The sequence below is a fragment of the Cynocephalus volans genome, chromosome 14 (genome assembly GCF_027409185.1).
Source record: "Cynocephalus volans isolate mCynVol1 chromosome 14, mCynVol1.pri, whole genome shotgun sequence".
Lineage (NCBI taxonomy): Eukaryota > Metazoa > Chordata > Mammalia > Dermoptera > Cynocephalidae > Cynocephalus > Cynocephalus volans.
The window spans coordinates 89,548,294-89,679,264 of record NC_084473.1 but is presented as its reverse complement, the minus strand read 5'-3'; the positions used below and the strand labels follow the sequence as shown (position 1 = coordinate 89,679,264).

The window sequence follows — 130,971 nt, the reverse complement described above, 5'->3', positions numbered from 1 at the left end:
TGTCTTCTACTCCAACTTTCTCCTTCACTGGCTGAGATTTCACTTAATGGAAGTGAGGATCACATCAGCCCCTCTAGCCAACACCAGCGCTGTGTTTGGGCATCACATTCAAAGAAGCAGTAAAACTGCTTCTTTCTCAACCATCTGTCACTTAAAAAAAATGCCCATGCTTCACCTTAGAAGTAGTTGGAGTATTTTAAAGAGTAAAATCGTTAAGGAACTGAAAGTTGGGAATAGGATAGAAGAAGAAATGTGTGCTCACATATTAGGTTCTCATACCTGACCTACCTCTGTCTTCATCTCAGGGTTAATCATATTTTATCCGTGATTCAAAACCTTCCCAAAAATGTCGCATCTTTGCCTGTGCCCTGCCTAACTTCTCTGTGCATATCGAACTCTATTCCCTAATGGCTTTGCATAGTATTATCTTGTTCACTATTTTCTGTCAGGTACAGGGGCTGCATATGAGCTGAGATTGTTCTTAGATTTAATAACCATTTATTAAATTTGACTTCTGCTCTGCTCTTCTTCTCCAAAAAACTACCAAACATTGTGCTGTACAGAGCAGGCCCTCAGATTCTCTGGTCGTTTGCTTAAGTAGCATGAGAGAAAAACTCTGGTGTTAATCCAAGGGAAAACGAGCCCTCCTATGCTGTGTGGGACCAGGGAGGAAGGGCTGTGGTCTAGCCAGGCCCCAGGAGGGGTGCGGAGCTCTACCACGCTGGGCATGAGGCCACCTTGTCCTATGACAGGCCCATGATACTCACCAGTCCCCAGCTGTGGCTTGGTTGCTGTAGCAACACTGCAGGACCCTTGATTCCTAAGTCCAATCCTAGTTTGCTTGGTTCTAGGCAATTTGAACTAGATGTTGCAGCACAAAGTGATAAAAAAAAAAAATCTTCATTTCTATTTTGGTCTAAGGCGTGAAGTTCTGGTAGCGTATTGCCAGAAGCTCTGTGGAGGGATGTGTATGAACCTTGAGCGAAGCAGTCCTGCTGCTTCCTTACATTTGTTTAGACATATGATATAACTACAGCCATTAGAAATGAGTGTTAAACAACTCCCCAATAAGTGATCCTGAATACATCCTTTATTCAGTTTTAACAGCTTTATTTATATACTCACATACCATGCAATTAACTCTTTTAAAGTACACAGTGCAAGGGGCCTCCCCTGGCTCACTTGGATGAGTGTGGTGCTGATAACACCAAGGCCATGGGTTCGGATCCCTATATAGGGATGGCCGGTGTGCTCAGTGGCTGTGCGTGGTGTGGACACCGTGCTGAGGGTTCCGATCCCCTTACCGGTCCAAAAAATAAAATAAAATAAAAAATAGAGTACACAGTTCAGTGGCCCTTAGGGTTCTGCATTCCTCACTAACACAAGTTTTAAACATTTTTATTACTCTGAGAGGACATCACACACCCCTTTGATGTTACCCTCCAATTACCCCCTCACCCCCAAAGCTTTACTCTGGTCCTTTGTGACTGGCTTCTGTCACTTAGCATAATGTTTTTTGTTCACTCATATTATAGCATTTATCAGTACATCATTTCTTTTCATTGGCACCCTAGGCTCTTAATGTGTGTCACTGGTGCCTTCCTTCAGCTTTAGGGCCAACTACCTCACCAACAGCCAGCTAGGTCTGCAGCCTCAGACAAAAGCCACAGAGTTAACCTTTCACAATTCAGGGGAAACAGCCCAAAGAGCCACCCCAGAAATGGATTCCTATTGAGGTGTGTTTTGGGTTTGAGCTCTTAGAAACCCAATGATCCCCTTCCCCTGATGGAATGGAGGCCCATTCTGGAAGCACAGCTGCCGTTCCTGCAGACTGTGTGCTGCCTGCGTGAGAGTGAGCCTCCAGCCCATAGCTGCAATCCGGCTACTCAGGTTGTCCCTCCAGCAAGTGTGCTGTCCCTCAAGAAGGGACATAGAACTGGCCGTGCTGAGATGGGGTCCTCTTCTCATCCTGGCAATTACATGGAACTATCTTGTTTCAAAAAGGCTGTGTCTTGTCAGCCCCTCATGTGTTTCTTACTGGCATCAAGGATATTTCCTCAGTGCTGCCTCCTGGAAGGCCTAGTTGTCCCCTGACCTTCCTTTGCAGGGTACATCATTGAGTAAGTGTGGGCACTAGTAAACTTCTGGGAACTTGGTGACATTCTGATCAGTCTAACAAGTTGAGCAAACGCTGTGTGCTTAGCACAGTCTGAAGGTATGGTGCGCCTCTGGGGAAATGCGGAGGAGTTGACTAAAATGTAACTTGGAACAGTGCTTAGTGCATTCCAGATGTTAAAGCAGAGCCTTTAGTAACAGTGCATATGAAAGAAATTTACACTCTTTAGCTACAACAACATGTAGCTACCAGAAAAGCTGGTGTGAGTTTGGACTGTGGATATAGTTTTGAAATGAGAGAACTTGATGCCCCCACTGTGGTCACATCACACGTGGATGCACTCCTAGTGGGGTCTGCAACAGCCTTGTCAAGAGGAGCCCAGCTGGAAAGGGCCCAAAAGCTAGGTCCAATAAAGATTGGTTGAAAGAAACGGTAACAAAAATAATTGTTAGAAGTAATGTGAGCCTCAGATCTTTCAACTGAGCAATGCGTCCTGCTTTGGGGTTAGTAACGATGCTGATGGCAGTAGGGTTTTGTGTCTGTTTTTTGTGCACCGGGCGCTGTGCTCAGAGCTTTTGTGCATGTCCCCTCAGACTGTAGAAGAGGAGACTTGGGGTCCCATTTGTTGTCTTAAATTTATTTGGAGAGACATTAAAATGCAGGTAGAGTTAGGAAAAGTAGGTTGTGTGTACAGGGGACAGAATGCCTGCAGTATGAACAGGACAATCAGAATTGTCCAAGGGGATGAAATGGGCAACTTCAGAGTTTGGCCAGGCCCGTGCCTGTCAAGGTGGCCTTTGTTGGGATATAGAGGACCTCAGGTCCCTTCGGTGCCCTCCAGCATCTGCCTGCCTTGGGGTGGGTGGGGCTAGGTATGTACCAGGGTGGCAAATAGTCCATGAGCCACTAGGAACACTTTTGAAACCATGTAAAGAATGGCTCTGCTATCCTTAGTAACAATGTACTTTTGAGCAAACAGGTGTTCAGGTACCAGTCTGCAGAATTTCTGTGGGTGCAGCAGAAGTGCAGTTGGCAGTGGCAGAGGATGGAACTTTCTGCAGGACCCGTAGGTGTGTCTCACCACTCCATTCCCTCCTTCTCTGGGGCCTCTCCGTGGAATGATCACCACTCTTGATTCCTCCTTCCCAGTAATGCGGCCGGCTCCCTCGTGAACCTACAGCAACCAAGTTAGGAATTCTGCAGACCTTCCCACCACAGGAAATGGGCAAGCCCTGCTGGATCTGAGATCAGACAAAGTTGTTCCATCTGTCTGGCCCTAGAGAGCTTTCTACATTTAGTCGACCCTTGAGGTTGCTAAAGAGAAATGACTGCCTGTTCCCAGACCCAGGTCTGTCTCAGATTTTCAGTCTTACTTAAACATGGCATGCCAATATATAAAGCTTATTAAAGAAACATTGATATGGATTTTAGGTCCAAAGTCATAACGTTCTTCAAAGGTCAAGTACTGAGAACAGATACTGCATTGCTATTGGAGTGTATGGATATCGTCAGTCAAATGTCATTGTCAAATTTCTTATTTTTTGTTTTTAGTTCTTTGATGCCCATAGGCATATGATCACAATTTTAAAACAGTTACCCTTGCAAGATAACTTAAAATGTATATGAAGGCAGCAATCTTGGAATTATTTTTTAGTGATTCAGAGTTATCTCAAGAAGTCAACATGCAACACAAGCTGTCATTTTTTGTTGGTCTGTAATGTAGATCTATACATTTAATTGTGCAATTTAGAGTTTTTAAATATATTTCACAATATTATTTCAGCATGTAATCAATATTTTTTTGAAAAATGGGATAGTTTACATTCTTTTTTTCATACTAAGATTTTGAAATGTGTATATTTCACACAGCGCATCTCAGTCACCGCGAGCCACATTTTCAGCACTAGATAGCCACGTGTGGCTAGTGGCTTTATATACAAAGTATTTTTAAAAGTTCATGGAAAGGTTTGTATTATCTTTTTTTTTTTTTTTTGACAGCTGGCTGCTATGGGGATCCAAACCCTTGATCTTAGTGTCATCAGCACTGAGTTCTACCAACTGAGATAACTGGCCATCCCCCACATTATCTTTCTATTTTATTTTTCCATGAACTTTTTGAAGTATCCTTGTACATTATCGTGATTAATCTCCACGTAGTGTCTTTTGAGATAAGCATTTTTGTCTACCTCTTCCCAAGCTCACAAAAGTTAAGTAACCTGCAGGAGTCATTCTACAATTTATTAATGAGGAGCCAGAATTATGACCTTGTTTGCTAATCTCCAAAGGCTATTTTTTTCATACCTCAGTGCATATAATTTTGATTGGTTTAAGGGAGTTTTAAAAACACTCATTTTTCTGAGTTAAAGGCTTACAGAATAACTGAGACACAGTTCCACTCCAATCTCAGCTGGGATACGAGCCTGGGGTGGGGTGGGATTCTGATCCATCTCATTCATTCACATTTTCATCAAGAAACCTTGATTTTAGAAAATGGGTTTTTCCTCCCATTTACAAAGATTTGTCCCTTGGCTTTATTAAAACAAACATGAGAGAGACAAAGATAGGCAGAGGACATAATTTGCAAATCACAGGGGGTTTAATCTGGTGGTCCTGGAGCCTAAGGAGACCTCACTCTTCCCTGTGGGACTGACGTGGCATGTTTTAACACTGAAAGTCTCCCTGCCACATTATTAGTTTACTAAAGGCCATGAGGAAGGATATCAACTGGGATTTTTTTCACATATCCCACAAGGAGTCAAGTGCTGTAGGATCTGTGCAGCTGGGTGTTTTCCTGAGGCACGTAGGTGTTTTAGACAGAATGCCCTGTCCTGTGTGGGGGACAGTGCTCAGTAAGGAACCTCTGAGTCTCTGGATGGGAGCGAACTAGGGCCCATCCTGCTGGGAAATGAAGTTGTCGGGGACTTCTTGTAGTTTGAGGAAAACCCGTTCCACCATTACGTCCAGACACAGGTTTCTGCTGTTGTGTAAGCTGTAAAAGAAGGAATGGAACAAAGACCCATGTGGTAGAAACTGAGAAGTGGAGCGGTAGCCAGTAGCTGTGTAACCTGGAGTGCTCATGGTGTGTTCACATATGATGTGGTCACTGAGCAACAAAATTTTGAGTGTCACGTTCTCAAATCACTCTACTGTTTCCATAATTCAGGTTCTCTCCTTAGAGTCCAAGTGAGAATCTTCCTGGTGTTGAAATACAATTCTGTTGTCTTAATTTATAATCTTAATTCTAGAAAGCTAGTTGCAGGTGTTTTTACCACATCATTTACGTGGAAGCCATCGTTTTGAGTTGGGAGTAACATAAGAGAGTGCTTAGCCTAGAATCTGCCAGAAGTAATGGCTTTTTATCATGTGGGATTGAACCTTACACAACATTCCTCCAACATAGGAAATCAAGTTCAGTTTTCTGAGAGCCTACTTTTTAACCTACATAAAGTAAGCGCAAAACGTCTGCATCAAATTGAGTGTATATGATTTTATGCACTGAAGCGTTTATCCATTCAATAAATATCTGTGAAGTACCATACTTTGTACAATCCCCTGTGTTACATGCTGAGGTTATTGTACAGAGTGAGGGAAGACGATCGGATTTTAGTTCAGATTTTAAAAGGAAGTTCCCAAGATGTGGTGCATCAAGAACCCTGTGGACCACCGAGAAGAGTCCAGCACAGGCTCAGGTGAGGAGGGGCTGTGCAGCCTTTCCAGGTGTCACCAAGCCTTGAGAATTCATCAGATCCCCTCAATGGTTGGTGAAAACAGGGGGCTGGGCCTCACCCTCCGAGTGAGCTCCTGATTCTAAAGATCTGAGGTGAGACCGGGCAATTTGCCCTTCTAACAAATTTCCAGGTGGTGCAGATGCTGCTGGTCAGGGGACCACATTGTTCCATAGAAATCATTAGCAAAATACGACAATTAAGGACATTGGAAAATGTGTTAAGATAAGACAAGTTCAAAATCATAGAATCAACACCCAGCAAAGAGAGTTCAGGCCAGAGTGGAGAGAGGCTGTCACTTGCTCACACTTCCTAAACCTCATTGGAAAATTCCTTAGCGAGAAGGAATCAGAGACTGACGCCCAGATCTGTTGTCTGTCATTATTGATATAATGTATGTTTCACATTTTCAGCTGTGAGAAATACTAGAACAGCTTGTATTGATTCTTCTCACCCGAGCCAGCCCTCCCAGGGGCAGTGACGGATTTTGCATTTCAGAGTCAAAACAAGGCACCTGGAAGACAACTTCACTGCCAAGACTTCTGTTTAAGAGTCCAGGTCCTCTGGGGAAGTTTGGTGGGGAGAGAAAAAGAGGCATCTGTTATGGACCTGTTATGCTCCCTGCCTCCCCACCCCAACCAAATTCATATGTTGAAGCCTTGACCCCCAGTGTGACTGTATCTACAGATAGGACCTTCAAAGTGGTAATTAGGTTAAATGAGGTCATAAGGGTTGGGCCCTAATCCAATAGGACTGGTGTCATAAGTAGAGGAAGAGACAATAGGATGTGTATGTACAGAAGAAAGACCACATGAAGACACAGTGAGAAGGCGGCTGTCTGCAAGCCAAGGAGAGGCTTTAGAGAAACCAACCCTGCTGGCACCTTGGTCTCGGATGTCCAGTTTCCTGAACAGTTACAAAAAGAGTTTTTGTTGCTTAAGCCACCCAGTCTATGGTAGTTTGTTATGGCAGCCAGAGCAGAATGACACAGGGTCCAACCAAGGTGAGAGGGTGGGCCTCCTGAAGCTGGTGAAGGGGATGGGTTCAGAAGAGGAGTTCTGCAGGTGCAGACTCATCTAGCCCCCACCAGGTGGCAGGACCTCTGAAGAGGTGAGGTGTCATGAAAATGTGTGGTCACAGGAGGCAGAGCCCCAGGTGACAGATCCCATAGGCTAGAATAGTGAATGTTCCTGTGGACTGAAGAGTGCAGACCTGCCTCCTGCTTTCAGTTGACTCATAAGCCACAAAGGTTCTGGGACAGTCCTACAGAGAAGCAGCCATCCCCAAACATGATGGAGGTTGAATTTGTCAACATTTTAACCAGAGGGGGCTTGGATCAGATTGGATCTGATTGCTTAAAATAATGTGCCACTCTTGCCCTAATGGAGCAAATTCACGTCTACTACAGAATGTGTAAGAAAATAGTGGCTAAGCTTATACTTTTTAAAAACATTTCATTATGGAAAAACTTAAATATATACAGAATTAACAAAAAGAATGGACCCTTATGTATCCATCACCCTGCTTCAACTATTATCAATTTATGGCCATCTTTTAAATCTGTTTTCCCATTCACTTTCCTCATGGATTATTTTGAAGCAATTCCCAGACATTACATCATTTTATCAATAAATGTTTCAGTATCCATCTCCAAATCTACCAAACCATTATCCCACCATAAAAAACTAACAAAAATTCCTTAATTTCATCAAGTATTCATTCGGTATTCAGATGTCCCTGTTCAGCTCACAGTGTTTCTTTCTTTTTTTTTTTTTTTAACGGTGTGTTTGGACCAAGATCTAAATAAGTTTAGCACATTGTAATTGGTTGATACATCCCTCTTTTTTAAAGTATTGTCAGGATTATTGATGCCCAAATGGCCCCAGCTTTGGCCAGTGGTCTCTTCAAGTTGGCTCTTGGGTATTTTAGTTGGCTCTTGGATAGTGGTCTTTGCTTGTTTTCTTGCGTTCAGGCGTGACACATTCCAGTTCATTTTGTGCATTGCCTCCCGGGCCTGGAATCAGCCGTTTCTTCAGGACTTGGGATTCTTTTCATGGGAAATCATATTTGGGGACCACAGTCTGGTGGTGGTTTTGCTCACTGCTACAAAGTTGGCCATTTTTCTGGGTCTTTTCAATGTAAAGAGGATTTTTTTAAGTGATAGAAAATGCATCGTGGATTTATACTGAAATTCAGAATGATAGGGTATTTCTTTAACCTCTTTAGTATCATCATCTGCCTCTCTTTCTCTTACCTCAACAGTCCCATTGCCAATAACACCAACAGTATCATTCATTTGCCAGGATACCCATACCACAGGTTCAGAATAATATCACAATGATCACTAGTAATGTGATTACTGAAAACAATTTAAGGTTTGTTTGGGAGTAGGTTTTGTTTTGTTTTTTTGTCCTTAGAGTGGTTATGCTACCAGCTTGGTATTTCATTTTGCTTTACATTTTTAGGGATTGCTTTTAGTTTTATAATTGTATAAAATATCACCTTGTTCTAAAGTCAAATCTACAAAACAAAATCTAGTCAAAGAATTTAAGCTTCCTTCCCTCCATCAGTGTCTTCCTTATCACTGTAACTATTTTTATGAGTTTTTCATTTATTCTTCCATTTTAGAAAAATATATAAGCAAATGTGTTTGTATATTTGTATTCACTCTTTGCCGACCTCACTTTCCCCGCATGCTTTATTTAATTATATATTCCAGAGATAACTCCATAGCCACACAGAAAGATACTTTGCATTTTTTTCACAACTTTTTTGAGGTACAATTTTCATACCCTAAAATTCGTCCATCCGAAAGGTCCGGTGAGTGAGTGTCAGTCTGTTTATGCAGTAATGCAGCTGTTGCCCCAATCCATTTTAGAGCATTCAGTACCCTGGAGAGCCCCTCCTGCCTCTTTGCAGCTGGTCCTTGCTTCCACCCTGGTCCCACTGCTGCTGACAGCCGCATAGGTCCCACTGGGTGGCCCTCCTGACAGGTGTTTGTCTGGTCTTTCCAGTCATTCTAGTCTTTTGATACTTACATGATCCTCCAATTAATAACCTTGTGCACATGTCTTGATTGAATTTTTGCCACCATATCTTTGGAATAGACTCTTGAAAGCATTTCTGGGTCAAATGGTAAATGAATATGTAATTTCTCTAAATGATGCCCAGTCTCCCTCTGACGAAGTCATACTATTTCTCATTCCCAGCAAAAGTGTAGGAGAGTTTCCCCACAGCCTCGCCAACAGAATGTATTAAACTTACAAATTGTATCTCAATATTGTTTTTATTTGCATTTCTCTTATTGTCAAGGATGTTGAGCATTTTTCCACACACTTAAGAGCCATTTGTATTTCTTTTCCTGTAAGGTATCTGCTCCTATCTCTTGCCCACTTCTGTATTCTTTTCTTTACTATTCTCAGGAACTCTATATGTTAGTGATAGTTTTTTGTGTGTCATAAGGTACAAATATTTCCCCCAGTTTATTTTCCATTTTACTTTTCTAAAATTACTTTTTACACTGGGTAAAACAAATTTTATTTGTATGTAGTCAACAATCATGCTTTCCCTTATTTCATCTAGATTTTGAGTCCAAAAAAGTGTTCCAATCCTGATTTTAGAGGAATTTGCTCATATTTGCTTCTAGTATTTAGTTTCTTTTCTCCTGCTCCTTTTTTAAATGTTTCATTTTCTGATGTGTCTGGATTGATTCTCATATACAGTGTGAGCAATAAATCTGATGTTATCTTTTCCATATGATTATCTTGATATCCCTTAACACATTAAAAAGCTCATCTTATCCCTGCTGATTTGAGGTGACATCTTTATCATATAATAAATTTGTATGTGTAATTTGGGACTATTTATGGATCCTCTGTTTTGTTCCATTTGTCTGTCAGTCATGCACAAATACCTCATTAATTTAATAGGGACTTTAAAATATGTTAAAATGCTTTTTTTGTTTATCAATTTAAGTACTTGTTAACTCCCTGTTAAGAAAAACAAGGCTTTGGCTAATTTACTTCTCATTTCTTATTCTTTTCTCCAACTTTTCAGAATTATATATTTTCACTCTTCTGTTGGTTAAATTTCAATTAAAGGTTAGTTCTTCAGCAACTTTTAAAAATCAACTTTATTGAAGAATAATTTACATAGAATAAAACGTAACCGGGCAAGCGAGTATGTGAGCTCTGACCCGGCTGGCTCTTTCCGTGGGCGCTGGAGGCCGCCTCTTCCGAGATGGCCACACAGTCCGTCGTGCTGGCGGGGTGTGCATATCGAGCCCCGATACAGACAGTTTCCCCAGCTGACTAGATCACAGGTGATTCGGGCTGAGGTCTGCTGTGCAGCCATGTGGTTCTGGATTCTCTGGCGCTTTGGGCATGACTCAGATGCTGTGCTGGGTCACTTTCCATATCCAGATCCTTCCCAGTGGACAGGTGAAGAATTAGGTATCCTTCCTGATGATGAAGACCGAAATTGTAGACTCAACTCTTTATAAGAGCAAGGTGAGAATTTCAAGAAATTACAGACTTCATGTTGTAAATTAAACTTGTAAATTTAAGAATGAGGAAAAAAAAGAATAAAATGTAACCATTTAAAATGTACATTTTGATGAGTTTTGACAAAATTACCTCTGTAAATACCAGGACTATCAAAATAAACAACACATGAACTTTTTTTTAGTAGTACCACTGTAGCTTCCTGCTCTAGCCTGAACTGGTTGCTGTCTAGGTCTACTGGTCAGATCTCATTCTGGGACTTCCCTTCCATAATCACTGTTCCATAGGATTAGATTTCAGATGCTTTCTGGATTTCATTTCCTTCTCTTTTTTGTTTTCCTTCCTTATTTTCTTGAAGCACATCCTTGAGTAACTTCCTCAGAAAGCACATATGGGAAGAAAACGTTAGGTCCTCTGTCTCTGGAAATGTTTATATTCATCCCATGTCTCATAATTGATTGATAATTTGCCAGGGAATAAAATTCCATAGTAACATAAATTTCGGTCAGAATTGTGAAGATATTGTTCCATTATCTCTGTCACTTTGTTGTTGCTGATGTGAGGACTTAGTACTTGAAAGTTTCCCTTTCTGGAAGCATCTTGGATTTTTCTTTTATCTTTGGTGTTTGGAATACTTTGAGTTTATTTCAGATTCATTTATTCAATATTTTTTTTCAATTATTCTAGTTGACATTTAGTAGTCCCTCTCAATCTGAAGTCTGATGATCTATTATTTTGTTCCCTAATTTCACTAACTCTGGCATGGCAGGAATTCATTTGTTGGATGTTCTACCTAGAGGATTCACTCTGTCTCATTTTTTCTCTTTATCTTTTTGATTAAAGTTTTTGACTTTCTGTTTCTGCTTGTTTACTGAAAAATCTTGACTTTGACTTTCAGCCCCTTTACTGATTAGTTTTTTCATTTTGGCAATCATTTCTTAATTTTCTTAAGTTCAGGCAAGGGCATCAGAATAGTATGTTCCAGACCACTGAGAACAATTAGAAACATATGACTTTCTCCCGGATTTATATTTTGTGAATGATTTTCACTCAGTTCCTGCTTCAGTGATAGAAACAGCAATCAACGAAACCCCATCTTCTTCTATATCTGAAACATAACGTTGCTTCTAAATTGTCTGAATATTTTGATTTTAATAATAATTATACACTACCAAATGAACATAGTCAGTCCAAAGGGATATACGCACACATAAAACTCAGGGACCTCTGGGTTTTTCTTTTTCCTTAAACAAACAAGCAATCAAAGCAACAGAAAAACTTTATGCCCCATGAGAGGAAGGCAGTGAGTCATTATCCTAAAACTGTAGATGTGGATACAGAGGCAGAGAGGAGTCATCAGAATTTGCCTTTCCAAGGCCATAAGTAAAACCAATTCTTGAGAGCTAAATAGTGCCTACATCTCTTATTGGACTCTGTCCACATAACAACAGAAATCCAAATTGTGAAGGGTCTTTCCCAGAGTAGCCAGTAGGTCTAAGATTTTGTGGAATTGCTGTAGCTCTCCTGTTTTTCTCTGAGACACTGGTGCTGTTTTGTTTTGGGTGGTTTTTTTTTTTTTTTTTTTTTTTTGGTAGCTGTCTGGTAAGGGGATCTAAACCCTTGACCTTGGTGTTGTCAGCAAGAGACACTGGTGCTGTTAAGGTGAGAGGTGGTGGGATTTAGAGAGTAGACTGGAACTTGCCCTTTCAGATAGTAGAAGCCATAATGGAGTTGTTTTCCCCAAGGCTATTTGTTCATCTAGACACAGGCTGTCCACAGCTTCCCAAGCCTGTGATGTTCCTGAAGCTCCTGCCTGAAATGTGTGGCTGTTAAGGCCCCCAGTGGTCCTGGTGGCTCTGTCAGACTTGAGAGAGACTTTTCACCACTGAAATGGCCTCTTTGAGTGCTCATCCAGTATTGTTCAAAATTCAGTGTGGTCTGATCTCCCCCACTCTCTTGAGTGACAGCCTGCTTTGGAGATTGGTGGAGTGTAGAACTGGCATCCCAGGAATGTCTTGGGTATTCCATGAGGGGTTTTCCCAACAGGCCCCAGGCAGGCAGAGCAGCAGATGGAGTGTCCTCCTGAGTGTTGAGAAAGACCTGGTTCCTTTTCTCTACTCACCCCTGGGAGTGAGTGAGCTGCACAGGGCTCCCTTCCTTCTCCTGGCTCTGGTCCACTGACCAGCCAATGTCCTCTACCAGAAGCCCCAAAGAACTTGTCCTTTTTATCTTCAGTTTCACAAAGCTGACACGATGCCGTGAGCACCTCTCCTGACCTTAAGCCACCTGCTGAAAGAGACATCAGCCCTAGGAGGGACTCTGCTACAACGAAGTGGAGGATGAGATTCTGGACACTTTCCTATGCTTCCCTCATGCGTTTCTTGCTCTCATGAAGGCTGTACTTTGCACTTCTCTTCTTGGAAACAGCAGGAGGTAGAGCTAGAACTGCCAACTGAATTCCATGTTAGAATTACCATTCCTATACAAGAGGCCACCACTAAGGCAGGTATGTGGAAAACTTAAGTCTTCAGCCTGGAGTGTCAGCTTCAGCCTGCAGGGAAGCCCCCTGAGTACTTCCTCACCTCTTTGGATGCCTGGCACTCTGATCATTTCGATTTTAAAGCAATGTGGGTAGTTAAGCACTCAGGCTCTGAAGTCAAAGCACTTTTAGCTGTGAGATCTTGGGCAAATTAATTATCATTCCTAAGCTGAAATTTACCAATCGATAAGATTGGGTAATTTATCTATCTCATAGAATGTTCATGAGGATTAAATGAGATAATATATGGAAAATTCTTAGCTTAGTGCTTGTTTTATAATAAGAGCTTGATCTCTATGAGCCATAATTATTTAGGCTGAACTATATGCACTGATAAAAGAGAACGTACATTGATTAAATTATATGAAGAGTTGTAAGTAGCTGATATCCGAGACTTTTCTGAGAGGTTGTTTGATAGAGGATACTTGGAGGGACTAGGGATAGCACGTGACAGAAACAGAGAACACTGAAAAGCGTGATCACAACTCTACCCGGACATGTTTCTTTCCAGAATCCCTCAATCAAAAGCAAAACTAGAGATAAGGTCTAGATCTAGATTCACATTTTTCCATCGGAGCACAACCGCATCTTGCTTATTTTTGTGTTATTTTCTCAAAATTATTTCACTTTCCTTCTTTGGGGAAAGTTACCCTGGTGTGTAATTCTAATTTTGACTTATTCCCAAAGAGACATGAATTTACAGGTTCTGCCTCTGTGTGTATCATGATGGGCAGCCAGTGAAGAAAAAGGACATTTGCTGGGGAAAACTCAATGGTGTTTCATTCCTCAGCTTGGAATTTATTTCCTGTAAGAGATCTTCCCTTCAATAAAGTGATTTTCTTAACTTATGGATATTAACTAGAGAAATAAGTGTTTCAGCATTTTCAGTATGGAAAAAAATAGTTTCCAGTATGTTTCACAGCATTCCAAAACTAGGCAAAGTAATCTTTTTTTAATAAAGTTAATGACTGTGTTAGTGTTATATAAGGCTTTCACAAGTATATCTCATGCACAAATAAAGCAAGTGGTTTCTCACAGTTTTTGATTTTTTTTTCCCTACTAAACTCTGTCAAATATCTTATTTCTTTTTTTTTTTTTTAAGTCTTTTTTGTGCCTGGTACTCAGCCAGTGAGTGCACCGGCCATTCCTATATAGGATCCGAACCCGCGGCGGGAGCGTTGCTGCGCTCCCAGCGCTGCACTCTCCCGAGTGCGCCACGGGGTCGGCCCAAGTATCTTATTTCTAACTCCTCCTGAGAAAACCCAGCAGTGCAGACAGAGGCTTCATTTTAGGACATCAGTCACTGTTCATTGTTAATGGGCCCATAAGGCAGTCACTCCCACAATTAGCAAATGGCATGTCCTTTTATCTGTGTACAATAATTGACTTAATAAATTCTTTTTCTTTCTGTGACTCTAATAAGCTTCCAAGCCAGGGATACTCAAGTAAGTATGGCAGTTAGAAATCAGATGCCCAGCTTTCTTCAAGATAGGGTTTACTCAACAAAGAGACTAAAACCATGTTGTAGATGGAACCAAGACAGTCGCGACTGTCGGTTTCCAGACATGGTAATGCAGACCTCAAATCAAACTAAGTGGTCCTAAAATCAAGCTATTTATTCTGTGTTCTAAGAAATCAGTCTTGGATAGAACAGTAATAGCCAGCATTTATAGAGTGCTTATTACATGCAAAAAGCATGATTCAAAATGCTTCACCTACATAAATGCCAGTATCACCCCATCTTAAATGAATGGAAACAGGTTGAGAGAGATTGAGTAACAAGTCCATGGTTTCCCTTCTTCCAGGGAAGACATTAGAAGCCAGATTTGTCTTCGTTCATTAACACTTTCTGGTAAAAATATTTGAGCAAATATTACAACAATGAAAATGAAAATTTGAAAAGTAAACTACATCTGTGGTGAATTTGGGTAATTAAAATTTTCCAGGCAGAAAGAAAAGAAAATATTTGGGGGGTACCTCAAAAGAGGGTTAGTTAGTTTCTTAATGACTTGAGGTAGGATGAATTTGCTGGAGGAGAAAATGGACTACTGTCATTAAATCACAATGCTAAGCCTCTCCTCATATTTAGGGTGGACTCAGGAAACTTTCATACATAGGAAGACAATTTTACACTGGGGAAATTATTTGAAAGGCTTAGTGTACTGTTCAGAGTTCTCTTCTAGCCTTTAAGCTCTCAGAATGCCAGACATAAGAAAAGCCCTGGAAAAATGTCACTCCATCACTGTGCCCTAGTAAGTCCTAAGATGTTTGTGTCTTAGAGCAGTGATTAAATCTTGGTTTAGCACTACAGGCTCAGTTCTTATGGCTTCTGAACCATCTCCAGGATTGCAGTGAGTGTAGTTTACCTTGCAGCAAATGCCTTCTCAGTCGGCACTGGCCACCTGTCTGGGGATGACCCTACAGTGTCCTCCTTCAGCAGAGCAACATATAAGAATTCAGAATCAGAAGGTGTGGGTTGGATTACTAGCTCCATGAATTAGTAGTTTTATGATATTGACCAAGCCCTTTGACCTCTCAAGTCAGTTCCATATCATTAAATTGGAGATAAGGACATGTACTCCACCTACATCATGAAGTGGTTGTAAGACTTGATAGGTCATGAGTTTAGTAAACTCTTCAGTATTGAGTCCTGTGTCCATTTTGAGTGAACAGAGCATTTTTGTGCCAATGAAAGAACTTGACGAGGAAATACAAGTGGTTGAGAGCTGAAATACAAGCGTAAAATAGAGCTGAATTTTAATCCTATTCCTTAGCTCTGTAAGACCTTATTTAGAAAATTTGTTTAGCCCTTCTAAGCATCAGCAGAAGGTTTGGCATATACTCCAGTGCACAATATACTTTAGCTCTTACCCTAGTGATGGTTTTAGATAGTTTTGTAGTTAACGGTTGAGAAAAGAAGAGGCTTAAAGCCATCTAGGCCCTGTGAAGTCTGCAAAACTTGTCAGGCCCAGAGAGACATGAGCATGGGGGCTTCAGTCACATGCCCTTGCCCATGTCTGGGATAACTGCTAAAAGGCATGTTTCTAGTTGACAGGCTGCCATTACCACCAGGTATAGATCATCCCAGTGTTGTAGCAAGTTGTACAATGTGACCCTCATTCATTATTACAAATTCCCTGGAATTTATGACCCAACGAGAAATGTATAACCAATTAGCAGTTTGTTTCTTTAGTGAACCAGTGTAAATTCTTGCTGAACCACTTTGGAACCTGCCCTCAACTGCTCCCTTTCTTCTTTTAAAAATCAGCTCGTAACTGCTGCCAAAAAGAGTATGTACTAGGGGGAAACTGGGCAGGCGTCTTCTAGGCTGCAGTCCTAAAATCTGGCCCAAGTAAACTCTTTGTTTTATAGTTTTGCCTCAGTTTTCTTAGGTTGACAAAGTGTGTTAAAGAAACAGTTATTCAATGACACCTGTTAAAGCACTGTAAGGCAGACTTTATGCAGGACCATCGTGATAGGTAAAGAGACCACAGCAATGTGATTTTGCAGTGTGCGTGTGTTGGGGAGGGAGGGAGATTGGGTTCAACTCCGAATACAGCATGGGCAAGTGAGAATTCATAGCCAAGGAGCAGGGTGAGGGTCAGTGGATAGAAAATTACCAAGAGGAAACATTAGGGGTAAGGGAAATTCTGGCTAAACCAACCTAACAAGATTTTTACTAAATATAGGCCAGGGTGGAGGGTGAGGAACCTGATCAGATATTGAGGGTGAGAGGTCCTTGCCAAACTGACTTGACAGGATTCTTTACTAAAACAGATTTTACAAGGGAGTGCACAGATGGGCCCAGGAGAAGGTTTAGGAGCCTGGTGAGTGTTTGGTCAAGCATGGAGTATTTGTCAGGTGTGGACTGTGGAGTCGGACTGCTTAGATCCTGTGAAAAGATATTTTTAAAAAGTTAAAATCACGACTCTCGAATATAAAATGAACACTTGTTGATGATTATATTCAGCTTATTAATTAATCAGGGAACCAATATGATGTTTCAGCCAGTTTAAAGGAAAATTTAAAAATCATTTATAGGCAGTCAGGAATGCTAAAGTGAACTTAGAAATAGATGAGGGGAAAAGCTTTCTGCATGATGGAAGAGGAAATAAACTGTCTCTCCACCTTACAGAATCCAGTTGCATGACTACAGACAATAATTATTTGCAACACTCAGTTTTCTACAATTTACAGAGTTGTAATTAGCTAAAAGACGTCAAAGCAATTGAAAGACAATAAAAGCCTAAAACAGCAGTGGTTGGATGGAGCAGATTGTTAATCTAGAAGTTAGAGAAAGTGAAATTATTTTGCACCATAATATTGTGAAATTTCACATTTGCTAAAATTGATGGGAAATACTACCACCTCAGAAAGTTCCTCTTCCTCTGGCAAAGGAAATAATCCTCATCTAGATTATTGCCTAGTGTTCAAATTTGTATCTCATTCAAATTTGATTACTTCATGCTTTCAATAGATTTGACACTTTAAAAATCCGCATAGTATATGACCCAACTAATTCCCTTTAATCTAAAATCAAGAGTTGCCTTCATTTAATTATTACCAACTTTGTCAACAAATTCCTTGGGATGCGGTTTGTTTTAGTTGTCTGTTTAAATATCCTTTTTACCCCATGAATAATCTCCCGAGTGACCCCGTGCTGCGGCCACCCCTCCCTCACAGGCAACCCAGAACCCCTAAGCATGCCCTCCATGTTCATTTTAGGCTGGTTCCATCCAGGTGACAATTTTTCCAAGTACTGAGGGAAAACCAGTCTAAATTATACTTCCTATGCCATAATGACCTCCAAAATGGACAACCCCAGTGGAGGGTTTAGCCCTGGGTTTCATTTAAGCCAACCAAGTGTTAGAAAGCACAACCCTGTTCCAAGCCTCCACAAGGCCCCTGGTGGCGGCTCCTCCCCACCTCAGATCTGCTGGGATGGGAGCCAGACCATCACCAGCCCCTCAGTCAAAAACATCTGTGAGGGCAGGGGGCCAGGTCAGCTGGTTAGCACCACAGTCCAGAGTTCATCCCGGTACCAACAGCCTCCAAAAAACAGAAACAAAACAAAAAAACAAACAACTGGGGTGCAGCGGCCTCTTCATTTAGGGAGGTCACATTCGGGTTAGCCACATCCCCTAGTGACTGCTGTTTCATTTTCAAGGAAAATGTGGTTATTTACACAATGGAATACTACTCAGTCATAAAAAGGAATGAAATTCTGCCATTTGCAGCAACAGGGATGGAGTTAGAGAAAGTTATGTTAAGTGAAATAAGCCAGACACAGAAAAATACTGCATGTCCTCACTCATAAGTGGGAGCTGAAAAAATAAACAAATAAAATATACGACAATCACAATAATACATCGAACTTTCAAAAGAAGAGAACAGAACTGAGGCTTTCAGAGTGGGAAAGGGAGAAGGGAAGGAGGTAAGAGAGGACCTGGTAAAGGGCCACTAAAGTTGATTACATTGTATAATGTTAAATATACCGATTATCCTGATTCGAGCACATATATTGTACACAGGTATTGATAGTCAATGCTGTATCCCAGAGATATGTACAATCAACCATGTTCCAGTTTTTAAAAATGAAATAGAGAGAGAGACAGTCTCCCATCACATTGTATCCTCTTTTGTGGTTTTCTTTTTTCCTCTCTCTCTCTGCCCCGCATCTCCAGTTCTTCCTCGTGCTCTCGTCCATCCACTAGAACATGCACTTTATCAGGGCACAGACCATGAGGCTTTGCCTGCTTTGCATCCAATTTAGGGTGCCCACTTGTTCAATGAGTGGTAGAAGATGACAATAAAATCAGAAAGGCCAGTCTGGGGTGTTTGTCACAGCATCGCTAAATGGCCACGTGGCGCCACCTGCTGAGTGTCTGCAGCTGGGACCCATGCCTTCTGCTGCTTTGGCTTCTGTGCTCCCCTGATGGCCTCAGTCAGCAGAGCTCTGCAGAGGCCCTATCAGGTGCTGGCACTGTGCCAGGCCCTCCACTCCAGAGAGGGCCACGGCGGCACCTTCTGGGACATGGCTATTGTAAGAGTTGCAAGATGCAGACCTTTTATTTTCACACAGAATGAGATAGACAGGGCCTACCTGTTATTCAGTCAGGAAGCTTTGTGGGCATTTTGACAGCTGTGAAACAGAAAAGTTGGAAAACTGGAAAGGGAACTGGTTTTCAAGCATGGAGAATGAGAGGAAATTTCCTGCTATTGTACACCCATCTGCCCCCAATAAAGTGTTTGGTTTTGTGGATTTATTTCAATGAACATATACTGAACACCTAGTAGGAAGACCCATAGTCTTCTCAAAATCCCAAGCATCTCTTTTAGAAATGTCTCAGGAACATCTGTGCCCTTGTACTGTGATACATGAAATAAAATCAGAGAGGATAACATCAAAGCAGGCCCGGTATATCCTAACGTCACAAGCTTTCTCTTAGTTTTAGGGGATCCAACTTCCTTAGGGGAGAAGGTTTAGTGGTTGCTGTTGTTGAAGTAACTTACTCTATCAGGTGGTTACTGGGAAAGGCTGCATGATTCTCCCCTTGTTTGGAGCCCTGGCTTTTCCTCACCCCTGTATTGTGGCCAGTCAAGTTTCTAGGATGCAGCCAACTAGACGGAAGAGCAATAGAGCATGACCCTGCAGGAATGGCCTTGCCACCATGAGGAAGCCCAGCTAGAGAATGTGCCCTGCTATGAGTCACCAGCAGCAGGGCACATGCAACTGACAAGTGCAGGGGACAAGGAATTACATACCTACACCCTGGAATGGAGACATGTATTACCAGGCCCTTCAAGACCAAAAACATCCCATCCCAACTTGTTGACCATTTTTTTGAAATGCACAAAACATATATGTAAGACAAGAAATTTCCTGTTGTCATTACCAAAGTAAAAACTCAAATTCAAGCCTATAATTCTTCACTGGCACCCCTTGGAATACTTCATGTGTGGCATCTGTAGCCAGTGTTGGCGGGAGTCATGACTGGTATGACCTTTCTGGAGGGGCATTTAGAAGGATGCCTCAGACATCTTAGCCTGGAAATTTTTTTCCAGTAATTTATTCAAGGCAAATTATCAAACGAATGCACTTTGTTTGCGAAGTAACCAACTGGAAACAACCTAAACATCCACGTGATGGTTCACTTTATGTGTCACCTTGACTGGGCTGAAGGATGCCCAGATTAAGCATTATTTCTGGGTGTGTCTGTGAGGGCGCTTCTGGGTGCCATTGCATTTGAATGGGTGGACTGAGTAAGCAGATGGCCTCCCACAGTGTGAGGGGTACCATGCATCCAATCTGCTGAGGGCCCGAACGGAACGAAAAAGCAGAGGAAGGAGGAGTGTGCTCCTTTTTTTTTTCTTTTTTACCCGCCTGCCTCACAAACTGCTTCAGCTGAGATGTCTCGTCTCATCCTCCACCTTCAGACTGGGACTGACGTCACTAGCTCCTCTGGTCCTCAGGGCCTTGGACTCCGGCTGAAGAAATACACCACTGGCCTTCCCGGGTCTCCAGCATGCAGACAGCAGACTGGGGGGCTTCTCAGCCTCCAGAGTCATGTGAGACAATTCTCTATTTTATATATATATGTGCCACATAAAAAAATATATAATCTTCTATTGGTTCTGTTTCTCTGGAAAACTCTAACACAATCCATAAATGTAGGATGGATTAAATACATTAGATATGTATTGCAAGATCCAATCTATGTGAATATACACCAAAAGGATAATGTTTTTAATAATTTTTTAATAGTTTCCTGTTTTTATGGATTTTCCCAATAAGCAAATAATTGGGGGTGGTGGGGACTCATTCTTATTTTGAAAACAAAACAAAATACCTCCTTCCCTGGCTTTATCCTGCTCTTCAGAATACCCACTATTCCTTTTTTCACAGGCAAACTTGTTCAAATGTCTGAGGGTTGGGTTTTTTTTTTTTTTTTCTCTTTTAATCTTAACTAGTTTATTTTTCAACCTTTTTCTGGAGAAAACTTCAAACATTTGCAAAAGTAGAAAAAATAGTAATATAAATGCCCATGAGCCTTATTCATGGCCAGTCTTGTTTCACCAGCTCCCCTGCCTTCCACCTCTCCCTGCACAGGACCGTTTTGAAGAAAACCTCAGACATCCATCCACAAATGTTTCAGTATATCACCTCTAAAACATAAATATGCTTTTGGAAATATAACAATGCTATCATTATAATACCTAGAAATTTAACAGTAATGCTACAATATCATGAAATATCCAGTCAGTGATAAATTTCCCTAGGGCCATGTCTTACAAATGCCTTACCCCTGGGTGGGTTATCTAATCTCTTACGTACTTAATGTCTTCATTTTTAAAATGGAGAGAGCTTGTTGGTTAACCAACTCAGTTGGGTAGAGCACCACCTTGTTTGACCAAGGTCAAGGTTCAGAACCCCATACTGGCCAACCACCAAAAAACCAAACATGTAAAATGGAGAAAACATAGGATAATCAAGAGTATTAATGAATATATTTAAAGAGCTTGGCATAGAGCCTGGCATGTTGTAAATGCCCTTAACCAGCAGAATCGGATCATTTGTGACGTTACACACTTTTTCATTCATTAGGCATTTGCATGAAGTAGCCTTTAATTTGTCAAAGGCCTGTTCATATTCTTTGACCCTTTTTCTAGTGGGTAATAAAGACAGCAGCCTTTGTCTTTCATGTTGATTCTCTGCATTTTCCCAGTTCGTTCTATGCTTTTTCATTTTACTTGTGATTATATTAAAATGTGTCATTCCTCCTTTCTCTTTGTTCTGATCCAATATAATACACATCTATGTTTTCTACATTTCTGTGGTTTCATTTTTAAAATTTAGTTCATATAAACTTTGAGTTACTCTTTACATGAGCCCTATCTCTATTCTTTCACTAAAAAAGCAAAAATATAATCATTCCCTAAATTCATGAGCTTATTATATATTTTATAGGATCAGGTTTGTTTGTTTTTGAGGTAGAACCATTTGATAAATTAACTTGGTTACATAAAGTAGCCTAGGACTTACCATATTCACAGTAGTGACAATAACTGGTTTTTGTGTAGGGCTCAAACTACTTTTCACACATGCATTTAATCCTTACAAAAATGTTGTCAAGGAAGTATTATCCCACTTGGCTTCTGGACATGAAACATTGTGGCCCACAGAGGTCAGACACCTTGAACCCAGGTTCTCCGACTGCAAAACCTCCCCTGACTCTGCCATGCTTCCCTTTCCTCACCTGCAAAGTGGAAATTCTCAGAGCACCTGCCTCACGGAGCTGATAACGCATTCATGTGCACAAAGCATGGAGAAGAATATCAAATGTTGTAAGTGCCACTAAATGTTGTCTGTCACCCTCATTACCATTAATGCACTAAGAAGTGCAAAATAATTATAGTAAAAATAGTGGTATAGGAAATGCAATAATAATTATCATTACAATATGTTCATTGAGGTATTGCTAGGTGCAAATAAGCATTTTGTGTGCAAGTTATCCTCCAGTGTAGGTACTTTTATTATCCTCTTTTTATGGGTGAAGAAACTGAGGCACAGCATTTGTGACTTGCCTGCGGGGTTGAGAAGCGAACCGGTTAGCTAGCGTACTCTATGAGCAAGTGGTGGAGTTGTGATTGGAGTCCAGGCAGTCTGACTCCTGGGCCACCTTTCTGGGGTCACTATGACTAGAGTGTGCTCGTGTGTGTACGTAGTGAGTAGGGCCTGCTGGTCCCATGCGTGACTGTTGGACAGACTGCTGCAGTCTCAGAAGCCCAAGAGTTAGGAACACAGTGACAGAAACTGGCACTGTCTCAGCCTCCTCCACAAGCTAAGAAAAAGAAAGATACTCTTGGCCTGAAGTTGGAGACCCCGAGAAGCTGGTGAGTGTCCCCCTGCATGCCCGCCCACCTGCCATATGTCGGGCTGCCTGGCTCTGTGAGTGCGGGACGGGCAGCATTTCCTCAGTTGCCACTTGGGGGCACCACGGCGCCGCGGGAGGCTGGAGTCACTGCTTTTTGCCAAGCTAAGATGGGAACTGCAGTTTCTGTGGTGTCTCAAGGGAGGAAATGCTTTTCTCTTTCTCCAGGCTCTTCTCCCACAAGGCTGCTTTCTTCTTCTCTTGATGTCATCCTTTGACACAGGCAGGAAGCTGTGTTCATGTAAATCTTTGCTGTTGGGAAGGTTTCTACTACCCTGTGGTCACTTAAAACACAAACAAAGCTAATTGACATGGAAGTTAGATAATTAAAAGAACAGCCTAGTAAGTTCTTGATAAGCCTTGTTGATTAGAGAAAGGAAAATAACGGGACTGACTGAGTGACCAGGCTTCCTGGGAAGCCTGGTTTTCCAAACTGCATTGAAACACATAAGTTGATCATTAAAACAAGTTGTTGTGCTGTGACTGGCATTTGAAAAGTTGAACTTTTTCATTCTGTGGATGTGCGCATGTATACTGAGTTGCAAAGTAAAATCTATTTCTTCCTGTACCTTGCAGTCAAAGAATTATGAAAGCCATTGGTAGCGGGTGTCAGCATTTCAGCTAACACCTGGGAGTCCAACTTCTCCACTCCTGCCTCTGTCCATGCGTGGTGTGGTCTGGTACATGAGAGAGAACGAAAACCTGCACACACTGGGCGATGTGTTGAAAAGTCATCTACCCTCTGCCAAGCCTCCCCACTTAGACATGTTTCTGTTTTCCAGAAAGATGCTCACTAGAGTGGTGGTGGTGGCTGGGGGTGGGAAGTAAATCTTGACAACAACAAAGAGAAGAGAGAATTAGGGGGACAGAAGGGGGTTGGAAAGGCTGTGGGGACTACAACACTCACCAGGTCGTGAAGCTCTGGTCTCCAGGTCTTGCAGGTAAGGAACAACAATAAATCCAGCAAAATGGTACATGTCAGTGACTCAGACAGAGAAAAATACATCCAATGAGTTAGTAAAAAAGCTATGACACTTTACCCCCACGTTTTTCTATAACTACAGCCACAATTTGGGTTTTGCCCAAATTTTCAGTTGACAACCCTGCCAGAAAAGTATAATTAAGTTGAAAAATATCTGAATGACAAGCTGATCATTTGAATGTAGTAGAAGTAGGTTTTTATTTTCGGGATCTGAGAAAAATGTTTGTGATTTTCACATGGGTGCTAACAAGTAATTTTGTGATTTATGTTTCTCAGCTGAGAAGAAAATTTATGTCATGGACTTGTGATATTTACAAGAGTTACAGTTTCATTTTTCATTGTAGAAAGACAGGGGAAAGGGCATGAGCCATCAGGCACAGGCTTCCACACGAGGCTCAGCCCACCAGGACCACGGTGATGCACGCGGCTCTCACCCACAGGCCCCACAGCAATGTCTCAGCTGTCACCCACTGTGACCCATGAGCATAGCCCACAGTTGTCACCCACCTCAGCCCACAGTGATACCCCCTACCAGCTCTTCTCTAAACTGAGCTCAACTGGGTGTCCAGAATTCCAATTGCAGCCTCACAGTACCCTGGAAATAGACGGTGTGTGTGGAAGAGGAGACACAGAGCAAAACAAGGCATTTTCAACCAAATGTTTCAGTGCAGCAGGTCTTAACCATGCATGAAAGGACAATTCTTTCTGGAGCCCAGTTCTGGGCCTGAAATCAGAAAAGATGCACTGTCTCCCTTACTGCAGGTTCTGATTCTCTTTTGTTATTGTTTCTAGGTGGCTAGGCCAGGGCATGAAATGTGATCAGCAACTGCCTCCTTTCATAGAGAGCCTCCAAGGACAGGTGGATTTGGAGGACAGCAGCCAGGGCTCTGAAGTCCTCCCCAAGTGGAGAGTCTCTCTCCTCGGACAGCCTGAGCCTGGGGTGTCCTTGTGTTAAGGCAGCGGCAGCATTCCTCAGCTGTTCCCTGGGTACAGGAGCGGAGGGGATGTTGCACAGAGTTCTTATCCCTCAAGGGCCCCAGAGTAATTCCACTTGAGATGTGAGGCCTCTGGCAATTCAGACCCGATGTTCCACAGCTCTGAGAGCCAGGGTCAGCCCCAGGAGCTCATTCCAGGCGTGGTAGATTTGTCACCTGTAGGACAGGCTCTGTTCTAAGAAGGAAACCAGGGAGGAATTTTCTACTTTCTTCATTTTCCAGACAGCCGTGGATTAATCAACCATCAAACCAACGAAACCAACCCAAGCAAACATGTGCTGAAAGAAAGTTTATAAATACACAGCGGAATCAAGAGCTGAGGAAAGGTTGACTGGGACACAGCAGGAAGCTGTTGGAGTTGCTGAGGGGTCCCCATGGAGCAAGAGGCATCCAAGCCATGGCCCCCCACTCCCCAGTCCTCACTTGGTCGGACTACGTTGGCCTCACTACATCACGGGGTCTGACAAGCACTTTCTTGTGTATCTTCATCTCAGTTGGTCTTCTGGAAAAAGACCGTATCCTCCAGACCCTTTATTTGATGTGACTCAGTCTCCCCTCAGGCTTTTCCCATGGACAGACTCAGAGTGGTTGAGGGTAGTGACCAAGGGAAGCAGGACTTGTGACTAACTCAGTCACTGTAGGAAGGTGAACTGGAAAGTCACCAAGGGTCCCAGCACCTGTCTTTCCCCTTTTCTGTCACCCCCACCTCCAGGTCAGCCCCCACCCCATCAAGTTTCCCATCAGCTCTGGGTCCACCTCCAAGGACTGGAACCAAGACCCCAGGACATGAGGCTCAGCTAGTGAAACAGGAGATAATTAATGGCAGCCTTCAGTTTTCACATAAACTGCCTCTTTGTCCATTCGCCATTGAACACCTAAACCTTCTTTCTTAGGCAAATTTGGCCAGGGATGGACAAAGTATGGTGACCCTTCCCAGTCCTCCCACAGCCACAGACCACCCTCCTGTTGTCCCAATTGCCCAAGCCCCACGGGTGCCACACCATGGGCCACACTTTCTGACATGTAAACCGTCCTCCGTAGAACCCTGTGTCTCACTCCCAAGGGGCCCAAATGCTCTCTCTACCCCAAGCTCAGCGAGTGTTCATGAGTGTTCGGGAGCCAGTAGGTTAGTGAGGGCCTTCTAGAGAGGCATTCTTCCCTGAAGAAGTAGCTCTGGTCAAACAGACAAATGCAAGCTCTCTCATAAGTGCATAACTGCAAGTTTCAGGGGTGCACAGCCTGCAGGCGCCACTGCATGTTGCAGAGCCGTCAGTGGGTGACGCGCCCCTAGCCAGCCTCCTGCCTGCCTGCTGTGCAGTTGGAGGGTGCGCGCTTCTGCAGCTGGACTGCAGAGGGTGGATACCTTTGGGGTGGCATGTGGTATCTCACTTTTTTCCAAAACCTGGTCTTTATGCACTGTGACTGCTCTGTGAAGTCCCCACTCCACTGGATGGCCCCGTGCTTCTGTCTGATGTACTGGATTGACTCTGGCATGGTCATATAGTCTTCAGTTTTCCCCAGTTCAATCAGAATGACTTTCATCCCGTCCTGGATGAGGGCGTTGTAGACTGCGATTTGTTCTTCTGGCATGTTCTTCAATAGGCCAAAGCTCACCCCCCATGCGGGGTCTATGATGACCATCAGCCTCCTGCACAGCTTAGTGTTTTCATCGATGACATTGGCCACAGCTAGAAAGAAAGAAAACAGATTCAGAAGATCTCATGAGTAACACAGCCCAGGTCACAATGCTACTGAGAATATTAGAAATGGCACTGAGAAGAAAAAATAGACTTTAAGATGAACAGGACTTAGGGATGGATTAACAAAAGTGTGGAGGGGGTTTGTTTTCGTTTTTGTTTGTTTAATTAATCACCTCCTCTGTGAAGCCTTTCTGCTTTTCCCTAAAGAATCAGTTCTTTATGGTCATGAGTCACTTTTTTTTTTTTTTGTAGTTTATTGGTATGTCACCTTCCCCAGCAAACAAGTGTCTTATCGTGCCTAACTTTGTATTTCCAGACTAGCTGAACGTCTGGTATATGGTAGATGATCAACATGTTTTTTTTTTTTTAAAGTAGGTTTTAAAAGGCTAGAGAAAATGTAATTAGCTCAGATATTGTGTTAATCTTGTATTTGTGTTTTCCTCTTGTTCTTTATAGCTATTTAAATGACCAGGATCTATGCAACTGACTTGGAAACCTACTGATTGCTTGGGAAGGGAGGGGAGGGTTCTTTAAACACCCATCGCTGCAAACATTCTTTGGCCTGCAATTGCCTCCTGTAGAATATAAGAATAGACTGCAACCTCTAAGGACAGAGTCTTCTTGTTTGGCTTATTTTTGTATCCCTAGTGCCTAGAATAGTAGCCAGCACATAGAGTACTCAATAAATATTTGCTGAAGAAGTGAGTGAGTAACATTTCCTAGTGACTAAAAAAGGATGTTTATTTCAGATTTCAGCCATTTTACTGTACTTTTCCGTTTTACGGGGAGAGAACAGAGGACAGGAGGGAACTTCTGGGTTGGGCGTCCAATGTGTGCTAAGCTCCATACTTTCCCTTCTCAGATTTTCTCATCCAGGTCGCTCAGCTGAGTCAGGGAAGTTTTCTTATTCCCATTTTACAGACGAGACAACTGAGGTTCAGAGATGTCCATTGAATTGCCCAAAGCTATGATCCTGTTAAATGGGAGAAGTAAATTTAAAAATCTCCCATTTTATTTAGGTGGGGAAGGAGCGAGGGGGGTTGAGGTTTATAAAATCACCTTTAAACATGACCTGATTTAAATATTCAAACTGATAGAGAACACTCTGCAGTTAGTCTCAGTGACATGAGGGCAAATGACCACTTGTCTCTTTTTGGTCTTTTGGCCAAGACCACGTCACGGGCCACTGTTCATGTGCATGGATTAAGTACATCCTTACTCTAAAGTGAGACTCACACGACTGCCCCCGCGAATGCCAGTCACGGTGGTGCAGGAATGAGCTGCGTGGAGAAGGGAGCCTGCAGGCTCTGGTCACAGCCTGCCTGAGGTTCCACGGGGAAGGCGAGCAGAGTTGCCGCTCTTTGTAGAGTGAAGGAAGAGAGAGGGTCTTTTTTATTATTATTATTTTTATACCTCACTTAGTACACAACTTGTCCGGGGAACTCATCCCTGCCAAATATGAATAACTTATATCTGCACTGCTGCTCCAGCACCTCGGGCAGGATCTTCAACACCAGCGTGTCCACATCGTGACTCTGGCTTTCACTTTGAGGCTTTGGGTAAAAGATGTATGCATCATACAGCTTCCCATCTGAAAAGGAAGTGGGGCAAGCTCAAGGAATCATTCCCACCAAATTCTCTCACGTGAGCAAGGGGAGAACCCGAGGTGCTGCCATGATGTGCTTTTGGCTTGGGTTTAGTGACTTCAGAGTGCCCTGCTGGCTGGTGCCAGGCACTGCCACGCTATGACATCTCACTCTCACAAATCATATTGCAAGGTTTCATCCACACTACACAAGAATGGAGGTGAGACTGGGAAGGTTGCACCATTTCCACCATTCTTAATTCCATCCCAAGTCTTGATTCTAAGCCCACTGCTCCTGTGATGTGGCTGGTAATGAGAATTAAGAGCAGCAGACGCCACCCATGTTACCCTTGGTGGGGCCTGTGCACAGAGTTCTACCCTAACTGCACCAGGAAAAACAGGCCTAATCCCTCCTAATTTAGACCCACCAGTGAATTCCATCACTGCAATTGTGCAGAATTGTGTCATACAGAGAACGAGCATCTGAGCAGACCCTAAGGATCTGCCATGCCATTCTGAGAAGTCAAGCATGACAGCACGTCACCACTGTCACAATGAGCAGTATTTACTGAGCAACCACTAAAAACAATCTCTGTGCTCACCAGTGCAAGGATGCACAAGACCCGGGATCTAACTGGGCAGACTGTTCACATGCACAGAGCAAAAACAGCATAAGGCACCACAAGACTGCAACAGCTAAGTGAACAGCAGAGACAGGAAGAAAGGAAACTCCCTACTGTCTGGAGTTCCTGAAAAAACTTCAAAATGGTGTGCAACAGCTCCTGGATTTTAAAGGGTGAGGAGGGTTTAGAAGGAAGTGTGGGTCTGAGAGTGAAGGGTGAGCAGGCACAAAGAGGGCCTTCCCAGGAGTTCTGTGAATGACACACTTCAGCAGGGCAAGAGGGCTTGCATGGGAGGACAGGGACTGTGGGTGTCGCATTGGAAAATGTGATTTCAAGGTCCGGGCCACTTGGAAAGTCACAGCCAACCTAATGGGGAACCCGAGAGGGGAGCTTTCTTTTCTATCCCTTTTCATGGGAGTTTGTTTGATGAACGGGCTTGGAGATGGGGTGCTTCGAAGATTAACAAGAGAAGGCAAAATCTTGCTTTTCTCTAGTTGTCTAAGTGACAATAGTTAACACATATACTGAACTTTACAGTTTACATGTTGCCTTTTCTCATTCCATCAGTTCTCACACCAACCTCTGCCAACCTTCAGGTTTCTGCTCTTGGCCATCCTGTGAAGAATGATAATGCACAAGCATATGCACATACGTGCACACCTGTGCACACACGTGTACACATGCGGTCGTGTGCACACGTGTCCCCGTGTGCACAGTCCTACACACGCAGTCATGCATATGCATGCACGTGTACATGTGATTGCACACACACATGCACACATATACACTCTTTCTCTGCCTTCCCACCCTCTGTGATGAAAGGAAGCCATGTGAGAGTGGGGACTTGGGCTCCCTGCTCTGCTCTCAGCACCTAGAGCAGGAGCTGGTGCAGAAGAGGTCTCAGTCAGCACTTGCCAAATGTCTGCATAAAGCTTGATTTTACAGAGGCCCAAAGAGGTTATAACAATGTTGGGGACAGGTCAATTTCAGCTTTAAAAGTGGAATCATAGGGCAGGTACAAAAGGAATGATTAACTCTGTGTCTAGAGTTGGCAAAAACCCAACACAACTAAAAATCCTTGTGGAATCTTGTAGGTCACTGGTCTGGACCACCACTCAAACAAGTGGATATTTTTCTGTATTAAATTTAAAGTCATACATTTGACTTTCCAAAGCCAGAGGATTGTAGAATAGAAAAAATTTTTGAAAAGAAACATTTCATAGAGTTCTTATGTTTCTGAACTTTTAGGGAATCAAATTTTTCTGTTTAAACATTTGGTCGTATTTCTCCCTTTGCTTCTGATCAGGGTTTGGTCGTGCTGGTGCTCCGTTCACCACAGAGAGAAGCCTCCCCAGCAAAGCGGTATTTCCTGGCCTCGTAACTACAGTGAACATCCAGGTTCATTGCCACTTCTGTCTCAAGCCCTGCCACTGGTAACTCTTTTCTCTCAATCTGTTTCTCTTTTTTCCCCACTGCCTCTGATTATGAAACAAACACACCACTTTTACTAGGTTATTCTCTCTTTTGCTAGTGTCCCATGTTCCCTGTCTGTAAGCAGGGTGTCTAGGACACAGGCACTTTTGGGCATCCAAACTCAGGAGAAGGGATCTGGGTAGCGAGAAAGTCTCACACCTTTCAAAAACTCAAAATATAAAAATATCCCCAATTTTGGGGTCATCTTTTCCCCCCCTTTCTTTCTGACTAAGCATTTGAATAGAGATATGACTTGCTGACTTGTCCTCAAAATGCAGAGTTTTCCCTCACCTTCACCATGACCGGGGTGTCATTTCCTGAAATACAGCAAAAGAGCAGTGGGAGCTTTTGCCTTTCGCAGGCAACAGCAGCCGGCACTTCCCGGCTTTGCCTGTCACGATCACTTGTGAGGAGCACGGCTGCATCCTAGGAGTGTGATAAGCAACCCGAGGCCAGCAAGGCTGCAGGAGCTCTCTGAAGTCTCCCAGCTGGTAAATGCACAGCCTTGATCTCAGCCCAGGGCCAGGGTCCCTCTGGTGTGGCTAAAATAGGAATTAGGAGCAGGAACGTCTCAGAGCTTGTCCCTCATGGGTCCTGTGCAACTGCGTCAGACTGTATTTTCCAAAAACAGCTCCAGCAATGTTTCTAGTCCCACACATTCTTTCAGAACTTTACCACACCCCCACAAAGAGGCAGGATCTGTTTCTTCTCCTTGAAATTGGGTAGGCCTCTGCAGCTGCCCAGACAAATAGAATGTGGAGGAGTTGACCTAGAAATTAAGATGTTAGGTTATAAAAAACCCATGGCTTTTGCCTGGCTCTCTTGCTCTTGAGACACATGTTCTTGGAAGCCGGCCACTGTGCTGCAAGGAAGCCTGAAGCAGGCCACACAGAGAGGTCGCTTCAGGAGGCCCCTGTGGAGAGGGGCTGAGGCCACCAAAGACAGCCAAAATCAACTGCCGCTCCTCCAGCTGAGACCCCAGACATCCCGGAGCTGAGACAGGCCGTCCCCGCTGTGCCTGTCCACACTCCTGGCCCACACACCCCATTAGCAGTGCTTGTTTTGTGCCACCGAGTTTTGAGGTAATTTGCTTCCCAGCTGTAGTAACTAGAACAGTAACTGAGGAGATAACAATGAACAGCAACAAGTAACAATGTGCTGGACACCTCCCACTGTCTTTCACCAAGAAGATTCCAGAAGTGCAGACCTACTAGCGAGCGTTCTGAGGAAACTGGGCCCTGCGGCAGACGCTTGCACGGCACGTCTCTGTAATGCTGAGGTGACAGTTACCCAGGTCCTGGCCAAGTCCCTTTATTTTCTGAGCATACCACCAACCCTCCTTCAGTGTCTAAGCATGTGCGTATGCCTTTACTGGCTGTTGGCTTAAGATACAAAGGCTCATTTGAATAAGTCAATATTTATGAAAGACTACCTAAAGATCATTCAATTCTCTGCTTTCTCTTGATATGATATTGTTAAATTTTAGACCTGACCAAACCAGACTGGTGGGAAAATCAAACAGATTCAATCTGGCCTTCCTGTAAATGTTTTTACTGAATTGCATAAGGTTTGGCTTTTAGCCTCAACATGCATTAGAGACAGTAGAAGAAAAGCCACATTAAACATGTTATTACATTTGCCATGGGAATGTTGAGGCAGACAGGGTTTCTTACATCATCCTGTTTTAAAATAACTCCCTACAAAAAATCTCCCTTGAAACTAGCCCCGGAAAATCCATGTTCTTTCATGAGCAACTGGAAGGTTTCTGTGAACAGCACACGATGGATCTTGTAATCACCTTTCTTTTAGCTTTGAAAGCAAATTCACCTCTAAACCCATCCAAGATTTGTCGTTAACTCCCCCTGATTTATTTCACCATTTTACCTTTTTTCCCCTTTGTTCACTGTACCTATTTTGTTTTTATTTTATTTTAACACTCACTTGTACATATTTGTGGGGTGCAGTGTTTTGCTTCAACTGTGCTGTTTTTAATCTGTCTGTTCTACAGGTGCATTCTCCATAAGCCTATTTGGAATAAGGTGAGGCACATGCAGATCTCTCCAGTGCATTTTTAAGCTGAGCTTTCCGTTCTTGTGCACACCTGCACACCTGGCAGGACAATCATAAAAGTGCCTCGGATTTGAATGAGTATATACAGAATCTGCCAACTTCAGCCAGGCCTGTCAATGGCTCTGACTGAAATTGTGTCACACACACCTAACTATTTATTAGTGGTCTTATCAAGCTTAATCCAGCTGGTGGCATAAATGACTTATCACAAGAGGGACATAATGTCTCTCTCCCCCTCATTTGTATCTGCCGTCCATTACTCGGAGTGCTCCCAGATAACTCAGGAAACATCCTCCAGGGAAACAAAGCTGTAAACAGGATCTGAGACTTATCTCGGAGTCTCATCACCAGCTCATTGTCAAAGCCAACACTCAGCGGGAAGGGATGTGATTACAGGGTAGTTCTCATGGAGTGAACTGTAGAGAATTAAATCACAAAGTGCACACATTTCTGAGTTTAAACAAACAAGGAGGACCACTGGCTGCATGTCAGCTCCGATCTCCAAATGCTCAGCCCTGGGTTCAGAATTCGAGCTGCAGCCTAGTCTCAGCAGAGAGTGAGGCTCCCTGAGCAGCTCACATGCCCAGCTCCTCCCGCTCAGGGTGAGTCACTATTTTTTCTCTTCCTGCTGGGCCGACCACGCACTCTGCACATCATGGCTGCAGTCACACTCCTGGGAGGGGTGTGAGTCACTGAGGGAGACACACCGTGGGGCCAGAACACCATGCAAAGTGACACAGTCCTCCAATAGTCGAAGAACAGAAAACAACAGAACCATTCACATGTGTGTCAGGAAAAATAAGTGCGGGTGGACTGAATTGTCTTCTCAAATGGATGCAGGCAGGAGGACAGTCATGGGTGGGCTCAGACAGGGCAGCCTCTGCAGTGACCACAGCCAAAAATTGAAAGCCCTCATCCAGTCAGGCCATCTGCAGTGCTTGCAAGACTTCAGTTGTGCTGCATATGCAAGGCTCGATTGAATTTTGCCATCAAAATGGAGTTTGGTGCTCTCTACATGGCTCAAGGGTTGCTAATTTTGAATTCTGAAATTTAACTTAGAATCAAGTCTGAGTTAGGACATCCGTGTTTTATAAAACATGTGGACAACTTATGCTGTGTATTTAGTGTGCAAAGCAGGCCCTCAGTGTAAATGGTGCTCTTCTGTGTGTCAGTTACTCATAAAACTCGCCTGAACACCCAGTTCTGCCCTTTTCCTCCTCTTGTCACTGCATGTCTCTGGACTTGAAAGGTATAAATTTGTGCATCTCCATGCTTGTCAGCTGCACAGATTTCTTTTGACCTTATGCTAATATTTCCATCCAAATAGCACAAAGATTTACAACTACAATGGTGGAAAATGCCTGTCCCCCAGAGTGTCAGAGTCACAAAGAAGATTTCTGTGTCAAATAGCGCTGGCAGGACACAGACACCACAGACTAAAACCCCAGAGTAGAGTGGTGGGGGGGCAGCTTGCTTTGACCTCCAGGCAAGCAGCGGAGCCCCCGTGCCCCGGCCCCTGCTGAGTGCTTTCCGGCACAGAGCTCAGCTCAGTCACTTGCCAGCTCTCGGCGAGGTGGGATTCGCTTGATTTCTTCTTCGGTTTTTCCTTTTTCTTTACTTCCTTCCTTCCCTTTTCTTTTGTTCCTTCCTCCCTCTGTCTCTCCTTTCATCCCTCCTTCCCTCCCTCCCTTCCTTCCTCCCTGCCTTTATTCCTGTCTTCTTTTCTATAGCTGAGAATTAGAAGAAAATTAAATATCTTTCTAAGTTCATACGGGGAGAAGCGGAAAACTCACACTCAGACTTAGGTTCATCTCTCTCTCTACCGAGGACAGGGCCTAGAGATCCGCACCCACAGGGTGCCACAGGGTGCATCACTCCCCATAACACAAAGCGCCGCTGTGCTGAGCACACATCATGATGCAGAGACCTGGCTCTATGAGGAATTTTCCTCTTTTGCAAACACTGACGGATGTGAGGGCCTTTCTAACACGGTTGCAGTGGGACCCTGAGGATGACCTGCTCCTGCTACTTGTCACTAGGACCTGGAAGCCTTATTTGATGGAAGGACACTGATGAGCACAGACAGATCTTTTCTCTGAAGCATAAGCAGTTCCACGGGATTCCTTCCTTTAAATTTGCAACAACATGAAAGGCCAGCTAGTAAAATACGACAAAGTGTGTTAAAGTGGTTATACGGGTGAGCAGGTAACAAATTTGAGGCGTTTTTTAGTGATTACACACACTTACCTTCTATGGTCCCAGTAGAACGGAAGGCACTGCGGTACCAAAGAACAATGTCGATCTTGAAAATGTTGTAGACGCACACAGCAGACACAGCCACAAGTGCCAAGGCACCAAGCCCTCCTACCAAGTAAGCTCGAAAATCTGGAGCTACAAATGACAGCAAAATAATAAGAATACAGAGTCAAGTATATCCTCTACTAATACAGATCACATTCTAAATGCCAAATGGAAATATATAAACGTCAATAAGGGCACTGCTTAAATGTTTCTTTAAAGTTAAGTAATAGGCTTGGGAGTAGAGTAATCTGATCTGGACTGTGAATTTTAGGAAAGAGATGGGTTCTTGGGAACCCAGGAGAGGAAAATTCCTCAGCGCGCTGGATACTGATAGCTGGTCCCAGCTGCATGAGGACCGCTTTGCAAACCCACATATCTGGGTTCTGCTACCTGCAAGCCTTATGTGACAACACTAGACTCTCCAGGGGCCCAGCCCAAATAAGTTTACTGGGAGGTTCCCTAGGTGGTTCTGTTGCATGTTGGCGATTGCAACACTGTTACTGTTCCGACTGGTTCCCGGCCACTCAACACTGAGCAGCAAGGCTCCCATCACAAATAAAGGGCCATCAGCTGTCTTTCCTGGAAGCCACTGCTGCTGGCTCCACAAGACTGGCCGAGAGCCAGAGCGTCACCCAACCCTCCCCGTGACAGAGGAGCCTGAGAGACATGGCCTCGGGCAGGGCGTGTGCAGCCCTCTGTGCCCGAGAATCGTGGTGCCGGGCGATGATGAGCACAGCACGAGTGGCGGGCAGAGCCCAAGGAGCAGAACCAGTTCCTCTGGCACTGCAAGTCCGCAAAACACGCTTCTACGTGTCCAAGAAGAGGAACCGCCCAACCGCCTGCGTGCCACAGCCCAGACCCTGCCCCGATGCAGGAGCCTCCAGGGTGGAGAGAGCTGGAAAAGAGGAAGGAGGAGGGAGGAAGAGAGAAACCCCCATCCTCGGAACCCACCTCGCACACCGCTTCCTCCATCGGCCCTTCCTGAGCCTCCCTCCTCACCAGAGGTGGGCGAGGAGGGGAAGGACAAGGGTCCTTTCTTCTCACCCCCCAGAACACTTTTATTTTTAAAATGCTCATTAAGAGCTTATCACAACAGGCCCTAAGCCACACCATGCTGTAGGCATCTCGAGGCCCAACACTTCCTATTTGTTATCGTGTGTCTCTAAATACTTCACACAATAAAGCCAACAACTGAAACCACATTCGGTACCCCCCCCAAACTAAGTCCTGCTGCAGCCAGGTGAACTGCTCTCTACGTGGGTGCCTGATCGAATCCTGACCACTTTTTAGAACTTCTGGCTCCCAACCATGAGAGACCCCCCACCCCCTTGCTCTTTCCCAGCTTGTGATTCCTTCTTGGAGCAAAAATGCCACTTCTTCCTCTGGGAGGATCCAGGTCAGGCAAGTTTTAGTGTATATTTTAGAGATCTTGGTAGTGAAAACTGTCATGATAGGAAGATCATGCCCACAACATTTATGGGATTCTAAAAGCCCCTGGCAATAGACAGGAGAGATGGTCTGAAATTTCTGGGTTGATCATTCCTTGCATTCAGGAGTGTTGATACCTTCTGCTCTGTAAATGAGTTTAAAGATGATTAAATCAAATCAGGACATTGATGAATAAATTCAAAGGGAATAGGGGCTTTGAAATAGAAATAAATAGAAAATTCACTGTTGACATATATACCAGATGCCCTGGCATATATATAAAGGAGGTATTTGCCAGCTGAGTCCATATGGCTACCCCCAGCCTCCAACTGAGACAGTAGGTGAGAACAAGTAATCAAAGGAAATTCACAGAGGGGTACATCTGATCTAAACAACTTTCTAGTGATCCATTTCAGACAAACCAAATAAAATTCAAATCTGGATGTGTCTTCAACAAAAACAAGGAGGTCAAATGGAGAAGCTGGAACCATAACTCTGCCCCCAAGAAAACCAACAAGAGGCTTGAGTTTAGAGGATGATGTTCCTGAGAACTCAGGGCAAATAAAACAAAGCGCACAGGACCAAACACACTGCATGTGAGATTGGAAGTGAGTGTTGGTAGGAACAGAGATGAATTTAGTAAGCACAGCTTCTTAATCAGCCTAAAACAAAGCGAACAAAGGACCCCTCCCTCCTTGCACATGATTGACAGGTATTAGCTGGTGACAGCATAGTGCCTCGGAGCCAGGACGTGGTCTCAGAATCCTTCTGAACACAGATACCAGTAAGTCTGTACTGGCATGGAAATCTGCATTGGCCAACTTCAGTCTAGGTTAACAAACCAAGAGCTCCAACTTCTAGGTTGAGGCAGATTTCAGTTGTAACCACTTCAGGTCTTGTGGAATCTCCAAGGCTTTACACAATCAGCTTCCCCTCCTTTCCCTGGGGTGGACCCAGAATCACTCCCTCTCGGCTGAGCCAGGTTGCATTTCTGATGGAAGCTACTGCGGAGCGAGAGGGGAGGAGAGGCCAGCCGATCCTGCCCTGCTCCCTGGGTGAAAAATGATCCTGTCCTCACCGGCCTACCACACACTGCTGCAAAGGCCTCAAAGTCACTTCCTTCATCAAAACACGGGGCCCACAGAGACCTGCCTTTGTCTCTGCTCCGATCCTCTGGTCTGCAGGGAAAATGAGAGAGAGAACTAAGAAATGAGTGGGATCAGGTAGACCAGGGAGACCCCGAAAGCCAAGCCAGGGCTTCCAGTTCATCCCAGGGATAAGCATGTGTCACTAATGTCCAGGCAGGGGTGGCAGGGTGATAGCCACCCTGGGAGAAGATGACTCTACAATGGTCACCAGAATATATTGGACTAGAAAAAATCCTCAAGGCAAAGAAACCACTAAAAAAATTGATATAATCCTCCAAATGGCACCTAATAATGTTAAGAACCAGGATAATACTAATAAAAATAAGCACTTTTTAAAGAATTCACGAAATGTCAGGCTGTGTGCTTGGTTTATAAAAGTATCTCATCAGAGTCTCTCACACACTGCTAGCCCTAGCAGTAAATATTGGTAAATCACACTGGAGAACAGTATGGCATTATTTAGAAAAGCTAATGACAGGCTCTCATCTGGAAATTCTACTCCGAATGATGTATCACAGAGGGACGCACATACTTGGATACCAGGACACACATACAGAAATTTTCATAGCAGCATTATTTGTTAAAAGTCCCAAACTGGGAACAATGCCAATGACCACATATTTATAGTAGAATGGATACATCGTGACCTAGTCATTCAACAGAACAGGACTCAGCAATGGAGATGAATGGACTATAGTTACCTGCAGCATCATCGATGTGCCAACATACCCCACACACCTGAGCAAAGAAGCAGAGATAAAAGGAAACATCCTGTATAAGCTCTTAACGCTCAAAAACAGGCCAAACTAAACTATTCTTAGGGATATCAGTGCAGATGGAAAAGCAAAGAAATGACTTTTTATTAGTTGTTATGTGATCCATATATTCTGTGTGTCCTTTACTATATGTATGTTATATTCCACAATTAAAAAAAAAGAAAATCCCAGTTGTTTCTCAGAACAATGCTTGAAGGAAGGTAGTGTTATGATCCTCATTTACAGACGAGGAAAAGCAGGCACAGAGAGGCTGCGTAACAGTTCTGAGTTCACACGGCTCACACATGGCAAAGCCAGGATCTGATCCTAAAAACCTGGACCCTAAAGGCCTGGGTTGGAACCACTCTGCCACCTCGCTTGCTAGGGGGAGCAGGCAGGCGGGGATGGCTGCAGCAGGCAGGCCCTGCATAGGAAGGCTGTGCAGACCTCGGCAACTGCAACTGGGTGGAGGCACGAGGGAAGCAGAAGAGGGCATCAGAGCAACCCCAGATTCTGAGCCTGGATAATGTGGAAGATATGGGGGTACCAGGAACAAACATGAAAAAAAACAGGAAGAGAACCCAGAGGTTTGAGAGGATAATATGCTTCCAATCTTTAGCCCAATGTGCCCGCAGTCCAGTACACAGCTGCGAATGCAGGCTGCCACGTGGGAAGAGAGAAGAGAGCTGGAGATCTGGAATTTGCACCTGCACAGGGTTGACAGTGATACCATAAAAGGAGGGGAGATTAGTGGGGACGAGGATGCAGAAAGAAAACAGCACCGATGCTGGGACTTCAAGAATCACTGTGAGGTGCCATAGAGAAAGATGGGATGCACGCAATTGACTGGGGGAAAGTGATGGAAAGTGACTCTCCATGACAAGGAGAAGCCAGGGAGAAGAGCAAAAGTGGACAGTGGTGGCAGATGAGCCCAAGGCTCCTTCCACATGACACAACACAAGAGGATTCCCCACGGGTCCGGGGTGAGGAGAGGAGGGGCTGTGCTCACTCACAGTCCGGGCAGCTGGAGACAGAGTGACCTTGGCCCCCAGATCACAGAAGCAAGGTGAGAATGTGCACACCTGGAAATGCTGGCTGCCATGGACATCTCCTTAATAGCCCCTGTTCTAAGGGAGGTGACGGACACTTATATGTGGTTATGAGCTGAGCATGAGCAAAAACACGTGCTGGCTCCTGTGGCAACCACTATATTTTGTATTAAGTTCTAGAAAAACATTTCTGATGGGACTTTAGCTAGATGCATGTGAACATGGGTTTAAATGATCTTTAAGGGACACTAGCAAATACAGGCCCTCTCTCGCACATAATTAGCCACACACACAAAAATGATATTAATAGAATCAAGAAAAAAAACTGTCTTGGTCAACCACATGGCATTTTACAAGGTAGTTCATACACTTCCCCTGGAATGTTATGAATTTAAAGTTGTTCTGAAGATTCTGATTTTACCCTTAACTGTCTATTCTCCAGCTTTATTACCTCTAATGGATAAGCTCTGAACAGGGTTAGGAGAGTAGTCTGTGTACACACAGTGAGTTTGAAGCTCTCTTGCTCAAATGTTGGAATTCAGCCTCATAGATAATTTTACAAAGTTACATGGTAAAAGTCTACATAAGCATTTATTTGTACATCCAACTAGCTATAATAAATCATCTAAAAGGTGAAAATCACAAGCAAATGGTTGTAAAAGTTGAGCAATCAGGCTTAATAGCTTCTTAGAATTTTGATGTTTAAAATTTCCATGTACATTTATATGGCATTTTCTAAGTATACTGCAATAAAATCATAGCCTTACTCTGAGAACATTATCAGACACCACATCAGCTTTTCCCCAGATTTCATATTTAGTGTCTCTATTCAATACCACCCTGCTGCCTCACAAGGAGCGTTTAATACCATTTCTTTCCTGTGTTTCCTGGCCATCGTTTTGAACACACTGTATCCCACTGGAACCTCACCTGGGAGTTCTAACATGATGTATGCTGCAGACACTCCAGCACAGCACGTGAAAGGAAGGCCGTAATCCTCCATTCTTACTTCTAAGAAGGTTATGTTTACTGTGCACGAAGTGTGTTCCTGAAAAGCAGCACAGCTTCTATAAAAGAAAAGAGCTGATCATTAACCCATGAGTATTCACCCACATAAAATATTTACCCAACACATTTCATAATCCTTTTTCTGGAGATCGAGTTTTTTCCTAGAGTACACTTTGGACCATCATTTTATGCTGCAAATATTTCACTGAGTGGCCCTTTGATGTGTGTAGATTGTGAGGTTGCAAATTTGCACTTTCTTCCAGACAGTGACAAGGAAGGGGGGCTCTGTTACTACAGACGCCCTCCACGGCCCTGAGAGACTTCCCTGTCCAATCTCCACATACAGTAACTCTTCTACACTGGAAGGGCCAGCACAAGTTCTTCAGCCTTCTGACTTTGTTAACCTTCTTTCTAGACCACTAACGATTATGCACTATCTCCCCCAGAAGTCCCGTGTGGGTGATTGTTTTGCTGTCTAAGCCTTGAAGGCCCAGGCTCATGATATATCTGGATGTCTATGGGACTAGTTTTCAGCAATAGCTGAAAAAAATGAATCTTACTGCTCTGAGGCATACTTTGTGTTTTGTTCCCTAACTAGGTTTTAGGAAGACTGATAACACGAACATGTCACACTGCTTTCAACCAGACGCCTGGCCATGCACAGGCCTGAGAAGTTCTTTGAAAGATGAAGCCAGTGGGACGGATAAGGAGGCAGTGAGAAGTGTCTAAAAAAGGCAGTAGTAACACCAAATTATTTTAGATGGAGAAATTCTTGCTAGTTTTTAGAGAATCCAGAAAAGCAGAACACCTACTCCAATCCCTCTCTGATTCGTTTGGATTCATTGTAGTAAGTATCCGCCAAAGTGTCATTGACTGTCCAGCACTGTCGATTTGTGTTGTCCCTTGTGTCCGTTATGTTGCAGTCCATGACAAGGGTGGAGCCTGTAAAACCCAAATTCATAAATATTAAATGAAAGTTCTACAAATTTTCAAATTTGTTATCACTTTGCTTTTGAGGCTTGATTATCTTTTGATTACCAGCAATACCCCCCTGGGTCAATGTTAATCTCTTTTCTTCTCTCCCTGGACAGAGATCATGAGGGACAAGTGGCCTTCCGGGGAATCTGCTGTAAAGGGATTCGCATATGCCGACAAATATCACCAGCTTCTGATGAGTGTTTTCCTCAACATCTGGCAACAAATACTACTTCTACTCCTAGCAACATTGGCAAAGAACTTGACAGTTTACAAAGTATTTTCTGCACATTTTCTCCTTCAGTTTTCACATCTTCAATACAATCCTACAATGCAGGAAAAGGGGAGGAGTATTACCCTCATGTTATAGATGAGAAAATTGAAGTTCAGATACATTGAGGGACTTGCCCAAGATCACGCATTAATTAGAGGAAGAAGTGAGATGTGGACTCTAGGTTCCTAATCCCAAGCGCAGTGGTATTTCTACTTCATCAGGTATGACCCTTCCACCCTTATCCTGCCTCCACACATATTCACAAATTATATTTAATAAATCTAGATTTTCACAATTTTTCCCCATGAGCCTAGTAAATCCTAAGTTTCAAGGAGTGTTATTTATTCAAGGTGATTTTTTAAAAAACTTCTTGTGAAATATAAGAGGTATAGTGAAAAGTATAGAATATAAGTGTAAAGTTAATGGATTATTATAAAGCAAACATCTACACCACCTTGGCTCCATCAAGACGATGGACATCGCCAGAACCCGGGAGCCTCTGCACACTCCTTTCCTACTTCCACTGCTCAGCAGTTCGTGAGAGTCATCCACGCTGCTGCACGTAGTTACACTTCATTCAGATAATGGAACGTACTGCTATTTATCTCTTCTGCTGCTATATACACACTTGAATTGTTTCTGGTATTTGCCTAGAATGCATAAGGCTCCTGTGAATGCTCTCATGCACTCTGCACATGTGCACACATTTAATGTATACATACCTGTATACTTGATGGGTAGACAAACCTATCCACCAGTAACACTGGTAGACGACAGATTATGCATATTTTCAACTTCAAACTGGTTCCTAAAGAGGTTGTACCAATTTACACTTCCACCGGCCATGTACAAGTGCTCCTGTTACTTTACACACTCAACAGTACTTGGTACTGCCAGTCTGTTTTGTTTTACCCACCCTGATGTGTACGGTGGTATCACACTATAAATTTAATTTTCATTTCCTCAGATTGCACTTGGGCAAGCACCTTTTCATATTTTTCCTGGCCATGGGGACAGCCTTTGTTGTAAACTGTCTGTCCAAGTCATCTGTCTGTCCTTCTAGTAGGTTGTCTTTTCCTTATTACTTTGAAGGAGTTTTTCATAGATTCTGGATATGATACCTTTGTTTGCTTTTTTCACATATTTTCTTCCACTCTATGGCTTGTCTTTTCATTCCTTTAATGTTGTCTTTTAATAAACAGAAATTCTTATTTTGAATGAAGACCTACTTAGCAAGTTTTTCCCTCTCCATTAGTGCTTTGTATGTCTGGATTTATATATATATATATCTTTTCTTACCTTAAAATTGTGGAAGTGTTTTTCTAGAAATGTACTGTTTTGACTTTCCTATTTAGGGCTGCAATCCACTGGAAGTTACAGTTGTCCCTCAATATTCATCTTCCACAGATACCAAAATCCATGGATGCTCAGGTCTCTGATATAAAATGGTGTAGTGTTTGTATATAACCTACGCACATCCTCCCGTATACTTGAAATCATCTCTGGATTACTTGCAATAACTGACACAGTGTAAATGTGATGTAAATACTTGTCATCCTGTATTGTTTAGGGTATAATGAGAAGGAAAAAAGTATGTACATTTTCAGTGCAGTCACAACCATCCATTTATTTTTCAAACATTTTTGATCTGTAGTTGGTTGAATCTGCAGATGTGAGACCCGCATACACCAAGGGCCGACTGTATTTTTACAAACGGTGTGAAAAAGGGGTCAGGTTTCATTTCACTCAAGATTACATCCAATTGTCCAGGACCCTTTATTGAAAAGATCACACTTCCCCTACTTCTCTGTGCTGTCTTGGCCAAAATCAAGTCTGTATGTGGGTCCAGGTCTAGACCTGCAGTTCTGTTTCGTTATCTATCCTTGAACCAGCAGTAGACTATTTAAATTATCGTAACTTTGGGCCGACCCCGTGGCTCCCTCAGGAGAGTGTGGCGCTGGGAGCACAGCGTTGCTCTCGCCGCGGGTTCAGATCCTATATAGGGATGGCCAGTGCGCTCACTGGCTGAGCGTGGTGCGGGCGACACCAAGCCCGGGGTTGCGATCCCCTTACCAGTCACAGAAAAGAAATAAAAATAAAAATAAATTATCATAACTTTCTGATGGATCTTTAAATCTGGTAGTACAAGTCCTTCCATCTAATTCTTCCTCATTAAAAGCATCGTGACTATATTCAGTCTTTGCATTTGCTTATCAGTGTTATGATCAGCTTATCAAATCTGCAGTAACTACAATCTGTTGAGGTCCCCACTATCGTCGTCTTCAACACAAAGGGAAAATGTTCAACAGTTCAGTACCAGACGTGATGTTTCTGTAGGTGTAAAAAAAAAAAAAGACATTTAAAAAATCAGATTACAGATTCCTAGTCTTAGAAGAGTTTAAGAATTTCTTCCATTACTAGTTTTATGAGTTTATTTTTTGAAAAATAATACATTCCTGAATCAATTTTTCTAAATAACTTTTCAGTGTCTGTTGAGAGGTAGATGTATTATTTTTCTCCTTTAGTTTGTTGATGTGGAATAAAAGAATGAACTTTCTAACATGAAACAGCTTCACGTTCCTGGAATTAATCTGATTAAGTCACAATGTATTATCCTTTATGTATGTTGTTGAAATCAATTTGCTAATAATTAGCTTAGAATTTCTTCGGTAATGGGCCACAATAATCAACCACATTGTATATCGACAAAATAAAATTAAGAAAAAAAAAAAAAAAAGAATTTCTCATCTGTTTATGAGATTGGCCTGAAATTTTCTTTGTGATAATGTCCTTGTTGGGCATCGATGTCAAGGTTTTTCTGACCTAATAAAATGAGTTAAAAACCCTTTCCTCTTTTGCTACTCTTGGAAATAATTTGTTTAAAATTGATATTTGTTCACTACATATTTTGTAGAAATTACCAGTAAAGTCAATTGGATCTGGGATTTTGTTTGGGAGAAGATTTTAAATTTATTTAATAGCTGTATGACTATGCGGAATTTTATATCTTCCTGTGTTAAGAGTCTATATGCTGATTTTTAGAAATCTGTTCATTTCTTCTAAATTTTCAAATTGTTGAGAACTAAGTTTTCCAGAATGTTCTTTTATGAGCTTTTTTCAAATAAAATTATTTCTTTTTTTTCATAATCTTTTTAATGCCTGCATGCTCTGCGTTGATGGCTCCTTCTAACTTCAGTATGTGCCTTCTCTCTCAATCAGTCATGCAAAGATTTTTAAATATTGTTCCATTTTTCAAATAACCAACTTCTGGCTTCATGAATCATGTGATTGTATGTTCATTTTCTATTTCATTATTTTCTGTTATTACTTTTTTTAAAACCTTATTTCTTCTGTTTTCTTTGGATTTATTTTGTTTCTCATTTTTTATCTTCTAGAAGTAAGCTCTTAGTTCACAGATATTCAACCACTTTTCTTTTCTAATTTAGGCTATAAACTTTGCTCTAAGCAAATCTTTGCCTATCCCATCGATTTTGATGTAATCCTTTCATTAATATTCACTTTCAAAATGCTTTCTAATTTTATTGTGATTTCTATTTTAATCTATGGGCTACTGAGTTTTTTATTTAGTTGGTTTTTAAACCTATGTGGTTATTCAAGTTATCTTTTTAATATTTAACTGTATTTTGGTCTGAGAATATATATTCTATATGATTTCAATCTGTTGGATTTTGTCGAGACTAGCTTCATATGCGTATGGTCAATTTTATTAAGCATTTCATTTGTGGTTGGAGAGACTGTACAATCTGTAGTAGTTGGGCATTAGGCTCTATATATGAACATCAGGTTATTTATTAGGCATATTTTGTTAGTCATGACAGGGCATTTTGTTTGCTTGTTCTATAAGTTACTGTGAAAACTATGTCAACAAATTTCATTATTACTGTGGATTTATCAATTTCTCCCTGTAATTCTAAATTCTCTCTGTATGTGTTTTAAGGCCATGTTATGTATCTACAAGTTCAAAATTGAACTTTTCATCATAATGAAATATCTCTGTTTAATGATGCTTTTGCTTTAAAATGCACATTAATATTAGTATAATTATACTGACATTATTTTGGTTATTGTTTATTCTGTATTATTTCCTACCCTATCATCTTCAAGCATCTTGTAAATAGTACAGAGATTTTTTTTTTAATTTAATATGACAATCTTTTTATTTGGATCATTTAGTCCATTTTGTTACTAGTGATATATGTATGTTTAAATCAACTCATGTATTTTTGATGTGTTGCATTGGTCCTATATTTATCTTTTCCTTCATGCCTTTTTTGTTTGTTTTTTGGATTCCTTCTCACCTAGTTTTTGATTTTTTTATTCCTTTAACTCTGTATTTTTAAAATTACTATTCTTTTATGGTTACCCTAAGCATTATAAATATATATCCTTGGACTTCTCAAAGTCTGATATTATTGATATTTTTACCCTTTTCTCAGATAATGCACAGTCCTTAGAACTCAATTACATTTACCCTTTTCCCAGCCTATGGTCAAATGCTGTTGTGTACCTTAATTTCATATATATTTTAAATCCATAAACAATCATTATTATTGCTTCATGTAGTCAAGATTCATTTAGTTTTACTCACATATTTACAGCAATATTTGCTTTTCCCTTCCTTCCTGCATAGATGATTAATCATCTGGAAGCATCTCCCTTCTGCCTGAAGAATATTCTAGTATTTTCTTTAGTGTATGACTATAATTGGCAAATATTGTCATTTTCACTGGTTATAAAATTAGGAGGGCTTTTCCTCTCAATATGTAACCTTTATTGTTTCTGTTAAAAATTCAACCAGCAATTTTATTTTTGCACACAGAAGGCATTTTTCTTTTTTTCTCTACTTTTAAGATTATTTTCGGTTTTGGTTTTTTACAGTTTCACTGTGGTGTATCTAGGTATAGTTTTATATTTATTTATCCTGCTTGGGTTTCTTTGGCTTTCAGAGTGTTTGGATTAACGTCTTCTGTCAGTTTGGAACATTCTCAGCGTTATCTCAAATAATCTTTCCTCTACCCCCATTTACTCTTGTCTCTTATATGTGATTATACACGTTAGGTCTCTGTATCCTCTTTCTTTTAATCTCATCTCTATATTTCCTATTCTTTGTATCTCTGTGCTTAATCCCAGGTATTATCTCCTATATTTTACTTCATTAATTCTCTTTTCAAATATGTCATATGCTACTAAAACTTCATTGAGTTTTTGGTTTTGGTTATTGTATTTATTAGTTCTGGACATTTTATTCGTTCCTTTTCAAATCTGGTATGCTGCTATTTATAGTTTCCAGTTCTTTTTTGAAAATATCAATCAGGTCTTTTCCTTCCTTGAACACAGTAGGCACAATTTCTTTGAAAATACATTATCTGATATTTCTATATCTGGAGTCCTGTGGACCCGTTTCTGCTGTATATGGTTTACCATCTAGAATTTACTGAGTCAAAAGTCAGACATATTTTTTAAGGTCCTGAATACATATTTGCATTGTCCTCCATACCAATCTAGTTATTTATTTATCTATTTAACAACTATTTACTGAAATTTACTGTGGTCTAGGCACTGCTCTCAGCGCTGGTGATAGAGCAGGGAACCAAACAGACAAAAAGCCTGTTCTTAAGGAGCATAGATTCAAACAGAATTAGAGATACAAAAAAACGTTTAAAATATGTGAGATAGTGATAAGTGCTTTCATGAATAATGAGAAAGTTAAGCAAATGAGGCATGATGGGGAGAGCGAGGCGTGTATTTTAATGCAGTGGTCGGGGCCCTGACGGAAGTGAGGGAACAAACCATGTGGCAGCTGGGGAAGAGCATTCCGAGCAGAGGGATCAGCCAGTCCCCAGACCCTGAGGTGGAGCTGTCCCCGAGGCATTCAAGGAATGGCAAGCAGTCCAATGCAGTCAAAGCAGAAAGGCTGAAGGGAGAGGGATAAAAATTAACTGGTAGGAGAAGCAAACCATGGAGGGTCATGCTGGGCATGGGGAGGACTCAGAATTCTATTCTGAGTGATATGGGAAACCTTTGGAGAGTCTTAAGCACACATTTTAAAGGAATTGCTCATATTCATTACCAGTAATGTATTAGAACACTATATCACCCTTGCTAATATTTGGTATTTTATATATATTTTTTAATCCTTACCAATTTCATAGACGAATATTTTTTAATGTCTTTCTTTTATTGCAAATGAACATTTTTTTTCTTATTTTGTTGGGGTTTTTTCCTTCTGTAAATTATTTGCCTCATTTAAGTTGTTCATTTTTCTTGATTTGTTTATATGTTTACATATAAGTGGTATTACCCATTTTCTGTCATCTCTGTTTCAAACATTCTCTGCTAGCTTATCATTTACATTTTAACTTTACCATTTTTCATACATACAAACATTTATATTTTTTATGCTGGTCTAATTTTCCTATCTTTTCATTTTGATTCCTTCCACTGATTTTATGCTTAGAAAGTACAGCATTCTGGTATTTAATAATTTTATAATTCTTACAGTTGCATAAGTAAATCCATTTCAATTTAGTAATTACATGAAATAAATACATCAGTGTATGTGAAAAGAACAAAGTCCTCATTAAGTTAATTACTTCAATAATGGTGTCTTAAGTGCATTTCTGAAAAGGGAGTTTGGTGCTTTAGAGCAAGCATGATGCTGAGGCTGCCCAATGGAAGGGCAGATATTTGCCCACACACATGAGCTATAGTAATTGTGTCCCATGTGAAAACAGGCTTTATGCCGCCTAGAGGAATAATTATCAAAGCCAAAGAAAGCTTGTTGACATCAAGACACTGGCTCAGAGTAATTCAGAGGCAGCACCAGACACCAGCCTGTCTGGGAGTCTTTTGTGTTTCACTCAAGTTGGTTGCAAGACATTCCATGGATATTTTCAAAATGAACATGTGCCTAAAACCAAAACATTTTATGGGCTATGTTGAATTTTACACTGCATGATTCTTAATAACACGTGTGGATATCTGTACTAGTTTTAAATTTTTAAATGGATGTTATAGTTTTTATTTTTTTAATTTTGAATTGTTATTTTTAAATTTTTTCTGTGGTTTATGCAAAGATTTATTTATTTATTTGTTGAATCACAATTGATTATACATATATATATATATTTTTTTTTCTGTCCTTTTTTGTGACCGGTAAGGGGATCACAACCCTTGGCTTGGTGTCATCCACACTGTGCTCAGCCAGTGAGCGCACCGGCCATCCCTATACAGGATCCGAACCCACGGTGAGAGCGCCAATGCGCTCCCAGTGCTGCACTCTCCCGAGTGAGCCATGGGGTCAGCCCGATTATACATATTTTGGGGGTGCAAAGTTGACATATGTTGATCAAATCGATATTATTAGCATTTATATTATTACAAATCATATTTATTCTTTTAAATAATTAATTAATTAATTAATTTTTAATTTTAATTTATCAATATACAATGTAGATGATTTTTGTGTCCCTTTACAGATTCCTTTTTCCCCCGTCCCTCTCCCCCTCCCACCCATCAACATCATATCTGTTCATTTGTCTTAACTAGCTCAAGGAATTGTTGTGATTGTTGTGTCTTCTTCCCCACCCCCCATTTGTTTGCATATTTATTTATTTTTAGCTCCAACAAATAAGTGAGAACATGGTATTTCTTTTTCTGTGCCTGACTTATTTCACTTAATATAATTTTTTCTAAGTCCATCCATGTTCTGAGCAAAAAAAATTAAGCTAGAGGCATAATACTACGAGTTTAAACTATACTACAAAGCTATAATAACCAAAACAGCATGGTACCAGCATAAAAATAGACACATGGATCAATGGAATAGAATAGAGCAGCCAGAAATCAACCCATACACCTACAGCCATCTGATCTTTGACAAAGGCACCAAGTCTACACACTGGGGAAGCGACTGCCTCTTCAGCAAATGGTGTGGGGAAAACTGGATATCCATATACAGGAGAATGAAACTAGACCTGTACCTCTCACTGTATACCAAATCAACTCAAAATGGATTAAAGAATTAAATACACACCCTGAAACAATAAAACTCCTTAAAGAAAACATAGGGGAGACACTCAGGGAGGAGGGTTGGGTACAGACCTCATGAATATAACCTCAAAAGCACAGGCAACCAAAAGAAAAATAAACAAATGGGATTATATCAAACTAAAAAGCTTCTGCACATCAAAAGAAACATTAACAGAGTGAAAAGACAACCAACAGAGTGAGAGAAAATATTTGCAAAATATACTTCTGACAAAGGATTAATATCCTGAATATACAAGGAACTCAAACAACTTTACAGCAAAAAAGAAAGAAACCTAATTTAAAAAATGGGCAAAGGAGCTGAACAGACATTTCTCAAAGGAAGATATATGAATGGCCAACAGACACATGAAAAAATGCTCAACATCACTCAGCATTTGGTAAATGCAAATCAAAACCACACTGAGATACCATCCCACTCCAGTTAGGATGGCTAAAATCCAAAAGACTGAGAATGATAAATGCTAGCAAAGTTGCAGAGAAAAAAGGAACCCTCATACGCTGTTGGTGGGACTGCAAAATGGTGCAGCCTTTATGGAAAATGGTATGGAGGTTCCTCAGACAATTACAGATAGATCTACCATATGACCCAGCTTTCCCCCACAGAGGAATGGAAATCATCATGTTGAAGGGATACCAGTACTCCAATGTTTACTGCAGCACTATTTACAACAGCCAAGAGTTGGAACCAGCCAAATGTCTATCATCAGATGAGTGGATAAGGAAACTGTGGTATATTTAGACAATGGAATACTACTCTGCTATAAAAAAAGACTATAGATTTTAAAGCATAGTACTGACAAACGATTAAACAATGAAGATTGAATTCTGATGCTCCTTCCAAAAGAAAGTGCATTCTGAGTTTAGAAAACATAAAAATGTTTTCATGGCACTCTTGTGCTTTTGTTTTTATATATACTTCTTTAGCTCATCAAAATTTAATTTCATTTCTGATGTGATCTAAGGAAGAAACTACATTTTCTCCAAATTTAATGAGTTATACTAACATATTTATTATATCTCCCTTTCCCTATACATCTTTAAATGCCACAAATCTTTTTTACTAAATTCTTGTAAGTTTTAGGAATTATGCTAATTTGTTTATTTGATTTCTGTTGTTCTTTTACTTTCAGTCCTCTATTCATATGCAAACACCAGTATTTACTTGTTCTAGCCTACATTATACTTTAATATTTACAAGAAAAGGTATTTTTTCTATTCAATTTTTTTTGGCCATTTCTAGCATTTTTGAGATAAATTTTAGAAATTCTTTGACAAGGTCCAGGACATTCAATGAAATTTAATTGGTATTATATTAAACTTATGTATTAATCAAAGAGAAATAACATTTTTAATATTTTGCTCCCATTTAAGAACATTATATGGAATTTCATTAAAACATGTCTTTTTTCATGTCCTACCCTTAAAATGTTGTAATTTTTAAAAAATGTAGGCAAGACTTTCAAATTTCTTATTCAGTTTATTTCTTAATATTTTGTTATTTTTATTGCAGTTATTAACACCATTCCCCAATTACATAATATATGATTATTTCGGGCATGTAAAAATGCTATTAGGTTTGAAAGTTTATTCTGTATTGAAATAACCTTATTAAACAATTGCTAGTAGTGGTGATTTTCTAGATAATTTTCTTAAAATTTCTAAGTAAATATGCATAGATCATTTAAAATAATTTTATGTTTATCTGTCTCCTTCCAAGATTTACATCTCTTGCCTTTTAATTATCTAAATACATTGACTAAAATTTCCAAAGACAGGAGCAAGGAACAAAGTCAAGAGAAATATAACAGGTAAACTTGTCTTTCTAGGTATTTACAAAATCCACAAGCGTATTCACAAATGAGTGATAAGTAGACAATTATCCTTTATTACAGGCATTATTATTTCCTTGAAAATTTAGAAGAACTCTCCTTGAAACATATAGGCCTAGTTCTCCTTACCAGTTTTTTTTTTTTTTTTAATAAGCTTTCACATTTTTAAGTCTTTTTTATCTGGATTGCTCTGCATTTAGGGGATTAGATTTTGTGGAAGTTTATTTATCTTCTCCTCCCTCCACCTCCACCCCCACCTCAGCTTAAATATCTGGCAACTTATTATTCAGAAGCAACTCTGGCACTTATTATTCATTTTGGTTTTCTCTTTTAATAAATTTATCATTTTCTACTTTTATTTTTGTTGTTTAGCTACTCTTCTAAAATAACTAAATGGTTAATTTATGTATTTTAATTATATCTACACTTATTAATAATAACGATGAGATTTAAAGATATAAACATGTCTAGAGTGCAGCGTTAGTCACATGCCATAAAGTTTGATATGAAGAATCCTCACTATCGTTATTTTGTAAGTATACTATAACTGTAGCTTTGGTTTAATCTCTAACCAAAAAATCAAATAACTACAATATGGGTTTGTTGTTTAATCTTTCTTTTTAAAAAATTGTTGATGGAGTCTGGATGTGTTGTCCCCACCAAAGCACATGTGGAAATCTGCTCTCCAGTGTGGCAGTGCTGGAAAATTATTGGGTCATGGGCACAGATCCCTCATGGATGGATTCATGCTCTCCCTGGGGGACGGGGGGTTAATGAGTGAGTTCTCGCTCTATTAGTTCCCACGAGAGCTGGTTGCTTAAAGGACCCTGGCACATCTCTCTCTCTCTCTCTCTCTCCCCCTCCCTCCCTCTCTCTCTCCCCCTCCCTCCCTCTCTTTCTCTCTCTCTCTCTCTCTCTCTCTCTTCCTCTCTCTATGTGATCTGTTTGTACCCGCTGGCTGCCTGCCACCTTCTACATAGAAACAGCCTGAGGCACGTGACAGATGCAACTGTCCCAGAATCATAAGCCAAATACATCTCTTTTCCTTTTAAGTTACCCAGTCTCAGGTATTTCTGTTATAGCAACACAAACAGACTAAAACAATTGTTAAAACTAAATAAAACTCATATATACTTATGGGTACCATGTGATGTTTTGATATGTTTACATTGTGGAATGATTAAATCAACCTCATTAACAAATCCGTCACCCACATACTTAATGAGTAAAATTCTTTGTTTTGACTTTAATTATAAATTTCTAGATATACTGCATTATGATTATACCATGTGGTCTATATAATTTCCTCTTTGGGGATTCTGTTTTTCACAGATGTTTATGACACTGATCTTTTAAGTACATTATTCTTATCATATTGCTCAAATCTTGTAGATTCTTATTTGCCTAGTAAATCCTGTCAAAGCCAGAGTGTGTTAGTTTCCCACTGCAACTGAAACCATTGTGTTGTCTTACTGTTCTGTCAATGTATGTCTGAGCCTTTAGCTTGACATATTTTGATGCACTGCTATTTGACACATAAAAATTTCTATTTGGGGAGGTGTTGTAATTTGTATTAATATAAATGATCTAATTTGTCATTTAACCTTTTTGTCCTTGAAAAATATATTATGAGATCGAAAGTTTAGTATCACCAACCTGACTGTTTGCATTAAGTTTTGCAAGTGATATCTTGCTTATGCATTAATTTTTAACTTCTAGGTCATGCTTTTTAAGATATATGCCTTTTAAGGAGAACATATGATTGGGTTTTAGTATTCAACTCAATCTGAGCATCTTTTAATGGAGACTTTGTTTAATTTCCTTTTCTTGTCTTCAAAAGGTACTCTACATGTCTTTAGTTTACTGGTGATTACCTCTAAATTTTAAAAAATAATTTGAGCCCTTTTTCTCTTCTTAGGCCACAAACTGAAGCAATGTTTGTTGATCCTTTCCGATGTAAATTAAGAAACATAACATGATAATTTCTCCTCCTCTAAAACACTTTTCAGTGTAAGATAATATAATCCAACCTTCCTGATCAACAGTATTTATTAGTAGTTTTATATTATGTATTGTCTTTTTCAGGAATTATTTTCACACTGCTATTGCCTTTGCATGAACGGATTTACAATAACCATTTACACCCACAGTGCCCATTGCCAGACCTCTGATGCCACAACTTCCCCAAGAGTTCTCTTGCTTTTTAAATTTTGTTGTCTCTCCTGACGAGCATGGGTATATCCAAAGCTAGAAACTGGATGTGTATGGGATTTGTCTTCAACCATGAAATTCAAAATACTCACTAGAATATGTGGACATAATGAACTCTGCCCTTGGTAGTTTCAATGACTTTACTCACCAAGTGGTACTTCAGTTGATTTATCTTTTGGATAAGTGATTGTAGGGATTCTCCTTCCATCTCCAGATCTTTTTGCTCATAAATCATTCCAATAGAAAGTTGCATTAGAATCACATAGGATACATTCCCAAGTTCTTTAATGCAATAGCATGAAGAAAGCACAACACAGAGCAGACCCTTCAAAAACACTGGTCAAGAAAAAACAAAACCCATGGCGTGACAAAATACCACTCCATATATGCACATTTTTCAACAAGAAATAATTGAATTGCTAAAGAGAAAAGAACTAGAAGCTGAGCTAGCAGGAGAGTTCACTTTGGCCATTATATATTTGACATAAATATAAACTAATGAGATGTATAACAAAATCTCATTACTTAAAAATCTGAATACATGTTTCAAGAGGTGTCTACAAGGAAAGCTGTGGCCTAGGTCCTAGGTAGAGAGAACTACTGACCCTAACGCTCTGTCTTCAGTCCACCCTTCCCTCCTCCAACCCTGCTTCTCACATTCTTTTACGTCCTTCCCCTTCTGTTATTCTTCAACTCTTTCATTCCATCACCCACTTTATGACTGTCACTTTGTACTGGCTCTCTGGACTCCTTGCCATTAGTCTTTCTCCACTTCTTTCCTTTTCTGTTTGCCCACCAAAATTTATCAATTACCTACTTAATCCCATATTCTCCTATACATTTGCAGTGGGATGTGGAAAAGTTATAAAATGGAAGCCAGGAAAAATGCAAGAACACATGTCCTATATGATGGCAATAACATTTGTGCCTTCCACAAACTATTTAAATTCAGCATGTCCCAAACAGAAGTTACTTAATGTACCACCACACACTAGATCACACACATGTAAAATCTGGAAGTCATTTTAGGAAACAGCTTTTTCTCTCACCCTCTTCAGCTTCTCAATTCCCAAGTCCAGCTAATTTTACCTCCTAACATTTCTCGGTCTATGCCTCTTGCTTCACTCCTAAGCCTTCTATTTTCTAGTCTCTACTCCTCCTAAGCAATCTCGTTCACACTCACCTCTTCAATTACCATATACAGGCCAATGACTTTGAAAGTCGTACCTCCAGGCCTTCCTCTAAGCTCCGGACCCATATAGGCCATGGTCAGCTTGACATTTCCACATGGGCATCTCAAAGTCACTTCATACTCAGCATAGGAATGACCAAGCTCATGATCTCACTCCGAGATCTGGTTTTTCTCCAGAGCTATCTTATTTCATTGGATAGCATCATCATCTGGTCAGTCGCGTATGCCAAGAGGCCTAGTTTCCTTGACCCACCATATTCCTTACTCTCCATATTAAATCCAATACTAAGACCTGTGGGGCTTACCTCCTAAGATGCCTTGAACCCATCCATATCTCTCCATCTTCAGTGTCAGCATGTTCCCTGAGCCTACCTGATGTCTCACCTGCACTTCTGCACCTGCCTCCTAATCACTACTCCCGTTCGTGTATGGATCATTCTGTGCACAGCAGCCAGACAGCTGCTTCAGAAATGAAAATCATGCCATGCTACTCTCTTGCTCTCAACCTCTCTGGCTGATTGTCATTGTTCTTAGAACAAACCCACACCTTCCCACTTTGGATTTCAGGATTCCGTCTGATCTTGGCCCTTGAGTACTTCTCCAACCTCATCGCCTACTGTGACCTCCCTCACTCAGCATCCATCCAGCCCAACTTGCCTGCTTTCCATCCTTCAGACACACCATGGTCCTTCTTGTTCTAGAGCCTTCACTTCTGCCACTTCCACAGTCTGGAAAAACCACGCCCATTCCATCAAACAGTTAATGCTTCCTGACTGTCAGCATCACTGTTATCAGGGACGTTTACCTGAGCCACTGCCTTCTCAATGGTCCTGGTCTGTTTGAGCTCATATTTTCCTTTCCTTCACTGCCTTAGTCTTCTTGGTAATTACACATCTCATTAGTGGATTATCTGATTAATTGCTGCCTCCCCTCCCTCTCAGGCTTAAACTTCATCGGAACAATAGCGATGGCTGTTTTCCTCACTGTCATGTTCTCTCTGCCTGGCACAGGAACCGGCCTTGCTCGGCACTCAGTAAAATGTCACTAAATGACCATCTGAAGATGAAATGCCCCAGCCTCCACCCCAGCTCAGACTAGCAGCACTCTTCTGGATACTGCGGCAGCCTCCTGTGTGGTCTCCAGGCCTTGAGACCTTCTTCAACATTGGCTTCAACCATTGTCAAGACTGATCGCTCCCATCCCAATGCAGCCTTGTCACTGTGCACTTGCACCCGGCCAAGGGCCCTTCAGCAGCCATGTGGTAAGGCTCAAGTATAAGTGGCCTCCTTGACCTTGCCGCTGTTTAACTCTACAGCCTCAGCTCCCACTGCTCCTCATCTTGTTCTTACTTGTGCGCTAATGAAATTGGCTTTAGATCCAACATAAACCATGACGTCTTCTGACACTTCTACACTTTGACTTATGCTGTCCTCTCTGCCTAGAACCCCCCCACACACACTTTCTTGACTTCTACAAACCCTACTCATCCTTGAAAATTCATCTGAGAATTCATTTCCTCTCGGAATCCTTCAGTCACTTGCCTCCGTTGTGACTCCTGATTTTTTTTCTCACTCCCCAGACACTGTCTATAACTCTGTCCTTAGCACTGGTGTTAAAATGGTCCATTTATATCTCTCCATTCACTACTACCAGGCTGAGAGTTTCTCAATAGAAGGAACAAGTATTTCATCTTTGAATTATCATTTTTACATTGGCAGGTGTCATTATCTAACATAACCTTTGGCATATAACTCATCATAAATAAATGCTTATTGAACTGGCATAAAATATAGACTATTGTACCTAGTGACTTCTTGAGGTATTTTTTATTTTACCTTAGAAATTTCACCTTTCAAAAAGTTCCCTCATCTACCAATGTAAGCTGAAAGTGTTATGATAGTCAATCACTTGGTTAATAAGTAGATCTGTGCCTAGTCTAGGCCAGGCACTGGGCTAGGTGCCAGGGATTCAACAGTGAACAAGATGAGGAACATGCTTATTTTCAGAAAGAGAACAGTCAGCAGAAAACCCAAGAGCATAAAAATCATAATACCTAATGCAATTAATTTTCTTGATTAAGGGCTCTTAGCAAACAAAATTAAAATCAAAGACCACCGAAAAACATTTAAATCAAATGAGCAATTGCAGCAAAGAACACTGGAGGATGAGAGGAAGAGGACCCAAGTGGGTAGCACAGGGCTGGAGCAGGGAGTCGTTGGGCCCTACGGGTGAAGGGCCCTGGCCTGGATCTGCCTGCAGCCTGTCTCAGGGGCGGCAGGGATCCACCCATGCTGAGCAGATCCCCGAAGGAGGCCACACCATCAAGAGACAGCTCGAGTGGGTCTGACAGAAGTTGGAGACAAACGGGCCGAGCCCGTGGCGCACTCGGGAGAGTGCGGCGCTGGGAGCGCGGCGAGGCTCCTGCCGCGGGTTCGGATCCTATATAGGAATGGCCGGTGCACTCACTGGCTGAGTGCCGGTCACGAAAACGACAAAAAAAAAAAAAAAAGAAGTTGGAGACAAACGTGAAGGTGTAAGTCGAAGAAATATCCAGCCTTTAGTCCTTTCGATCTAGATGAATAAATGTAGAAAACAACTCTCTACTGAAGAAAATGCAGAAACGACATAGCAGGGGTTCCTTGTCCGGTGTGTATAAAAGGCAAAATGCTTGTCTGGTCACTGAAGGCCCGAGTTCTGGCCCTGTTTCTGAAACTAGCCAGCTTTGTGAACTTCAGTAAGTTGCTCCCCTCCTGGGCCTCTGTAAAATAATGGCTTGAGCTGAACTATTTTTAGGGTTTCTTCCATCCCTAAGATTCTGCTTTCAAACCTCGAGGGCATATGTTCAAGAGAACTGGCTACTCTGGGTCAAGAACTAAAGTCCCACGAGCAGTTGCTTATGCTGGCACCAGTCCAGAGCCCCTGACGTCTGCAGAGCCAGAGGCAGGGAGAGCAATGCTGAGAATGTCTGCCATTCACCGAACGCCTGCACCTTGTCAGGCACCTACCTACTCTCAAGACATGCTCTCATTGAATTTTCACAAGTAAACCAAGAGCTCTGAGAATTCTGTTTTTGCAGAGAGAAAACTGAGCTCTTCACGCCCTTCTGCCTCACTCTGTGTACCTGATTCTAACAGTGGCGGGGTGGAGAGCCTGCTAACATTCAGGAAAATCAAGATCAGGATCGCTTCTGCGCAAAGCCAGCCAGCTCACACAAAGCACAAGGAAGGCCCGGTGACAGACACGAGCACACTTACTGATGTTCACAGTGATGCCGTTTAAAACCACGTACTGTTTCCCCATGTGCGTCAGTCTGGCTCGACATGCATAGTTGCCTCCGTCCTCGGCTGACACATTCTGCACCAAAAGCTTTTTTTCCCGAGAAGTAAACCGCTCCCCTTCAATCTCTTTACAGTCCTAAAGAGAAAAAAATTTTTTAAAAACACCAAAATTCAATCCAATGGATATTTGGGGGTACTAGTTACACCCCTAGTCAGCACCATCCCATGAACTGTGGGAGACACAATAGGCCTGTGTGGCCCTAGACCTTAGGTAATTTACAGTCTAGCTGTAAGATAATAGGTAGGTAGGTAGGTAGAGCTACGGACTGTCCCCCCAAACTCGCTGAAGCTTAACTCCCACTGTAACTGCTGAGGGTGGAAAATCCTGTTATGAATCGGTGGTTAGATCGTGAGGACCATGCCGTGGTGAGTGGATTAATCCATTTGATGGCTTAATGGTGGTCATGGGCATGGTTCTGACGGCTTTAAAAGGTGAGCACATGAGAAGTTCTGTCTCTTGCTCCTGCCTTTCTCACAATGTGATACCCTGTGTCATTGAAGCCACCACCAAAGAAGGCCCTCACCAGATGTGTTCCCCGGATTTGGACTCCCAGCCTCTGACACTATAAGCAATAAATATTTTCTTTACAAATTACCCAGTTTCAGGTATTTATGTTATAAACAACAGAAATGGACTAATACAGATAGACAGACAGACAGACAGATAGACAGATATACATAGCAGGAATTCCTTGCCCAGTCTCTCTGTGTGTATCCACATGATTTGACAAAGAATATTTTACAGGCTAAAATGAGTGACACAAACATTAAGTCTAATAGGAACTGAGAGGACAGAGGCCTATGCAGGCTGGAAGTAAGACTTCCTGCAGGAATACTGCGCCTGGGTCATGAAGGATTTTGGCAAGAGGCCATGAACAGGCAGGAATGTCCTCCACCTACAGGGGCCTGTCTCTCCCAGTGGACCCCCATCTAGTGGCACCAAGCCCCTTTGCCAAGGCTGCAAGTCCAGGTGAATAGTGACTGCTCCTCTGTGTTATAGGCTGTTACATCTTCTCCACCAATCAGGGGTTGGACTTTACCAAAATCCAAAGTAACTCTTCACCAACATCCTATTTGGAGGCCTGAACAATAGTCAAAGAATGCCAGCCAGGCTTAGGGAGAGCAGATGTCACAGAACTTCTCACGTCACCCATGCCTCCACTGCAACAGGGAACAACCTCACACCCAGCCAACTGAAGAACAGCTAGTCTGAGGAAGGCCTTTCTCTCTTGTCATCCTCAGCAGCCACCCAGAGGACAAGCCTCACCATCCTGCAGCCCTGTGAGAGACCCTGGCCATTTAATGTAATAGATAAAACAAACATGTAAACTCCTAATTAAATAAAGATGTAATTGCCCAGGTACTGAGCTCTCTCATCACCTGGTCAATCACGGTACAGAGCCATACTTCATTCTCCACCATGGAACAGTGTGAATGGATCCACCTTGCAGGGTGAAACTCAACAAATAAAGCCAGAATGAACCTTTGTTTATTTACAATGTGAAATATGGCTTCCTAGAAGTCTTACATTATTTCCCTATAAATACCTTATATGGGAAACCACATCATAATCAGACAATTGTTTACCAAATAGAATGGGAGTTGCTAGTGAGTCAGAGCGGTGAAGGCATCAGACTAATAAAACATGGTGTCTCCTTCTTTAGAGAACAGGCAAACACGAATTGGGCCTCTTGTTCTATGTCCTGCTGCTGAGCAGTCTTCTTTCTGGTCAACTCATTGTTTCTTTCAAGATATGCAAATATTTAATCATATTAACATTAATCTGGACTGCCTCTATTCTGATCCACCTGGAGCATTATTTTACATTTTAAATTCTCAGCAAGCCTTGATTTTTATTTTAGAATTTTAAGGTGACATTATACTAACAAGATTTAAAATTAAAATATTAATAATAATAGCTGCTAACATGTGAATATGTCTTTATATTTTAGACACCAAGAAGAACAACCCCGACTCAGCATGTACAATGTTTCAGAGACACAAAACAGCAACATGCATTCTGCTAAGATGCAGTGGGTATAGGAGAGTGACGGAGATAAAACTGCTGAGCAGTCAGAGGCCATCACAGAAAACCAGGAAAAGAGAATGAACATCTGAAGCTCTCAGAGCGAGGGAAAATGATGATCAGATTTGCAAAGCAAGACCAGAAGATGACCAGAGCTGAAAGCATGGCGAACCACAAGTTCTAAGACCCAAATATAGAGGATGAAAATCCAGTGACGATTATGAAGGAAAAGACAGAAAAAATTAAATAAGATAAACAGAGACAAACAATGAGTGAGTCTCAGAAGGAAACAAGGAGGGAGTTCCAGCTGACGGGAGCGTCCCGCAGGGTCGGAGGCCACCAGGGATCACCATCAGGATTGAAAGTGAATGTTGGTTTGGCAACTGGAGAGCCGGAAGTAACCCCATCAAGTGCGGAGGCAACACAATGGCAGGGACAGGAAACCATTGCATTGAGCAGGAACTTAGGATTGTTGCTTTTCCAGGTGTGGATACTTCATCACCTACATGAATGGATGTTCTGATACCGAACCTTTTCCTCCATAACCCCCTCAATCTCAAGGACCACCTCTACCCTCAGTTTCAATTCTCCCTGGACTTTGTTATTATCCAGAATTACTATGTCTCAAAATTCCTAAAATCAAATATACTACTTTCTGATCATAATTCCCTATTATTCCAGCTCTTTGATTCCTTTATTTAAACTAAATAGCATATAGTTTTTATTTATTTAAGTCCTTATTATGTACCTATGATGAGCTTATTACTAAGTCCTTATTATGTATCTATTTAGTGAATAAATGATCTATTACTGAATAGATTATATTATTTAATACTCAAAACAATGCTATGAGGCCATATCTCTCAGTCTGGATTTAGTTGCAGGAAACAAAACCATTCTAGCTATTTTATGCAGGAAAGGATTCGGGACAGGATATTAGGTGCTTCACAAAGGCCATGGATGTACTCGAGGAGTAGCATCTAGGCCAGAACCCCGCAGCACAACCAGCTGGCTGTGAGAGCTGCTGCCTCTACCACAGCCACGAAAGTGGGGAATCCAGGCTGAATGCACCACCTGCAATTCAGAGATGAGGAGTTGCACTTAAGCACTAGAGTGTGTCAAGTCATTCCCTCCAGTAGAGCCACATCAACAAATACATCAGCTCCCACCAAGCTTAAAACTGAACCCTGGAACACCACGGCCGAAATTCCCATGTCTCCAGCCCATGCTTTCCAGTAGAAAAAGCAGGAAGATCCACCATCCTCACCTTCACCTTTTAGCAATGCCAGCTGGAGAACCTGATCCACATCTAGAACCTTAGCTGCAGGCGACTCTGGAAAGTGTAGGGTGCTTTTGATAGTTTGCTCTTGCATTCTAGCTTGACAGCCTCTATAGGATGAAGACGCTCACCACGGACAGTGAGTATCTGCCCACTGTGTCTATCACAGCTTTCTATCTGAACTTTCTCTCCATGCAGCCCACTTCTCTGTCTTAGCTTGAATCAGCCCACTTAACTCCTCTATTTCCTCCTAATTACCAGTTTCCTTCAGACGTCATTTCCTTTCCTATCCTTCCTGGCCTCGTGTGTCCATTACTTTAACCACTTCAACTCTATAACCCTTTGTCCTTCCAGCATATGCACCCTGGAAAACTCCCATCCTATGTCAGTCCGTCTTCCCGCCCCTACACTCCTACCACCAGGTGAGCACTACATGAATATGTGTCCTGGCACCACTGCCATTGTATGGCTTTCACCTTGGACATTCCTTGCATGTCCTTCACCTCTCTCTCCAGCCTATGTTACTCTTTCAACTTTTCCCCATAACATCTTACAGTTAACGGAGGAAATAGGGGCCACCAGGCATGAGTTCCCCCTTCCTCTTCTCCTTTTCTGTCATTTTATCAGTTCTGTCCATACACTCTCTTAAATGAGCCCGACTTCTTAACCAAATTCCTAAAGTAGCCTAAATGGCCGACATGCCACTGTTCCTAAGCCCTTCCAGTTTATTTACCACGGTGCCTACAGAAAAATTTTCCTAAAATGTAAATTTGATCATGTCACTATCCTGATGGTGTGATTAGATGTTGAAATACTTAAAGGGGAAAGGGCTGTGTTTAGGTTAGCATACAAGGTCTCTGTTTTCTAGCATCACCTTGCCCCACTCATACATGTACCCTAAACTCCAAGCAGTGTCCCCAAGCACCATTCTCTCTCTCACTAATGCTTCTGCACATGCTACAAGGACTCTCTTTCATTATTAAATCCCCAGAGCCTTGCACAGCACCAGGCAGATAAAAGGCTCCAAATACTTGAAGAATTGATTCTAACCCTCTTGTTTTTCAGGTGAAAACACTGAAGCCCAAAGAGTGAACCAAGGTCTGAGAACTAGTGAGTGGCAAAAACACAGCCTAACTGGTCACTGAATATGAGCAGGCGTGAGAACTTCAGGATGGTCCCTCCCTCTTATACTGTTTGCCGGCTAGCCTCCTCCTACCTTCTCAAGCCTAGTGATTGTGTTTTATTTATTTTTCAAATATTGGTGCCTGAGCCCCATGCACGGATGATCTCAGTTAATAGAGGGTGAGGCCAAGCACCTAATTTTTAAAAAGTACGTAGGATAAAATTTGATGCCCACAGATGACGTGATCCTATATATCGAACAGCCTAAAGACTCTACAAAAAAACACTTGGAGTTGATAAATGATTTCAGCACAGTAGCAGGATACAAAATCAACACACAAAAATTTGTAGCATTTCTATTCTTCAATAGTGAACATGCAGAAAGGGAAATCAGGAAAGTCTGCCCATTTACAATAGCCACCAAAAAAATAAAATACTTAAGAATTGAGTTAACCGAGGATGTGAAAAAATCTCTATAACGAGAACTACAAACCACTGCTGAGAGAAATTAGAGAGGATACAAGAAGATGGAAAGATATCCCATGCTCTTGGATTGGAAGAATCAACATAGTGAAAATGTCCATACTACCCAAAGTGATATACAAATTCAATGCAATCCCCATCAAAATTCCAATGACATTGTTCTCAGAAATGGAAAGAACTATCCAGACATTTATATGGAATAATAAAAGACCACGCATAGCCAAAGCAATGCTGAGCAAAAAAAATAAAGCTGGAGGCATAACACTACCTGACTTTAAGCTATACTACAAAGCTATAATAACCAAAGCAGTATGGTACTGGCATAAAAACAGACACACTGATCAATGGAATAGAATAGAGAATCCAGAAATCAACCCACAGCCATCTGATATTTGACAAAGGCATCAAGCCTATACACTGGGGAAGAGACTGCCTCTGTAGCAAATGGTGCTGGGAGAACTAGTGATCAATATGCAGGAGAATGAAACTAGACCCATACCTTTCACCATACGCTAAAGTCAACTCAAAATGGATTAAAGAATTAAATATACACCCTGAAACAATAAAACTTCTTAAAGAAAACATAGGAGAAACATTTCAGGAAATAGGACTGGACACAGACTTCATGAATATGACCCCAAAAGCACAGGCAACCAAAGGAAAAATAAACAAATGGGATTATATCAAACTAAAGAGCTTCTGCACAGCAAAAGAAACAATTAGCAGAGTTAAAAGACAACCAACAGAGTGGGAGAAAATATTTGCAAAATATACATCTGACAAAGGATTAATATCCAGAATATACAAGGAACTCAAACAACTTTACAAGAAAAAAACAAGCAACCCAATTAAAAAATGGGCAAAAGAGCTAAGTAGGCATTTCTCTAAGGAAGATATACAAACGGCCAACAGACATATGAAAAAATGCTCAACATCACTCAGCATCCGGGAAATGCAAATCAAAACTACACTGAGATACCATCTCACCCCAGTGAGGATGGCTAAGATCCAAAAGACTCTGAACGATAAATGCTGGCGAGGTTGCGGAGAAAAAGGAACTCTCATACATTGTTGGTGGGACTGCAAAATGGTGCAGCCTCTATGGAAAATGGTATGGAGGTTCCTCAAACAATTGCAGATAGATCTGCCATATGACCCAGCTATCCCACTGCTGGGAATATACCCAGAGGAATGGAAATCATCAAGTCGAAGGTCTACCTTTTCCCCAGTGTTCATCGCAGCACTCTTTACAATAGCCAAGAGTTGGAACCAGCCCAAATGTTCATCATCGGATGAGTGGATACAGAAAATGTGGTATATCTACACAATGGAATACTACTCAGCTATAAAAAAGAATGAAATACTGCCATTTGCAACAACATGGATGGACCGTGAGAGAATTATATTAAGTGAAACAAGTCAGGCACAGAAAGAGAAATATCACATGTTCTCACTTATTGGTGGGAGCTAAAAATAAATAAATAAATTCACACACACACACATACAAACACACACACACACACACACACACAAAGAAACCGGGGGTGGGGGGAAGAAGACATAACAACTACAATTCCTTGAAGTTGATACAACAAGCAAACAGAAAGGACATTGTTGGGTGGGAGGGGGGAGAGGGAGGAAGGAGGGAGGTTTCGGTAATGGGCCACAATAATCAACCACATTGTATATTGACAAAATAAAATTTTTTAAAAAAAGAAGTACAAAGTATTGTTATTATAATGAAAAAAAAATTTGATGCCCACTTAGGATTGTTAATCACAGCTGGGAGTTCAGCTTCAAGTCCTACAGAAATAGAAATTTACACTGGATAATAATAAATGATTAAAACACTTCCTATGTTGCTAATGATCACCTGGTTCTCAAAGTCTGGTAATACTGGAATAGAAGAGAATATTTTTTTGTCCTTAGGCTAGTAATCCTAAGGCTTGACAAGCCTTCTGAAGTCATGTAAACTAAATCCTCATTTTATAAGTGAGCAAATGAAGACAACACATCTGGGATTTGACACTGATTAGAGGCTGAGTAGACTCTGAAAATCTGCCTTTCTATGAATGTCAAGTGCTTTTGTACCTATGACAATGGGTCCAGGTCAGGAGGAAAAAACTGTCAGAAATGTCCTACTGTCAAGACTGTAAAGAGTCATAATACTGGTGCAAGAAGGTGATGGTTTTGAGGCTGTGAGGTGGAAGATGCCTGAGGTGTGGAGTCTGAAGAACATACACAGAGGAGTGTGTGACAGCATGTCCAGAGAAGTCCAAAGCTGGGCTTGAAAAGTGAGTGATGCCAAAGTCAAAGCCAACAGAGACTGCGGAAACTGAGGCCTGGCAATCAATACCCTCTGAAGGGAACAAGAGTCTTTTTAATAGTTAAATTGTAATCAGAGCCAATGCTAACAAGAGGAAAATGAGGTAGGGCATGTGAGGTGCATGTCACACATCCTGACACAGCAGGTGTTGAAAGAATGCTTGTCACTGTAATTTTTTTCATTGGCCCAATAGTTGAAAGAAATATGGAAAATATTGGAAAGTAGAAGGAACTTGGTGGGTATTCATCTATTCAGTACATATTCACTAGACATCTGTGCAGTGGTTTTAATGTACCCCTAAGAAACATGTATTGGAAGCTTAATCCCCAGGGCAACAATGTTGAAAGGTGGAACCTTTAAGAGGTGATTAGGCTACAAGGGCTCCACCCTCATGAATAGATTAAGGTCATTATTGTGAGAGTGGGTTTGTTATAAAAAGATGAGTTTGGTGTCCTCTTGCTCTCTCGCTTGCTTTCTCTTTGCCCTTCTGCCATGGGAAGATGCAGCAAGAAGGCCCTTGCCAGATGATGGCCCCTTGATCTTGAGCTTCCCAGCCTCCAGAACTGTGAGAAATAAATTTCTGCTCATTATAAATTACCCAGTATGTGGTATTCTATGTTAGCAACACAAAATGGACTAATACAACTTCCTCAGTGCCAGGTATTATACTCACAGGTGCAGAAGGCAGTGGTGGTAGCTATAAAATCTATAAAGATGCCTTTGAAAAGTTCATCAAGATGAGCTTTTCATTAATGGCAAACTAGATGTTTAGAACTAAGTATTGTACTTAGAACAACCAGAAAAGGTGAACTAATAAAAACAAACAAACAAACAAAAACAAGCAAAAAAAAAAAACAACCCACCTTCTGGTTGAAGACACTGGAAAATTATTACAATAGTGAGACATTGTGAGGCCAAAATCCAGCAGAAGAGGGACTCAGTCATGTGAACCTGGCATGAGAATCTGCTTTCCTTCTATAATCATCTGCTGATTCTGAAGGTGATGCCTGACAGACTGATAATACAGTGCTTTCAACAGAGTTATCGGCTTAGGGGACAAAAAATTAGAAAGCCACAGAGTCTGTTTGAACCACTGAAGTAACAGCCCTAAGAAAGATTGAATCAGTCCTAGCTTCACTGAATGAATTAAAGTAATCCAGTACACCTAGCCTGTCAGAAGCAAAAGCAAATCTCTTCCTGAGTATTACGATGCACAGAGCCTCAAATGAATGCTACTCAAGCAAAAACAACCAGCTATATGAGGAGATAAGGCAATGTGATGTCAACCTAAAAGAAATGACAGACAAGCAAAGAAACCAAGTAATGGAATTATCAACATGGACTCTAAAATAATTGTATTTAATTTGGTCAAGAAATTAAAATATGAGATTAAGAAATTCAACAATGTACATCAACTATAAAAAAGGACAAATAAGAATTCTAGACTTGAAAACTACAATAACTAAAATTAAGGAATGACGATGAGTTTAATGAAATGTCTGACAGATCTGAAGATAAAAGTAGTAAATTGGAAAACGGTTCAGAAGAAAGTATCCCATTAAACATATGCACATGTGCTGAAAAATAACTCATAATAAAGAGAATGCATATGAAATATAGGAAATACATATTTTTAAAAAGATCAAGCATGCATTAAATTGAAGTACCAGAAGGAGATGAAAAATAGAATAACATAAAAGCAATATTGAAAGAACTAGTGACTGAGAAAATAATGATGAGGGAAGAAAGACATCAAGCCATAATTTTTAAAAGCACAGGTGGAATATATACTAAGAAATCTGTATCTCAACTCACCATAGCAAAACCAACTAGAATCCATAGACAAGGAAAAAACTTTAAAAGTATTCAGAGATAAAGGCTATTACCTTCAAAAGAGCAAAAATAAGAGAGATGGTTTGATTTACTGCTCATATGGAATACCGGAAGCCATAAGACAATACGATATGTTCATAGTGCTGAAAGAAAGTACATGCCAACCCATAAAAGATATCTTACAAAAATTAAGGTAAATAAAAACTTTTCAGACAAGCAAAATGAAATAATCCATAAGAAAATTCACACTAAGGAAATTTTGGAGGGATATAAGGCAGAAAAAAAATTATTCAAGAAAGATGCTCAGAGATACAGTGCAGAATGCAGGGCAAGGCAAAGGTTAAATATGTGAATAAATGTAAAAGAGGGTAGACTGAGGACAGCAACAATAAGGTCTCATCATGCCTACAGTATCGGAGAATTAAAATCATTAACCACAATAGCATGTAAGCCAGACGATTGATATACAGAGTTAAAAAAATTCTAAGAATCATTCTTTATTTAGGAAGTGTTAAAGGTACTAATTTATATTAGACTTTGACAAGTCAAGAATAAATGTTTTTCTTTCTATAGTAACCAGTAAAATAATGGTTTGAAATGCATACTATCAAGTTAACAGCAAAATAATAATAATGAATACTTAGTTAATTCAAAAGGTAAGAAAAAAGGAGGAAAAGAATATAGAGAAGTTATGATAAACAGAAAATAAATATTAAAATGATAAGTTTAAACCTAAGCACATCAGTAATCCCATTAAATATATTGACCAATATTCCTAGTGGAGTAAAAATTGCCAGCTTACGATTTTAAAAAATGCAAATATATGCTACTTATAACAGAATCACCCTAAAATATAAAAATGTAAAAAGTTGATGAAAGTAAAAGATAGTAAAAAAGGATGGAGCATGTAAGCTCCTACCACAAGAAGACTAATGTAGCTATATTAGTACCAAAGAAAAGTAAATTTTAAGGCATAAAGCCTTAAGAAAAAGAGAGGTATTCTTTATTATACTAAAAAGTTGCATAAAATAATTTTAAATATTTCTGTAAGTAATAATATAATTTCAAAAATATAACACAAACATTGATGAAATCAAAAGAAGAAATAGAAAAATCACACTGGGTTACTTTAATGTCTCTAAGTGACTAAAAGAAAAAGGAAAAAAAGTAAATAGGTAGTGTTGAATAATACAGCTAACAAACCCAAACTGTAGTATTTGCATTCTTTTGAGGACACATGGAGCATTTATAAAAGTTGACCATATGCTGGGCATGAAGCCATTCTCACCAAATTTCAAAACATTAAAATTTGTTGTCATAGAGTTGTTTATAATAGTCTCTAATGATTCTTAGTATTTCTGTGGTATCAGTTGTAATATCTCCCTTTTCATTTATAGTTTTTATTATTTGGGTCTTCTCTCTTCTCTTTTTAGTTAACATAGCTAATGGTTTGTCTATTTTATTTATCTTCTCAAAAAACCAACTTTTTGTTTTGTTGATCTTTTCTATTGTTTTTTTGGTCTCTATTTCATTTAGTTCTGCTCTGATCTTAATTATTTCTTTCCATCTACTATCTTTAGATTTGGATTATTGTTGTTTTTCAAGTTCTTTGAGGCATAGTGTTAGGTTGTCTGGAAGATATGGATGTTTCTAGACATAGACAAACTATCAAGACTGAACCAAGAAGAGATAAAAAAACCTGAAAAGACAAATAACAAGCAAGGAGATGGAAGTGGTAATTAGCAATCGTCCAACAAAGAAAAGTCCAGGTCTGGATGGCTTTACAGCTGAATTCTACCAAACTTTTAAAGAGGAGTTAATACCATTTCCCCTCAAACTATTCTAAACAATTGACACAGAAGCTACTCTCCCAAACTCATTCTATGAGGCCATAACTCTGACACCAAAACCAGATAAAGATACAACAAAAAAAGAAAATTACAGGCCAGTATCCTTGATGAACCTAGACACAAAAATCCTCAACAAAATATTAGAAATCAGTATACAGCAACATATTAAAAAAATTATACACCATGATCAAGTGGGATTCATCCCAGGGATGAAAGGATGGCTCAACATACGAAAGTCAATAAATGTGATACATCATATCAACAAACTCAAGAATAAAGATCATATGATTATCTCAATAGATGCTGATAAAGCATTTGACAAAATTCAACATCCCTTCATGATAAAGACTCTCAACAAATTAGGTATAGAAGGAAAATATCTCAACACAATAAAAACGATTTATGACAAGCCCACCACCAGTATTATTCTGAATGGGAAAAAACTGAGGTCCTTTCCCTTAAGAACAGGAATAAGAGAAGGATGCCCACTCTCACCACTTCTATTTAACATAGTACTGGAGGTACTAGCCAGAGCAATCAGGTAAGAGAAAGAAATAAAGCGAATCCAGATGGGAAAAGATGAAGTAAAACTTTCTCCATTTGCAGATGACATGATAGTATATACAGAAAAACCTAAAGACTCTATCAAAAAACTCCTAGAGCTGGTTAATAACTTCAGTAATGTTGCAGGATACAAAATAAATGCCCCCAAATCCATTGCATTTACATACTCAAATAATGAACTAACACAAAGAGAAATAAAAAATGAATCCCATTTACAATTTTCATGAAAAAAATACCTAGGGATCAATTTAACCAAGAAGGTGAAAGACCTCTACAATGAGAACTACAAACCATTTCTGAAAGAAATTAAAGAAGACACAAAAAGTTGGAAAGATATTCCATGCTCTTGGATTGGAAGAATTAACATTGTTAAAACATCCATACTAACCAAAGCGACCTACAGATTCAATGCAATCCTCATCAAAATACCAATGACATTCTTAACAGAAATGCAAAAAAATCTTATCTTTCATATGGAATAACAAAAAACTCTGAATAGCCAAAGCAATTCTGAGCAAATAAAATAAAGCCAGAATCATAACACTACCTGACTTCAAAATATACTACAAAGCTATTGTAACCAAAACAACATGGTACTGGTATAAAAATAGACATTCAGACCAGTGGAGTAGAATTGAGAACCTAGAAATCACTCCTCAGGCTTACAGCCATCTGATATTGGACAAAGGCAACAAAAATCTACATTGGAGAAGAGACTGCCTCATCAATAAGTGGTGCTGGGAATACTGGATATCCATATGCGGAAAAATGAAACTAGATATGCATCTCTCACCATACACTAAAGTCAACTCAAAGTGGATTCAAGACTTAAGTATAAGACCCAAAATTGTAAAATTATTAAGGGAAAATATAGGTGAAACACTTCAGCAACTAGGTCTGGACACAGCCTTTATGAACATGAGCCTGAAGGCACAGGCAACAAAAGAAAAAATAAACAAATGGGACTATATCAAACTAAAAAGGTTCTGCACAGCAAAGGAAACAATCAACAGAGTGAAACGACAACTACAGAGTGGGAGAAAAATTTTGCTAACTATGCATCCAACAAAGGATTAATATCTATAATATACAAGGAATGCAAGCAATTATGCATTAAAAAAACAAATAACCCAATTAAAAAATAGGCAAAGGATCTGAATAGACATTTTTCAAAGGAAGACATACAAATGGCCAACAGGTACATGAAAAAATGCTCAACATCACTAGTCATCAGGGAAATGCAAATTAAAGCTACATTGAGATACCACCTCTCCCCAGTTAGACTGGCTATAATGAAGAAGATGGTGAATAACAAATGCTGGCAAGGGTGTGGAGAGAAGGAAACACTCCTACACTGTTGGTTGGACTGTAAATTAGTACAACCAATATGGAATACAGTATGGAGTTTTCACAAACAACTACAGATAGATCTTCCATACAATCCAGCAATCCCACTTCTGGGTATCTAACTGGAGGAATGGAAATCATGTTGTAGGGATACCTGCACTCCTGTTGCTTTGACCCCCACAGATTTGTCATCCCACTTCCCCTGGGTGATGGAGATGCAAAGGATTACTCAAAGCCCATCTCTTCTGAGCAGTGAAAAGTCCTGAAGTGGTTAGCTTCCCCAGAACCCTCAAGTGAGAGGCATCCCTTCCTTGGGAAATTAACCCCAAATTGGGGTTCTCTTCCTGCATTTATCTTCCAGACCAGGAAGTTACAGGAAGAGAACATAGGTAGGGCTATAGTTTAACAATATAGGCTGGTAACTTTCAGTGAAACAAGTCAGATGACATTCCATTAGACAATTAAGTGATCCACCAAAAAAAGCTTGATCTAGCAAATATTTCTTCTCCCTCCAGCAATTTTCCAGTATCTTTACATATCAATCAGTAACTAGTCTGTCTTCGAGCCAGCAACCTTGCTGTGTTAGAATTCTTTATCTTACACCAGAGACGTATAGCCTGAGGAAAATTTCCTGTCCTTTGCAAGGTCAATATTTGAAACTGCAAGGCTTTGGAAAACCAGGCCCTGTGAAGTACATTCGCTTTAAGAATCCTCTACACACTCCCATGTTCATTGCAGCTGTTTATGATAGCCAAGACATGGAACCAACCTAAATGTAAATCAGTGGATGATTGGAATAGGAATCTGTGGTGTATATGCACCATGGAATACTACTCTGCCATATAAAAGAATGAAATTCTCCCATTTGCAACAACATGGATGAGCTTGGAGAAACTTATGTTGAGTGAAATAAGCAAAGCTCGGAGGGATAAATACCACATGTATTCACTCATATGTGGGAGCTAAGAGAGAAAGAAGGAAGGAAAGAAAGACCACAGTAGTGCATTTGTCTTGCAGAGGGAGAGAACATTCCTTGTGCTACAAAGTGGGGGAGGGGAGAGAGAAGGGGTGGGAGGTTGGGGATAACTGGGTGGGGAACACAGGGTACAAATGTGATTTGTGGTAATGGGTTTGCTGCCAGTATGAATCTGGCCCTCACATCATGGGCACGAGGGGTGACAATCAGCTTCGTATCTCAGAAATATTCATAAAAAACCCCACAAATACACATTTTTCATAATCCCACCACAAGTTTTGTTCATTATGCTCTTTTGTGATTAAAGATAAAATTATCATGTTCAATTTTATGGAATAAAAAAGAAAAATGCGGATTTAAAAACAAACATTAAAATTCAATAGAGTATGTTCTCTGTCAAAGTGCAATTAAGCTTCATACCACAAACAGCAAAGTAACTTAAAACAAAACAAAACTACATTTGCAAATTAAGCAACCTTTCAAAATCAAGAAGAAATCAAATTGACCATTAGGAAATATTTTGAATTGAATGGTGGTGAGAATATATCAAAAACCTGTAGAAAGCAGCTACAACTGAGCTTAAAGGAAAATTGCAACTTTAAATGCATATATTATAAAAGAAGAATGGCTCATAATTAATGATCAAAGAATCAATCTCATAAAGTTAAAAAAATAAGAGCAAATTAAAACCAAAGAACATGTAGAGAAAAAAAAAAACTAGATGATATCAGAAAGTAATGAAACAGAGAACAAGCTAATTACAAAACGAGATTAACAAAGCCAAAACTTAGCATTTTGAAAAGACTAATAATGCTGATAAATCCCTGGAAAGAGTAATCAACAAAACACAAGAGAAAATGGAAGTATATGACAGGGAAAGTGAAAAAAGAGACACCACTAAAAATGCTACAAATATTAAAAAGACGATAAGAGTATATTTTGAATAATATCACCTCAATAATTTGAAAATTAGTAGATGAAGCAGAAATTTTAAAACAAGTACAGCATGCTAAATCTGCTCCAAGAATCGAAAATCTGAATAGTCCTACAGCTATGAAAGACACTGACTCTGTAATTAAAAACCCTCCCTCAGAAAGAATTCCAGTCCCAGCTGGCTTCACTACTAAACTCTTAAAGCATATAAAAGAAGAAATAAAACTAATCTTAAACATTTCTAGAAAAAAGAAAAGTAAGACTTTTTCCCCAACTTATATTATAAGGCCAGCATATCCTTCATACCCAAATCTGACAGGATATAAGAAACAAAAATTGCAAACCAATATTACTTATGATATAGATGCAAAAATCTTAAACGATATATTAGCAAACCAAATCTGGCAATGTATAAAAAGGGTTACTCACCAAATTGGGTTATTCCAGGAATGCAATATTTATGTAACATTTAAAAGTAATCCTTTTTATTCAGCACATTAACAGAATAAAAAGAAAAATTATATGAAAATTCAAAAGGCATTTTGCAAAACCTAAGATCAATGCATAATAAAAGTCCAAGCAAGCTAGAAAAATTTTCTAATTGGATAAAGGAAACTTATTAAAATCTTAAATCAAACATCACATTTAATGGAAAAATGTTAAAAGCATTTTCTTTGGTGAAATGACACAAAGATGATGTTATCACCACTCCTGAAATGGCAATAACATTGGAGTAGAGTAATAACACTGGAGTGGTGGTAACTTCTGGAGTGTTCTGGAGTTCCTAGCTAGTGTAATAAGGAAGTAAAAAAACATAAAAGTCATAACAATAAGAAAGCAAAAAACTAAAACTGTCATTAATCTGCAAACAACACGACTATATGTGGAAAATCCAAAAGAATCTACAAATCAATCATTAGGATAAACAAACAAATTTACCAAGATTCCTAGATACGAGGACAATGTACAAAAATAAATTGTGTTTCTTTAAACCAGCAACAAAAAGAATATAAAAATAAAAAAACATACTATTGCAAAAGTATCTAAAAATATCAGTTTCCCAGGAATAAGTTTAATAGTGTATAAGTGAGATAACCACTCAGCAAAGTATAAAACGTAGTGGGTTAGAAATCTTGATTCTCCTTTGATCTTAGAATAGGATTTTTAGGTAATGCATGAATGAGCCAAAAGGCTCTTGATTAGGGGACGAAAGTCCACAGATAAGTTTAGCAAAAGCCATCTAATCAATTTTAATCACTGTTTAGAGGTGGCATTGTGTACTTTGACTGTTTCAGGTTGCTGGTTTCATTCTGGCTTGAATGACTATTGACTAACCTACCGATTGTTCTTTAGATATGTCAAGAAAACTGCTTGAATGATGTTTAAATATGCTATAGAAATCACTGTAGGAAGTATGCAGAAAAGAAAATGTTTGCTAAGATCAAGCTTTTATTGGTGAATCACTTAAATTGCCTTATGAAATGTCATCTGGCTTGTTTTACTGAATGTTACCAGCCTATATTGTTAAACTATAACCCCACCTATTTTCTGTTCCTGTAACTTCCTGGTCAGGAAAAAAAATGCAGGAAGAGAACCCCAATTTGTGGTTAATTTGCCAAATGAAAGGAATGCCTCTATCTTGAGGGTTCTGGGAGATTAACCACTTCGGGGCTTCTCACTTCTCAGAAGAGATGGGCTTTGAGTAATCTTTTGTGGCTCCATCACCCAGGGGAAGAGGGGTGACAAGTCCATGGTAGGCAAAGCAACAATAAAACATTGTTGTGAGAAATTTTAAAAAATAAAGTGGTGGGATATATCATGTTTGATTTGAAAGACTCCAAATTGCAAAGATATCAATCTTTGCTAAATTTATTAATAGTTATACTGCAATCACAATTAAAATATAAAATACTGGTTTTTTGAAAATTGACATGCTGATTCTTTTTTTTTTTTTTAATATGACTGGTAAGAGGATCTCATCCCTTGGCTTGGTGTTGTCAGCACCAGGCTCTCCAAAGTGAGCTAACCAACCATCCCTATATAGGGATCCAAACCTGTGACCTTGTTGTTATCAGCACCACACTCTCCCAAGGGAGCCACGGACCGGTCCTCTGATTCTAAAATTTATGAAAATTAGAGGGCTATATAAAAATAAGATAACCTCAAAGGAGAGGGACAACATGGGAAAAGTAATTGCACCATGTATAAAGACTGACCTATAAATTTCAGTTCAAATCCAATGAAGGTTCTGGTGGTCTTTTTGTGAAAACTGACAAGTTAATTGTAAAGTTATATGTAAAATGCAATGGATTAGAATAGTCAAGGCAATAATTAGGAAAAAGCAAAAGCTAATGGGCTTATATGAACTTCTAAGACTTATTTAATGCCATAATAATTAACAAGGAAAAACAAATAGAATGATAAAACACTACAGAGTTCAGAAACAAATCCACACACAAAAAGCAATTGACTTAAATCAGTGGTGGCATGAAAAGCAATGTGGAAAGAATATGTGAACTATAAATCCACATGGCAAACATTAAATTTGACCCTATCTAATACCACACACATAATCAATGGAAAAGGAAAAAACAATGAAACTTCTAGAATATAATATAGGAAAATATCTTGTTATCTTGGGGTAGGAAAATATTCTTGAGCAAGTCACAGAAAGCACTAACCACAGAGGAAAAAATTAATAAATTAGACTACATTATAATGAAGTTTGAGACCTCATCATAGGAGTAAAAAGGCAAGCCACTGCCCAGAAAAACATATTCACAACACATGTAACCAACAATTACTAATATCTAGATACAGAAAGAACTACTGTAAATCAATAAGAAATAGATAAGACAAGAGGCCATGGACCAAATTTGGCTCACTGCCTGTTTTTGTAAATAAAATGTTAGTGGAACACACCCACACTCATTCGTATCCATATTGTCTGCAACTGCTTTTGCACTACCAAAACAGAGCTGAGTGGTTGAACCAGAGATCATCTGGCCTACAATGCCTAAAATATTTACTATTTGGCTCTTTACAGAAAAAGTTTGAAAACCTCTGGACAAGACAACCAGATAGAAAAGTAGACAAATACTTTCACATGTACTCCGCAGAAAAAATTACACAAAGACACACATCCAATGACCAATAAGCAAGCATAAAGGAGATAGATATTATCATTAACAGGAATATGTTAATTGAAGCCAAAATGAGACAATTACTCAGTCATCTGAATGCCAAAAATTAAAAAGATTAAAAATACCATGTGTTATCAGATACAGGAGCAAAAACAACTCTTGAACACTGCTGCTGGAACTGTAAATTGGCACACCAATTTGAAAAATGTTTTGGCATATTATACTTACTTCAAACTGTTAAGACATACCCCAACAGATAAACAAAAATGGACTCTCTGTGGCTGCAAAGAGACACTTTAAAACTACCAAACAGAACCAAACAGCCATCCAGAATAGGGGTTAGACATATATTCCCATTCTTACAAAATATGTATTTGTTGTTAATCATCATGAGATTTTTCTTTCCTGTAACCAAGCAGGGACCGACTCCTAGAAGATAATGTCAGATCAGCTGCAGCTGGAAAATTTCCTTGCTGGCCTTCAGACAGCCCACTTGGTGCCAATCATCAACCCCTCCCTCTCATTCTCAGGGCCCAGTGCAGCTCCAACTGGACAGAAGGTTGGCTTCAGGGACATCTTCTCTTGATTAGCCCTCCAAACCCCAACCAGCTTTGGTCAGTTTGTTGAGTCTGTGCACAGACCAACTTTGATGTCTTCTAGTTACCTCTTGCCATTAAGAGTCGAATTTCACCTCATTTTAATACTAAATCTCCACCCCAAAATGAAGATAGGACATATGTTACATCTATGTTTACTCATTGCACATGTTCATGACCTCCCTCATCAATTCGTAGAATTTCCCTGAACCTGCTGAATATATATACATGCATACGTAAAGCTGACTCTGCAAGGCGTAAAAATTGGTTCTTGCAGCCCCAGGCCTACCCATGTCTAAGCCCCATAAGGGCCCATCCACTGACCAAGTGGGCATCCAGGTGAGTGCCAGTCCAGCACACTGATACTGACACAGCCACAGGCCTGCCCACACCTGAGCCCTGGAGGGGCCTGCCCACTGACCAAGTGGGCACCCAGGTGAGTGCCAGTTCCATGCACTGACACAGACACAGCAGCAGGTCCATACCTGAGCCCCAGAGGGGTCTACCCACTGAACAAGTGGGCACCCAGGTGAGCTCCATCCCATGCACTAACCCCAGTGCAGCCATCAGCTGATGCTGAGCCCCAGAGAAGCCAGCCCACTGACCAAACAGGAGCCGAGGCAGCCCATTTCACACTCACCTGTATTGATACAAGAGTCACATAAAGAGTCTACAAATAGAGGAGGAAGTCTTTCTCCTCATAGCCCACTCCAGAGTAACAGAAGAAACAAGCGTCCTACCAGATGACCAAATAGCAACAAATAATATTAGAATTACAAATAAACAAGAAGATAAGATGTCACTGAATGAATATGGTAATTCTCAACTACCAGACCCCATAGACCAGGAGACACTTGAGTTGTCTGAAAAGGAATCCTGAGCTACGATCTTAAGAAAACTCAAAGAGATAAGAGAAGAATCAACTAGAGAATACAATGAAACAAGAAAAACTCCATATCATGAAGGAAGAAATTTACAGAGATACATACCTTAAAAAGAAATGAACAGAACTCCTAAAAAGGAAGGATTCACTCAATGAAAGAAAGAACAGAAAGCTTGAGCAGCATGCTACAGCAAGCAGAAGAAAGAATTTCAGACCTTTTTGAAATAATCTAGGCAGGCAAAAAAAAAAAAAAAAAAGGAAAAAAAGAATTTTAAAAAATGAAGAAAGTTTAAGAGAGCTAGAGGACAACATCAATTGCACAAACATCCAAATCATGGGTGTTTCAGAAGGGGAGGAGAAAAGAAAAAGCACTGAAAACCTATCCAAAGAAATAATAACAGAAAACTTCCCAGGTGTAGGGAGATATGTAAACCCTTTAGATCTAGGAAGCCCACAGATCCCCAGACAGATGACAACCAAAAAGATCCTCTCCAAGACATATTATAGTCAAACTGGCAAAACTCAAAGACAAAGAGAGAATTCTAAAAGAAGCAAGAGAAAAGCATCATCACCTATAAGGGAGCCCCATCAGATTAACAGCAGACTTCTCAACTGAAACCTTACAGGCCAGAAGAAAATGAGATAATATATTCAAAATACTAAAAGAAAAAAATTGCCAGCCAAGAATTCCATATCCAGCAAGGTTACCCTTCGGAAATGAGAGAGAAATAGCATATTTCCCAGACAAATAAAAATTATGGGAGTTCACTACCATGTGACCAGCTTTGCAAGAATTCTCAAAGGAGGCCTGCATCTGGAATCTGGAAAACAATAATCACTATCACAGATTTACAAGAGAGAGCAAAACTCACCATTAGAACCAAAATGCAAACGAGAAAGAGAAGCGAAATCATGTTACCTCAAAAACCCAAGTAGCACTGAAGATGAAAAATAAAAGGGGAAGAAAAGCACAAATGTCATTCCAAATGGGGGAATTTCATTCTTTTTTATGGCAGAGTAGTTTTCCATGGTGTATATATACCACATTTTCCTTACCCAATTGTCCATCAATGGATATTTAGGTTGGTTCCATATCTTGGCTATTGTGAACAGATAAGGGATGAACATGGGAGTGCAGGTATCACTTTGACATGATGATTTCCATTCCTCTGGGTATATACCCAGAAGTGGGATTGCTGTATTGTATGGAAGATCTATCTGTAGTTGTTTGAGAAACCTCCATACTGTTTTCCATAGTGATTGTACTAATTTACAGTACCACCAGCAGTGTAGGAGTGTTCCCTTCTCTCCACACCCTCACCAGCATTTGTTTACTCTCCATCATTTTGATTATGGCCAGTCTAATTATGGCCAGTGATATCTCAGTGTGGTTTTAATTTGCATGAGCTTGGAGAAACTTATGTTGAGTGAAATAAGCAAAGCACAGAGAGATACCACATGGATTCACTCATAAGTGGGAGCTAAAAGAGAAAGAAGGAAGGAAAGAAAAATCACAGTGGTGCATTGGACTTGCAGAGGGAGAGAGCATACCTGGGGATTTAAAGTAGAGTGGGGGAAAAGGGGATGCAGAGTGATGTCAGGAATAATTGGGTGCAGGAGACAAGGTATAATCGCAATTTGAGGTAATGGACATGCTGTCAGTATGGATTTGGCCATCACATCTTGGGCATGAGTGGTGACAATCAGCTTTGTATTCCATGAATATTCATAACCTATAACAAATAAATAAAGAAAAAGAAAAAAAGGAAAAAAAGAAAACAACAAATGATATTTAAATCATCTAAACAAAAAGCAATATAATGACAGGAGTAAAGCAATACTTGTCAATAACAACCCTAAATGTAAACGGATTAAACTCCCCATTGAAATGACACAGACTGACTGATTGGATTAAAAAGCTGGGCCCAATGATATGCTGTCTTCAAGAGACCCACCTCACCTGTAAAGTCACACACAGACTAAAAGTGACTAAAAGTGAAGGGATGGAAAAAGACATACCATGCAAATGGAAACCAAAAACGAGCAGGAGTAGCTATTCTCATATTGGATAAAACAGACTTCACACCAAAAACCATAAAAAGAGACAAAGAAGACCATTATGTAATCAAAAAGGGATCTGTCCAGTTAGAAGACATAACAATCATAAATACATATGCACCCAACCCTGGAGCATCCAGATATGTAAAGCAAACACTCTTAGACCTAAAAATAAAAGATAGACTCTAATATGATCATAGTTGGTGACCTGAACATCCCTCTCTTAGCATTGGACAGATCTCCCAGGCAACAAATCAACAAAGAAACATAGGATTTAAACTAAATCTAAGACCAATTGGACCTGGCAGACATCTATAGAACATTTCATTGAACAACTAGAGAATACATATTCTGCTTATTGGCACATGGAAGATTCTCCAGGATAGACCACATATTAGGTAACAAATCAAGTCTCAGAAAATTTTAAAAAACTGAAATCACTCCAAGTATCTTTTTAGACCGCAATGGATTAAAACTGGAAATCAATAACAAGAAAAATTCTGGAAACCACTCAAGTGCACAGAAACTAAACAACAGACTCCTGAATGACCTATGGGCCAAGAAGAAATTAAACAGGAAATTGAAAAATTTCTTGAAACTAAAGAAAATAAAAATATATCATACCAAAACCGGTGGGATACTGCAAAAGCAGTAATAAGAGGGAAGTTTATTGCAATAAACGTTTACATCAAAAGAATGGAAAAACTTCAAATAAATGACCTAACACCATGCCACAAGGAACTAGAAAAACAACAGCAATCCAATCCTAAAAGTAGTAGATAGAAAGAAATAATTAAGATCATGGCAAAACTAAATGAAATAGAGACCAAAAAGTAGTACAAAAGATCATTGACACAAAAAGTTGGTTTTTTGAGAAGATAAACAAAATATAGAAAGAAATAATTAAGATCAGGGAAGAACTAAATGAAATAGAGACCAAAAAAATTGTATAAGAGATCATTGAAACAAAAAGTTGGTTTTTTGAGAAGATAAATAAAATAGGCGAACCATTAGCTAGGTTAACAACAACAACAAAGACCCAAATAATAAAAATCAGAAATGAAAAGGGAGACATTACAACCGATACCACAGAAATATGAAGGATCATTAGAGATTATTAAAAACAACTGTACACCAACAAATATGAAAACCTGTAGAAAATGGATAAATTTCTGAACACATAAAAACTACCAAGACTGAACCAAGAAGAAATAGAGGACCTGAACAGATCAACAACAAGCAATGAGACTGAAACAGTAACCAGCAATCTTCCAACAAAGAAAAGCCCAGGACTGGATGGCTTTATAGCTGAATTCTATCACACCTTTAAAGAAGAATTAATACCACTTCTCTTCAAACTTTTCAAAAAATTAAAACAGAAGACATTCTCCCAAACTCATTTGAGGCCAGCATCACCCTGATACCAAAACCAGATAAAGAAACAACAAAAAAGAAAATTACAGGCCAATATACTTGGTCAACATAGATGCAAAACTCTACAAAATATCAGCAATCAGAATACAGCAACATATAAAAAAAATTATACACCATGATCAAGTGAGATTCATCCCAGGGATGCAGGGTTGTTTCAACATATGCAAGTCAATAAATGTGATATACCACATCAACAAATCCAAGGATAAAAATCATATAAGTATCTCAATAGATGCAGAAAAAGGATTAGACAAAATTCAATGTCGCTTCATGATAGAAACTCTCAGCAAATTAGGTATAGAAGGAAATTATCTCAACACAATAAAAGCCATTTACGACAAACCAATCACCAATATCATCCTGAATGGGAAAAAACTGAAAGCTTTTCCTTTAAGAACATAAACAAGACAAGGATGCCCACTCTGACCACTCCTATTTATCATAGTAGTGCAAGTACTAGCCAGAGCAATCAGGCAAGAGAAAGAAATAAAGGGCATCCAGATTGGAAATAATGAAGTCACACTGTTCTTGTTTGCAGACAACATGGTTTTAATTTAGAAAAACCTACAGACTCCACCAAAAAACTCTTAAAGCTGATTAACAATCTCAGTAATGTTGCAGGATACAAAATCAATACCCCAAAATCAGCAGCATTTTTATATGCCAGTAACAAACCAGCAGAAAACGAAATCAAGAAAGCAAGCTCATTTACAATAGTCACCAAAAAAATAAAATACCTAAGAATCAATTTAACCAAGGAGGTGAAAGATGTTTACATGAGAATTACGAATCATTACTGAAAGAAATTAAATAGTATACAAAAAGGTGGAAAGACATACCATGCTCTTGGATGGAAAGAACTGACATTCTGAAAATGTACATTCTACAATGCAATCCCCATAAAAATACTAATGACATTCTTCACAGAAATAGAAAAACAATCCTAACATTCATATGGAACAACAAAAGACCGCAAGCAGCCAAAGCAATCCTGAGCAAAAAAAATAAAGCCAGAGATGTAACACTATCTTACTTCAAATTATATTACAAAGCTATTGTAACCAAAACAACATGGTACTGGCATAAAAACAGACACTCTTATCAATGGAGCAGAACAGAAATCCCAGGAATCAACCCACATACTTACAGCCAGCTGGTCTTTGACAAAGGCAATAAGAACATACATTCGGGAAAAGACTACCTCTTCAATAAATGGTCCTGACAAAGTTGGACATCCATATGCACAAAAATGAAACTAGACCTTTGCCTCTCACCATATACCAAAATCAATTCAAAACTGATTAAAGACTTAAATATAAGACCCAAAACCATAAAATTACTAAAGGAAAAATAGGGGAAACACTCCAGGAAGTAGGACTGGGCAAAGACTTTATGATTAAGACCCCAAAAGCACAAACAACAAAATAAAAAATAAAGAAATGTGATTATATCAAATTAAAAAGCTTCTGCACAGCAAAGGAAACAATCAACAGAGCAGAAAGATAACCTATGGAATGGGAGAAAATATCTGCAAACTATAAATCTGACAAGGGATGATTAATATCCAAAATATACAAAGAACTCAAATGACTCTACAGTAAAAACACAAATAATCCAATTAAAAAATGGGCAAAGGAGGTGAATAGACATTTTTCAAAGGAAGAATGGACAGCAGGTGCATGAAAAAAATGCTCAGCATCACTAGTCATCAGAGAAATGACAATCAAAACCACGACGAGATATCATCTCACCCCGGTTAGACTGGCCATTATTAAAAAGACTGAGGATAACAAACGCTGGTGAGGATGTGGGGAAAGGGAAACTCTTCTGTACTGTGGGTGGGACCGTAAACTAGCACAGCCATTATGGAAAACAGTATAGAGATTCCTCAAACAACTACAAATAGAACTACCATATATGATCCAGCAATCCCACTACTCGGTATATATCCACAGGAATGGAAATCATCATGTCAAAGGGACACCTGCACTCCCATGTTCATTGCAGCTCTATTTACAATAGCCAAGATATGGGACCAACCTAAGTATGCATTGACAGACCACTGGATAAGGAAAATGGGTATATAGACACAATGGAATACTACTCAGCCATAAAAATGAATGAAATTCTGTCATTTGCAGCAACCTGGATGTGTCTGGAGAAAATTATGTTGAATGAAATAAGCCAGGCAAGGAAAGAGAAATACTGCATGTTCTCACTTATAACTGGGTGTTAGAAGGAAGGAAGGAAAGAAGGGAAAGAAAAGAAGGAAGGAAGAAAGAAAGAGAGATCATAACAATACATTGAACTTTCAGAAGGAGAGACCAAACCTAAGGATGCTACAGATGGGGAGCAGAGAAGGAGAGGGTTTGGAGAGTGATGGGTCAGGTAAAGGGAATAAAGAAAAATCATGATTTGTAATAATGAATATGCTTATAATAAATAATAAAAATTTTTTAAAAATTGCTTCTTTCTCCGTTCCTCAGAGGCTGTGTTCCCGATCTACAGATTGTCTTTTCTCTGGAAATAAAGTGTTCCTTTCTTTCCTCTCAGATCTAATGGTCATTTGTTAAAAGAAGGTATTCCCTATGATCCAGCCATTTCACTCTTACATAAAATGCCCCACAAAATTGCATGCACCAAAAGATACATGTAATAATGTTCAGACCAGCTTTACTTCTAATACCCTCAAATTAGGAACAACTAAAAAATCTGAAGATAATAATGAAATACTGCACAGCAATGAAAATGAATGAATTAGAGCTACATGCAAAAACACTGATGCTTCTCACAGTTTAGTTACTATTGAGCCAAGGAAGTAGACACAAAATACTACACACAATATGATTCAAATTTTTAAAGTTTCAAAAAATGGCAAATATAATCTATGTTAGTGTAAGTCAGGTGAATGGTTATCTTTGGGAATCAGGGTTATCTTTGAGAATTGCAGTTTTTGCCAAATGGCAGAGATGGGCCTTCAGAGGTGCTGGTAACGTTTTCATTCTTGACCTTGATGGGAAGGGGTAATTAAAAGGTGTGTTCGCTTTCTGATAATCCAACAAGCTCATGCATTTATGATTTGTGCATTTTCATGTATATGTCATACTTCATTAAAAATATTTTCTTAATGCATGCCCAGCATTGGTACCCAGGATATATAGATACATAAAATCAACTATATGTCAGCAAGAAAATGGTAAGAAAAATGAGAAAAAGAAGTATAGCAAAAAGAATGAGTGGGCAGTCCAGAAGGGATTCAGAAATGGCCAATAAACATATGGAAAAAAGATGGGAAAAGGTGGTCAATCTCATTAATAATTAAGGAAAAGCAAACTAAAACAATGATACAGTAACATTTTATACCCACCAAATTGTTAAAAATAATTAATTAATTAATTAATTAATTAATTAATTAAAGTCTTCCAGTACAAAAAGGCCTACACAAGGCTATAGGGAATTTAGAATATTACTGGCGAGAGAATAAACTGACATAAAATTTTGTATAGCAATTTGGCAACATCAATAAAGTTGAATACTTCAGTCGTACGCATACCCTAAATCTAGCTGTCCTCAGGCTAGTAGTCATGTACACTAGAAAACATCACACTCTGGTAAACGTACATCAACAGCCATGTATAGGAACATTCACTTCCACATTCCTTGTGGAAGAGGAAAACAAAAACAAATGAACATGAAACATATCACTGAAAGGAACAAAAAAGGTAAAAGTTGGCTTTTTGAAAAACCAACAGAACTGAGAAATTTCTGATATAACTAATTAAAAGAAGGAGAGAGAACCAATATATTGGAATAAGGACTAAAGATGGATCTTACTGCAGAAGCAGATATTAAAAAAGAAGAGATAATCTGTAATTATTGAACCATGAACATGTAGTACCCACTCAAACAAACAAATTAATGTGAAAAAAACAGAGATAGGCTAAAAAGTAAGATAATGAGGGGAAGGTGGAGGTTTTATCCAAATGATAAAACATGAGAAAGCCATAATAACCAAAAATTTTAAAATAAATAATTGGCAGGGTAACATCACGGGCTGTTAGCTAACAAATCTATCATAGGCACACAAATCTCTTTATCAATTCTGCCTTAAAAGGTACAACTTAAGGTAGAAAAAGACAAGGGGGTTTTAAAGAAGAGGAGGAAAAATATCAATAGGAAGACTTTTTAAAAATTTTACCTTATACCACTTTACTGAATCCAAAACACAACTCTTCGGGAAGTTCAGATGGCACATAAGAAAGCCATCTTGTCCAACATGTAATATTTGTTCATACACGTCTGATAAATCTGATAGACTGCTTCTTGAAATGTCACACCAGTATTCTTTTAAAACAGGTTTACATGTATTCTGTAACAGCCGTCTGTATTCCTGCAAGAAAATGGCAGATGGGAACCTCATAAACCCTTCAGCAATCACAAAATCAAACGATTCAGCTTATCTTCACATCTTTTCAAATCATATTCAAGGCCCTGTGCAAACCCTCTGCTTCAAACAAAACAATATGCATCTGACAAATCATTCATTACAAAAGGACAAATGGGATTTATGCAGTGGAGAAACTGGACGACAGCTTAACCAAGTGGTTAAACTGAATATCGCCAGTTCGGGGCAAGTGGGCGCCATGTGCCTCTGAGCGTCACTCTGGAGAGAACGCAAAGCACTTACGCAGCGTTCTAGCCAACAAGGTACAGCCTGCACCTGACCACGAGGACATGCCTGACAAACCTAAGTGAAGGGTGTAATATAAACCAATTGCCTGTGTTCCTTGAAAACGTCAGTGTCATGAAAAACGAAGACGGAGGAACTATTCCAGATTAAAAGAGATGGAAGATTCATGGCAACCAAATGCAATGTGTGATCCTGGATTGGATTCTCTACCGGAAAGGAAAGAAAAGGGTTTAAAATGTCATTAATGAAACCATTGATAAGATTAGAATATAAACTATAGGTTAGATAAAAGTATTATGCGACGGCTAAATTTTCTGAATTTGATAACTATACTGTGTTTATGTAAGAAATGTATAAATATCCACTGAAAAGATGCAGGAAATATACATTGAAATATGAAGAGGTAAAGGGGTGTGATGCACACAACTGTAATGACTTAGAAAAGGTGGTTAGAAAATATTGTGTGTAATATACACACACACAGAGAGAGAGAGAGAAAATCATAAAGTAAATATGGGGAAATGGTCTTTAAAATGAGGAATCTAGATAAAGGTTAGACAAGAGTTCTTTACGCTATTCTCGCAAATTTTATTTACATTTGAAATTTCTTCAAAGTAAAAAGTAAAATGATACCGTTTACTAAATTCGTATCATATCTGGATGTTAAAGATTTGGGAGGATTCATGTTCATTTTCTTGCATGACAGACAGTCTCAAAGCTCAAAGGTGACATCTGGGGCCGAGCATCGGAGCACTAGGGCCCGACACTTGCTGTTCCCCGTCCCGCGAGCTTCCCTCGGGCCATCCCGGCGGAGTCGTCAGCGACGCGCGGGTGTCCGGCGGCCCGCGGGACGTCGCACGGGGCTGGCAGAGCGGGGCGGGGAGGCCCGCGGACGCACCCACGTACCTGCTCCGACCCAGAGGGGAAGAGCGAGGGACGCCCCGCACAGCAGCCAGGACGGCGCCCCCATCTCGGCTGCACGGAGGGCGGCGGGAGGGCGCGGCGGGGCGGCCTCCGCGTTCCCTTCCTTGGAGCCGTCTGTCCTCCCGCCCCTGTGACTCGGCGCCCGGCCTGCGGCTTCCAGGACGGGGAGCTCAGACCCACCCGGCCGCGAGGCGGAGGCGGCGTCCGGCGCCCGCAGCGCCCCCGTCTGGCCTCCCTGCGCGTCTCCGGCCTCGGGGCCGCCGGGCCTGGCCGTGGAAAGGGAGGCCCCCAGCGGCTCCGCGGAGAAGCCGGCTCAGGCCCGCCGGGCGAGGACGGCGGGGACCACGGAGGGGACCGAGCGCCTCCACCCGAAGGTAGAGGTCGCCCAGCCGGTCCGGGGGCCGCCCGCGAGTCTCGGGCCTCCCGGTGGCGCACGTCTTTGTCACCGGCTTTCGTCAGCGCCCCGCCCGCGCTTGGCTCAGCCCAGACCCGGCATCCACCGACGGGCGAGGCTGGAGCGGGCAGAGCCGGTGCAGAGCGGACATTCCGGCAGGACCCGAGCGTGCCCGGCCACCGCATCGCCTGCCTGACACTTCCTCGCCACCGTGGGCGGGACAGACCTGGCTCCACCAGGGGACCGTAGCAAGGAACGTGGCATCCCTCTAGGAAGTGGGTTGAAAGTCTTTTTGCCTGATTGGCAGCTAACGAGTCCCTCATCACCAGGATTTTCTGATTAGTTCTATTCCGAGTTGTCCCTACAAATAAACTGTTCATTCGTTTCCAAATCCCTTTTGAGCAGCTTTTACACGCCTTGCATTGGCCTATATGGAACCCCCCCAAAATGGAAGCCGTCCCAAATGGCTTCTAAGAAACATTATTAATCCGCCTGAGTCACGTGCATTCACTTCTGTGGGTCAAACAGCCCACGGTGATGGTGTTAGTCTGTTTCTGTTATGACAAACTACTGGGAACTGGGTAATTTACAAAAACAAAATTTATTGCTTACGTTTCAGAGGCTGGGAGTCCAAAGTCCGGGGAACACATTTGGGGAAGGCCTTGGTGGTGGCCACCGTGACCCAGGAGTCTCACATGTCAGAAAATGGCGAAGCAGAGGGAGCGACTAACCTCTCATGTGCTCTTCTTTTAAAGCCCTCAGAACCACGCCCTGACCACCATTATCAGTCCACTCACTACTGCACGGTCCTGCAATCTAATCACCTCTTCGAGGCCCCACCTTTCGATTACGGTAATAGGATTCCCGCCCTCCACAGTTACAAGAGAGATTAAGTTTGGGGGGACGTTCAGCCCAAGGCAGTGATCTTCAACTACCGAAGACTATTTCTGCCTAAGAGTTCCCGATAGCACCATAGCAACGGGGACCTGTCACTCTGGCCATCAGGAGACACCCCAGAGATATCCCACAGGGCACTGAGACGTAGGAAAGGATATAAAATGTAATCTCCATTCAACAGATGTTTGGCCAAACTATTCCTGGCTGCCTTTGTGGGATTAGAGACAGGGAGGTCAAAGGAGCAGAGAGAAATGCAGGAACGGCAGTGGCAGCAAAGCTTCCTCCGACCGGTGGTGTGCCTGTCGACATCACTGCCTTAGAAGTTAAAAAGAAGAATTTTTAAACATTTACCCTCTTAATTATTTTAAACAACAATAAACCCAGTATATGTTAACAAAAATGTCATACATTTTATGAAAAATAACTATACTTTCTAAAACAGACTTATTGACAAAAGTGGTGTGGTTCTTCATGTTTGCAAATCTCTTTAATGTCTAGCGTAATAGGAGGTGGCTGGATTCGTGTATCTGCTTTTGCATTCAATATCTTACCATGTAATGTATCACATAGTCTCCAAAAAAGTTCACCATACACTAGTGGGAGAATGAGAATAAAAAATCCAGTAAGGTCTTAATGTTATCAAGAAAATAGTTTTGATTTCACAGATCTCTTTGAAGGGTCTGTCAGGGATGCTTAGGGCTCCCACACCTTAAAGACCTCTTTGTAATGCTATAGATGGAGATCTTCACTACTTTACTGCTTTCCTCTAACATCAGCACGTGAGGTTCCTCTGTACATGTACACTTTTCAGGGTTTATGTCCCCAGCCAAAACACAACAGAGGCATTACTATAGAAAATGTCATGTGATTCACATACAGAACTATTGCTGTGAGCAGTGTTGAATGTGATTTCTAAATCTTTTTCTTTATGGTATCTTTATTCACTTCCACCTCATGAATAGATCTGCATTTATGTCCTATCTTATTTCTATAGTTTGAGGACTGACGTGTGCACCAAGTCCATTTGATACAGCTGCACCAAAGCTTATGGAGTTAAGACGGGCCATCACAGACCCCTTGCAGTGCCTTACTCTTATGAAACATTTCTGACACTGCAGTTTGCTAGTGATTCTGTGGACCTGACTGACACACACTTCCAGGGGTGGTCTCTATGTCAAATGTGTTTCCTCATACATGGAGAACAAACCATCTGGCTTTGAAGGCAGAACTGACTTGGAGATTGTAAAATCTGCGATTAAAAACAACATAACATTACTGCAGATTCTCAATTACCTTGAAAAGTTGGAGAAACTGGATTGCATTGTTTGCTAAGGAGAAAGAGGAAAGAAGAAATTCAAACTAAACTTATTTGCAGAGGTCCCAGGTAGACAAGTTCAGGTTTGCTGTTATGGCCATGAAATGCTGCGTTATGCTGATACTTCCTGAATTTAATCACTTCATTTTTCCTCTCTGCTTTTCACTTTTGAAATTTTCTTCTAAAATGTGCATCATGCAATATTTAAGAACTAAATAATTCATAACAAGTCATAATTCATGTAAGCAAGACCCAACCTCAGAAATAGTAAGTACCAAGCTTCCTGTACGTATCCCTCCTACACCCCAAACTCACTATCCTAAATTTGGTGCTTATCATTTGCTGTGTATGTGTGTGTGTATTCCTTAAGCAATTTAAGGTATTCTTGTGTAGGTTTTTTTTAGTGTTCATATAAATAGTACTGTACTGTATACTTAAGTAATTTGCCCTTTTTTCACTCAATGTTATATTCATGACATTAAAACGTTTTGAGAAGTGTTCTATTTAATTCAAGGTCACTACTGTATAGTACTCTATTGCATGAATATACTCCAATTTATGTGTCCATCTCCTTTGGACATTGTGGTTGTTCTAAATTTGTATTTTCCTCTTCAAAGCAGTGTGGCTGTGAAGATTCTTGTAATGTCCTCTTGTGTGTATTTGACAGATTGTGCAGTGAGTGGGACTGCAGGATCATTGGGTAGGTGCACCTTCAACTGTATCAGAAAATCCCTGATTTTTTTCCCCACAGTAATATCCTTCAGAGGATAAGGATTTTGTTGCTTCACACTCTTGGCAATATTTTGTCATTTCAGACTTTTAAATTTTGCCTGTTTTGAAGTTGGATGGTGTAAAAGCTATCTTGTGATTTTATTTCAGATTCCCCTAATTACTAGTGAAGTGGACTGTTTGCCTAGGCTCACTGGCCACTTGTGTGTATTCCATGTGAAGTTCCTTGTCCTGTGTTTCTCCCTTTTAACCACTCAATTCCTTGCCTTCCTCTCATCGATTTATAGAGAACTCATTAAATTCTACCTCTGCCGTCTCATGTGGTTATCTTCAAAGGGAAGCACAAATGTATTTCACCATCTTCTCCCTGCCGCAGTGTTCAAATCCCAGCAGCATCCCTTATCTATAAGACAGGGAGGTTACACCCACTTCTCAGAGGTAACAGCTATGAAATTTGCATAGCAGAGTCTGTGACATGTAACACATGCTCAATAAGCAAAAGGTCTTTATCATCATCTTCCCACCAGCCACTCCTTGTCTCATTCTTTCCCATTTGCAGGTTATTTTTTGCAATGGAACTATTCTTAGTCATTTATACCGTTAGTCACTAGCCTTGGGTAATTGACTCTTCCAATGGTTTATGCTTTTTATGAAGTAAATCAACTTCCTTTAGAGATTCATTACCTCCTTCTGACAGCAGGCAAAAAGCCACATATCTGTGTGTAATGGAGAATTGTGGAATTCTGATGGAATGAATTTTACCTTCAATCCTTTTGATCCTCAGACTAGGATGTGATGCATATTCAGAAGAGCAGCAGGGCAATAATTTTTATTAAAGATTTTGTGTACAAATGTACATTTTACATAATACGTAGTGCTTGTTATTTGTTTTAACTAAATATGTGATGACTTCCCGTTGGACATAACCTAAAGATAAAGTTTCCCAGAGACAGTGATGCGGAAATGAGTTCACTTGGGATGGGCCCAAAATCTAGTATTATTAGGCTGGGGTGGGGGCTGGGTGTTCTACTAGGATCTTTATACCCTTAAAGCCCTTCAGTTCTCATGTTTCCTCCCCACGAGGCTTGAGAATGTATAGCAGGTAGACTTCTACTGTCAGAATGAAGTGAATTTCTGGAATTGGAAGAAGCAGCAGGGGAGACTGGAAGGTGGTACTAAAAGCACGTGGTTTCCTGCAGTCCCAGGCCTGATCTCTCCCTCAAGTGCCACACGTTAGTTCATTCACTCACTCATCAGCTATTTATACAGGTCCCACCATGTGCCAGGTGAGGTTCTGAGTGCTGGAAACACCACTGGAGAGAAGACAGACCCTCTTAGAGATGACAGTCCTTCTAGTGTCTGGTAAATAAGAACATTTAAAAGGATGATTTCAGGTTGATGAGAGTCATGGAAGATATCACATAGGGTGAAGTGATAGAGAGGGTGCTGGGGAAGGCCTCACTACACGAGTGACAGTACAGCTGAGGGCCGAGTGATGGCAAGGAGCCCAGCAAGTGACATCTGGGGGATGAGCTCTCTCTGTGGAGGGAACAGCTAGTGCAAAATCTCTGAAGGAGGAAAGCGTTTGGAATTTCAAAATAACAGAAATGAAGCCCGTATGACCAGAATACAGCAAAGAAGGGAGAGATAAAGGGTAAATGAGGTCACAGAGGTAGGCAGGGACCAGACCATAAAGGAGCCTGCAGGCAAACATAAGAAGGTTGGCTTTTATTCTAGGTGAAATTAGAAACAATTAGAAGATTTAAAGCAGGTAAGATACAATCTTATTTACATTTTTAAAATGTCACTGATCACTAAAATGGCTAAAATTATAAAGACTGTCAATACCAAGTATTGATAAGGATGTGGAGTGACTGGAACTCTCGCATACTGCAGGTGGGAGTATAAATTGTTACAGCTACTTAGTAAAAATGTTTGGTAGTATCTGATAAAGCTAACTTAGAAAACTCACTTCAAGGGATACCCCAAATAGAAATGCATACATGTGTTCACCAAAAGAGACGTTTGCTAGAATTTTCCTAGCAGCAGTATTCATAATAGCCAAAACCTCAAAATAGCCAAAACATCCATCAACGATAGAATGGATAAAACAGGTGTGGTAGAGTCACACAGTGGAATCCTAGGCAGCCATGAGAAAGAACTATGTGCAAACACAGGCAACAATATTGATGAATCTCATAGATGAATCTCACAAATATAGAAAAAAATATAAAAAAATAGAAAGAAAGGAGAGCATACTACATGATTCTATTAACCCAAAGTTCAAAAACAGGCAAAATGAATCTATGCTGCTGAATGTCAGCGTCGTGGTTTCCCTTGAGGCTGGGGCAGTGGGTGACTGGGAGGTGGGTTTTGGTGGGGGATGGAGGGGCAGGGGGCAGATGCTCCGGGCTGGGCATCTTCCTCTCCTGATCTGGGTGCTGGCAGCATGGGTATGTTCTATCTGTGAAACTTCATAGAGCTGCTCACTAATAATATGTGCTCTTTTCTAAATGTAGGTCACACTTCAATAAAAAGTCAAAGAAAATTCACTCTGGATGTCGTGTGAAGAATTGGCTATGAGGGGTGGGTGGGATGGCAAGAGGAGAAATGTGGTCCCAATTAGGAGGCTGCTGGGTAGAAGAGGAAGAGGTGATCTGGCGGTCTAGGCCAAGGACAGTGGAGACAAGATCATGGAGGCCCATTTGAGGTCCTTTTGAACATCTCACTGTTCTTTCTAAGTTTCAATCTAGGTAAAATCAAATTCAGAGAATCACGCCATCACAGGGTTGGAATAGACCCTAAGGCCTGGCCATCTCTTGGGTAGAGTAATAAGCACTCTTCTATACACGGCGCACTGCCTGGTGCAGTAATCAACACTTTTAATTCCTCACAATGACTTTTAATGGCTTTTACGTTAACACACACACGCGCACACACACATGTTCATTCAGCTTATGCCTAAGGGAACTTTTTCCCTCCAAGGCAGCCTATTCCAAACTCTAGCAAATCAGTCCTTAAGGAAATCTCATCCTTATGGCTTCACTTAGAGATTCTTGTTATACGCTTTGGGTCTGTAGGAAGAAGAATCTGGTTTTCCACACTGCCGTGCAACTCATGTTGCTGAAGTTCCTCAGACAATGCTTCTCTCCAGACCACGTACGCAGAGTCAGAGGCTCCAACAGGCCTCAAGGCCACTCACCTGCCAACTAGTGTCGCCTGGCCTCCGAAGCCTGGGAAACAGGGACCCTCATCCTGCTGTTCTACAGGTGAGACTTGTGCGAACATAACCTGCGGTCTGGTTGGGTTTGCACACATTGGTTTTGGTTTGGTTTTGCTCTCACACTGCACACTCACTTGTTCTGGGGTTACGTCGTGAGGCTCCCTCCCACAAGAGTGTCCTTACTTGCCACTCGTGCAGAAAAGGGCAGTTTACTCACTCCAGCTGGCCAGCGACCATCTCTCAAGGAGCAGAACGGCCCTGGACTTTGGTCTTCTGTGGTTTTAAAAGCAAAAACCACATCCCGTTAGTACACAGGTTTGTTCAGGTGCACAAAGCAAGCTAGGGAGCTAGGTCACAGAGGCCGAGAATGAGCCGTTCGAGCAATCAAGCATACAAGTCTTCATTGTGTGTGGTTCCTGTTCCCATGTCATAGTTCACTGTGTGTGGCTCTTGTTTCTATGCAATTGTTTTTGTTTCTATGAGAAGGTCAATGGTTTCTCATGCAGAAGGGAGGGGGTAGTCTGCAGGTCAGACAGGGGGTAAAATGGAGTTACTTAGGTTAAGCAAGCAATTCTACAGAAGCAGATAGCGGACGTTATGAGGGTGTAGGGAGCTCTATTTCATGAGTTCTTGTCTCTCCTAAAACCCGACCCCATGTCCTCCCTCAAATTCCAAAACATGGGGGAAATATTTTTGCTCTCCATGTGACTTTTAGATTGTTTTAAAAGTGCTAACCATGAGCCTAACATTACAAAGAAAATTGGAAAGTAAGGAAAAACGTAAATCTGTTTCAGAGGGAAGAGTGTGAAAAGAAAGTTGTTCGGGAAAGAAACTCACATGATAGAGGGTTTTACATCCCTGGCTGAAATGTTTGGACTTATCATTGGGAGTAGGTGGCTATTGTAGTCTCTTGGTTCGGTGAACATTAGGCATAAAGAAACAGGCTGACTGGGCACTGTTGGGCAGCAGAATTAGGAAGAGGTAAAAGTTAGACAGGGAGGCCATGAGGAAGCTGGCGTAGTGATCCCCCTGTGAGTTGACTGTGTTAGAAATGTTTTTGAAAACTAAACTAGAAAAAAAACCCTTTGTGTTATTGAAGCAATCTTGATTTGAGCGAATGTAGAAATTTCTGAAACATGTAAGGAAGAAAAAAGTCACCCATAATCTCACAACCTAAAGATAATTAATATTGTATTGTCTTTTTATGGGTGTAACTGAGATTATATAATAAATGTAGCTTAATATGCTAACATTTTTAAACAGCACAGATATTTGCCTACATTACTATTATTTGAAATATGATCTATAAGTGCTTATTAAGTCTATTAAATGGATGGTCCATAATTTAGCTTTTCTAGTTTGGTTGGATATCTAGATTATTTCCATTTTTTAGCAATCAGTAGTCAAAATGAAATAGTCATCCTCACCCAAATATCTTTGTCTGCCTCCCTGATCATTTGCTTGGCATAGATTCAGAAGAGACATTTGCTCTTCTCTTGCACAAGCACTGTGTGGCACTGAGAATGCTCACTTTTAAATCATTGCCAAGTAGACAGACAAAAGGGACATCCTTTGCAATGAGCATTTGTTTGCCAATTAAATATTAATGCGGTTGAAAGTTTTGCATAACAGTGACTGCTCCTGGGGGGCAGCCCTTGCCCCCAGATTCATCACAACCCTCTTTAGTTAGCAAGTGGGTGGAGATTTGAGCCCAGGTGTTCCAACTCGCAGATGCTTTTTAATGAACTACTGTTACCAGATAAACATTGTTTAGGGATAAATGTGAGACCCTGCATTTGTGATAAGGAAAGTGTAAGCGCAGGTGAGAAAATGTAGCTTAGTGGCAACAAAAGTGAAAAAGTATTTAGGGTGTTATTGTGTAGTAACTGAAATAGAGCTCCGTACACTCTCATAACGTCCGCTCTCTGCTTCTGTAGAATTGCTTGCTTAACGTCAGTAACTCCGTTTTACCCCGTCTGACCTGCAGACTACCCCCCCCACCCCGCATGAGAAACTGTTGACCTCATAGAAACAAAAAACGTTGCATAGAAACAGGAGCCACACACAGTGAACTATGACATGGGAACAGGAACCACACACAATGAAGACTTGTATGCTTGATTGCTCCAACGGCACATTCTCGGCCTCTGTGACCTAGCTCCCTAGCTTGCTTTGTGCACCTGAACAAACCCGTGTGCCAACGGGATGTGGTTTTTGCCTTTAAAAACCCCAGAAGACCAAGGCGCGGGGCCGTTCTCCTTTGGTTGCTCCTTGAGAGATGGTCGCTGGCCAGCTGAAGTGAGTAAACTGCCCTTTTCTGCACGAGTGGCGTGTGAGTGCGTTCTTGTGCGAGGGAGCCTCACAGCACTCAGAAGCGATCGAGTACAGTGTGGACGGCAGTATCACGGAATATCATCTAACCATAAGACGTGTTCAAGCCCATGGCTGCTGTCCACAGCCTCCAAGGCCAACGAGAAGCTGGAGTGAGTCTCAGGCAAAGCAGGACAAGTGATGCACGATGGCTGAGGAGAGACCACGGAGTGGCAGCCACAGCAGGGTTCACCGCACGGGCAAAAGCAGAAGTGGGTTTGCACATGGGCCGCGCCACACGCAATGCGCTCGCACTGCAGACGCCCGAGGAACCTCAACCTCAGGACTTGCTGAATAGAAAGGAAAAGCAGCGCAGCCCGCGGCACGGCCTTAGTGCAGCCCTCCCAGACGCAGAAGCGTAAACCAAAGGACGCTCGGGATCACCTCCAGGTCAAGGTCCCAAGAAAGACAAGCTTCGGCGCAGCTCTAGAGAACTCAGCAGGATCCTATGAGTCCAGAGTCAAGCGGTTGGACCAGGCTCAACTGGTCTGACCACTGCAAATTTTACAGACGGCTGTGTTAATGTTTGTGGTTCAGATTTAAGGTGAACGTATCAGATTTACGTGGTTTAATCAGCCAAGCCTTCTTCAGGAGAAACCTGAGCAACATGTGGTAAGACGAGCATGTTTTTGTTTTGAAAGATTAATACTCATTTTAAATAGTATCATGTATTTCCTGTAACTCTTCCTTCCCCCAAATCTCACACAATCTCTCTCTCTCTCACACACACACACACACACTTTGGTTGTAAAATAAATGTTATTACACCAAAAAAAATCCTCACTTGTCCTCTCTTGAGCATTTTTTCATGTGTACTCTACTTTATGAATTCTTGCCACCGTAGTGATTCATTCGTGCATTTTGTTTTAGTAGAAGAGGAACAATTTTCCCCTTTCCAACCCCAGGTCATTCTCTCCCCACCTGCTAGCCTGTCTGTGGCCTCCACATGAAGCCAACCTCTCCACACTCCCAGAATCTCCGCTCAAAGGTGAGAAGATTTTCTTGTGATAAATTAGCCTGAGGAAATCACTGATTTTATAATTGTATAAATATTTGGGAAAGCTACTGTATCAAAGATAGCAAATCAGTTCCTGACTTGCTAAAATTGGATTCAGTAGCAGATACTATAGTATTTAAAAGTTAACATCAAAATTATATTCCCTCCTCTCCCTCTGCACCTAAAACCCCAGAGCTTGAAAAAAATACATTTTAGATAAACGATTTTTTTGTTTTATCTGTACTGATCAAGTGGTAAAATTAAGAAAATATATTTCTTACATTTTATATTTTGGGATTCTAGCCCACGTACTGGACAGAGGCTTTCCACATATAAACACCTTGTAACACAGGAAGTCCTATTTTATGGATGTGGAAACTGGGATTCAAAATAACCAGGTGCTTTGCTCTAATTTGAAAACAGTGCAGGAATTTATACCTAGGTCTTTTTCCCAGATGGCATTCCTATTAAGAAATGATTTCAGAGACCACTCAAATTAAAAAGCTATTTTACATTTACTCAGGAGAAGTTATCTGATAAAAAGAGGGAAAAAATACGACTTTTAAATGGCAGTTAGCACTGGTTATTATAATGGTTTGCTTAAAAACACATTCACTGGTAAAATAACCAAAGCAGGGTGAAAAGCTGTTTGAATTCTTCTGGTAAGAAATTATGGACAGACAAGTTTTCTGCATAGCCGATTCCTACATTTTTCTAAGTTTGTGTGTTTTGAATTTTTATTGAAGGATTTATTGACCCCCCTCCCCGAATATGTTACACAAATCTGTCTTGATTGAGACCACCAGCCATCCTTCCAGGTCTGGGGCTGGTGGAGAGACTGCAGCTGAGCAGGGCTCCTGGCCTCTGCACTGCATAACTTTATCTCGACCTTGTCTAATGTTGTTTTTAGGATCCCTTGGTGTCAGTTGCGGCTTCTTGTCTTTACAGCTCCTCTCTACACATTCTATTTGAAGATTCTAATAGGTCTTGAGAGAACCAAGTTTATTCATAGAATTGCTACTATGAAGCTACCATTTTCTGAGGACCTGCTATATGCTAGGCACTATGCTTGTCATAATAATCTTTCCAGTCTTTACACAACTCTGAGTTAGGTATCATACCTGTTTTACAATCGAGTATGCCGGAGCTCAGTCAGTCTAGGGTTTCACACCAGGTAGATGGTGAAGGCAGCGTTTATAGTGGCCTCTCTCAGACTCCAAACTGATCTGCCACCTCCCTGCCCCCTCCCTGTCTCCCCAGGTACTGACAGAGCAGCCTGCCCACTGGAATTGCTGTGAGGTCAGAACAAGGAGACACTGACCAGCTGTGGAGGGCTCTCTGACCTTCAGAGTTTACCAGCTTTAGAGCTTGCATTTGGGACACCCAGTTCTTCAATTCTGCCCACCTCCTGGGTCAAAGGAGAAAATAAATGGAAGCCTTTTGTAAAATGTAAAGGTCTATATAAATATTGCCCTTATCATTTTTTGGACAGGTAAAGGGTTAATAATAATAAGATATTTGAATCCATTTTCGAATCAAGCGAACAGTTGGATAGAGCTGAGGCCACATGCTGGGAGTCAGGGCTCAGTGTTCGACCAGTGGCTTCTAAGCTCCACTCCGCTCCTCCTCCCCCTGCCCCCAAAGAACTTTCTGCAGTAAAGGTCCTCACCCTACATCAGGCCTGGGAGTCTGCAGGTAAGCTGTGGGGAGGGCAGGCAAAGAAAGAGATTTTCAGTGATAATACTCAATACAAGGCTTGACAACTTTATTGGAAAACAAGTATAGTCCGTTGATCAATGATGCATGCTGTATGTAAATTTGGTGTTTTAATATATAAAAATATTTGGTGTCTGCTGCAGAATTTTACAAACAAGTTAAAAACAACAACCCTTCATCATCAACCAGTACAAATATAATTCATAAAAAAATCATTAAAAAATGGCTCAATACCTTTTCTTTTATCACAAATAAAAAAGGCAGAAGAAAGAAAATATAAATTCTGCTAAACCAGTTTTAACAACTGATAATCAAATACTTTGTTGCATTTGCAAAATCTTCTTCAGCACTTAGGCTAACTTAAAAAATACCATCAGAAAGTGCAATAAAATCTAATTAATGGGGAAGGCATAAAAGAAAGAGCTTAAAAAAAGATTTGGGGGGAGGGACAATAAGTCAAAGGAAGTTCACCGGGGTGGGGGGGACACACTAGGAATGCAGCTTCTTCCTCTGTAATCCTCCCCTTGAGACATGGGGAATGACCTTGCACTTTCCTGTGGGGGATCCTCTCCACCCAGCCTTATCCCTTGAGTCTGGCCTCTCCCTAAATTCCAGGTGCCATGCTACTTATAATTCTTAGTCGATCCCCCCACCTTCTCCCAAGTGTTGTTTCAGAATTGGCTTGCCTTCTTGGCACTATGAATTTAGAGGCTGCTATGAAAGTTGAACTCTCAAGAGAACTGAGGCAATGTTGCACATGAGACATGGTTGAAACCTGGGCCAAGGTGAATCTCCAAGTACCTGCCTGGGACCTCTGGGAGTTGCTGATCTTGGAGGTACTCAGCTGGAATATATTCTGTACATTGACATTTTTCATTTCAAATTGCTTGTCAGGTTAGAAATATTCTGATAGCCCTTCCCCCGGTGTTACAGTATGTATTTTACTTTTCTAAACCCAAAGCTATTAGTTGAAAGGTACGTAGAGTGAAGCCTTGCTTCCTTCTCCCTTGCCATTTCTTCTCCCTGAAGTCTAGCCATGTTTTATAAGCTTCAGAAGTTCTTGGAAACTTTATCTTGGGGCTTTCCTTCCTTAAAGTTGATATTTTATACAAAGAAAGTCCTCCTGGATTTGACCTCTGTTCATTTTCTGTCTCATGTTTGCATAGACACCAGCTGTTACTAGGTGGCGAAGAAGATGGGACAATGAGCTTTTGCTGGAGATAATTCAAAGCATCACTTCTGCACCCTGCTTTTTAATTTTGAACTGTGCTGATGTTCTCGGTGGCCATTGAGGGGAGCCACATACCCGCATTCTCTCAGCCTTGACAGAATCCGTTTTTAGAAAGCAGAGATCATATTCAGCTTGTGGCCAATATGGAAAGTAAATTGCTAAATACTTTTGGAAAGAAAACAGCAATTTAAACTGGCAAATTACTGGGCTTACGTTTGAAGCAATAATTTGATTTGACTTTCCTCACTTCTTCACAGGATGTGGAAACTAATGCAATAGGCACTGCATCTTTAAGGAGAAATGCATACTTTCAAAGCATGCTCTCCTTTCTTTTGCATGTACCTCTGAGGGAGGTAGCTGTGAGGTGGTTAAAACTGCAAACATACTTGTCTTGCTTTGGTCACGAGTTGTGGATTAAGAGCTTCCGTATTCTCCAGGAAGATTAGAAAAACATTATTAAAGAGCATATTTTTAATTTCATTCTTTGTTTTACACTCATCTGCCTTCAAATTGAATTTATTTTTGCTTCATAATGTAAAAGCAAGTCACAGAGTCAAAAGATTATCAGAAGAATGGGAAGCAGAAAGACGAGTAGTGAAAAGAAATAACCAGTCGCTGCTACCGACGTCAATTTATAACATTGGTTGTTCTGTCTATTGTTTGAACACAGAGATTAAAAAAAAAGAAACTGAGAAAGAGTGATGAAATAGGATAAAGAGTGGCATATCCCCTCAGCAACTGGAATTTATGTTGAGTCCTCTTTTGAGGAATGGAGTCAGATCTATATTGAGAAATATTGGATGTGGGACTTAAGGATGTTGTAAACCCAGTGACCTGAGACCTTGGTTAATGTGATGCAAGCAGCAGGACCAGGGCCTCTGAGACCCTTCGGCTGGACTTACTTGTAAGGAGGAACCCTCATTTGATTAGACTGTCACAGTGGTCTCTTCTTTTTCCCACAATGCACTTTACTGACTCTCCTTATCTTGTTTCCGATTCATTTAATTGGGTTATAATCAGCTATCTCTTTGGGGGAATAATAATAAAAAATCCTAGAATTTTAATCAGAATAATTCTGCACCAAATTTATGTCAACTTTGCATTAATGTGCATTATACTGAAGAAGTAAAATCTTCTTTAGAAAAAAATTATTAAATAGGATTAGAATTCTATGACCTAAAAGATCATCTCAAACACTTTTTTTTTCTTGACTAAAAAAAGTCATACCCATAATGTTTGTGACCAGACATAATTTGGGAAGTCAAATTTAATTATAGAAGTAATTGGCAAATTGATTGTTTATCACAATCATTAAGATATTATTTTTGTAAAGAAAGATAAAATGTTAATCATTTTGGGGAAGTAGTTTGGTTTAAAACTAGCATTTGTTAGGATTTGCTCTATACTAAGCACTTTATATACATTTATTTATTTACTCTTCACAATAACACAAAATGATACACATTTAACAGATTAGAAAACTCAAGTGCACATGTTAAATAATGTACAAAAGCTTGTAGAGTTAGTGTCAAAGACATAGTCATAGCAAGTCTCTATAATATCAACATCTATGCTCCTTAAAAATTTTTCTACTTTTAATTCTGTACCATTTCGTTTAAACTTTTATATATATTAATTTATATAATTTATGTTTTTATGTTAATTTTAGAGTGCTATGTTAAAGTAGTCTAAAAACAAATCCATACTTTCTACATGAGTCAACTTTCATAGAGAAGCTTCCTTGCTATTCTCTGGAGGCTGTGCTGGTTAACTGTTCAACTATTTCCCTTTTCCCAGAACCCAGATTTTAGATTTATTAAAATTCTCATGGTGAAGACATAAGTGCAGGCATCTCACTCAAGTATCTGATACTTTCTTACCGAGCTTCACATGTGTTATTAAATTTGATTCTACTGAGCCCCTTCTTCCAGTTTCAATGTTGAGTCCTAGCTCGTGATCTAGAGGTAGACAGGAAGCACAAATGAATATCAGAGAAAGAATGAGGGGAGAATGTGGTTTTTATTTCTTAGCAGCTCAAATATTCAGTTGAAGCAGGTGTTTATCAGATAATAGGGAGAAGAAGGTAATGGTGGAGAATTAGGCAGAACAATAAAATCTGGTTTAATCACAGACACTGAAGGAATATTTATAGAAAGCCAGAGCACTAAAACAAGTGAAGGAAGCATTCTTCTTTTATCTCCTTAATTTGTTTTATAGACCAGTATCTAATGACGTTTAACAAAAAAAGGTTTAGTTTAATAGATGATGACTTAGCAATAAGTTGAAAGTAAGGGATGCTTTAGTAAGGAATAAATGTTATTATGGTTAATAGGAGTACTTTTTTTTTTAAATTTTATTTTGTCGATATACATTTTGGCTGATTATTGCTCCCCATCACCAAAACCTCCCTCCCTTCTCCCTCCCCCCTCCCCCCCAACAATGTCCTTTCTGTTTGCTTGTCATATCAACTTCAAGTAATTGTGGTTGTTATATCTTCTCCCCCCCCCGTTTTGTGTGTGTGTGTGTGTGTGTGTGTGTGTGTACTTTTGAATGACAATGGATTTTGTTTCAAATTTTGCTGGATCAATGTTACGGCCTAGGCAAAAAGATAGCCAATATGCCAACTATGTGGAATAGGTAAATTTTAAACCAGACACAACAGCAGATTCAAAATGACGTACATAAAATTTTCCCATGAGAATATTATTTTCCATGTTCTCATTTCAGTGTCTTATTTAGAGTGCTTGGAATAATTCCTGGCATGGAAAAAAACATGATTTGTGTATGTATGTATATATGATTATGGTTATGATTATGAATATGATTGTTAAATCTGTCAGGCTGCGTTGGGTAAGATAGTGTAAAATATTATTTAAATACTAAAGTAATGCTCATCTGTGATTTTCTGCTATGGATAAGAAGAGAACTAAAAAACTAATTAGTGCTTCAGCAGGCAATTAGAAAACTATGTAAACTTTCAAAATAATAACAACAACAAAAAATGTCTTGAGAGATTTTTTTCTCAAGTTGTGAAGCCCTAATTTGCTGTTGCCATTACAGCTGACAGTAAGTCAGGAATTCTGGAAGCACCATGCAGACCTTGCAGCCCAAGACAGGACACATAGGAACATTCTATTTGGGGCAGGTCTGTTGCTCATTTAATTTTCATGTTGCAGTGGCCTGTGAATCTGTGGCTCTTAAAAAAAATCAGTAAAAGTTGGAGAACAGACCACAAGACTGCCCTCACTTCTGACACCAAATGCAGTTCAGGGCTTCTTCCACTTTCAGGTTTGAGAGTTCACTAGAAAGACTCAGAACTCACTGAAAACTATTTTAACTCACATTGACAGTTTATCTCAGGGAAAGGAAGCAGATAAAAATCAGGCAAGGGGAGAGATATATGGGCCAGAATCCAGGAAAGTTCCAAACAAGGAGCTCCCAGTTATCCTGTCCTCATGGAGTCATGGACAACGTTACTTTCCTGGCAGTGATGTATGACAATACATATTGAGTATTGCCAACCAGGGAGGTTCACCCGTGCTTGTGTCCATACTTTTTATTGGGCCCAGGCATTTAGTTGACTGTCTGAGTGTCTGACCTTAAGTCTCCAGCTCCTGCTGAGGTCAAGCTGATACTTTTAGTCTCCAGCCCCTCTGGAGGTAGAGTGGATACTGCATGACCCAAAGCCCCCATCATAAGTCACATTGTTAGAATGTCTGCTGTGGCAACAAAGACACTCTTCCTAGGGATCACCTCCTAGAAGACAGGGGCAAAGGCCAGACCTCTCTTTGGGTAAGGTTAATTCTTTTCTACACACTCTGTAATTTAACTAGCTTAAGTGACTGAATACCTGATCCAGTTTTTTCCCTTGCTGTCCCATGGGAAGGAGGGGAGTTGGTCCTGATCACCCAGGGAGAGTCACAAAATGGGTGTTTATTGCCTCTTCTTAAACAGTTACACGTTTCGATGATAACTTCCAGTGTTTTATCATTAGGGGAATGATGGAAGTGTGTGGCAGTTTGCTTCTAAGCACATGTGCAAAGGTAAGTGTTCTGGCTCTCCTGCAGGAGTCTGTGTCCAACATGGCATTGAACCACAGAGTTTCCCTTTGTCTTCTATATGTTCCACTAGCTTTGCCTTTATGTGCAGATACTGCTTCTTTTTTTCCCTCCAAACATCTTCCATCATCTTCTCTACTCTCTCCACCACTAATTCAGAGGGTACAAATATTAATTAGAAAATAGTACATTGAAATAAATTTTTTTTCCAAAGCAGAGTTGGTAAAAACTTGACTTGAAATTATTGGTGCTGACTTATTTGAATGGAGACTTTTTGCTTTACCTTGTTCCACTCATTTATTTAATTTAGTTACCTCCTGTGATGTGCCAGGTCCTGATATGCACACAAAGATGCATGCAATATATCCCCTCCTTCCAGTGGGGAACTTTGTAAAAAATGCAGCTGACCTCTCTTCTTTGTTTTCTGCTCTCCACCTTCCTGTGTTCTCTTAGTCTTCTGGATGGGGCAGGAAGGGCTGGGAAGGTGAACATGTACGTACAAAGAGGTCCCTCAACAATCCACTCACCTCCTTGCCAACTAAAGAACTGCCGTTAGAAGGTTACAACATAAAGGAGACAGAGATAAATAAATAATGACAACCCTCCAGGTGAAACCAGGTGAAACACTAGCAGAAGTGTGTGCAAAATGTTACTAAATATGCGAAAATATTTGGTTAACATGGTTGGAGTGGAGAAGCAAGGTACAAGGACAGATTCTCTATTAGATTTCCCCAGTAGATAACAAATTTGGAGGAAAACTATTTTAAAAGAGAATTGAAAGGAGAAAAAGATGTACTGTTACTTTTAAAGCTTACCTTTTTTCCCTATGCTATTAGTTGATGTTTGTCAGGCACCTGTTATGGGTCATTTTCATGATTAAATTGAAAGTTGAGTTATTAATAGGGATGAGTGTTCTAATAATGAACTGACATACAGTTTCAGAGGAGAATAAAATTAGGTAGCTTTATAATAGTAGAATTTTTTTTTTTTTTTTTTTGCGCAGCTGGCCAGTATGTACAATAGTAGAAATTTTAAAAATATATAATTGTTAACTTTATAATACCATAACTCAGCAGAAAAATAAGTCTTTTCTTTTTCATTAAAAAGAAACCTATATAGATGTAGCCTGGAGAGGATGAAAGTGTCAGTTTTTACATTTAAGGATTTGTGCTTTATGAGCCTTGATATGTTAATGCTTCCTTTGGGGCTCTTCTGGATGAGCACATTGCCCAGGTGGCCCCTGAATTTATAGACGCAATAACTGAATGAGGGATATAAGAGGCCAGAGCACTTGCGGCACATGGGCTGCAGCTGGCTTGGCCATTTAACAGCCGACATGAGTTTTATGTGACAGAGCCACTTACTGAAACTCAGGAGACACTTTCGTTCCGGGGACCCCGACCTGCTGCTTTTCCCACTCTCTCTTCCTCTAGCACAGACCAGGGCAGCCTCTGAGAGCTGCTTTGTCAAACTCTGAAATGAGCAAATTAACTTACCATAATTTATAATGTTCTGGAGCTCCATGAAATGAATATCCGTTAAATGGAATTTCATTTTGTAGCACTTAAAATTCGGGTGAGTTAAACATTTAAGGGGCTTGGAAACTTGAAAAAATTAAAGTGCCTGTCTCTGAAGAAAGTTTTAAAAAGGCAGAAAACTGGCTCCTGCAAATAAAGTGATTATTTTTTATCTGCTAAATTATAAACACCAATTATAAACTTGCTGTATTTGTCAGGGGGTGAGGGACAGGGAAGGCGAGGTGCTTTGACCAGAATTTCCTCTAGATCATTGCAATAGCTATTGCCAAACACTGCTGAGAACCAAAAAATGAAAAAGAAAAAAAAAAAAGACAAACGACTTTACACACGCACACAATTTCAAATTTAAAAGACATAGAATTGGTTATGGGCAAATATGAGGGTACATCAAAAAGTTCTTGGGAAAATAGAATTAAAAGATAATATGAATCTTTCCATGATTTTTTTTTCAAATATACTTGTACTTGTAAACATTCAAGGTGTTCCCCTGCCAGTTTAATCTAAGCTAATGCCCTACCCCAAATGGAGGCACTTTATAGCACCACTATTTTAAGTAAGGAATACAGATCCTGGAAAAATAGAAGAGAGATGAAAACATGAGAGGAAAGGAGAAACTTAGAGAGCGAGCGAGATATGAAGCAATAGAAATGAGAAACAAGGAATGATAGAAAAGAGGTAAAATTATTGCTTACCTTGCCTTTGCACATTATTTGTGGGCATGATAATTAAGATATTAATTTGTTTTTTGTTTAGAGAGTAAAAAGTAGAACTTAGTTGCAAACAACCTGTGTTACTGGATTTTGTTTTCTGGAAGCTTGAGCTCTTTGAGGAAAGAGAGGTTGGGAAGGAGCATGTTGCTGTTCCTGGAGGCTGGGGTGGAACTGGAAACAACACACCCCCGACTGCGAGGTGGAAAGTCCTCAGAGGGGAAGGCCTGACAGGTGGGCTCTGGCCTCGTGTTACCTGTGTCAAAAGAGCAGCAGGTTGCCAGGGCCCCTTGTGAGCATTAACTGCAACAGCTAATGAACTTGGGCGCTGAGGTCAGACATACCTGAAATTCAATCTCAGCTTCTTTTTTTATTACTAGCTGCCCAATATTGGGCAAGTTACTTTGTTTTTCCATCTGTTATCCGTGGTTGTTGTAAGGAATTAACTGTAAATGTGGGTAGAGCATTGCACAGTGCCTGGCACAGACTTGATATTTAATGTTTAATAATACTAGCTAGTTTGCTTTCTACTAAAGTGTTCTGCTTTCAAAAGTTTAGGATGTACTTACGTGAAGCAAATAATTGTTATGCTCATAGCAAATCATGATCCTTGATTCATTTAAGTTAGACTCCTAAGAATACTTAACAGAATACATTTTAGTATTATTATTGTGTGTACCCAGAGAAATAAACCTACACTTTCTTTGGGATGTTGCATAATTCAAATTATTTACTACTTCAGATTAGCATTTCTCTAACCTACGGTAGAAATAAGATATTTTTATACAATAAAAACACGATAGGTTTGGATTTCTTTGTCCAAAAGTACTAATGGATTACACTAAATTATTAGCACAGGTTTTTTAGTTTCCCCCATTAGTTTTATATGTGTATTGTGTATGTGTTTATTTGCCTGTGTGTTGTGCATATGCATTCACATGTATGTGCCTAAAGAAACCTGATGTTCTTTAACCTCAGCAGTTTAATGGATGTTGACATTATCACACTGGCCTCATAAGCTCTGTGATTCATTTAAAGAACCAACCAGACCAGAGTAAATGGAGAAAATGACAGGGATAGATAAAGTGTTTTTAAAGCATCTTATGTAATACATGGCCTATACTGATGGAAATCATTCTTCTTAAGGGGTATTCTATAAGGGGTGACAGGTGTTGCTTATTTATTCTGCAGTGTTTTTTTCTGTTTTTTTTTTAACATGGTCTCAATTTGAATAATAACATAATTTCTACCTGTTTTGAGTATTTATTAGAAAGGGATATTTTTACTGGGGAATTTAATATAGCTTATAAAAAAGATTAGCTAAGAATAACTGAACCCATGCAATGAAGTGAGAAATATACACTGTTAATTAAGAGTTAATTTAATATGATGTATAGTCCACAAAATGCATATAACCAACAGGGTGGTTATAATGGTCGTTCCTCACTAAAAATGGGTGGAACTCTTGGCCAGCTGTGGCTGGCACTATTGCTTGCTTTATTGATGGGTCTATACTGGAATGTTTTTTTCCTTACATGAGAGTTTAACACAGATTGTAAAGAATTTTCTTTCTCCTGCAAGTGATCAAAGTTGTCTTAAAGTTCTCTTTTTTACTTCCCATTAACTTCCAGATCTAGGCAAATGCTGAACAATAGAAGAGCTGCTCTGATGACATATGCTGGCTCTGAAATATCATCTGTTTTTCCCTGGGAAGAATGACTCTATTTCTTTGAGCCATAGTTTTGTTTTCTGTTTCTAGGAGTTGGCCACAGAGATTGAAGAAACTCAGCATACTATAGATCAGGTTTTTACTGAAAAATATTTTTATTTTTTTCTTGAAAAAGTTCTGGAATAAAAAAAGGGAATTCACGGTCACAAAGTAAATTGTTTCAGTTGCAAACATTGCCTCAAATATTTTCTCAAGGCTCATAGAGAATTAGTTTGTAGCAGTAGAATGACTCAAAAGTCAATATCTAGTAGATTTTTAATAGAGTTTCACTAATCTAGGTAATACATTCTTCTGTTACTGGAAATGTGTGATTACACAGTAAAAGTCATTGATTAGCCTTGTTTAAAAATGTAAGCTCATCGAGCTAATAATAGGCTTTTCTGACTTCTAAGAATTTATCCCCAAACAATTAAAAGCATATATGCACAAACTAATCATCCTAGTGTTCTGTATATTAATAGTAGAAAATTGGGAAAAAACTGTGTATCCATTAATTCAAGGCTGTTTCAATAAATTATTGTAACAAGAATAATGAAACACTTTGAAGTGATTTCAATTGATATATTATTATTGATATGGGAGGATGTTTGTGGTATAGTTTTAATTGAAAAAAACTATAGAATAGCAGTATAGTATAATTTCTATATTGAAATTTTAATAAATTTCCCTTATTAAATTGGTGACAAGCTCATGAGTGATTTTAAATTTCATCTCTTTGATTTCTGTATTTCCTAATTATCTGCAATGGATATGTATTACTTGTAATATGGTATATCAGAATGTTATGCACATACTCTAATCTTATCAATCAAATATTTCAGTTAATAGAAAGTTTCTAGATATATTAGATATTGGCTCATTGGCTTTTTCATTTAACCACACATTATGAACATCTTTTCACATTAGTACATATTTATCAACCTCATTCTTTTAAAGCTATATTCTGTTTTATTGCTTAAATGTTCAGTAATTTAGCCTATTCTGTCTTGGTGGACAATATTGTTGTTTTAATGCTATAATAAAACTACTTGTATAAATACCTTTCCATACTTGTAGGAGTATTTCATAAATTTCTCACAGTGAAATTGCTAGACCAGAAGCAATACTAATATACTGACAGAAAAAAATTAGAGTTTGCTTTTTTTTTTTTTGCCAAATATCCCTTTAAAATTCTATCAATTTTTACCCATATCATCAGGGTATGATTGTTGTCATTTCCCTAGATCCTCAAAAACACAGGTTATAATCCATAGCTGTGCTCTTCAAAATGGATAGATACCATTTGAATTTACATTAATTAAAATTCCATACAACTAAAAATTCAGTTTCTCGGTCACTGGTCATATTTCAAGTACTCAATAGCCACCTGTGGCTAGTGGCTACTATAGTGGAGACATAACACTACTAGACTTTAAACTATACTACAAAGCTATAATAACGAAAACAGCATGGTACTGCCATAAAAACAGACACACTGATCAATGGAATAGAATAGAGAATCCAGAAATCAACCCACACACCTACAGCCATCTGATCTTTGACAAAGGCACCAAGCCTATACACTGGGGAAGAGACAGCCTCTTCAGGAAATGGTGCTGGGATAACTGGATATCCATATGCAGGAGAATGAAACTAGACCCATACCTCTCACCATATACCAAAATCAACTCAAAATGGATTAAAGAATTAAATATAAACCCTGAAACAATAAAACTACTCAAAGAAAACATAGGAGAAACACTTCAGGAAGTAGGACTGGGCACAGACTTCATGAATATGACCCCAAAAGCATGGGCAACCAAAGGAAAAATAAAGAAATGGGATTATATCAAACTAAAAAGCTTTTGCACAGCAAAAGAAACAATTAACAGAGTTAAAAGACAACCAACAGAGTGCAGAAAATATTTGCAAAATATACATCTGACAAAGGATTAATATCCAGAATGTGCAAGGAACTGAAACAACTTTACAACAACAAAAAACAAGTAACCCAATTAAAAAATGTGCAAAAGAGCTAAATAGGCATTTCTCAAAGGAAGATGTACGAATGGCCAAAAGACACATGAAAAAATGCTCAACATCAATCAGCATTCAGGAAACACAAATCAAAACCACACTGAGATACCATCTCACCCCAGTTATGGCTAATATCCAAAAGACTGTGAATGATAAATGCTGGCGAGGTTGCAGAGAAAAAGGAACTCTCATACATTGTTGGTGGGACTGCAAAATGGTGCAGCCTCTATGGAAAATGGTATGGAGGTTCCTCAAACAATTGCAGATAGATCTACCATACGACCCAGCTATCCCACTGTTGGGAATATACCCAGAGGAATGGAAATCATCAAGTCGAAGGTATACCTGTTCCCCAATGTTCATCACAGCACTCTTTACAATAGCTAAGAGTTGGAGTCAGCTGAAATGTCCATCATGAGATGAGTGGATATGGAAAATATGGTACATCTACACAATGGAATACTACTCAGCTATAAAAAAGGATGAAATACTGCCATTTGCAACAACATGGATGGACCTAGAGAGAATTACATTAAGTGAAACGAGTCAGGCACAGAAAGAGAAATATCACATGTTCTCACTTATTTGTGGGAGCTAAAAATAAATAAATAGATAAGTACGCAAACAACCTGGGGGGGGGGGAAGAAGACACAACAATCACAATTCCTTGAAGTTGATATGATGAGTGAACAGATACGAGGTTGTTGGGAGGGATGGGGGAGGGAGGTTTTGGTGATGGGCCACGATAATCAACCACATTGTATATTGACAAAATAAAATAAAACTAAAAAAAATTTTTTTTAACTAATGCAAAACTAATCTATTATGTTAGAAGTAAGGATAATGGTTGTTCTTGGGAAGGGGGTTAGAACTGGAAGGGGGTCTCCAGGATGCTAGTAATATTCTGTTTCTTCATCTGGGTGTGAAAAATTATTAAGCTATATATTTACAATTGCTTGCCTTGAAATCAATAAAAATTCGAAAAATTAAGGAAACTCCTAAAAATTAGAATTTACAAGAAACGTAGAACTTCTAAACTATGGACGGAGGTGAAAATGCACGAGTGATCAGCCCAATGATAAGTGAAAAAGGAAACACCACAGAAGGAAAAGGATGGTAAATCCAGCACAAAAAGTGATGTGGCAAAAATAAGTTCACACGGCAATAATTCCAAAACATTTAATGGCTCAAATTTATCTCTTAAAAGAAATCCCAGATACAGTTCAGTTTTAAGGATTATTTATATAATTTATGAAAGACTCATTTAAACAAAATAACGTGAAAGACTTAAGATAGTAAATGAAAAATAACCTCTGAAACAGGTAAATACTAATAAAAAGAAATCTGAAATATTAATATTTCATAGCAAAAAAAGTAGATTCAAAAGGACAGAAAGGAACATTTCAGATTTATGAAGGGAATAATTTACCAAGCAGGAAAAGTCAGCTGTAGCTTCAAAATATGTAAATAGAGAAATTGAGAAATCCGTGGTCATATCAGGAAACTTCCATATTGGCTCTTTGAGACAGGAAATATACTTTCTATTCAAATACAAATGGAATATTTACAAAATATAATTACATACTACATAATTTTATCAAATCTTGTAAAAAAATGAAATTAAAAAACCCTTTACTAAAGATAAGCAGCCAAATTATCGTACAATTATAGGTATCTGTATCAGTCATGAGTGAACAATTTACTCCCATATTAATTACATGGTTTTTCTGTCATAACCACCATCTAGTTTACTAAAGGATAAAATTATACAAGACTGTGATAAAGCTCAGGGCTGCCCGTGTAAAAGAAATGAACTATGTGAGTGAAATGAATGATGACCCAGGTCTCACTAGTTTATTAATAAGTAGCCGTGTGACAGGATCTTGGACACGGCTGGTCTGCATATCAATCTTAGTAATCTCTAAATTCAATAACTTTCAACATGTACACTCTGGGGCAGAAGAGAGGAATGTCAGTATTACATTGTGAAAGCTGTTTAGGCGTGGTCGATGCTAATGTGAGCTAATCCCCACATTACCCAGTCTTGCTGCACATACTAACGGCTCAGGCAGCACGTGTGCAACTCGAAGTACCCCACCCACACTGCCTGCTTACCCCGTGTGTGCCTGTGCTGCAGTAGGGACAACGAAGGCCTTTACAACTGGTGACAACATAAGTAACAGTGTGTGGAGCAGCAGCAGGCCTTGAGGCTAACTCTACACTGGCAGAAGCACCCTACGATTCTTCTGCTTTGCCAAGAAACGTTGCCTAATATTCAAGAGAAGTCGAGTCTAAGTTAGGGTCCTTTTTTGAGGCAAGAGGAAGAATCTTATAAGAAATTTTCCCTAAAAAGAGACAGTTGTTCAGTTGCAAAAGGAGCCTTTATTTATTAAGATAATAAACCACTCATTCATGTTCACCGAACATGTTTTCAATTGAACAGAATAATCTGGAACAGTATGTTCTAAAACAAATTCATCCATTTTCTACAAGGCATGCATCTTTTGCCAGCCTTCATCTCTTTCTCCCAAGGATATAGTGCATTTGATGTACAACAACTTTACAGAAAATTTGAATAGCCAATTGGATATTAATCATTAAATTTTTTATCCCTAACCATACAAACGTCACGAGAGAGAGATTTTGTATATATAAGTAATGTTGTGCTGTTTAGTGTTTAACAGTCGGAGGGAAAAAAATGATGGTTTGTAAGTCAACTGGTTTCTGTGGTGTAAGTACTCCCTCCGTGACTGACTTCAAGCTACCAACATGATCCCTAAAAATGTAACAATCAGCTCTCATAAGTCAGTGCAAGCCAGTTTCAGCACACCCGTGAGGGGGAAATCCTCCTGAAGCATCAAAATTGAATGGATGAAAGGATCGGCATCTTGCTCATCTCATCATGCAGTTTATAGCATGTGATTTATGGTAAATGTAATCTTCCATATTCTATTCAATCATTTTTTTACTTCAGCAAAAATTTCCACAACAGAAATATCATCCATTTATACCATCAGGCCTCAGAGAGAGATAGTTGAATATAATTGCACAAGAAATAAAACAATGATACAGTAGTAGGTAACTGCAGAATAAAAACAGATCTTACGGAAATATTTTAAGGGCTCTTTTGAAAGCAGAGCCTAAGGACAATAGGTAGGTCTTTGTGTTGGTTTGTTGGTTTTTGTTGTTTTTTAAATGTGAGGTAGATAATAACTATTCTCTTTAAACTCTGTTCAGCTCTGGAAAAAGCTTTCCAAGCTGTATTCTAGAAATGCTACATTAAAGTCATGCTGAGAGCTTTTCCTTTCAAAGCTTTTATAGATGTGAGGAGATGTCATTCAGTTGCACTCCTGACCTGTGATACTCCAAAAAGCTTTGTAGGATTTTCAAATAGGAGAAATGATCTTACTAACATTTTCTCCCAACCTAGAAATGGGTTCTTTTTAATAGGGAAAATAGAGGGCATGAAGCCTCATTTTCCCCCTAACTAATTGTGCCATTTAATTGCTATTCAAATTTTTTAAATAAGGCATCATTGTTAGAAAGTTGGGAAATTTTGTTCTACTCAGTTTTACACATTATATCAAACAAAACACACACACACACACACACACACACACAGAAACGTGGAAATATACAAGGGCACTTCAAAAAGTTCATGTAAAGATTCATATTATTTTTTAATTCTATTTTTCCACAAACTCTTTGAAGTACCGTCATATTAGAAATTTTTCTATCCACAACACTAACTCTCCAAAGAAATTACAGTTTTTAAACATAAAATTTTAAGAATGAAAGAAATTCAGATGCTGCCTCAAATGTTAATTGACCCTGGCAGTTCAACAGACACTGCCATGGGATTTTGTAGTTAGGACTGGATTCCACCTACAGAAAGAACAGAGCGAGCTCAGGGATAACAACCACAGTAATGATGACTAACACATATGGAACACTTTCACATTACTTCACACCGGCAATTTTAAATTGCATTTTTTAAAGTTATTTAATTAAGGTTATATTTTACTAGTAAGAATAGCCTGCAGTATTGGTAGGGTTAATTATCTAAATAAAGTAAAATACAAGTAATGGGTGTTTATCTTTTGCTATTAATAGTGCCTTTTATTCAACTAATTTGTCATCATGTTCTAACACCTTTCCCGTCAATGTATAAAAAGACTTCACGAAAGTGATCGCTTTACTTTTAAATACTTGCTGCCGTAATTTTGGTTATGTAATACTTGAGAATCTATTCAATCGATTCAACAAACATTAATGAAGTTCTTATCATGTGTCAAATGCTATGCAAAGTCTGGAAGAAAACCTGGGCATCAAAAACACTTGGGTTAGGTGTGATGAAATATTTATATATCTTTTTTCTCATGGTATGATCTAAACCACAGTATATTGCTCCAAATCAGTAATTCCAAGGCATAACTTAAAATGACGAGCATCAACTATTCACCTGACCATGATATATTAACTAGAAATATGTTTTTAAAAAGTATGAAAGTGCTTTAGTTTTGCTGAAATATATTTAACTGAATACCAATAAAATCAATAATATCACTAAAATATCACAGCTTCCAGACAAATGATCATCACTGACCTTTTTTCCCTTATTTCTGGGCTTAATCATTCAGGGAATTCTATTTCTACCATAGTCCAAATGCTGTTCATAAATAAATAACAACAGAAAAAAATAGTTAAGTATGAGGATAATAACAACAGTTTTCAAGCTGGATATAACCAGTTCATGTCAGCAGTTTTCAAGCTGGATATAACCCCGAGGCTACCTAACACTTCCCCTGGGGTATAGGAACAAAGAGAGCTTTCAGGAAATAAGACCATTTAAAATGGTTCCCTCTCACAATTACCCTCCCTCTGCTTCTGGAAAGAAAGGAAATTGCCTTAGAGATGTAAAAACCTCTCGGGCACCAAAGACACTGTTTGAAAGTTGGTGTAGGTGTTGAGAAAGACTGGGTAACAAATCATTTCTTGCAATTGCTTGTCTTAAAAAAAATTTGAAAAGAGCTAATCTAATTGTCTAATGATAGATTATTAAAAACAGATGCTCTCTGATTTACGATGGAGTTACAAACTGATAAATCCATCATAAATTGAAAATACTGTAAGGCAAAAATGCATTTAATACAAGTAACCTACCAAACATCATAGCTCAGCCTAGACTACCTTAAACTTGCTGAGAACACTTACATTAGCCCACAGGTGGGCAAAAACATGTAACACAAAGCCTGTTTAATAATACAGTGTTGAATATCTTTTGTAATTTACTGAATACTGCACTGAAAGTGAAAAACGGAATGGTTATATAGGTACTCAAAGACGATTTCTACTGAATGCATGTCACTTTTGCACCATCCTGAAGTCAAAAAATCATAAGCCAAACCATTGTAAGTCGGGAAGCATCTGTACTATTGATAAGAGAGTGTATTAGTCAGGGTTCTCCAGAGAAATGTTATAGCAGCCTGGGGTAACTAATAGTAACTAATTTAGTTGCTGACCTTTTTCAGTTAGCAGAAAGCTAGAAACAGCAGGGGGGTGCAGGTACATTCCCTTTTAGGGGCATAATGAAGAAATGATATTCTTCACTTCCAGTCACGCCTGCTTGGGCACACCACACCACAGGCAAGGCTGGCTGGGAAATATAATCTTTACTCTGGGTGGCTCTGTGCCCAGCTAAAAATGAGGGATTTGTTAAACATAGAAGGAGCGGCTGGATTTCGGTGGATGACTATCTGCCTCTGCTGCAATATGTGAGAAAGCGTTCCCTTTGGGAATCACGCTGGAACCAGTGCTTCCCCTTGGGAATCTTGTTAAAGTGCCAATTCTGGTTCAGTAGGTCTGGGGTGGGGGCAAGGTCCTGCATTTCCCACAAGGTCCCAGGTGATGCCAGTGCTGCTGGACTGTAGGCCACACTTCAGTAGTGAGGTTGCACACAGTACTCTGCATCCTTGCTTTCTCCCCACAAGCTGTTACTTATAGATTTAACTATTTTTAACAGCTACCTGATATTCAATTATTTCCTTATTGATGGATAGAAATGCTTTTCCAATTTTCTCCCTATAAAGAATGCTGCAATAACTATTCATGATCATATATCCTTACATATTGATGCTTTTATTTCTGTAAGACAGTATCTTACAAGTGGGATTGCTGGCCAAATGGTGTGGGAGTTTAGTGTTAATAGAAACTACCAGAATTAGTTCCTAAGGGTCGACAGTCCCCCTTCCACAAGCAGTAGGTGATAGTACTTTTTTCCTCTCTCCTCAACAGCATGTAGATATAATCAATGTTTATTTTTTGTTAATTTGATGGATGGAAAATGGTATCCAATCATAGCTTTAATTTGCAATGACTCAGTTACTAGCAAGGAATAGGATATTTTTTATATCATTAGTCACTGGATTTCCTAGTTACGTCTTTTTCTCTTGAGTTATCTTTTTTCTCTCATTAACTTATGGGAGCCCTTTGCGCATTGACAGTATTAGCTCTTCTATCTAGCACATGTTCCAAATATGTTCTCTCTTTAATTTTAAATATGAAATTTTAAATATGTCATGTGAACATCTTTTTTTCTAATATAAAATTAATAATACCTTCAGTAGAAAATGTTGCAATGTGAAGAAAAGTGTGAGGAAGACAAAGGAAACTACCTATAATTGCGCTGCTTAAACAGTGACAACTACTGTTGATGCTCTGATGCCCCAGGGTGACAGGATAATGGTTAAAATCTTGGGCTATGAAGTCAGACAAACCTGGGGTTTTGCCCATGCCTGAATTTACTCTTCATTAGCTGATAGATATTCTAGAAAGTTATTTAATCTCTCTGAACAGCAATTTCCTCATCTATAAGAGGCATTAATAATGCTCCTATTTTTGGAATGAACACTGTTCGTACAGTGCCTGAAATATCGTCAACGCTCAGTGAGATCTTTTGTACATGTATTTACAAATAGTTTACAGAACATATAATTTTAAGTCCTGTTTGGTCTTAGTTGCATTAACTATAAACATTGCTACTCAACCTTAAAACTTTATAAATGTCATTGCATGAACAAACCACAATTTACTATTGTCAGACATTCAAGTTTTTCCAATTATGCATTTTCTCTTACAAATAAGGCTACAGCACAAACTTTTAAATGTCATCAGATAGAAAAGGAGAAACAAATGTATTGTATCAAAATAAATGAACATGTTCTTGATGCATGCTGCCAAACTGAAACAGAGTGAACCAAACTGACTCCATGTTCCCTGCAGAGGACACTTTGTTATTTTTCCACTACCCAGTCATGAGACCCTCCAGGGGCAAATGATTACCCCATAGGCTGCCCTGACAAAACAGGCTGAGATAAGAGAGGAAACAGATATTTACTGAGTTGCAAAACCCCTCCCCAAGGCTTGTTCACCATAATTGTAAAGGTTACAGATTAGCCTTAAAACCCCTTTAGGAATTCCCACCTGCACACAAAGCATCAAGGTGACTGCTACAATGACCCTCCTGGGGTGACAATGATGAACACTACTGACATCTTGGAACTACTGAGCATGCGCCCATGACACAGCCAGGAAGAACAGAATGGACCACCTCCAGTGCCGCTGGCCTGCACCCCTCAACTCCTTCCAGTGCCGCTGGCCTGCACCCCTCAACTCCTTTCCCTGTAAAAGACCCTGAACAGCTCCCCTGGGGGGGGGGCAGCTTTACTGTCGCTACCCTCCTTACGCATAAGCCTATCTCCTCTTGTAATGAAGTGTTGCTTGCTTTACTGTTGGGTACATTGTTCATTTCTATGACTTTGGAATCCGAGAGCCTAATTTAATCACTGGCAAAAATTGGAAAGCTTTGGGCACCAGTGAGGACTCCAGCTGCAAGAGGCAAGTGGCCACTGGGACTGTTTTGCTCCCATGTCTCTCCTGGAGTCCCTGGCCTAAATTCTGACAAGGCAATGCTTTGTTCTCTTTAGCTTTCTCTGATTTTCCCAGCCCCCTTCTGTTTGGTTGGATTGTATCCACTTCTGTACAGGTGCACCCTGGAGGGCTACTGGCTATTTGTTTTTCTGATTTGAATCTAGTCGATACTTTTCTTCTTTATGCTGAAAACAGTGGGGAGAACTGCTTTTGTCAATTACTGTTAATGGAATAGGTGGGCGCTGCCGATTGGGACCAGGCTAAACTGGACCCCACTGCTCCTCTTTTCTCTTTGTTTGCTTGGTTAGACATTTAGTTGGGTACCTGTAATCGGAATAAACCTTCCAATCCTTGCACCACCTTTTGGACTTTCAGGTCATTTGTTTATGGTGAGAGGGCAAGCCAAGCCTGACCCGTCAGTAACAACCATTTCCTAAACAGGTGTATTTTTAATATTAAAAAATGATTACTAATTTTGTTACATGTGATTATGAAATTTTGGCTAAAAAAACTCTTGTCTATTAGATATATTTCCTTTTGAAATTTTTACAGGACAGATGAGGTCTGGACTTCATTCTAAAATGCTGTAGCAAACAAACAGCGTTGGTGGGGTAGGGAACAGGTGCAGAAGTAAACAAGTAGCAGCTGAGTAATGAGTGCGTGGAAGTTCATTATCCTGTGCTTTTGTGTATGTTTGAGATTTTGCATAATAAAACATTAAAATGGAAGAGGGGAAGGAAGGAAGGAAGGAAGGAAAGGATGGAGAAAAAAATAAGAAAGGAAAGGAAGAAAGATGTATCCCTTTAGACGACTGGTAGCCATTTATAAGAGTATCTGATTCACAATGTCCTTGTCATCCCTGTTACTCTGATGAAAGAAAGAGAAAGAAAAAGAAAGGAAGGAAGGAACGTAGGAAGAGACTTAGTTTGAAGGAGTCCAGTCTCTCTGATCCCCTGTGAGGCCGAATAATTTTTCACATAAACTTTTTTTCATCCGTTGTAAAATGCTTCCTGATCAGTGCGTTCCTTTCCCTGTCCTGTTCCTGTCTTTCGTGAATCTCTTTTATCCATAACACCTCTAAGATGTTTATAAAAGAAAGTATCTATTAGAGAAATTTCACTCCTTCTCAATGCTTGTTAATAAACTGTTTTTCAGTGGTGGGCCTCGCGGATCAGCTGATGGTTTTAACACATGACTATTTCCACACAATGCTTTAGCTGAGGTAAAAGTATGAGCAATAGATCCTCTGTTACATGCCAGGCTCTGTGCTACGCACTCTGCACGCCTTCTTTCATCCTCATGTACAGATGAAGAAACAGATTCAGAGAGGTTAAGGACCCGGTTCAAGTCCACACGTGGTCAGAATCTGAATCCCAGATATATCTGACTCCAATTCCAAAGCTTCAGTCATTTTTGAAACCTTGCATGTCATTTTTACTCTAAATAAATAACGGCAAGCCCTTTAATATGACAACTGTCTTGCTCCCTAATGTCCAAGTTTCATTGATTAACTACCCATTGGTGTCAACAACTGTCTGGACAAAAAAGACTAACCGGATTCAGGGCTCCCCTTCGGTAGTTCTTAACCTGAGATGTTCAGGAGGCCCCCAAATCTCAGAAACTTCTCTCCATATTCTGGGGACAGCATCGCAGTCTCACGAGGGGTGTGACTGGTGGAGCACAAGTTGAGGGGCTAAAGATACAAAATGGATCAGACACATGCCTGGACACTATCACAGAAAGATACACCTGTGCCCTGGGAGTGGACAGAGGGAGAAGGCTAGCTGTGACCTGGGTCCCCTGCAGCAGGAGAGGACGGTGGTAGGGGAGCCCAGGGAGGGATCAGGCTCAAGGGAGGAGGATGAGTTGAGACCCAGCAGGCAGCTTTGGAGGTGCTTGCCGCACCTTCCCATAGCACTGATGAAACTGGGCTGTCTAAGAAACAGCCACCTCACAAATCTCTTTTGGATTGGGCCCTCCATCCAGACCCCAGCAGGCTTCCTCTCAAGGACAGGTCTGACTATTTATCTTCTCCTCGAACAACCACCCACTGCATGGGGCCCTCATTCCTGCCCTTCCCTCCTACCCCTGCACGCACCCTCAGTACTTTCCCACCTCTGTGCCTTTGCACTTGCTGTTTCTTTTTGTCTCCTAGAAACCCCTTTCTTCTGCTTTGCCCCTGTGGGGAAGCCTGTCTGCACAAGCTCTTGTCCCCAACAGCTTGCTCCCTGTGTGCTTCCAAGCCCCTTCGTCCCCACATCTCTTAGAGGGTGCAGTGGGGCGCCCATGAGTGAATGCCTGCTGCAGAGTTCCCAATAACTGCTAGATATTTCCAATTTTATTTTTATTATCTTTAGAATCATTACTGTTTTACTGATTTCTGGGAGTGTTTTATTTATCTTTGTTGCTCCCAGAACCTGGCGTATAACAGGTGCCCAGTAAGTGCAAAAGGAATGAATTGGGGGTGGGGAGGAAGGGCTGTCCATGGGGAGGCCCAGGAATGAGCGTGAGGCTCCAGCCATCTCTGTAGTTGATCCCCAGGCTCGTGCCTGCAGCACTTCCAGCTCCAGGCAGGCTGTGTGCGGACCTTCAGCCAGGGAAGCTGCCAGTACCTGGAGATGTTGGGTAAAGCTACCCGGGCAGACGTTCCTGGGATGCCCATGACTTTGCCCACTCAGTCTACTCCCTACCAATTGGGGAAATCTGGGGAACAGGACTGTGGGGATTCAAATGTGGTGTGGGGTGGTGACCCCCTTGCCTTCCTAGTCTCAACTCTGGCCTGGTCCCATAGTTGTGTTTAATCAATAGATCTGGAAGGAGCCTGCTTTTGTCAAAAGACATTTAAATATTCTCAGCACGAGACTCTTTGCTTCTTGCCCAGTTTATTGCTGGGGCAGATGCCAGCCACCCCATCTATCTTCATTCCTCTTGTTTTCTTTTTTTGGGGGGGGCAGCAGCCAGTACAGGGAACGGAACCCTTGACCTCAGTGGTGTTATTAGCACCATTCTTTACCCAAGTGAGCTAACTGACCAGCCCCCTTCTTCCATTTTTTAGAGCCCCTTGAGGTCCCTGGACATAAGAGTGAGAGCAGAGAATCTGGAGCAGATACGGTGCAGGGGGACCCATGGTTCCCTGCAGGATGGGCCAGCCCCAGTGTCATACCCCGTCTTACTAAATACTTACCTCAGCCGTTGAGTTCATACAACACTCACCCCCACTTTGCGGCATAGGAAAGCAAGGGCTCAGGTGATCTGGCCAAATGTCACACAGGTGGTAGCTGAGCTGGGATGCAAAGCTTGGCTTCTTCCTTCCATGAAATCTCACCTCGACCTTCAGTTTTCTCATGTGTAAGATGAGGATAATTACACCTATCTCACAAGGTGCAAGCAAGAATGTATGTGAATGCACTTTAAAATTTTTAAAAGTTAAGATGTTCCTTTTGATTATTAATATAAAAGGGAATGAACTGACACCTATTTTGCTGCACTTACTTTAAATTCCTTGCTGCCAGGCACGGTGCCCCCCACCCCCCACAGTGGGTCAACCTGATGGGATTGCTTTGGTCATTCCTTGGCCTGGGGTGGGACCCTGCTGAAGAGGCTGCAGAAACTAGACTGGGGAGCTTGAAGGTAATGCTAACAGCCCTTACATGTGTATTCTTCAGTTTACAAAACACAGCCACAGATGGTATCTTGTTCATGCTCATTTCCTCTCTGTGACTGGCGAATTCTTACTCCCATTTCACAGAGGGGACAAATAATCAAGGGGCTGAGTGGGATTCATTTGCATGGTGCCCTCTTCTAGATCAAGCAGCCATGCCACTGCTGATCACTAGCTCTGAGAGTGGCCAGCAGGGGACAGCGCCTTGGTAATATGTGGATTTCTCAGCTCCACCAGGTCTGTATGAAGATTCTCTAGGTCTGGAGTGAACTCCAGAAGTCTGCATTTTTATCCAGTTCCCTGGAGGTTGAGTTGCTGTTGCTCTGTGGATCACACATTGAGAAGCAGAAGAGGGTGCAGAGCTCCTGGAAGTCTTGTACAAATGGCAGAAAAATTGCTGCTGGAGATAAACTCATAACTGCACAAGTGGTTGTGTGCGGTGGGGGCAGCAGTGAATCAGAGCATGTGCGTATTGAAATAGCTCAAGAACATTTTGGTGGAGCAACATGCCTGAGTGTTCCCATTAATTTCCAAACATTAAAATTTATATGTATTCCACTCATATGAGGTGCCTAGAGCAGTCGAATTCATAGAGACAGAAAGTAGAATGGTGGTTGCCAGGGGTTGGGGGAGGGAGAAATGGGGAGTTAGTGGCGAATGTGCACAGAGTTTCTGTTTGGGATGATGGAAAAGTTGTGCAGATGGGTGGTGGTGAAGGTTGCACAACACTGTGAATGTTTTAATGCCACTGAACCAAACACTTCAGAATGATTAAAATGGTAAATTTAATGTTATGTGTATATTTTACCACAATAGAAAATATGTATATATTTATATATATACACACACACACACACACACACACACATGAAAGAAACGTTTCTTTAAGTATGACATAAACTCCAGGAAGTATAAGTTAAAAAATTAAATTGATATATTGCCTACCTAATAATCAAAATTTCTTCATGGAAAAAAAAATACCATAAGCAAAATCAAAAGTCAAAGAACCAACTAGGAAAATATTTGCAACATAAATGACAAAAGCATCTGAGTTCCTTACACATCAAGAAGGAAAAGGACCAACAGAGCAAGGGAAACATGATTTTTTAATTCAGTATTACTCATTTAGTACTTACTTATTTAACCCTTGTATGCCAGGCACAATTCTGAGTGCTGGAAATATGCAAAAATTTTTAAAAAATAGTAAGATTCCGTTCCAGCTGGAATAGTTAAATAAGAAAAACCTACAGTATGCCGGAAGGTAATGCGTGAGAGAGAAAAAAGGAAGCAGGCGGGGAGGAAGAGAGAGCTGTGACACGGGGCACAGGTTAAACAGGCTCCTCAGAGCGGTCCTCACTGTCGGGGGCATTTGAGTAGAGCCTTGAAGAAGTGGGGAGAGACCTTCTCATGGGGATGACTGGGCAGAATGAACTGGAAGTGCAAAGGCCCTGAGGAGGGACCTGGGGAGCTGTGTCAGGAAGGTAGAGTGTCTAAGAGGTTACAGGGCTCCCTCAGGATTCTCTAGGGACAGGGGAGCCATTGCAGAGGCTTGGGCTCTTACTTCCAGTGAGATGGGAGCCACTGGAGAGTAGTGAGCAGAAGGGTGACGCCCGATTTGTTTCAGAAGAGTCCCTTTGGCCACCAGGTTGAGAAAAGACTGAGGGGCAGAGGAAGCCGGTCGGCGTAATCCAGGCAAGAGGTAGTGGTGGCCTGGACCTGAGTGGGAGCTGTGGAGGTGGAGACGGTGGGAAGTGGTTGCATTTGGGGTGTGCGTGAGGGCACAGGGCATTTGTGACAGACTGGCTGGGGGCGTGTGAGAGAAAGAGGCACTGGTGACAAGGCTGTCTTGTGGCTTCTGCAAGCTGGAAAGGTGAGCTGCTTCTTCCCAAGACGGAGAGGAAGACAGTCCAGATGGGTTCTGGGGAAGATCAGTCTGGTTTGGGGAATATTAACTTTGAAGTCGCCCTCGGGTTTGAGGAGGCCGTTGGCTACGACACGGGGCAGAGTTCAGGAGAGAGGACACGGCAGTTAACGCACGTGGATGGTGTTGAAAATCAGGAGCCGAGGGCCGGCCCGTGGCTCACCCGAGAGAGTGCGGTGCTGACAACACCGAGGCCACGGGTTCGGATCCCTGTGTAGGGCCGGCCCGCGGCTGGCTCGGGAGAGCGCGGTGCTGACAACAACAAGTCAAGGGTTAAGATCCCCTTACTGGTCATCTTTTTTTTAACAAAAAAAAGAAAAGAAAAGAAAACAGGAGACCTGATTCCATTGCCAATGGTGGAAGCAGTGCGAGGGCTGAGGTCTAAGGCAGGTCAAGGTTGAAAGGTCGGGAAGCCCAGGAGGAGCTGTGAGGCGGGAGGGAAAGCAGGGGACTGTGGTGTCCTGGAGACCACGCGGAGGGGCTGTCAGAGAGGAAAGAGCCACCCGCGGGTCGGCGGGGTCAGATGCTGTGCCAGGGCGGGGAGGGGAGGTCTGAGGCCTTGGCACCGCGCGCAGCAGCAACGCTACTGGTGCCCTGGCCAGGAGCTGGGGGTGGAAGCCCGAGTGCGGCGGGGAGACGCCAGGAAACGGTGCTGAGGACAGACGACTGTGGACAGACGACTGCGGACAGGGTCTGCAGGAGAGGGGCAGGAAATGGGCAAAGACTGGCAAGTTCACAGACAAGGAAACGCACGTGGCTCTTGTGCACATGGAAAGACGTCTTACAATCAAATGAATATAATGGAGACGACAAAAAGATGTCATTTTACACCTATCGGATCAGGAGAGATTTAAAAGTTGATACTGTGGTGTTGGAAAGAGTGGTGCCACTTAATCCTCACAATGACCCTACCGAGGGATTGTGCCCATTTTAAAGCAGAAAAACTGACGTTGTGATTTCATTGTAAGTCTCTATTTATTGAATTCTATTTACCAGAGTCTGCGCTAAATGTTATGTATTTTATTTCTTAATCTTGACAAGTGCTATTTGCAGCTGAGGAAACAGATTAGAGAGCTGAAGGAAAACTGTACACAAGTAAGAAGTAAGGTGGCAGGCTGTGATTACAGAGCCACACGCTGTCTTGTCACCTGTCACTCCACTAAAATACCCGTCTGGATTGGAGAGAATTCAGAGAAGTGGAAATTGTTATGCTAATAAGGGCGGTGGGATGATAAGTGGATTATTACAAACTTCCTGTTATGTTACAGTAGTTACTTTAATTTTTGCATTCTGTTTCCTCACATGTAAAACAGCAGTGAAAATATCTGCTTTGCAGAGGTCCTAGCAGCATTAAATGAGACCATGTTAAAGTCTTCTAAGCTGTAAAGCAGGATACAAATATGAGACCAGTTAAGATATTATAAATTCTGCTTATTGGTTGCCTTTTCATTACTTTATTAATTTAATGTTATTGATCACAGAAGTATTACATCTGTTGGAAAGAAGTCAAAACGATACTGAGATGCATATGGGAGTTAACAATTTCCTCCCACCCTCCCCCAACTCTACTCTTATAAAGTTACCTGTGTAGCCTTTGGTCTGGATCTTTCCAAACTTTCCCTATACTCATGAAAAAATTCAATTTAAACAGGCAGAGAAGCTACTTTTTTCAGTTGCAATCGTACTATTCACACTTCTCTGCAACTAGCATTTGTCACTTATCTGCTTAATAAACCATTTAATAGTTTCACTTATGCTGCTGACACGTTCGCTTTAATAGTTGCATAATATCCATAGAATGACGTGTCTTCATTTATTCAGCTTTTCTCCTCAATGTGTCTTTAAAAGAACCTTTTGGAGAGAGGACACACTTTCTCCTTCATTACTGCTCAGTATCAGACCTTCTGGGCCGATCTGTGGCCTTTCTGTGGAGTGAAACTTCTCGCGGGCTCCCCGTGGGCAACACTGGAGGAGCTCTGCGCCAGCCAGCTCTGTGCCAGCCAGCTCTGCGCCAGCCAGCTCTGCGCCAGCCAGCTCTGCGCCAGCCAGCTCTGCGCCAGCAAGCTCTGCACCTGCTCTCTCCTCCCCTTACCCGCATGCCGGCGGCCAGCAGAAGAGGAGCTGCTCCCAAAGTCGCCGTCGTCATTTATGACAATGTTCTCTGGGCTCTCTTTAAAAGGCAACATCATTTACGAAGGCAGCAGGTTTTTCCCAAACAGGGAGCCACTCACTACAACACCCCCTGAAGTTTCCACACTAAAGAGCAGTAATAGAGCAGTAAAGAGCAGTAATAGAGGATCCTCTCTGGTTGTTGGGAGCCACCACTCATTTAGTTGCTGGGCCAGGGATGTCTTTCAGCTCCCACTGACCTGGCTCAGGCCCTCTGACCATTTGTGGATAAAGGCTATGTCCTCTTGTGTGGTTTCCTGTCTCCAGCTTTCTCTCTCTGGTCAACCCTCTTTCTCACTTGTCATGATGAACTTAAACTGTCTCACGATGTCCTTCCTCAGCTCAGAAACCTTCTATGGCTTCTCGTTTTACAACAAAGCCCCCACTTGTTACCGCAGAATCTTGGGAAACTCATCATCTTCAGAAGGGGACACATCATTCCTTCTGTCCCTAAACCACGTCTTGCTACTTCTGGATTCTATGGAAGTTCCCACAGCAGAGACTCAGAAGCCACCTTCTCCAGCTATATTCAGTTAATTCCAGTGTCCTGGCCTTTCTGCCTCAAAAATACTTCTTGAATTGGGCCACTTCTCTCCGCCCCTTCACTGACAGCTCTTTCTCATGCCTCTCCTCCCACCAAGCCCAGGCTGGTCGCTGTGTTTCTTCTTCCTTCCCAACATGTTCTTAGTCCCCCAGAGCATGAAGAGCCAGAGAAGGAAGGTACTCTGCTACGCAGAAAAGGGAGGTGCTAAGTACGGGATTGGGGATACTAAAGGTTGCTGGAAGTAGAGCTGATGAAGGTAACTGGGCACCTATTGCTACAGGTGCTACTTATTGTTTTAAATCATCATCTGTGTGAGGAATTTGAAAGCAGTTCATGGCCTGTGGAATATGCTATATAGAGCATATGTACTTCACAGGGCCTGGTTTTCCAAAGCCTTGCAGTTTCAAATATTGACCTTGCAAGGACAGGAAATTTTCTTCAGGGTATAATTCTCTGTTGCAAGATAAGAATTGTGGCATAGCAGGTTGCTGGCTCAAAGACAGACTAGTTACTGATTGTTATGTAAAGATACTGAGAATTGCTATAGGAAGGAAGGTTAGCTAAGATCAGGCTTTTGTTAACTGCCTCACTGGAATGTCATCTGGCTTGTTCAACTGAAAGTTACCAGCCTATACTGTTAAACTAGAACCCCACCTGTGCTCTCTTCCTGTAACTTCCTGGTCTGGAGAATAAATGCAGGACGAGAACCCCAATTCGGCGTTAATTTCCCAAGGAAAGGATCCCTCTCTCTTGAGGGTTCCTGCGGGAGATTAACCACTTCGGGGCCTCTCACTGCTCAGTAGAGATGGGCTTTGTGTCTCCGTCACCCAGGGGAGGTGGGGTGACAAATCCGTGGGGGGCGAAGCAACACAAAGCAACAATGGCCAAGTCATTATGGGACTTTGTGTGGTTAGAATTTTCAGTGCCTGGCATGTTTAAGTCATGTGCTGACATGCCTGTGGTTCTGATGTGTTGTGTGTGTGCGGGAGGGGATGAAGCCTCTACAGGCTGAAGAATGTGCTTCATGTCAGCTCTCAACTGCGTACTTCTTGTGGGGAAAGGTGACAATGGGCCACCTGGTGGCAGTTAGTCTAGCTGCAGGGACAGAACATCCAGGGGGAAGCCTCTTAAGCTGTGCCTTGACAATCTAGTTATGGGGACGGCCAATGTCCCCAGAAGTGGGCCAAAGAACCACCCAGAGTGCCTGCTTAGCCCCTGACTTCTCCAAGAGTAAGACTGAGTGACTCTGCGGCTGGTGCGTGAATTGGAAGCTTGTTCTGTCTCCACTCCCGCAGAGAAAAATGGCACAGCAATATAATAGCTTTTGTTATAAATGAATCCAGAGACAGGTATCAGTGAGAAAAAAATATGCAAAAAACCCATCCTCGTGTCGTAAATGTCGTCTGCTTTTAGGAAGCAAAGGGCAGAATAGGCAGCTAATTTTCGGAATTCCTCATGAGCTTCCTGACCCCTGGACCCGCACTCAGTTCAGTCCTGCTGCGTCCCTGAAGGCCGAACCAGGAAGACGTGTGTGTGCCTCCTCGTGGCAGTGTCAACGGGCATGTGCGGCTTTCCTCTTGGCGTCCCTCTCAAGACAAAAAGAAGGAGTTAGACTAAAGGTAGAGCCATGTGGGTGTTAACAAGTGTCCCAGCCCATTTCTCCTCCCATTTAAAGCACAAAGTCCCCTTCCTTTAGAAAACTTCCAGGACTTGAGATTTTTCTTTTTTAGCATCAGGTTGTTAAACCACCTCTCTTCCTTCACTTTTGCCAAGTATTCGTTGCAGTGACTGGTGTACTTTTTTCTCTCCATTGGGCTATTTCCTGAGGGCTACTGCTATGCCAGAGTTACATATGTGTTTCTTGTAGTGGATTGAATTATGTCCCCCCAAAACTCACTGAAGTTTGAATTGTGTCCCCCAAGTTTTATGTATTAGAAACTTGGACTCCACTGTGACTGTTACAAGGGTGAGAAATCGGGCTGGCCCCATGGCTCACTTGGGAGAGTGTGGCGCTAGTAGTGCCAAGGTTGTGGGTTCGGATCCTATATAGGGATGGCCGGTGCGCTCACTGGCTGAGTGTGGTGCGGACCACACCGTGCCGAGGGTCGCTATCCCCTTACTGGTCAAAAAAATCAAAAAAAAAAAAAAAAAAAAAAAAACAAGGGTGAGAAATCCTAGGTGAGAGAAATCCAAGGGTGAGAAATGGTACTTGAAAGGTGGAGCCTTGAACAGGTGAAAATGGAACCCTCTTACACTGTTGGTGGGACTGCAAAATGGTGCAGGTTTTATGGAAAATGGTATGGAGGTTCCTCAAACAACTACAAGTACATCTACCATATGACCCAGCTATCCCACTGCTGGGAATATACCCAAAGGAATGGAAATCGTCATGTCAAAGGGATACCTGCACTCTCATGTTTATTGCAGCTCTATTTACAATAGCCAAGAGTTGGAAACAGCCTAAGTGCCCATCGTCAGATGAGTGTACAAGGAAAATATGGTCTATCTACACAATAGAATACTACTGTGCTATAAAACAGAATGAAATACTACCATTTGCAGCAACATGGATGGACTGAGAGGAAAGTATGTTACGTGAAATAAGTCAGGCACAGAAAGAGAAATACCACATGTTCTCACTTATATGTGGGAAATAATAAAAATAAATAAATAAATATACTAACAAATAAATGGGAGGGGAAGAAGAAGACCCAATAATCACAATAATTTCTTGAGCTTGTTAAGTGAACAGATATGATGTTGATGGGGGAGGAGGGAAAGGGAGCGGGGAAGAGGAGGAATTGGTAAATGGACATGAAAATCAACTACACTGCATATTGACAAATCAAAATAAAAAATAAATACATTAAAAAAAAAGAAAGGTGAGGCCTTGAAGAGGTGATTAGATTATAGGACCATGCAGTAGTGAAGGGGTTAAAAATGGTGGTCAGGGGTGTAGTTCTGAGGGCTTTAAAAGAAGAGGAGAGTCTGTCTTTCTCTCTCTCTCTGCTGTCTCTGCTTCCACCATCTTGCAGTGTGAGACCCCTGGGTCACTGTTGCCTCCACCAGATGGACTTTGGACTTCGCCTCAGAAACTGTAAGCAATAAACTTCGTTTTCTTTCTAAGTTACCCAGTTTCAGGTATTTTGTCATAAGCAATGGAAACGGACAAATATATTCCTCAAATTCAGTTCTGCAAATATGTTATCAAGTGTCAGGTTTTATGCTAGATATTGTGGAGGAAGAAGATGTGCTTCTACGTCTGGGACCTTAGAAATGAACAAGGGAGGCTGACCTGCATCAGTTACTGGCTCAGCTAAGGCCTGACATTGATAATTACAAAGTGCTAGCGCAGAGGCAAGTATGTGAATGTTGCGGGGCGAGGGGGAAGGCAGGGGACTTGGAAAGATGCCAGGAAGGCAGCAGTACTTGCAGGGGGAGGTGGGGTTTGGAGTCAGTAGAAAGGGCTGAGTGAGAATGCAGGCGACTCAGTTCCGGCTCCCATTGTGGACTTGCTCAATGCTGCCAGCCCAGCCCCTTAACCTCCCCATCACCAGGCCTACTTTCCTGCTAGCTGCCAGCAAAGGCATACCCAGGATTAAAATGAAAGAAAGCCTGATTACATCCTGTACGAATTTACAAATAAGACAGCTTGGTGTAAGGAAGAAGACAAAACAGAAGAGGAACAGGAATATCTGGGTTTCGGTCCCAGTCTGCTCTTGCTGGCTTTGTGATCTCGGGCAAAAACCATAGCACCTTTCTGACCTGAGTCTGACCGTAGTAAAATGGTAATAGTGCCTGCCTTGGTTAGCTCCTAGGGCTGTTGTGGGGGTCAAAGGATCTTCAAGGGACTGAATGGGGTGTGCTGGGAACAAATCAACAGGATGCCAGCTGGGGGTAAAGAGGAAGGGAGTGAAGGAGCAGAACTAAAGCAGGCTGACTAAGACAGGAAGATGGTGCTGGGCTGGCCAGGAACCAAGCACAACCCTGGGACGTAGGACGACATTCGAGCAGCACTGCTACGTGCAAGTCTGCGTACAGCCTACAGATGTCTGGGAAGTGTTCTTCCAGCTTACATATTGCTCCTAACTAACTGTGTGGAAGACATTATTTGTCATAAGGTGGAAACACTCACGCACTTTGGCCCTTAAGGTTTGTGTCTAGCCAGTCGGTGCCTAGTGAGCTCAGCATGCCACGTGCCTCCATGTGGCATGTGTTGGATACACGGCTACATCAACACATCTAGCATTACCCCTGTAAGCCCTTCTCTCTGTGAGGTCTCCCTGTCGGGTAGGATTCTCTGTATATTCCCAGTTTCTGGCAAAGAATAGGCACTAAGCAAAGGTCTCGATTATGAATCCTGAAAATTTTGAAAGTGCCTTGCCAAGTCTTTGGGAAATAATGGAAAAGACACCTGTCTGAAATAGGTTAGGCGTAAGTTTTCTTGAGGGTAGGGCTATGACCCTTCCTAGACCTATGATCACATTTTATAGATTTGGAAATCTACCATTTTGGGATTAACTCCCCCCAAAGAGCCAACCATAAATAATTTTTTAAAGTTTTATTAAATCATTTAGACTTGAAAGAAGTCACAATAGTTAACACACTTAAGTGCGTTCTGTACACCACCAACCCAAATGGATTGATTTCAGAATTTTTATAAATAAAAGTAAACATATTTACAATGAAAAATAAAAACATGTTAGCAAGATAGATGATTAAACTGTTTTCTATAATCATTTGGGGGTACCAACCTACAGGATTACATGTAAGACATTTAAGATTTCATTAGGTTTAAAAAGTCCATAATTGAAGAAGTTAGTTGTAATATATGACCCATTTCTTACTATGGCTTTTTTCCTTCCCAAACCAGAACTTTTGACCAATTTACATAAAAAGCTTCATTTTCCCTTTATTGGAGGTAAAAGTACAAAAAGCTCTTAAACTCTTCCTCGAACCATCTAAGAAATAAAGCTATTTAATGCTACAGATATGACTATAAAACTGCAGACATAACCAGTCATACGATTTGTGCTACTTGTCCTCCAAAATAGCACAGATTCCTAATTTACCCACCAGGGACAAAAAAGGAGTCAGCTTTTTTTGGAAATCAGTTTCAAAATCATATCTCTAGAAAGCGTATTTCTAGAACAATACAATTACCACATGGGGGGACTTTCATTCTTCTGTACTATAAAACATTTCCATTTTAATTCTCTCTCTGTATTTAGGGATTGCTTCTACCTCCCCAGGCAAAAGGTGGGGGCTGTAAAGCTTTGTCCGCCAGTTTCAAGAGACCAAAGAAGAACAAGACCGCATGTGATTGGGACAGCTCTCTCCTTAAGTACGGCAGAAGTCAAGAGCTGGCTCAAAATTATTCTATGCCCCCAAATCCTCTTTAGATTTGACTTAGAAAAAGTAGTCAGTCCAAAATAAAATTGAGCAAAGAACAAAATTTTCAAGTCTACAGCTTTGAAAAGTCACACTCCTAAGAGGTGGGCTCTTCTGTGACAGGGCTGTTAGCACAACTTGAGGCT

The 130,971-nt window shown here is 40.6% G+C and overlaps 1 protein-coding gene across 1 annotated transcript; it reads right to left on the bottom strand.

Moving 5' to 3' along the window:
* Window positions 1–26,078: 26,078 nt before the first annotated feature.
* LOC134362638 (interleukin-1 receptor-like 2) lies at window positions 26,079–87,064 on the bottom strand. Its single transcript, XM_063077819.1, is given in 11 exon segments — window positions 26,079–26,479; window positions 27,728–27,813; window positions 27,917–28,082; window positions 34,490–34,633; window positions 39,854–39,990; window positions 40,744–40,873; window positions 53,442–53,516; window positions 57,740–57,899; window positions 84,875–85,032; window positions 85,035–85,066; window positions 86,127–87,064. Coding segments are annotated over 11 exon segments (2,427 nt in total).
* Window positions 87,065–130,971: the final 43,907 nt, after the last annotated feature.